The 144,179-nt window shown below is 38.6% G+C and overlaps 1 long non-coding RNA gene across 1 annotated transcript; it reads right to left on the bottom strand.

Moving 5' to 3' along the window:
* Positions 1–32,324: 32,324 nt before the first annotated feature.
* Positions 32,325–88,790, bottom strand: LOC128665174 (uncharacterized). The gene is made up of 3 exons (XR_008403017.1): positions 88,712–88,790; positions 88,531–88,620; positions 32,325–32,365 (listed from the first exon to the last, which is right to left on the bottom strand). It is a non-coding gene; the product is annotated as an uncharacterized LOC128665174 (long non-coding RNA).
* Positions 88,791–144,179: the final 55,389 nt, after the last annotated feature.

The raw sequence follows: 144,179 nt of genomic DNA, 5'->3' as shown, positions 1-144,179 counted from the left end.
GAAGTGAATTGGAAGTTTAAAAATGTCATACCCTATCTGAATCATTAAAGTTTAATTTAGATTGTTGTGTTCCTGTAATATTACATGCTTATTGAAGAATAGGGTTGCCAGGTGTCCAGTATTCAACCGGACAGTTCATTATTTTAGCAGGCTGTCCAGTAAAATCTGTACAAAAATACTGGTAACTTAAATGCCCAGTATTTTTAAAGACCCGTGTCAGCTGAATGTAAAGGGCCTTCTAGGACTTTATGCATTAGAAATATGGCTCAAAAAGAAGTTACACTGTGCATTTTTTATTATATGTGTTAAAGGCAACCATGGGGGTGCTCATTCATTGCTGGGTGTGTACTGCTAGCAGCCAAGGGGGTCACACCACTACTATTTACATGTGGCAACCAAAGGGATAAAATGACTGCTTAGTTGTGAAAAATATATGTGGTAGGAACAAGGGTGGGGTCAAAAGTTTAGCTTTTGTTGGGACATTGGCCCCAAGTTATCAAGGTCTGGCGGACCTGATCCGACACTGGGGATCAGGTCCGCCAGACCTCGCTGAATACGGCGAGCAATACGCTCGCCGTATTCAGCATTGCACCAGCAGCTCACAAGAGCTGCTGGTGCAACGCCGCCCCCTGCTGACTCGCGGCCAATGGGCCGCCAGCAGGGGGGTGTCAATCAACCCGATCGTATTCGATCGGGTTGATTTCCGGCGATGTGTGTCCGCCTGCTCAGAGCAGGCGGACAGGTTATGGAGCAGCGGTCTTTGCGACCACTGCTCCATAACTGCTGTTGCTGGCGAGTCTGAAGACTCGCCAGAAACAGGGGGCATCAAGCTCCAATCGGAGCTTGATAAATATGCCCCATTGTGTGAACCCAGCTACGTCCCGTATCCAGTAACCTATAGATACATACATACACATGTCTAAATGTATATGCATGTATAGATATACACTTAGACATGTGTATGTATTTATCTGTATGTTAAAGCCCCTTTTTTTACACCTAAGATGTCATTTCTTTGAGCCCTTATAACTTTTTAATGCAATATTTTCATTTAATTTTTTTTTATCAGATAGTGTTATTATGAGTCTAACTGTACTTTTAAATGTTGATGTGTTTTGTGACTTCAGCAAAGTATATCAAGGAAACTAAGCACATTTGATAATAGGAGTAAATTGGAAAATCATTTAAAATTGCATGTAATGTTCTATCTAAATCCTGAAAGAACAACAATGGGTTTTATATACCTTTATTAGGTCCCATATGATGTAACCTGTAGTGTACTGCAAACATTTAACAATAAATGCTCTCAAGAATTAGAACAATATGGGCTAGATTACAAGTGGAGAGCTAATTTATTTTGCACAAGTAAACGGGCGAATTCACTATAAATAACCAGCCATTACAAGTGGCTGGTTATTGCTACTGCGAGCACTAGGTAGCAATTAGCACTCTGAAACTTACCCAGAGATCAGATCTCTGGTTAATTTTCAAAATTTTCCCCAATTGCCCCCAAACTTAAGTGTTAGTTTACTTTTTGAGTAAAATGTAGCATCTTTATTTTTATTTTTTTTAATAACTGCACAAAGCAGTTTCTCTTGTTAAGTGTATCCAGTCCACGGATCATCCATTACTTATGGGATATTAACTCCTCCCCAACAGGAAGTGCAAGAGGATTCACCCAGCAGAGCTGCTATATAGCTCCTCCCCTAACTGCCATTACCAGTCATTCTCTTGCACCCAACAAATAGATAGGATGTGTGAGAGGACTGTGGTGATTATACTTAGTTTCATACCTTCAATCAAAAGTTTGTTATTTTATAATAGCACCGGAGTGTGTTATTCCTTCTCTGGTAGAATTTGAAGAAGAATCTACCTGAGTTTTTCTATGATTTTAGCCGGAGTAGTTAAGATCATATTGCTGTTTCTCGGCCATCTGAGGAGAGGTAAACTTCAGATCAGGGGACAGCGGGCAGATTAATCTGCAAAGAGGTATGTAGCAGCTTATTATTTTCTGACAATGGAATTGATGAGAAAATTCTGCCATACCGATATAATGTAAACTCAGCCTTAAATGCAGTAGCAGCAACTGGTATCAGGCTGTCATGTATGTATATTTTACACTTCAGTATTCTGGGGAATGGCACTTCACTGGAATTATACTGTATGCATAAAACTTTAGCCTAATTTGCAGGGACTAGCAACAGGCTTTTTAATAACACTCAATTTATTAATGTTAAACGTTTTTTGCTGGCATGTAAAATCGTTTAATTTTCTGAGGTACTGGGTGAAAAAATGTTTTGGGCACTATTTTTTTCCACTTGGCAGTCGTTTTATTTAATTTATGACAGTTTACTGATCTCTCTCACTGTTAAGTGTGAGGGGGAGGCTATCAGGGTTAGTTATCCTTTGCTAATGGGAGCAATCCTTTGCTAAAATTGTGTTTTTTTTTTACAAAGATTTGATGCTATAACTTTTCAGTTTATTAATTTTCAACTGTCATAACTTTTTCTGTGCTTCTTATAGGCACAGTACGTTTTCATATTATAGTAAATTACTTGAAAAGTATTTCCAAGTTGCTAGTTTATTTGCTAGTGTGTTAAACATGTCTGATTCAGAGGAAGATATCTGTGCTATATGTGCTAAAGCCGAAGTGGAGCCCAATAGAAATTTATGTACTAACTGTATTGATGCTACTTTAAATAAAAGTCAATCTGTACAAATTGAACATATTTCACCAAACAACGAGGGGAGAGTTATGCCGACTAACTCGCCTCACGTGTCAGTACCTGCATCTCCCGCTCGGGAGGTGCGTGATATTGTAGCGCCGAGTACATCTGGGCGGCCATTACAAATCACATTACAGGATATGGCTACTGTTATGACTGAAGTTTTGGCAAAATTACCAGAACTAAGAGGTAATCGTGATCACTCTGGGGTGAGAACAGAGTGCGCTGATAATATTAGGGCCATGTCAGACACTGCGTCACAATTTGCAGAACATGAGGACGGAGAGCTTCATTCTGCGGGTGACGGTTCTGATCCAAACAAACTGGATTCAGATATTTCAAATTTTAAATTTAAGCTGGAAAACCTCCGTGTATTACTAGGGGAGGTGTTAGCGGCTCTGAATGATTGTAACACAGTTGCAATACCAAAGAAAATGTGTAGGTTGGATAAATATTTTGCGGTACCGGCGAGTACTGACGTTTTTCCTATACCTAAGAGACTTACTGAAATTGTTACTAAGGAGTGGGATAGACCCGGTGTGCCGTTCTCACCCCCTCCGATATTTAGAAAGATGTTTCCAATAGACGCCACCACACGGGACTTATGGCAAACGGTCCCTAAGGTGGAGGGAGCAGTTTCTACTTTAGCTAAGCGTACCACTATCCCGGTGGAGGATAGCTGTGCCTTTTCAGATCCAATGGATAAAAAGTTAGAGGGTTACCTTAAGAAAATGTTTGTTCAACAAGGTTTTATATTGCAACCTCTTGCATGCATTGCGCCTGTCACGGCTGCAGCAGCATTTTGGTTTGAGTCTCTGGAAGAGACACTTGAATCAGCTCCATTAGATGAGATTACACACAAGCTTAAAGCCCTTAAGTTAGCTAACTCATTTATTTCAGATGCCGTAGTACATTTAACTAAACTTACGGCTAAGAATTCCGGATTCGCCATTCAGGCACGCAGAGCACTGTGGCTAAAATCCTGGTCAGCTGACGTTACTTCTAAATCTAAATTGCTTAATATACCTTTCAAAGGGCAGACCTTATTCGGGCCCGGGTTGAAAGAAATTATCGCTGACATTACAGGAGGTAAAGGCCATGCCCTGCCTCAAGACAGAGCCAAACCTAAGGCTAGACAGTCTAATTTTCGTTCCTTTCGTAATTTCAAAGCAGGAGCAGCATCAACTTCCTCTGCACCAAAACAGGAAGGAGCTGTTGCTCGCTACAGACAAGGCTGGAGACCTAACCAGTCCTGGAACAAGGGCAAGCAGGCCAGGAAACCTGCTGCTGCCCCTAAGACAGCATGAATCGAGGGCCCCCGATCCGGGAACGGATCTAGTGGGGGGCAGACTTTCTCTCTTCGCCCAGGCTTGGGCAAGAGATGTCCAGGATCCCTGGGCGTTAGAGATCATATCTCAGGGATACCTTCTAGACTTCAAATTCTCTCCCCCAAGAGGGAGATTTCATCTGTCAAGGTTGTCAACAAACCAAATAAAGAAAGAGGCGTTTCTACGCTGCGTACAAGATCTTTTATTAATGGGAGTGATCCATCCGGTTCCGCGGTCGGAACAAGGACAAGGGTTTTACTCAAATCTGTTTGTGGTTCCCAAAAAAGAGGGAACTTTCAGGCCAATCTTGGAATTAAAGATCCTAAACAAATTCCTAAGAGTTCCATCGTTCAAAATGGAAACTATTCGGACAATTTTACCCATGATCCAAAAGGGTCAGTACATGACCACAGTGGATTTAAAGGATGCTTACCTTCACATACCGATTCACAAAGATCATTACCGGTATCTAAGGTTTGCCTTTCTAGACAGGCATTACCAGTTTGTAGCTCTTCCATTCGGATTGGCTACGGCTCCGAGAATCTTCACAAAGGTTCTGGGTGCTCTTCTGGCGGTACTAAGACCGCGAGGAATTGCGGTAGCTCCGTACCTAGATGACATTCTGATACAAGCTTCAAGCTTTCAAACTGCCAAGTCTCATACAGAGTTAGTACTGGCATTTCTAAGGTCGCATGGATGGAAGGTGAACGAAAAGAAGAGTTCTCTCTTTCCACTCACAAGAGTTCCCTTCTTGGGGACTCTTATAGATTCTGTAGAAATGAAGATTTAACTGACAGAAGACAGGTTAACAAAGCTTCAAAATGCATGCCGTGTCCTTCATTCCATTCAACACCCGTCAGTAGCTCAATGCATGGAGGTGATCGGCTTAATGGTAGCAGCAATGGACATAGTACCCTTTGCACGCCTACATCTCAGACCGCTGCAATTGTGCATGCTAAGTCAGTGGAATGGGGATTACTCAGACTTGTCCCCTACTCTGAATCTGGATCAAGAGACCAGAAATTCTCTTCTATGGTGGCTTTCTCGGCCACATCTGTCCAGGGTGATGCCATTCAGCAGGCCGGACTGGACAATTGTAACAACAGACGCCAGCCTACTAGGTTGGGGCGCTGTCTGGAATTCTCTGAAGGCTCAGGGACAATGGAATCAGGAGGAGAGTCTCCTACCAATAAACATTCTGGAATTGAGAGCAGTTCTCAATGCCCTTCTGGCTTGGCCCCAGTTAACAACTCGGGGGTTCATCAGGTTTCAGTCGGACAACATCACGACTGTAGCTTACATCAACCATCAGGGAGGGACAAGAAGCTCCCTAGCAATGATGGAAGTATCAAAGATAATTCGCTGGGCAGAGTCTCACTCTTGCCACCTGTCAGCAATCCACATCCCGGGAGTGGAGAACTGGGAGGCGGATTTCTTAAGTCGTCAGACTTTTCATCCGGGGGAGTGGGAACTTCATCCGGAGGTCTTTGCCCAAATACTTAGACGTTGGGGCAAACCAGAGATAGATCTCATGGCGTCTCGACAGAACGCCAAGCTTCCTCGTTACGGGTCCAGATCCAGGGATCCGGGAGCGGTTCTGATAGATGCTTTGACAGCACCTTGGACCTTCGGGATGGCTTATGTGTTTCCACCCTTCCCGATGCTTCCTCGATTGATTGCCAGAATCAAACAGGAGAGAGCATCAGTGATTCTAATAGCGCCTGCATGGCCACGCAGGACTTGGTATGCAGATCTAGTGGACATGTCATCCTGTCCACCTTGGTCGCTACCTCTGAAACAGGACCTTCTGATCCAGGGTCCCTTCAAACATCAAAATCTAATTTCTCTGAAGCTGACTGCTTGGAAATTGAACGCTTGATTTTATCAAAACGTGGTTTTTCTGAGTCAGTTATTAATACCTTAATACAGGCTAGGAAGCCTGTTACCAGAAAGATTTACCATAAGATATGGCGCAAATACTTATATTGGTGCGAATCCAAGAGTTACTCATGGAGTAAGGTTAGGATTCCGAGGATATTGTCTTTTCTACAAGAAGGTTTAGAAAAGGGTTTATCCGCTAGTTCCTTAAAGGGACAGATTTCAGCTCTGTCCATTCTTTTACACAAACGTCTGTCAGAAGTTCCGGACGTTCAAGCTTTTTGTCAGGCTTTAGCTAGGATCAAGCCTGTGTTTAAAACTGTTGCTCCACCATGGAGTTTGAACTTAGTTCTTAATGTTTTACAGGGGGTTCCGTTTGAACCCCTTCATTCCATTGATATCAAGTTGTTATTTTGGAAAGTTCTGTTTTTAATGGCGATTTCCTCGGCTCGAAGAGTCTCTGAGTTATCTGCCTTACATTGTGATTCTCCTTATCTGATTTTTCATTCAGACAAGGTAGTTCTGCGTACTAAACCTGGGTTCCTACCTAAGGTGGTCACTAACAGGAATATCAATCAAGAGATTGTGGTTCCATCTTTGTGTCCTAATCCTTCTTCGAAAAAGGAACGTCTGCTACACAATCTAGATGTAGTCCGTGCCCTGAAATTTTATCTACAGGCAACTAAGGATTTTCGACAAACGTCTTCCCTGTTTGTCGTTTATTCTGGTCAGAGGAGAGGTCAAAAAGCTTCGGCTACCTCTCTCTCCTTTTGGCTTCGTAGCATAATACGGTTAGCCTATGAGACTGCTGGACAGCAGCCTCCTGAAAGAATTACATCACATTCTACTAGAGCTGTGGCTTCCACTTGGGCCTTTAAGAATGAGGCTTCTGTTGAACAGATTTGCAAGGCTGCAACTTGGTCTTCTCTTCATACTTTTTCCAAATTTTACAAATTTGACACTTTTGCTTCTTCGGAGGCTGTTTTTGGGAGAAAGGTTCTTCAGGCAGTGGTTCCTTCCGTATAAAGAGCCTGCCTGTCCCTCCCGTCATCCGTGTACTTTAGCTTTGGTATTGGTATCCCATAAGTAATGGATGATCCGTGGACTGGATACACTTAACAAGAGAAAACATAATTTATGCTTACCTGATAAATTTATTTCTCTTGTAGTGTATCCAGTCCACGGCCCGCCCTGTCACTTTAAGGCAGGTAATTTTTCCATTAAACTACAGTCACCACTGCACCCTATGGTTTTCCTTTCTCTGCATGTTTTCGGTCGAATGACTGGTAATGGCAGTTAGGGGAGGAGCTATATAGCAGCTCTGCTGGGTGAATCCTCTTGCACTTCCTGTTGGGGAGGAGTTAATATCCCATAAGTAATGGATGATCCGTGGACTGGATACACTACAAGAGAAATAAATTTATCAGGTAAGCATAAATTATGTTTTTTAGAGGTTAAAGTTTGGAGGTGTGGGGTGTTAGAAAAAAAAACAGCACTGAAAAGCATAGCGGTCTATGGGAACTGTGTGTTCTCTATAAATATATATGTATATGCTTCTATACATATATATTTAAGTGTAAATATGTGTATATAAATGTATATGTATATATACATAGACACATATATTTCACTTTTGCTGCCGATCACTGTGCCACCTACCCACTTCACTGCTCTAGGTTCTCTACCATGTCTCACGGCATGAGAACAAAGCTCCCACTGGAGCATATGGAAGCGTGCTGTCATGAGCGCAAAGCTTTCCTGCAATGCAAACGCAAGTTCACATTGCACCTAACTTGTAATACCAGGTTTTACTGAGTGGAGCGCAAATATTGTGCTTTCGTAAACGATATTTTGCTCTCCACTCGTAATCTGGCCCTATATTTTTTATCAAGGCATAAAGAATTTACTAGACATGTGCAAAAATTCATACTTTATTATTCAGTTTGTAAACAAATAACATAGTTATCCTCTTTCTTTGGCATTTACTTTGATCTGATATCTGATGTTTTACATCAAAAGTGCAATTTAAAATATCTAAATAGCTGATTTTTAAGTATTAATATCTCCGTTTTAAAAGTTCTCAGTATACTGTAACTAAGCCTTCTTTACTAGGTGTGTAACAGTATGATGAGCTTGTTTTTTCACTTCATATATGAAAATGTGAGGATTTTGAAGTTTACGTTTATACAGTGTGGTTTACATTTTCTAAGGGAGGCTTGTCTATTTATACAAGTAGTGGTCTCATTATAGACAGCTAGACCATTACAGAACTGAGAAATGAGGCAAATAGGCAACTTGGGAAATGGAGGCCTGCACTGAAATAAGCATGGACATAACTGCTAGGGTTTTAGGTGATGTTAAGTAGATGCTATCAATAACAGATATTCTTTGTGTCCCCATATATAAAAAAACAATATAATATCCATTTTAATATGTCAGGTGCTGGGAAATCAGGCAAATCTGGAATCGTATGATATATGGAAGCCATAGTAATCTACACTATTAATTTTAGTTCTGATTACATACAAACCAAGTACAAAAAGAGTGGTGTCTTGCAGGGGAATAATACAATATTACATTGTAATACTACAAATGTAAAATGTTTTTTCACTATGGGCAGGTTGTTTCATCCTCTTTGGGGCTCTTCAGTATGATGTAGGTGCTAGCATTGATTTTATGTTTACGGCTTTATGCCAGTTTTGCTGCTGAATACATTAATTTTCGTAGCCACACTTAAAAAGCGTGAAATGAATGCTTGAGCAGAACAGCAGCACCAACCATAGACAGCCTGTTTGGCCTGTTTGGGGCTCATCCCTCCATTGTATTAATCTTAGCGAAAAACAAATATAATTATCTGTGCAAAATTGCAACACTTATAATTCAAAATCTTTTTCAATATAATGGGAAGCCCTATAGCAAAGGGTGGAATGTTCAAGGACATCAGCATTAACCATAATGACTTGAATGAGAAAGAGCCCCAAAGTAGCGAAACAGGCTGCCCATGGTTGATGCTGTGTTATTTAAGCCTCATGTATTTCACAGTTTGCTACACTACTGGTTTAAACTGATAGGGGTGCCATATAATTTGAATTAGTAATACACTCTGTCAGATAATTGTATATTCTATCCATTGTATATTTATTCCTTGCTGAACTAAATTAAATGGAGGGTTTATCTCACTCTATTAACAAAAATACATTTATTTGGTACAATGGGAGTCCCTGTTCTAAAGGATTTCCATGGGTGTAAGTGCAGATCCTGTTCGAAGTAGCTTACAATCTAGGGTTTCAGTGCTTTGCTCAAAGAGCTTACAATATTGTGTTTAAGGAGAACTTACCTCTGGGTACTTACAGTATAGAGAAATAAACTAAATCCTGATGTAAGACCGTACTCAACATGTGACATAACACTAGTCCCTCTGAAATCTTCAATCTTCCTGACACTTCCAGTCTTCGTTATACTGCTTACCAGATATGAATCAGTCTATGCATCTTGTAAGGATTTTTCATCCAATGCAAGAAGATAGGTGCATGACACACTGTACCTTATAATGCAGTATTTGCTCAGTTTATAATCTGAGGTATAAAATACAGGACCATCCCATAATCTATCAAATATTGTGCTTCACTAGGACTCTCTGCTTCAAAAATCCAACAGTAGTACTTGTCCCACGGTAACTGCAGACATTCAGGTTTAGTGTCACAGACATAGTAGTCTTTATTCCAGGGTGCTGCAGTTCTCAGATAAAATTGTAAACCAGCTGCAAGGTGCTTATAACCTATTACTGGTATTGGTGTCCCTACACCAAGGCATTGCATTGAGGATGTAAGGCAACCATATTAATCATATTATTGTATTCTCTTCTACAAGATCCTTAATATTATTACATTATACATATAGTGAGAGTGGATTTAAGACATTCAATTTTATTTAATATCAGTTTATTAAAGTTATAGCAGTTTAAGCGTAATTATGCTTTATTGTTAGTGTTATGATTCAAGTTCTAGAGTCACAGAGATGATTTGTATATCTTATATCAATAAGCCTTAAAAAGTACAAACATTTTTAAACATACAGAACCAAATTAAAGCTAAAGATTTCTATGAAATGGGAAAGTAGAGGAAAATGGCAACAAAAATGTGAGAAATTATCTGACCTCACTGCACATGTCTGTAGGCTGTAGGAGCAGGATCTCTATTTAAAATCTAGTGTGGTAATGAGATGTCTTGCTCAAAGAACTTACAAATTTGTTAATCTCAGAAAATCTTACCTTAGATACTTACAGTTTAGTAAAATAAAAATCCTTGAAGGACATCTACCATCAGCAAGTATACTGCTGGCCAGATGTGCATCAGTCTGATCTGAATTTATTTCAGATTGCCGGTTGTCTTTTCTTCATCCGGGTCAAGCAGAAAAAACAGCTGCATCAGATGCTGCACCTTACAGTACAGTGTTTAAAGAGGATCCCAGCACCAGTCCTCAGCGAAGTCTTCATCCAAGTGGGCCAAATTGCAGACCGATGCCGTGGGGTTTATATTCTAGGCCTTTACTAGAAGTCTTTGCTTTAGAGCATTTGCAAACTAATGATGCAGTAATTCTTACCATCCTTAAAGCTGGTTTAAAGCCTTTACTGCCAGGCGCAAGTCTCATAATGATATGTAGAAGAAGCACAGAAAGGCATTGGTGTGTCCTACAGTTATAATACTATAATATGTATTTATTAAATTATATGTATTATTTTACAATGTATATAAATGTGACTTAGTATTATTCAGTTACTGAGTTGGGGTAATCATGGTAACACTACCTGTAGTAATTGGTGTTCATACCTGCAGCTAACACCGGATGCCATTTGCATTGTGTTAGAGGTAGTCACTGTTCTTCATACCAGCACATATACAGAGCTGTGGCTGTTGGCTGATTGGAATAGCCAATAGAATGTGAGCTCAATCCTATTGGCTGATTGGATCAGCCAATAAGATGAAAGCTCAATGCTATTGGCTGATTGCAACAGCCAATAGGATTTTTTCAACCTTAATTCCTATTGGCTGATAGAATTCTATCAGCCAATCAGAATGGAAGGGACGCCATCTTGGATGACGTCATTTAAAGGGAAACTTCATTGTTCAGAAGACGTCGTCAGAAGAGGATGCTCCATGCCGGATGTCTTGAAGATGGAGCCGCTCCGCGCTGGATGGATGAAGATAGACTATGCCGTCTGGATGAAGACTTCTGCCTGGTTGGATGGCCCACTTGGATGAAGACTTCGCTGAGGACTTCTGCTGCTTCGTTGAGGATGGATGTTGGGTTTTCATAAACTGTAAGTGCATCTTCGGGGGTTAGTGTTAGGTTTTTTAAGGGTTTATTGGGTGGGTTTTAATTTTAGATTAGGAGTCTGGGCTGAAAAAGAGCTAAATGCCCTTTTAAGGGCAATGCTCATACAATTGGAGCTTAGGTTTTTTAGATAGGTTTTTATTTGGTGGGTTGGTTGTGTGGGTGGTGGGTTTTACTGTTGGGGGGTATTTGTATTTTTATTTACAGGTAAAAGAGCTTATTTCTTTGGGGCAATGCCCTGCACAAGGCCCTTTTAAAGGCCATTGGTAGTTTATTGTAGGCTAGGTTTTTTTTATTTTGGGGGGGCTTTTTTATTTTGATAGGGCTCTTAGATTAGGTGTAATTAGTTTAAATATTTGATAATTTATTTTTTATTTTGTGTAACTTAGTGTAACAGCACTGTGTAACAGCAGTGTTCAAACTCTAATCAAGAAGTGGAAAATGAGGGGTTCTGTTGAAACCAAACCACGGTCTGGTAGACCAACTAAAATTTCAGCCACAACTGCCAAAAAAAATTGTTTGGGATGCAAAGAAAAACCCACAAATAACTTCAGGTGAAATACAGGACTCTCTGAAAACATTGGGTGTGGCTATTTCAAGATGCACAATCAATAAGGGGGCACTTGAAGAAAGATGGGCTGCATGGTTGAGTCGCCAGAAGAAATCCATTACTATGCAAATGCCACAAAGTATCCCGTTTACAATACACCAAACTGCACAGAGACAAGCCTCAAACGTTCTGGCACAAATTCATTTGTAGTGATGAGACCAAAATTTAGCTTTTTGGCCACAACCATAAACGTTACATTTGGAGAGGAGTCAACAAGGCCTATGATGAAAGGTACACCATTTATACTGTGAAACAAGGAGGTGGATCACGGATGTTTTGGGGATGTGTGAGCTACAAAGGCACAGGAAATTTATTCAGAATTGATGGCAAGACAAATGCAGTATGTTATCAAAAAATACTGGAGGAAAATTTGCATTCATCAGCCCGGAAGCTGCGCATGGGACGTACCTGTACATTCCAACATGACAATGATCCTAAACACAAGGCCAAGTCGACCTGTCATTGGCTACAGCAGAATAAAGTGAAGGTTCTGGAGTGGCCATCTCAGTCTCCTGACCTCAATATCATTGAGCCACATTGGGGAGATCTCAAACGTGCAGTTCATGCAAGACAGCCCAAGAATTTACAGGAACTGGAGGCTTTTTGCCAGGAAGAATGGGCAGCTTTACCATCTGAGAAGATAAAGAGTCTCAACCACAAAATACTTCAAGCTGTCATTAAAGTTAAAGGGGGCAATACACGGTATTAAGAACTGGGGTATGTAAACTTTTGATCAGGGTATTTGGCAAATTTCAGTTGTCATTATGATTTAAAAAGAGTAAACACGGTTGATTGATAATAAATGGCTTCAGCCAAACACTAACCATGAGTGAAAGAAATGTTTTTTGTGTTATCATTCATATTCTCTGAAAAATGGCCAGGAAATCATAAATTCTGCCAGGGTATGTAAACGTATGAGCACAACTGTATATATATATATATATATATATATATATATATATATATATTATTATTATTTTTTACGTGTATGTATGCATATACAGTATATGTAAAAGGGACATTAAACACTTTGAGATGGTAATATAAAATGACCCCAGAGAGTTCAGGGTTTACAGGTGATATGAAAATTAGTTAAATTACAGCCTAATGTTTTCACAGTCGGATGCTATCTTTGCTTAAAAAAATATTTTACATTTAATTTCTTGAAACTGGCCTAAAAATAAATCCTTTCTAGTTTCTCCATGTTCTAGGGGGTAGACATAAAAACATTATTTTTCTTATTATTCAGTATGCATAGTATATTTCAGCACTACATTATGGGATAACACTTTCAACAGAAATGTGATTGCACTATAATTTTACAAAGGATGAAGTTTTATTGGTATTATGAAAATAATAATGAATATGTCTGGATTATATTCATCCAATGGTTATGGAACTTCAGTCTTTGCTAGAAACAATGACCCAGATGACATGATTTGCGGTATGGTGCGTTATGGCTATACTGCTGAAAAATTGGCCTTTGCGTGTGGAATGGCAGGTCTCCCATATTACAAGTCGCGGCGGTATAGCTATACCACAAACATTTTAGCCTGTAACGAAACTCACCATTCCACACTCAAAAAATGACTTTTGAGAGCGGGATTTTCATAGCACCGTATTACAAGTTGTGCGTTCCAGCTAAAATGCTTGCGTTATGGTCTATACTGCCGCAATCCATTCCGCGATCTGAGACCAAAACTCATAACTCATGATTAAATGTTACAAAAGACACTAACACCCATAAACTACCTATTAACCCCTAAACCGCAACCCTCCTGCATCCCAAATACTATATTAAACTTATTAACCCCTAAACCCCGCCCCCCCAACATCGCTGACACTAAATAAACCTATTAACTCCAAAACCGCCGGCCCCCACATCGCTAATACTAAACTAAACCTATTAACCCCTAAACCGCCGGCCCCCCACATCGCAAATCACTAAATTTAACTAATAACTCCTAAACCTAACACCCACCTAACTTTAAATTAAATTTACAATATAACTATCTTAAAATAAATAAAAACTTACCTGTGAAATAAAAAAACTAAGATTAAACTATAAATAAACCTAACATAACTATTTTAATAAAATAAACCAATAGCCCTTAAAAGGGCCATTTGTAGGGCATTGCCCTAAGTTAAACAGCTCTTTTACATTTAAAAATTACAAAGTCCACCTAAAAGTAACCCCATCGATTCGAACAGCCAATAGGATTTAAGCAGCTCTCATCCTATTGGATGATTTGAATTTTTCAGCCAATAGAAATGCAACGGTACCCCAATATAAAAGGGGTACCTTGCATTCAAGCTTCAGTGTGTGGCGGTCGATCACATGAAGAGGATGTTCCGCACTGGATGTTGCTGCCGGTGCTGGACAGCTCCCCTCTGCGCCGCCACAGCTCCGTGCTACCGGGATGAAGATAGAAGATGCCCCCGCGATGGAGGAAGATGTCACCGCCTGGATGAAGACTTCTCGCTGTCAGAATCAAGATGGATGTCCGGACTTCAGGAACTGTGAGTAGATTTCCTGGGGTTAGTGTTTAATGGACAGTAAAAGAGCTGAATGCCCTTTTAAGGGCAATGTCCATACAAATACCCCTTTAGGGGCAATGGGTAGCTTAGGTTTTTTTAGACTAAGGTTTTTTTTATTTTGAGGGGTTGCTTGGGTTTACTGTTAGGGGGACTTTGTAATTTTTGAATGTAAAAGAGCTGTTTAAAGGGACAGTCAAGTCCAAAAAAAGCTTTCATAATTTAAATAGGGCATGTAATTTTAAACAACTTCCCAATTTACTTTTATCACAAATTTTGCTTTGTTCTCTTGTTATTCTTAGTTTAAAGCTAAACCTAGGGGGTTCATATGCTAATTTCTTAGGCCTCTAATCTGAATGCATTTTGACCACTAGAGGGCATTAGTTCATGTGTTTCATATAGAGAATATTAAGATCATGCACGTGAAGTGACCTAGGAGTGAGCACTGATTGGCTAAAATACAAGTCTGTCAAAAGAACTGAGATAAGAAGCTTAGATACAAGGTAATCACAGAGGTAAAAAGTGTATTAAAACAGTGATGGTTATGCAAAACTGGGGAATGGGTAATAAAGGGATTATCTTTCTTTTTAAACAACAACATTTCTGGTGTTGACTGACCCTTTAACTTATGGCAATGCCCTACAAAAGGCCCTTTTTAAGGGCTAGTAATAGTTTATTGTTAGGTTAGGGGTGGCTTTTTTGTTTTTATAGGGCTATTAAAATAGATGTAATATTTAGTAATTTGGATAATTTTGTTTATTATTTTTTGTAATCTTAGTGTTTTTTAATTTTTTCGTAATTTTAGTGTGTTTTTTTGATAATGTTATTTTTTTGTTTATTTTCTTTTCTTAAAATAGTTATGTTTATTTATAGTTTAATCTTAGGTTTTTTTATTTTACAGGTAAGCTTTTATTTATTTTAAGATTGTTATATTGTAAATTTAATTTAAAGTAAGGGAGGCATTAAGTTCAGGGGTTAATAGTTTAATTTAGTGATTTGCGATCTTGGGGGCCGACGGTTTAGGGGTTAATAGGTTAAGTTTAGTATTAACGATGTGGGGGCCGGCAGTTTAGGGGTTAATAGGTTTATAATAGCAGTAGCGAAGTGGGGGACCAGCGCTTTAGGGGTTAGTAGGTTTATTTAGTGTTGGCGATGTCGGGGGCAGCGGTTTAGGGGTTAATATGTTTATTTAGGTGTTAGCGATGCGGGTGTGTGGCGGATTAGGGGTATTTAGACTAGGAGTTTATGTTAGGTTGTGAGATTTATAATAAACTTTGTTTTCCCAATAGACATCAATGGGGATTGTGTTACGGCTATCACCATTCCGTGTTTTTCTAACACTTTCTCTCCATTTATGTCTATGAGGGAAAGCGCGCACGAGCAAGTAAAGTCAGGCCTTGGGTTTTGTGCGGTATAGAGCTTATCGCACCATATCGCGCAACAAAAGAAGGTTTTTCAGTAACTTAAAATGGCAGCACTATGGAGAGTGCGATACCACTCATTTTTTTGTGTTATTTATGTACCCGGTTTAGTGCACAACTTTTAATCTTGGTGATTGTTACTTGATCTTACCTAATCATCATTTATAGGTGTATTTTTATATTCTAATGTAGTGCCAATACATTAAGGATAGTAGGGAAAAAGCTAATAACTACAGCAAAGTTTGATTAACTTTATTGCGCTGCAGCAAAGTTTGATTAACTTTATTGCACTACAGCAATGATTGATTAACTTTATTGCTAAGAAAAGTAATGGAAACCCTTTTAAAGGGACATGGAACACAACATAAAGAGCATGTCACTTTAAATATCTTTCCAAATTACTTCTATTGTCTGATTTTATATCCATTCTCATGATATCCTTTGTGCAAAATCATACCTAGGTAGGCTCCGGAGCTGCAATACACTACTGGGAGCAAGCTGCTGATTAGTAATTGTCATTGGCTCAACTGATGTGTTCAACTAGTTCCCAGCAATGCATTGTTGCTCTTTCATAGAAACATAGATATTGACGGCAGATAAGAGCCATAGGCCCAGCAAGTCTGCCCGACCTTACCTAACAGTATAAACTTATCTAGTTCGTAGGATAGCCGTATGCTTGTCCCATGCATTTTAAAGTCCCCCACAGTGTTTGTTGCTACTACCTCTTGAGGAAGTTTATTCCATAAATCAATCACTCTTTCTGTAAAGAAGTGCTTCCTCAAATTACTCATGAATCTACTACCCTTTAGCTTGAGCTCATGACCCCTTGTTCTTGAATTTTCCATTTTATGTAAAATACCCACAGCCTCAGTTTTTCTAAACCCTTTAATGTACTTGAAAGTTGCTATCATATCACCTCTTTCCCTTCTCTCCTCTAAGCTAAACATATTAAGGTCATTGAGCCTATCCTGGTAAGTTTTATTTTTTAGACCATGTACCATTTTGGTAGCCCTCCTTTGCACAGATTCAAGTTTGTTAACCCCTTAACGACCGAGGATGTGCAGGGTACGTCCTCAGAAAAAAGGCAGTTAATGCCTGAGAACGTACCCTGCACGTCCTCGGTTTGGAAAGCAGCTGGAAGCGATCCTGATCACTTCCAGCTGCTTTCCGGTTATTGCAGGATGCCTCGATATCGAGGCATCCTGCAATAACAATTTTTGCCCCTCCGGTGCAGAGAGAGCCACTCTGTGGCCCTCTCTGCACCGGACATCGATGGCCGCATTCGTTGGTGGGTGGGAGCGTAAATGGGAGGTGGGTGGGCGGCCATCGATGGCTTCTTAGTCAGAGAGGGGGGCGGGATTGGGGGCGGGATCGCCGGGGGCGCGCACAGGCGCGCGCGCGTGCACAGGGGGCGGCGGGAGGGCACGTGCACGGGGAGGGAGCGGGTGGGAACCGCTTACACTACAGAAACTTTTGGATATTATTGTACAAAATAATAATAATAAAACATAATGGAACTCATCTAAGGGATCTGGGAGGGGGTGGGGGATTGATCTGGGGGGGGGGAGCTACACTACAGAAAAAACTAAAATAAATTTAAAAAAAACATTTTTATATGCAAACTGGGTACTGGCAGACAGCTGCCAGTACCCAAGATGGCCCCCAATAAGGCAGTGGGGGGGGGGGGGTAGAGAGCTGTTTTGGGGGGGATCAGAGAGGTTGGGGGCTAAGGGGGGATCCTACATAGCAGCATATGTAAATATGCTTAAAAAAAAAAAGTAAAAAAAAAAAAAAACTTTTATTTTAGTACTGGCAGACTTTCTGCCAGTACTTAAGATGGCGGGGACAATTGTGGGGTGGGGGAGGGAAGAGAGCTCTATGGGAGGGATCAGGGGGTCTGATGTGTCAGGTGGGAAGCTGATCTCTACACTAAAGCTAAAATTAACCCTGCAAGCTCCCTACAAGCTACCTAATTAACCCCTTCACTGCTGGGCATAATTCACGTTTTGTGTGCAGTGGCATTTAGCGGCCTTTTAATTACCAAAAAGCAACACCAAAGCCATATATGTCTGCTATTTCTGAACAAAGGGGATCCCAGAGAATCATTTACAAACATTTGTACCATAATTGCACAAGTTGTTTCTAAATAATTTCAGTGAGAAACCTAAAGTTTGTGAAAAAGTTGACTATTTTTTTTAATTTAATCGTATTTGGCGGTGAAATGGTGGCCTGAAATATACCAAAATGGGCCTAGATCAATACTTGGGGTTGTCTACTACACTAAAGCTAAAATTAACCCTACAAGCTCCCTACAAGTTCCCTAATTAACCCCTGCACTGCTGAGCATAATACACTTGTGGTGTGCAGCAGCATTTAGCGGACTTCTAATTACTTAAAAACAACGCCAAAGCGATATATGTCTGCTATTTCTGAACAAAGGGGATCCCAGAGAAGCATTTACAACCATTTGTGCCATAATTGCACAAAATGTTTGTTAATGATTTCAGTGAGAAACCTAAAATTTGGAAAAATTTTACTTTTTTTTTTTATTTGATCGCATTTGGCGGTGAAATGGTGGCATGAAATATACCAAAATGGGCCTAGATCAATACTTTGGGATGTCTTCTAAAAAAATATATACACATGTCAAGGGATATTCAGGGATTCCTGAAAGATATCAGTGTTCCAATGTAACTAGCGCTAATTTTGAAAAAAAGTGGTTTGGAAATAGCAAAGTGCTACTTATATTTATGGCCCTATAACTTGCAAAAAAAGCAAAGAACATGTAAACATTGGGTATTTATAAACTCTGGACAAAATTTAGAAACTATTTAGCATGGGTGTTTTTTGGTGGTTGTAGATGTGTAACAGATTTTGGGGGTCAAAGTTAGAAAAAGTGTTTTTTTCCATTTTTTCCTCATATTTTATAATTTTTTTTATAGTAAATTATAAGATATGATGAAAATAATGGTATCTTTAGAAAGTCCATTTAATGGCGAAAAAAACGGTATATAATATGTGTGGGTACAGTAAATGAGTAAGAGGGAAATTACAGCTAAACACAAAGACCGCAAAAATGTAAAAATAGCCTTGGTCCCAAACGGACAGAAAATGGAAAAGTGCTGTGGTCATTAAGGGGTTAATATCCTTCTGAAGATATGGCCTCCAGAACTGCACACAATACTCAAGATGAGGCCTAACTAATGATCTATAAAGTGGCATAAGAACCTTACTATTTCTGCTGCAAATACCTCTACCAATATCCAAGCATTCTGTTAGCCTTACTCGCTGCATTACTACATTGTTTACTAAGTTTTAAATCATCTGCAATAATAATTCCCAAGTCCTGTTCCTCATCTGTAACAGTCAGTAAAGTGTCATTGAGTCTGTAATTAACATTTGGATTTTTCTTTCCTAAATGCATTATTTTACACTTTGCTGTGTTAAACTTTAGATCCCAGTCGTTTGTCCAATCCTCCAATTGTTGTATATCACTTCTCATTTTGTCTACCCCCCCTGGAACATCCACTCTGTTACTAATTTTTATATCATCTGCAAAGAGACATACTTTCCCCTGTAGCCCTTTGCTGATATCGCAGATAAATATGTTAAACAAAACAGGCCCCAGAACTGACCCCTGAGGAACACCACTAGTAACAGCCCCCTCTGCTGAATGAACTCCATTTACTAAGACACTTTGTTTTCTGTCCTTAAGCCAGCATTCCACCCAGTTCACAATTTTTGAATCTAGACCAAGGAGATACAGTTTGTGAATTAGTTTATTGTGTGGGACGTTGTCAAATGCTTTGCTGAAATCTAGATATGCTACATAAACTGCTCCACCATTGTCTAATACTTTTGTTACATAATCAAAGAAGTCAATTAGATTAGTCTGACATGATCTCCCTGAAGTAAAACCATGCTGATTTTGGTCCTCTAAATTGTTTGTCTTTATGTAAGTCATAATTCTTTCTTTTAAGAGGCTTTCCATTAATTTCCCTACTACTGAAATTAAACTAACTGGCCTGTAGTTGCCAGATTCTTCTCTACTGCCCTTTTTATGAAGAGGTATTACATTTGCTATTCTCCAATCATCTGGGACAGCTCCTGTTAATAGTGACTGATTAAACAGATCAGTTAATGGGACAGTTAGCACTGATCGAAGTTCTTTTAAAACCCTTGGAGGAATATTATCAGGACCCACTGCCTTTTTAACATTTATTTTTGATAATGCTAACAAAACCTCATCCTCTGTAAAAAGATTACTGTTAAGCTTGTTTCTATTTTTCGTAGCATCCCTTAATGTAGACATTGTATCTTCACAATCTTTTGTGAAAACAGAACAGAAGTAATCATTGAGGCAGTCTGCAATCTGCTTATCTCCTTCTATTATTCTACCATCAACTGATTTCAATTTTACTATTCCTACCTTATTTTTTCTTCTTTCACTGATATATCTAAAGAATGTTTTGTCCCCATGTTTTACTGACTGTGCTATCTTCTCTTCTGCATGAGCTTTAACCTTCCTAATTAACTGCTTAGTCTTTTTTTGTTGGAGCCTCCATATTTTCATATCATCATCTGCTTGTGTGTGTCTGTAATTTTTATAAGCTATCTTTTTTGTCTTTACAGCATGTGCTACTTCTTTGGAAAACCAAATTGGTTTCCGCTTTCTTTTACTTTTACAGACATGTCTAATACAGTGTGCAGTTGCATCTAAAATGGCACCTTTCACAAATTCCCACTGTTCTTGAACCCCTGTAATAAAAGTTTTCCCTTTTAAATAGTTTTTTAGGTATTCTCCCATTAATAAAAAATCTGCCATCCTAAAGTCTAAGGCCTAGATTTGGAGTTTGGCGGTAGCCGTGAAAACCAGCGTTAGAGGCTCCTAACGCTGGTTTTAGGCTACCGCCGGTATTTGGAGTCATTCAAAAAAGGGTCTAACGCTCACTTTTCAGCCGTGACTTTTCCATACCGCAGATCCCCTTACGTCAATTGCGTATCCTATCTTTTCAATGGGATCTTTCTAATTCCGGTATTAAGAGTCGTGTCTGAAGTGAGCGTTAGAAATCTAACGACAAAACTCCAGCCGCAGAAAAAAGTCAGTAGTTAAGAGCTTTCTGGGCTAACGCCGGTTCATAAAGCTCTTAACTACTGTACTCTAAAGTACACTAACACCCATAAACTACCTATGTACCCCTAAACCGAGGCCCCCCCACATCGACGACACTCAAATAATTTTTTTTAACCCCTAATCTGCCGATCGCCACCTACGTTATACTTATGTACCCCTAATCTGCTGCCCCTAACACCGCCGACCCCTATATTATATTTATTAACCCCTAACCTGCCCCCCACAACGTCGCAGCCAGCTACCTACAATAATTAACCCCTAATCTGCCGACCGCAAAGAGCCGCCACCTACATTATAGCTATGTACCCCTAATCTGCTGCCCCTAACACCGCCGACCCCTATATTATATTTATTAACCCCTAATCTGCATCCCTCAACGTCGCCTCCACCTGCCTACACTTATTAACCCCTAATCTGCCGAGCGGACTGCACCGCTACTATAATAAAGTTTTTAACCCCTAATCTGCCGATCGCCACCTACGTTATACTTATGTACCCCTAATCTGCTGCCCCTAACACCGCCGACCCCTATATTATATTTATTAACCCCTAACCTGCCCCCCACAACGTCGCAGCCAGCTACCTACAATAATTAACCCCTAATCTGCCGACCGCAAAGAGCCGCCACCTACATTATAGCTATGTACCCCTAATCTGCTGCCCCTAACACCGCCGACCCCTATATTATATTTATTAACCCCTAATCTGCATCCCTCAACGTCGCCTCCACCTGCCTACACTTATTAACCCCTAATCTGCCGAGCGGACTGCACCGCTACTATAATAAAGTTATTAACCCCTAATCCACCTCACTAACCCTATAATAAATAGTATTAATCCCTAATCTGCCCTCCCTAACATCGCCGACACCTAACTTCAATTATTAACCCCTAATCTGCCGACTGGAGCTCACCGCTATTCTAATAAATGTATTAACCCCTAAAGCTAAGTCTAACCCTAACACTAACACCCCCCTAAATTAAATATAATTTAAATCTAACAAAATAAATTAACTCTTATTAAATAAATTATTCCTATTTAAAGCTAAATACTTACCTGTAAAATAAATCCTAATATAGCTACAATATAAATTATAATGATATTACAGGTAGCCCTCAGTTTACGCCGGGGTTAGGTTCCAGAAGGAATAGTTGTAAATCGAAACCGTTGTAAACTGAAACACAGTTTATAATGTAAGTCAATGGGAAGTGAGGGAGATAGGTTCCAGGTCCCTATCAAAATTGTCATAAGTAACACATAATACATTATTTTTAAAGCTTTGAAATGAAGACTTTAAATGCTAAACAGCATTATAAACCTAATAAAATAATTACACAACACAGAATATATAATTAAACTAAGTTAAATGAACAAAAACATTTGCTAAACAGCATTATAAACCTAATAAAATAATCACACAACACAGACTTCACTTTCATTTTTCTGCAAACAGTTCTTTCTATGCATTCCAATCTGGACTGATTTATAGACAGGAAGATCTTGTTCCTTTGAAATCTGATCGATAGCTCAGGTCTGGTTAAACTGATTAATTTCAGCTTGCTTGGCTTTGCTGCAACACAAGCGGACAGCTCAACCTACTGGCTATTTTAATAAATGCACTGCTTCTCAAAGCTTTTCAATAGCAGTCACATGACTGGAAAAAAAGGTTGTTATTCTGAAACGGTGTAAATTGAACCGTTGTAAAACCTGTATAGCTATTTTAGGATTAATATTTATTTTACAGGTAACTTTGTATTTATTTTAACCAGGTACAATAGCTATTAAATAGTTAAGAACTATTTAATAGCTAAAATAGTTAAAATAATTACAAATTTACCTGTAAAATAAATCCTAACCTAAGTTACAATTAAACCTAACACTACACTATCAATAAATAAATTAAATAAAATACCTATAATTATCTACAATTAAACCTAACACTACACTATCAATAAATAAATTAAATACAATTCCTACAAATAAATACAATGAAATAAACTAACTAAAGTACAAAAAATAAAAAAGAACTAAGTTATTTAAGGGGGGTTTGGGTTAGATTAGGGGTATGTGGGTGGTGGGTTGTATGTTTTTTTTTACAGGCAATAGAGCTGAACTTCTTGGGGCATGCCCCGCAAAGGGCCCTGTTCAGGGCTGGTAAGGTAAAAGAGCTTTGAACTTTAGTAATTTAGAATAGGGTAGGGCATTTTTTTATTTTGGGGGGCTTTGTTATTTTATTAGGGGGCTTAGAGTAGGTGTAATTAGTTTAAAATTGTTGTAATATATTTCTAATGTTTGTAAATATTTTTTTATTTTTTGTAACTTAGTTCTTTTTTATTTTTTGTACTTTAGTTAGTTTATTTCATTGTATTTATTTGTAAGAATTGTATTTAATTTATTTATTGATAGTGTAGTGTTAGGTTTAATTGTAGATAATTATAGGTATTTTATTTAATTTATTTATTGATAGTGTAGTGTTAGGTTTAATTGTAACTTAGGTTAGGATTTATTTTACAGGTAAATTTGTAATTATTTTAACTATTTTAGCTATTAAATAGTTCTTAACTATTTAATGGCTATTGTACCTGGTTAAAATAAATACAAAGTTACCTGTAAAATAAATATTAATCCTAAAATAGCTATAATATCATTATAATTTATATTTTAGCTATATTAGGATTTATTTTACAGGTAAGTATTTAGCTTTAAATAGGAATAATTTATTTAAGAAGAGTTAATTAATTTCGTTAGATTAAAATTATATTTAATTTAGGGGGGTGTTAGTGTTAGGGTTAGACTTAGCTTTAGGGGTTAATACATTTATTAGAATAGCGGTGAGCTCCAGTCGGCAGATTAGGGGTTAATAATTGAAGTTAGGTGTCGGCGATGTTAGGGAGGGCAGATTAGGGGTTAATACTATTTATTATAGGGTTAGTGAGGCGGATTAGGGGTTAATAACTTTATTATAATAGCGGTGCGGTCCGGTCGGAAGATTAGGGGTTAATAAGTGTAGGCAGGTGGAGGCGACGTTGTGGGGGGCAGATTAGGGGTTAATAAATATAATATAGGGGTCGGCGGTGTTAGGGGCAGCAGATTAGGGGTACATAGGGATAATGTAAGTAGCGGTGGTTTACGGAGCGGCAGATTAGGGGTTAAAAATAATATGCAGGGGTCAGCGATAGCGGGGGGCGGCAGAATAGGGGTTAATAAGTGTAAGGTTAGGGGTGTTTAGACTCGGGGTACATGTTAGGGTGTTAGGTGCAGACGTAGGAAGTGTTTCCCCATAGCAAACAATGGGGCTGCGTTAGGAGCTGAACGCAGCTTTTTTGCAGGTGTTAGGTTTTTTTCAGCTCAAACAGCCCCATTGTTTCCTATGGGGGAATCGTGCACGAGCACTTTTTTGAGGCTGGCCGCGTCCGTAAGCAACTCTGGTATCGAGAGTTGAAGTTGCGTTAAATATGCTCTACGCTCCTTTTTTGGAGCCTAATGCAGCCATTCTGTGGACTCTCAATATCAGAGTTATTTTAAAGGTGCGGCCAAAAAAAAGCCAGCGTTAGATACGCGGGTCTTTACCGACAAAACCCTAAATCTAGCCGTAAAACTTTTGTTTTAGTCTGGGTGGACAGTTCCTGCACATGAATGAACCAAACAGATTGATGATCACTGGATCCTAAGTTCTCACCTACAGACACATCTGAAACTGTATCACTGTTTGTAAGTATTAGATCTAATATAGCTTCCTTACAAGTTGGTTCCTTGACTAATTGCTCAAGTGATTCCTCTAGCAGAGATTCAAGAATATACCTGCTTCTAGCTGATCTAGCAGAAGGAATCTTCCAGTCTATATCTGGCAAATTAAAGTCCCCCAGTACTATAACCTTACCCTTCATGGTCATTTTGGTTATTTCTTCTAATAACAGATTGTCCAGTTTTTCAACAAAGGATACAAAAAGAATGAAGCAAATTTGATAATAGAAGTAAATTGGAAAGTTGTTTAAAATTGCATGCTCTATTTGAATCATGAAAGAACATTTTGGCTTTCATGTCCCTTTAAAGGAAAGTATGTGTGGCAATCTATTTATTTCCACAGCCCCATTTCATTTCTGTGCTTAGTAGACACTGGCCCTTTAAGCCACAAATAAGTAAATATCACTAAATAATACTTTTTCCAATTTGAGAAGTAACTATGCATACTTTGTTTTAGCAATATGGCTTGCCTTGTTCCTTATCTGATGTCAAGCAATACTTACAAACAAAGCATTTCAAAATGTAAACAACACTTTAAATTCCAGTTCTATTAGAGTTTCAGACAAAGCCAGATTGCAATTTGTAGTGTTTCTCTAACAATGCTGTGGGAATTGCCTTGTAAATATCCTATGTACATCCTATCATGATTTTCCTCATTAACCCTATGTTGAACTTGCTGCTTGCTTTATTCAGTGACTTACATTACACCTGGATTAAACCTCTTCTGATGCTTCTCTGACGCTGGCCAAATGTCAAAAGCAGTATCGCCTTCTGCAGCAAAGGTGTAATGTGAATAATCCCTTTACACAGTATTGAATGGCAATACAATTTACATGTGTCAGCTGAAACCCTACAATACATTGTGAAGGGAGAGGGAAGGATGCTACACTACAGGAAAAAGGATAAATCAGATGGGGGTGCCCTACAAAATGACCAAAGGGAGGTAGTGAGGATGAGGGGGACCCCTACACTACAGAAAGAAAAAAAAATACAATAAACTGTGTACTGGCCTCATAGCTACCAGTAACTAAAATGGCTGCCAATAGTGGGAGGGGGAGGGTTAGAGAGCTGTTTGGGAGGAATCAGAAAAATGGGGGGTTGAGAAAGAATCCCTACACTGGCACTGCGTAAAAAAATAAAATAATAAAAGCCCTAAAAGAGGTACTTGCAGACTGTCTGCCAGTACCTACTATGGTGGTGAGGAGTGGGGGGGAGTAGCTGTTTGGGAAGGATCATGGAGGTGTCAGGTGGTAGGGTAATCCCTACATTACAATACTATTACCATTACTAGGTTACTAATTAAAGCCTTCGCTGCTGGGAATTTCAGAAGTGTGCTGTGCAGCAGCAATTAGGGTCCTAATTAGAGAAAAGCAATGGCAAAGCCATGGATGTCTGCTGTTTCTGAACATTTTTCTTCCCAGAAAAGCTTTTACAATCATTTGTGTTATAACTGTACAAGCGGAATGTAAAAAAAATTCAGTGCGAAACCCACAGTTTGTGAAAAAGTTAACAATTTTGTTTATATGATTGCATTTGGCGGCGAAATTGTGAAATGAAATATATCAAAATGCGCCTAGATCAATACCTTGGGTTGTGATAGGTGATAAATCCCTTTCTTTTATAAAAGGAACCGGTAAAACCATCCGGGTCCTGGGTTTTGTTTCTCTTAATGTCTTTAATGCTGTGTAGACTTCCTAATCCATTATCGGTGCATTTAAGTTCTCCCTATCTGTAGTAGTTATATTTGGTAGTTGAGATGCCTCTAAGAAGTTATCTAATTCTGTTGTTTTGGTTACTTTTAACTGGGTGAAGGTTATATAAGGGTTGTTAGTGGTTGTGCCATCAGCCAGTTGTATTTGTGGAATTGAAGAGTGTCTAGTTATGTCTTTCAATTTATTTGCAAGCATTTTATCTGGCTTATTGCCATATATATAGTATTGTGTATCCACCAGTCTAATAGCTTGAATTGCCTCCTTATCTAATAATTGATTCAGCTCTTCGTTCTTTTCTCTAAGTGTTTTAGTTATGGTTTTCTTTGGGTTATTTATGGATTCCTTACGTAGAGCTGAGGTCTTTGCCTTGAGTTCAGCTATTCTGGCCTTATCCTGCCTTTTCTTCTTATTAGACTCTGAAATTAAAATTCCCCTTACAAACAATTTAAGAGCTCCGCACGAGTAAATTGGATTCAAAATATAACCCTCATTAATTGATATGAACTCTATTATATCTTGTAGTATTTTCTGAAGGAGGATAGTATCTTTCAGTAGGCTAGGGTGGAGAGACCATGCTCTACCCTTATTAGGATTGATTAATCCTTTGAGGGTCATTTCCACCATGGAGTGGTCTGACCACAAACAATTAATGATGTCAGCTGAAACAAGTAGTGGTATCATGATTTGCCTAACTAGGATATAGTCGATCCTTGAGTATTTCTTAAGGATCGATGAATAATACGTATAATCTCTAACAGTTTTATTGAGGGACCTCAAGCTATCTATTCAATTCTGATCTAGAAGAAAATCCTTAAGAATGTTTTGTGCTGGTCTATGTCCTATCATTTCAGCATTACTGTCTGTAGACCTATCCGTCTTGGTATTAAGTGTTAAATTGAAGTCTCCACCTATTATAGTTTTATATTTTTTCCATTGTGTGAGATGTGTATTAAGCCTCGAAATATTGGGAACATAAACATTAACTAAAAGTATCAGGACATTTTGGATTTGCCCTCTTACAATGACAAACCTACCTTCTTTGTCCCTAATCACCTCCTCCTCCTTAAAATTTAGTGTAGTGTGTAGTAGTAGGGAAACCCCACTTTTTTTCTTTTTATGTGTTGCATGATATTGAATGGGGAATATTTTATCCCAATATTTAGTTGTAGCCTGGGTGGTAAAGTGTGTCTCCTGTAACATAACAATCTGGGCTTTGAGAGCTTTGTATTCAAGTATAGCTTTTTTCCTTTTGATATTTGTGTTTAGACCTCTGACATTGTGTGAGACTATTTTAATCCCCATAGTATCTTACTAAATCATATGCTTTTCTGAGTCGACTGAAATGCAGTGGTAGCGGTGAGTATTACCTATCTACTGTCCATCTAGTGAGGATCAACCTTCGGTGTACTAGTGCTATCTGGGTCCACCCTCTACAATAAGCCATCCCAACAGAATTGTAGCATTTTGATTCTGAATCTCGAACAAACTGTGCAAATAAGATAAACATGTGGCTAATAACCAACAAACCTTGGTAACATAATACTAACAAAATAACAATAAACAAATTGACAGATATTACAGAGTTCATCTGTAACTTCATTTGGTATTGTGACCAAGTTATACTGGCCTTTTGATGAGACCTGTGGTGGGGAAAAGGCTATGGATATTCGGGAAGGGGAAGGATAAAATATTGATACTTATGCTTTATAGAAAGGGTTCGGGCAGGACAAGGGGGATGGCAGGGTAAGGGAGGGGAATGAGTAAACTAGAGCATGTAAAGTATGCATTCTAATAATATTTTAACAAACATTTATATGTCAAAGGATACTGAAGACTGCCAATACCAGTACACACAGAACCTGCGAGCAGTCTGTCTCCATAGCCCATTTCTCAATGGGTCTAAGGAGAATAAGAAAGTTACCTAAATCTTCTCCATGTGGCCTCATGGTGGATTTGTGATGTCCCTGTTGGGCTGACTATGGTCCAGCTCAGGAGTATGTCCTGTCTTTGGTCTTTTAGGTTTGCCATTCTTGCCTACTTGTGTCCAGTCCTTCTGTGGGGCCTTTCTCTGTGATTTTGGAGAACTAATGCTATCTTATGAGTCAGAGAGTAGGCTCAGCTGTCTCAACTGTATAATTCCTTCTTCATTTGTGAATGTGGTATGTGGTATGTGAATGCGAGTTTGAAGGGGAAGTTCCACCTGTATTTGATGTTTCCTTTAATGAGAATTTGTACAACAGGCTTCATCTCTCTCCTTCTCCTCAGTGTCGTCAGAGATAGATCTGTATATATCTGGATCTCGCTGCCCTCATAGGTAAGCTTGTGAGCTGTTCTAGCCGCCCTCAGTAGCTCTTCTAGTAATAGTGCATCTTCACAATGATGTCTCTCGTAGCTAACTGAGTAGGTTTGGTTAGAGCCCTATGAACCCTGTCCATAAGGAGCATAGGTATTGCTATCTCAGGAGCCAGCCAATGAAATAGATTAGTGACATCTTCCGGTAGATTCTTAAAGCTCTCTGGTAGGTTTCTTATTCTTAAGTTGGAACGATGTGATCTATTTTCTAGATCTTTTACTTGATCCTCAAGCTTCCTAATGTATATAGAGTGATCCAGTAAAGTAGTTTGTAGTTGTGGGATTTCCCCAGATAAGTCATCCAACTTCTCTTCTATATCTGATGTCCTATTCCATGGATATCTTTTTTCAGCTCTAAAAGGGCTGACTTGAACTCTTCTTGGAAGATGGCTTTTATTTGCGTGAGTAATTCTCTATTTGATGTATCCACAGAGCCAGTTTCTTCCATTTCAAATTGATCTTGCTCAGCAGTTTCTTTATTTGGCAATACATTTTTCTCTACTAGCCGTTGTTTGGGTTATGTCTTGGTTAAGTAGTCTTTTACTGAATGGCTTCTGCTTTTCATGTTGCTGGTGTTTTTCTTAGCCACTTTATGAGATGTCACAGATACACAGTTGTGAGGCAATTAATGAATTATAGCCCAAGGTTAGCTCCATTGTGTCACACACATGGAGATGCGTCTTTATGCTGATCTGTAGAGGTCAGGCAGGGTTTAGATTTTAAGGTCATTGATATAGTTTGTCACTATTCCATCATCTTACTGTCTTTATATACCTTGGAGATACATCCCTTCCAGATACAGGATCTTTGCCGTGACTTTCTCCTTATTCGCTATTAGGGTTGGTCAGAACGCTTGTAGCACACTATTGTTTGGTCTCAGATATGAACTTCACACTTATCCTGGCTCTATACTTATATGTGTTGTGGGTCAGGGTGTGGGGTACTCCAAAAAAAAATAATTATTTTAATTGTCTCCCCAATATCTGAGATGTTCCGACTTCCACTAAATTTCTTACATCTGGAACCCTATATCACCATCTCTAGTTTCTTCAATCACTGTATCTGTGGTTTTCGGATGTTGTGCCTCCCTTACACCATACACTACCCCCTAGGGATATTGTCCTCACAGGACGATTACGGGAAAGGTGTTGGGGTATGACCAGCCTGCCCCAATAGCAGCCAGAAAGGGAAGGGGGGAGTGTATGGTTTTGTTAAACTGATATAACTTAAGAAGAGATGAGGTGCAGTACATAGGAGGGGTGACACTAGCAGACTAGGATTGTGTTATTCGTAGAACAACCCGTCAAGGTGTGGATTAGACCCAATTCAAGCCTATTATGTAGATTTGCTGTCCCCAAATTTTCCTCACTCTACCTTGAAATGTTAGGAAACACTTGCTTTGGAAATTGTTCTGGTGTATTGTATGTCTTATAGTGTTGTAACCCGGATGCGGCCAAATACAACTGACAGATGGGAACACACTATCTCAGACCTCATCATGTGTTTACACCAAAGATATCAGAACTCTTAGTAGGCCTCCACTGCGGCTTAGATTTATTGAAGATAAGCCTCAGCCCTGCTATCCCGCTCTGCAGTGGAGCCCCAACCCTCCAGAGCAGTCAAATCATTTATCAGTGTATCAGCGTACTGATGAGGAAAGGGAAAGAGAAAAATATGGTGCCCTTTCCCGCCATGCAGTATGAGGCAATGTCGTGCTCCTATCTCCTGCCTCTCCTTCGTTTGAAAGTGTCGTCTACTGTGCCTCTATTCGGTGTGGTATGGACTTTCTCACTGTGTATGTTTATTATCAGCAGCCCCCAGAGCGGAGCCCCGAACCTCCGGTAATTGCAACCTGCTTAGAAAGAAACAGATGTAGAAAAACTTTGCCTAGGATTTCCTGCTGCGTAGTATGCGCAGCTAAAATGGCGGGGTTACACCTTGGCTTCCGCTACAAATAAAGTGCCCAGTTGTTTCCACTTGAATTGTTTTTGTACTGTCCACACAGGGGTTACTTATCTGTCAGAGGAGCAAGGTTCCAATATGTGTGTGGAGAGCAGAAAAAGTATGAAGCAAGCCTTACCCCTCCTGATGTGACAGTCTTTTATATGTGGCGTACTTCTTTTTCCCTCCGGTATTTCAGTTAATGCTGTATACCCTAGATTGGAGCCTGGTTATGGATCAGTACAGTACAGGAGTTGGCAACCTTAGAGCACCTCCAGAGCGGAACCCCCGACCCTCCGGTGGTGAACTTCAAATTATGTAATAATTTGCGATCATCAGGGTATCAAGTCTCTTATATAAAGATTGAAGTGAAAAAAATAATCGGTATTATACTGCAAAATACACTTTTTTGCTTCAAGCTAAGGGAGCTCCAAAGAAATTTGACTTCTCTCTCCAGTGGTAAGCTCCACCTCCTAAACACATTTTTTTTATTAAAATGTGCATATATAAGTGTAATACTTAATTTTTATATGCTCTACATGTGGTTTGTAAAACTTTTATTTTAGCCTTAACACTTTGTTTCAGGTCTCAGGTTGCATTAATTCTTCTAGCGCTATTTTGGCTTTTCCTTGCGCACAACCCATAATTTTCAAATTGTAATATGAGCAATGTCCATTGAAAATATAGGGAGTGCTAAAGGGATGTCAGCTGCGCTAAAGTATCTCTGGAAAATCTGTTTTACAATGGATTTGTAATATTAATTTGCACGCTAATTTTAGCGTGGTCCAGCGATATTAAAGGGACATGAAACCCAAATTTTTTTTTCATGATTCAGACAGAGCACACAAATATAAACAACTTTCCAATGTACTTCTTTTATCTAATTTGCTTCGTTCTCTTGGTATCCTTTGTTTAAAAGCATATCTAGATAGAATAAGAAGCTGGGAGCGAGCAACTGATTGGTGGCTGCACATATATGCCTCTTGTGATTGGCTTACTAATGTGTTCAGCAAGTTCCCAGTAGTGCATTGCTGCTAATTCAAGAAAGGATTTCAAGAGAATAAAGCAAAATTGATAATAGAAGTATATTGGAAAGTTGTTTACATATGTATGCTCTATTTGAATCAAGAAAGAAAATGTTTGGGTTTAATGTCCCTTTAATGTCAAACCCTGTACTATCAATAGTGCTCCACTTGTAATCTGAGCCAATGTATTTTCTTATTCAATGAAAAATGTATTCCAAAATTATGACCAATCAGCTTATTGTCCACTTATATTCGGCCAAATAAAACAGGTCTGTTAGAGGGGGCTCTAACAACATAAGGAAGTTCATGACCAGTATTCCCTCTACATTTAGCTACCAATCAGCAAGCTCTACTCAGGGTGCTGAACCAAAAACAGACCTGTTCCTAAGCTTACATTCCTGCTTTTACAAATACCATGAGAACAAAGAAAAATTGATAGTAGGAGTAAATATAATGCTTATAATTGCATGAAAGAAATATTTTTGGGTTTCATATCTCTTTAAGTGGTACATGTTCTCAACAAATATTTATTGCATATCTGTAAAAATTGATTCAGTTTCTGTACACGCATCAGATTTTGTAGGCTCAGTTTCAATGTCCAGGATCTCATCCTTTTTCACAACATCTGCAAAGTTAAAAAAATGGGTTAATGTTATATATGTGTTAATTTTAAAGACGTTTAATAGTCTTTAATATTACTTTTCTCAGCAGACAAAACTTGTGCCTTATCAAAAGTTTTCTCTTTCTCAATTAATTTGTAGAATTTCTCAAAAACAGTTAAATCTGAAGGATTATCTGAAATGATAAATGTTATGCTATTTGCAAATAATATTTCTCCTTATTATACACTGCAGTTCTGAATTTCTTTTGAAAGGGTTAATAATAACCTCATGCATAGTTGTTTTGCAAATGAGTAAAATGCATTTAGAAATAAGTTGGGGCACTTTCCCATTAATCAAGCACCACTCAACGCGCAATAGAGTTTTGTTCCGTTATTGCCAAAGTACAGTAGAAGCTAAAATTACCCCACTCTCTTTGTTGCCTCCACCTGGGTGATTCAATGGGGGTGAACATCAATCCACGAGTTTCACTTGGGCCAGATGTCGGAGGATTGGTGGTGGTCTGCCGCAATTTTCTGGAATCCACCCCAAGTGAAACTCATGGATTGATGCTTCGCCCCCATTGACTCCCCCAGAAAATGGAGATGGGGGAATTTCAGCTTCTACAGTACTTTGGCAATAAAAATCTGCAGCGCGATTTGTTGGCAGTGGCGGTCTGGTAATGGAAAAGTACACTAAATTATTTTTCATTAGAAGGATATATAGTAGTTCATAGATATTGGATATTATAACACCTATAACCAAAGAACTTGGTCCCAAAACAAAGACAATGACCAAAAAAAAGGGTTTATTTCCGTCCCCCTCTCTCAGTGAATCCTCTCCTCCTTCCTGATTCTGCACAAAAGGAAACTATCACTATTTTGGGTCACCTCATTTATTTTGCCTGTAAAAAGCATATGTTGAATGGTAACAGACATACCAAAGGGTCTAATATACTGCGATTGTATAGCTGCTGGAAGACTGCTGATGTATCTGCCCCATTTTAAAAAATAACTCTGAATTTCTTTTTCCACTGAGCTGTTAATTTCATGTTGCTCTAGAAATGCTCTCATCTGAACTTTCTTCACAAACAACGAGAAATTAGGATTTTTTCTATCTTTCCATTAGGCGAAAATTAAGTTTTGTGCATTAAGTAATACAAAAGTAATAAAATCAGTATTTTCCCTTTCATTAGATGGTTCCCTAGGAAAAACGAACTCCTCCTAACGCAGAGCAAGTTCCTGCTTCAGTATTTTTGAAAGCCAAAATGTAACTTTTCCCCAGAAGCTTCTTACTTTTGGGCAGCCCCATATACAATGCAGTAAATCAGCCAATCGAAAACTAAACCTAGTACATGTATTACTTAAGTCCCTCCTACATTTCCCTATATCCTTAGGTGTTATATATATCCTGATTATCAGCTTAATATGTAACTCTCGCCATGATAGTTGAGGTGTTGCCCTCCATGCCCTCGTAATACTTTTACCCACTACTTCAATATTCACTGTGGGGAGATCATGATTCCACCTCTGTACGATTTCCCTGAGATTTCTTTCCCCTTCTATTTGTAACATAAAATTATACCACCCCGATGTTGAGGCTTTGCCTACCTTAAATACATTGATCCCTGTATAGATGACTTCCCAATTTTTGAAGAAGGATTCTAAGTTAACTTAGTTTAAAAAATGCCTCACTTGGAAATATCCATACATACCACAATTCGCTAAATTATACTTAGTTTTAAGATCTTCAAATGATTAAATCACATAACTTGTGTTGTCTACACAACTATTCTAATCCTTTGGATTTCCAGAGCCTAAATATCTTAGAATCAGAGCCGGGGGGGGGGGGGGGGGGGGGAAATAAAGGATTTCCTAGGATAGGGAAAAATTTAGAGGCATGAAGTATGCACTAATGCTTTAAGGGCATACAGAGGTGGGATTTATCCAGTAACCACTCTAGAACAATTTTCAGTAGACAAACTATATTGTATTTCTGAAATGCAGGCAAACCCATGCCTGCAAATTCCTTAAGCTGTGAAAGTCTATAGATAAAAAGTCTGGGCTAACCTGTACCCCATAAAAACACTCTAAGTGCTGCATTTAAATGTTTGATGTCCTGGTTCTTTAAAAAGAGAGGTATATACTGCATTACATATAGAAGCTTCGGTAGGGTTATCATTTTTATTAGATTAATTTTTACAGCTAAAGTTAGTGGTAGAGTAGACCATTTCTTGAAATCTGCTTTTATTTTATTAAAGGGACAGTAAACCTTAAAAATAATGTTATATAATTCTGCACATAGTGCAGAATTATATAACATTATATTAGCCAAATATTATTTAAACGTAATTTTCCCTATTCATTTTTAAAAGAAAGCGCTGTTTCACAGACCCGCTCTCTGCTGAGTGGGTCTGTTATATTTCCTCAGCGCATCGGGCCAGCTGTATAGTCACAGCCTGGCCCGACCGCGCCATAAGACTAAGTGCAGCTCGCTCCTGTGAAACAGCGCCATAAGACTAAGTGCAGCTCGCTCCGGGTCTGTGAAACAGCGCTTTCTTTTAAAAATGAATAGGGAAAATTACGTTTAAATAATATTTGGCTAATATAATGTTATATAATTCTGCACTATGTGCAGAATTATATAACATTATTTTTAAGGTTTACTGTCCCTTTAAGTATATGATGACAATTTGACTTATACCATTCTTCTGCGTACTTGCTTACAACAATTCTCAGATATTGAACCCCTTAGTGACCACAGCACTTTTCAATTTTCTGACCATTTGGGACCAGGGCTATTTTTACATTTCTGCTGTGTTTGTGTTTAGCTGTAGCTTTTCTCTTACTCATTTACTGTACCCACACATATTATATACTTTTTTTCTCGCCATTAAATTAACTTTCTAAAAAACATAATTTATGCTTACCTGATAAATTTATTTCTCTTGTAGTGTGTCCAGTCCACGGATCATCCATTTCTTGTGGGATATTCTCCTTCCCAACAGGAAGTTGCAAGAGGATCACCCACAGCAGAGCTGCTATATAGCTCCTCCCCTCACTGCCATATCCAGTCATTCGACCGAAACAAGACGAGAAAGGAGAAACCATAGGGTGCAGTGGTGACTGTAGTTTAATTAAAATTTAGACCTGCCTTAAAAGAACAGGGCGGGCCGTGGACTGGATACACTACAAGAGAAATACATTTATCAGGTAAGCATAAATTATGTTTTCTCTTGTTAAGTGTACCCAGTCCACGGATCATCCATTTCTTGTGGGATACCAATACCAAAGCTAAAGTACACGGATGATGGGAGGGACAAGGCAGGAACTTAAAACGGAAGGAACCACTGCCTGTAGAACCTGTCTCCCAAAAACAGCCTCCGAAGAAGCAAAAGTGTCAAATTTGTAAAATTTTGAAAAGGTGTGAAGCGAAGACCAAGTCGCAGCCTTGCAAATCTGTTCAACAGAGGCCTCATTTTTAAAGGCCCAGGTGGAAGCCACAGCTCTAGTAGAATGAGCTGTAATCCTTTCAGGGGGCTGCTGTCCAGCAGTCTCATAGGCTAAGCGTATTATGCTCCGAAGCCAAAAGGAGAGAGAGGTTGCCGAAGCTTTTTGACCTCTCCTCTGTCCAGAGTAAACGACAAACAGGGCAGATGTTTGACGAAAATCTTTAGTAGCCTGTAAGTAAAACTTCAAGGCACGGACTACGTCCAGATTATGCAAAAGACGTTCCTTCTTTGAAGAAGGATTAGGACACAATGATGGAACAACAATCTCTTGATTGATATTCCTGTTAGAAACCACCTTAGGTAAAAACCCAGGTTTGGTACGCAGAACTACCTTGTCTGAATGAAAAATCAGATAAGGAGAATCACAATGTAAGGCAGATAACTCAGAGCCGAGGAAATAGCCATCAAAAACAGAACTTTCCAAGATAAAAGTTTAATATCAATGGAATGAAGGGGTTCAAACGGAACTCCCTGAAGAACTTTAAGAACCAAGTTTAAGCTCCACGGGGGAGCAACAGTTTTAAACACAGGCTTAATCCTAACCAAACCCTGACAAAATGCCTGGACGTCTGGAACTTCTGCCAGACGCTTGTGCAAAAGAATAGACAGAGCAGAGATCTGTCCTTTTAAAGAACTAGCTGATAAGCCTTTGTCCAAACCCTCTTGGAGAAAGGACAATATCCTAGGAATCCTAACCTTACTCCATGAGTAACTCTTGGATTCACACCAATAAAGATATTTACGCCATATCTTATGGTAGATTTTCCTGGTGACAGGCTTCCGAGCCTGTATTAAGGTATCAATGACTGACTCGGAGAAGCCACGCCTTGATAGAATCAAGCGTTCAATCTCCATGCAGTCAGTCTCAGAGAAATTAGATTTGGATGATTGAAAGGACCTTGTATTAGAAGGTCCTGCCTCAGAGGCAGAGTCCATGGTGGAAGAGATGACATATCCACTAGGTCTGCATACCAGGTCCTGCGTGGCCACGCAGGCGCTATCAGAATCACAGATGCTCTCTCCTGTTTGATTTTGGCAATCAGTCGAGGGAGCAGAGGAAACGGTGGAAACACATAGGCCAGGTTGAAGAACCAAGGAGCTGCTAGAGCATCTATCAGCGTTGTTCCCGGGTCCCTGGACCTGGATCCGTAACAAGGAAGCTTGGCGTTCTGTCGAGACGCCATGAGATCCAGTTCTGGTTTGCCCCAACGATGGACCAGTTGAGCAAACACCTCCGGATGGAGTTCCCACTCCCCGGGATGGAAAATCTGATGACTTAGAAAATCCGCCTCCCAGTTCTCTACGCTTGGGATGTGGATCGCTGACAGGTGGCAAGAGTGAGACTCTGCCCAGCGAATTATCTTTGAGACTTCTAACATCGCTAGGGAACTCCTGGTTCCCCCTTGATGGTTGATGTAAGCCACAGTCGTGATGTTGTCCGACTGAAATCTGATGAACCTCAGTGTTGCTAACTGAGGCCAAGCTAGAAGAGCATTGAATATTGCTCTTAACTCCAGAATATTTATTGGGAGGAGTTTCTCCTCCTGAGTCCACGATCCCTGAGCCTTCAGGGAGTTCCAGACTGCGCCCCAACCTAGAAGGCTGGCATCTGTTGTTACAATCGTCCAATCTGGCCTGCGAAAGGTCATACCCTTGGACATGTGGACCCGAGAAAGCCACCAGAGAATAGAATCTCTGGTCTCTTGATCCAGATTTAGTAGAGGGGACAAATCTGAGTAATCCCCATTCCACTGACTTAGCATGCATAATTGCAGCGGTCTGAGATGCAGGCGTGCAAATGGCACTATGTCCATTGCCGCTACCATTAAGCCGATTACTTCCATGCACTGAGCCACTGACGGGCGTGGAATGGAATGAAGGACACGGCAAGCATTTAGAAGTTTTGATAACCTGGACTCCGTCAGGTAAATTTTCATCTCTAAAGAATCTATAAGAGTCCCTAGGAAGGAGACTCTTGTGAGTGGTGATAGAGAACTCTTTTCCACGTTCACTTTCCACCCATGCGACCTCAGAAATGCCAGAACTATCTCTGTATGAGACTTGGCAATTTGAAAGCTTGACGCCTGTATCAGGATGTCGTCTAGATACGGAGCCACCGCTATGCCTCGCGGTCTTAGAACCGCCAGAAGTGAGCCCAGAACCTTTGTAAAAATTCTCGGGGCAGTGGCCAACCCGCTACAAATTGGTAATGCCTGTCTAGAAAGGCAATCCTTAGGAACCGATGATGATCTTTGTGAATCGGTATGTGAAGGTAGGCATCCTTTAAGTCCACTGTGGTCATGTACTGACCCTCTTGGATCATGGGTAGTATGGTCCGAATAGTTCCCATTTTGAATGATGGAACTCTGAGGAATTTGTTTAAGATCTTTAGATCCAAGATTGGTCTGAAGGTTCCCTCTTTCTTGGGAACCACAAACAGATTTGAATAAAATCCCTGTCCTTGTTCCGTCCGCGGAACTGGATGGATCACTCCCATTACTAGGAGGTCTTGCACACAGCTTAGGAATGCCTCTTTCTTTATCTGGTTTGCTGATAACCTTGAAAGATGAAATCTCCCTTGTGGAGGAGAAGCTTTGAAGTCCAGAAGATATCCCTGAGATATGATCTCCAACGCCCAGGGATCCTGAACATCTCTTGCCCACGCCTGGGCGAAGAGAGAAAGTCTGCCCCCCACTAGATCCGTTTCCGGATAGGGGGCCGTTCCTTCATGCTGTCTTGGGGGCAGCAGCAGGCTTTCTGGCCTGCTTGCCCTTGTTCCAGGACTGGTTAGGTTTCCAGGACTGTCTGGAATGAGCAACAGTTCCCTCTTGTTTTGAAGCGGAGGAAGTTGATGCTGCTCCTGCCTTGAAATTTCGAAAGGCACGAAAATTAGACTGTTTGGCCTTTGATTTGGCCCTGTCCTGAGGAAGGGTATGACCCTTGCCTCCAGTAATGTCAGCAATAATTTCCTTCAAGCCAGGCCCGAATAAGGTCTGCCCCTTGAAAGGAATGTTGAGTAATTTAGACTTTGAAGTCACGTCAGCTGACCAGGATTTAAGCCATAGCACCCTACGTGCCTGGATGGCGAATCCGGAATTCTTAGCCGTTAGTTTAGTCAAATGAACAATGGCATCAGAAACAAATGAGTTAGCTAGCTTAAGCGTTCTAAGCTTGTCAATAATTTCATTCAATGGAGCTGTCTGGATGGCCTCTTCCAGGGCCTCAAACCAGAATGCCGCCACAGCAGTGACAGGCGCAATGCATGCAAGGGGCTGTAAAATAAAACCTTGTTGAATAAACATTTTCTTAAGGTAACCCTCCAATTTTTTATCCATTGGATCTGAAAAAGCACAACTGTCCTCAACCGGGATAGTGGTACGCTTTGCTAAAGTAGAAACTGCTCCCTCCACCTTAGGGACCGTCTGCCATAAGTCCCGTGTAGTGGCGTCTATTGGAAACATTTTTCTAAATATAGGAGGTGGGGAAAAGGGCACACCGGGTCTATCCCACTCCTTGCTAATATTTTCTGTAAGCCTTTTAGGTATAGGAAAAACGTCAGTACACACCGACACCGCATAGTATCTATCCAGCCTACACAATTTCTCTGGAATTGCAACTGTGTTACAGTCATTCAGAGCAGCTAATACCTCCCCAAGCAATACACGGAGGTTCTCCAGCTTAAATTTAAAATTAGAAATCTCTGAATCAGGTTTCCCCGAGTCAGAGATGTCACCCACAGACTGAAGCTCTCCGTCCTCATGTTCTGCATACTGTGACGCAGTATCAGACATGGCTCTAACAGCATTTGCGCGCTCTGTATCTCTCCTAACCCCAGAGCTATCGCGCTTGCTTCTTAATTCAGGAAATCTAGATAATACCTCTGACAGGGTATTATTCATGATTGCAGCCATGTCCTGCAAGGTAATCGCTATGGGCGTCCCTGATGTAATTGGCGCCATATTAGCGTGCGTCCCCTGAGCGGGAGGCGAAGGGTCTGACACGTGGGGAGAGTTAGTCGGCATAACTTCCCCCTCGACAGAACCCTCTGGTGATAATTCTTTTATAGATAAAGACTGATCTTTACTGTTTAAGGTGAAATCAATACATTTAGTACACATTCTCCTATGGGGCTCCACCATGGCTTTCAAACATAATGAACAAGTAGGTTCCTCTGTGTCAGACATGTTTAAACAGACTAGCAATGAGACTAGCAAGCTTGGAAAACACTTTAAAACAAGTTTACAAGCAATATAAAAAACGTTACTGCGCCTTTAAGAAACACAAATTTTCCCAAATTTTGAAATAACAGTGAAAAAATGCAGTTACACTAACGAAATTTTTACAGTGTATGTAATAAGTTAGCAGAGCATTGCACCCACTTGCAAATGGATGATTAACCCCTTAATACCAAAAACAGAATAACAAATGACAAAAACGTTTTTTAAACAGTCACAACAACTGCCACAGCTCTACTGTGGCTTTTTACCTCCCTCAATACGACTTTTGAAGCCTTTTGAGCCCTTCAGAGAAGACCTGGATCATGCAGGAAGAAGCTGAATGTCTGTGTCTGTAATTTTTGCTGTGCAAAAAAACCCTAAAACAGGCCCCTCCTACTCATATTACAACAGTGGGAAGCCTCAGGGAACTGTTTCTAGGCAAAATTCAAGCCAGCCATGTAGAAAAAAACTAGGCCCCAATAAGTTTTATCACCAAACATATGTAAAAAACGATTAAACATGCCAGCAAACGTTTTAAAATACACTTTTATAAGAGTATGTATCTCTATTAATAAGCCTGATACCAGTCGCTATCACTGCATTTAAGGCTTTACTTACATTACTTCGGTATCAGCAGCATTTTCTAGCAAATTCCATCCCTAGAAAAATATTTTAACTGCACATACCTTATTACAGGAAAACCTGCACGCTATTCCCCCTCTGAAGTTACCTCACTCCTCAGAATATGTGAGAACAGCAAAGGATCTTAGTTACTTCTGCTAAGATCATAGAAAATGCAGGCAGATTCTAATTCTAAATACTGCCTGAGATAAACAGTACACTCCAGTACCATTTAAAAATAACAAACTTTTGATTGAAGAAATAAACTAAGTATAAAACACCACAGTCCTCTTACGATCTCCATCTTAGTTGAGAGTTGCAAGAGAATGACTGGATATGGCAGTGAGGGGAGGAGCTATAGAGCAGCTCTGCTGTGGGTGATCCTCTTGCAACTTCCTGTTGGGAAGGAGAATATCCCACAAGTAATGGATGATCCGTGGACTGGATACACTTAACAAGAGAAATACCATTATTTTCATCATATCTTATAATTTACTATAAAAAAAATATAAAATATGATGAAAAAATAAATAAAAACCTTTTTCTAACTTTGACCCCCCAAATCTGACACATCTACAACCACCAAAAATCACCCATGCTAAATAGTTTCTAAATTTTGTCCTGAGTTTAGAAATACCCAATGTTTACATGTTCTTTGCTTTTTTTGCAAGTTATAGGGCAACAAGTAGCACTTTGCAATTTCCAAACCATTTTTAAAAAAAAATAATTAGCGATAGTTACATTGTAACACTGATATCTGTCAGGAATAACCCTTCACATGTATATATTTTTTGAAAGAAGATAACCTGAGGTATTAAACTTGTGGTATTTTGACTCTTTTCATGCAACCATTTTACCACCAACCTATGCCAAAGTTTGAAGAAAAAAAAGTGGCAATTTTTTGACAAAATAGCAATTGAAGAATACATTTACTGAGACCGTTAATGGTTACTGCCAAATAACACCCCAATATATGTTCAGCAACATCGCCTGAGTACAGTGATACTAACCATGAATAGGTGTGTTGGGTTCTCTGGGGGCTAAAAGGCCTTATTTTTAGCATTATCGTGCACCCATGTCCTATTTGGGGCATTTCTGAAGTCGGACAGTGTAATTTACCCCCATCAAACCATATATTTTTGAAAAGTAGATACCCTAGGGTATTTAAAATGCTGATATTTTAACACTTCCTATGCACTAATTTAACCACCAGTCTTTGTCAAACTTTTGGGTAGTCATTTTTTGTGTTATTTTTCACACACATTTGCCTAGATTTAGAGTTTTGTCGGTAAAGACCCGCGTACCTAACGCTGCTTTTTTTCCCAGCGCACCCTTAAGACAACGCTGGTATTTAGAGTTGTCTGAGTGGCTGCGTTAGGCTCAGAAAAGGGGGCGTTGAGCAGAATTTACCTTCCCTTCAACTCTCAATACCAGCGTTGCCTATGGTAGCGGCAAGCTGGAAAAACGTGCTCGTGCACGATATCCCCATAGGATACAATGGGGCTGAGCTGGCTTTAAAAAAAACTAACACGTGCAGAAAAGCAGCGTTCAGCTCCTAGCGCAGTCCCATTGTTTCCTATGAGGAAACACTCTCTAAGTCACCTAACACCCTAACATGAACCCCGAGTCTAAACACCCCTAACCTTACACTTATTAACCCCTAGTCTGCCGCCCCCGCTATCGCTGACACCTGCATTATATTATTAACCCCTAATCTGCCGCTCCGGACACCGCCGCAACCTACATTATCCCTATGAACCCCTAATCTGCTGCCCCTAACATCGCCGACACCTATATTATATTTATTACCCCCTAATCTGCCCCCCCAACGTTGCCGCTACCTTACCTATACTTATTAACCCCTAATCTGCCTACCGGGCCTCGCCGCCACCATAATAAATATATTAACCCCTAAACCGCCGCACTCCCGCCTCGCAAACACTATAATAAATTTTATTAACCCCTAATCTGCCCTCCCTAATAAATATATTAACCCCTAAACCGCCGCACTCCCGCCTCGCAAACACTATAATAAATTTTATTAACCCCTAATCTGCCCTCCCTAACATCGCCGCCACCTACCTACAATTATTAACCCCTAATCTCCCGCCTGCAATGTCGCCGCTACTATAATAAAGTTATTAACCCCTAAACCTAAGTCTAACCATAACACCCCTCTAAGTTAAATATAATTTTAATTAAACGAAATAATATTCCTATAATTTAAAAAATGATTCCTATTTAAAACTAAATACTTACCTATAAAATAAACCCTAATATAGCTACAATATAACTAATAATTACATTGTAGCTATTTTAGGATTTATATTTATTTTACAGGCAACTTTGTATTTATTTTAACTAGGTACAATAGCTATTAAATATTTAATAACTATTTAATAGCTACCTAGTTAAAATAAGTACAAAATTACCTGTAAAATAAATCCTAACCTAAGTTACAAATACACCTAACACTACACTATCATTAAATTAATTAAATAAATTGACTACAATTAGCTAAACAAAAATGCAATTAAATAAACTAATCTATAATACAAAAAAAACACTAAATTACAAAAAATAAAAAAAATTCCAAGAAGTTTAAACTAATTACACCTAATCTAACCCCCCTAATAAAATAAAAAAATCCCCCCAAAATAAAAAAAAATGCCCTACCCTATTCTAAATTACAAAAGTAATCAGCTCTTTTACCTGTAAAAAAAATAAACCCCCCCAACATTAAAACCCACCACCCACATACCCCTACTCTAACCCAGATTAGGTGTAATTAGTTTAAACTTCTTGGAATTTTTTTTATTTTTTGTAATTTAGTGGGGTTTTTTAGTATTATAGATTAGTTTATTTAATTGTATTTTAGTTTAGCTAATTGTAGTTAATTTATTTAATTAATTTAATGATAGTATAGTGTTAGGTGTATTTGTAACTTAGGTTAGGATTTATTTTACAGGTAATTTTGTACTTATTTTAACTAGGTAGCTATTAAATAGTTATTAAATATTTAATAGCTATTGTACCTAGTTAAAATAAATACAAAGTTGCCTGTAAAATAAATAAAAATTCTAAAATAGCTACAATGTAATTATTAGTTATACTGTAGCTATATTAGGGTTTATTTTATAGGTAAGTATTTAGTTTTAAATAGGAGTAATTTATTTAATAATAGGAATATTATTTCGTTTAATTAAAATTATATTTAACTTAGGGGGTGTTAGGGTTAGACTTAGGTTTAGGGGTTAAAAACTTTATTATAGTAGCGGCGACGTTGCGGACGGGAGATTAGGGGTTAATAATTGTAGGTAGGTGGCGGCGATGTTAGGGAGGGCAGATTAGGGGTTAATAAAATTTATTATAGTGTTTGCGAGGCGGGAGAACGGCGGTTTAGGGGTTAATACATTTATTATAGTGGCGGCGAGGTCGGGTAGGCAGATTAGGGGTTAATAAGTGTAGTTAGGTAGCGGTGACGTTGGGGGGGCAGATTAGGGGGTAATAAATATAATGTAGGTGTCGGCGATGTTAGGGGCAGCAGATTAGGGGTTCATAGCTATAATGTAGGTGGCAGCGGTGTTCGGTCGGCAGATTAGGGGTTAAAAAGTTTTATTAGAGGGTTGGCGATGTGGGGGGGCTCGGTTTAGGGGTACATAGGTAGTTTATGGGTGTTAGTGTACTTTATAGCACAGTAGTTAGGAGCTTTATATTCCGGCGTTAGCCCATAAAGCTCTTAACTACTGACTTTTTTTGGCGGTAGGAGTCTTGTCGGTAGAGACTCTACTGCTCACTTGTTTCAAGACTCCAAATACCAGCGTTAGACAAATCCCATTGAAAATATAGGATACGCAATTGACGTAATGGGATCTGCGGTAGCCTAGAGTGGTGGAAAGGAAGTGAGCAGTAGACCCTTTCCTGGCTGACTCTAAATACCAGCGGGCTGTAAAAAGCAGCGTTAGGACCCCTTAACGCTGCTTTTGACGGCTAATGCCAAACTCTAAATCTAGGCCATTGTATTTTAGGCATGGATTCTCAGTTCCTGTTATGTGTTACTGACAAAAAACACCTCAATATGTGTTCCACAACATCTCATGAGTACAGTGATACCACCCATGAATAGGTTTGTTGGGTTCTCAGGGGGCTAAAAGGCCTTACTTTTAGGGGGAGCATTCCAGTTTTCCAACTTGGAATTTTCACATCTGTCATCATGCACCTATGTCCTATTTGGGACATTTCTGAAGCCGGCCAATGTAATTTACCCCATCAAACCATATATTTTTGAAAAGTAAACACCCTAGGGTATTTGAAATGCTGGTATTTTAAAACTTTCCATGCACTAATTAAACTACCAGTCTTTGTCTAACTTTTGGGTAGTCATTTTTTGTGTTATTTTTCACACACATTGTACTTTAGGCATGGATTCTCAGTTCCTGTTATGCGTTACTTAAAAAAAAACACCTCAATATGTGTTCAACAACATCTCTTGAGTAAAGTGATACCACCCATGAATAGGTTTGTCGGGTTCTCAGGGGGGCTAAAAGGCCTAATTTTTAGGGGCGCATTCCAGTTTTCCAACTTGGAATTTTCACATCTGTCATCATGCACCCATGTCATATTTGAGACATTTTTGAAGCTGGCCAATGTAATTTACCCCCATCAAACCATATATTTTTTAAAAGTAGACAACCTAGGGTATTTAAAATGCTGGTATTTTAACACTTTCTATGCACTAATTTAACCACCAGTCTTTGTCAAACTTTTGAGTAGTCATTTTTTTTGTTATTTTTTACACACATTGTACTTTAGGCATGGATTCTCAATTCCTGTTATGTGTTACTTCCAAAAAACACCTCAATATGTGTTCAACAACATCTCTTGAGTAAAGTGATATCACCCATGAATAGGTTTGTCGGTTTCTCGTGGGGCTAAAAGGCCTTATTTTTAGGGGGCGCATTCCAGTTTTCCAACTTGGAATTTTCACATCTGTCATCATGCACCCATGTCCTATTTGGGACATTTCTGAAGCTGGCCAATGTAATTTACCCCCATCAAACCACATATTTTTGAAAAGTAGACACCCTAGGGTATTTGAAATGCTGTTATTTTAACACTTTCCATGCACTAATTCAACCACCAGTCTTTGTCAAACTTTTGGGTAGTCATTGGTTTGTGTTATTTTTCACACACATTTTACTTTATGCATGGATTCTCAGTTCCTGTTATGTGTTACTTCCAAAGAACTCCCCAATATTTTTTCAGCAAGATCTCCTGAATACAGTGATACCACCTATGCATAGGTTTGTTTGGTTGTTTGGGGTTTGCAATGCCAAACTTATGACGTGTTTGTGATTTTTTTCAAATTTAACATACAGTATCTTCTTTGACTATCTTCTTTTGGGGGGCCTTTTTACATACCCCAATGTATTTGCTTGCAATGAACGTGCATATATTTCAGAAGTTAAGACCCCAAGGTAATGTATATGGGGTGTTTTGATGCCTTTGATACAACTGTTTTAGCCAAAAAAAAATTGGAGAAAATGTGTGGTGATATTTTTTTATTTTTACACACGCATTGCTTTTTGGCTATGATTTTGGAGAGCCTGTTGTAAGTAATTGCAAGAAAACACTCCAGGTTGTTTTCTGCAAGACCTCCTGAGTACAGCTATGCCCCCCATGCATAGGTTTGCCAGGATTTTGGGTAGGTTCTGTTACAATTTTATGACTTGTAATTTTAGTTAAAAGTGAAAGTATTTCCTCTGATAGGCCTACCTTTAGTTTCGGGCCTATCGCATACCCCAGTTTTATTTATTGCCATGAAAATGTATATATTTGAAATGTTGACACTCCAAGGTATTGTATATGGTGTGCTTTGATGCAACCGTTTTAGCCAAAAAAAATGGAGAAAGTGTATGGTGGAAATTTTTCAATTTTCATTTTTACACACACTTTGCTTTTTTACTATGATTTAGGAGAGCCTGTTATAAGTTATTGCAAAAAACAAACACTCCCGGTTGTATTCTGCAAGACCTCCTGAGTACACCCATGCCCCCATGCATAGGTTTGCCAGGATTTTGGGTAAGTTCTGTTACAATTTTATGACTTGTAATTTTAGTTAAAAGTGAGAGTATTTCCTCTGCTAGGCCTATCTTTAGTTTGGGGCCTATCGCATACCCCAGTTTTATTTATTGCCATGAAAGTGTATATATTTGTAATGTTGACACTCCAAGGTATTGTATATGGTGTGCTTTGATGCAACCATTTTAGCCCAAAAAATTGGAGAAAGTGTATGGTGGTAATTTTTCAATTTTCATTTTTACACACACATTCGCCTAGATTTAGAGTTCTGCGGCCAAAGGGGTGCGTAGCTAACGCTGGCTTTTTTCTGGCCGCACCTTTTAAATACCGCTGGTATTGAGAGTTCACAGAATGGCTGCGTTAGGCTCCAAAAAAGGAGCATAGAGCACATTTAACGCAACTTCAACTCTCGATACCAGCGGTGCTTACGGACGCGGCCAGCTTCAAAAACGTGCTCGTGCATGATTCCCCCATAGAAAACAATGGGGCTGTTTGAGCTGAAAAAAAAACCTAACACCTGCAAAAAAGCTGCGTTCAGCTTCTAACGCAGCCCCATTGTTGTCTATGGGGAAACACTTCCTACGTCTGCACCTAACACTCTAACATGTACCCCGAGTCTAAACACCCCTAACCTTACACTTATTAACCCCTATTCTGCCGCCCCCGCTATCGCTGACCCCTGCATATTTTTTTTAACCCCTAATCTGCCGCTCCGTAAACCGCCGCTACTTACATTATCCCTATGTACCCCTAATCTGCTGCCCCTAACACCGCCGACCACTATATTATATTTATTAACCTCTAATCTGCGCCTCACAACGTCGCCTCCACCTGCCTACACTTATTAACCCCTAATCTGCCGAGCGGACCACACCGCTATTATAATAAAGTTATTAACCCCTAATCCGCCTCACTAACCCTATAATAAATAGTATTAACCCCTAATCTGCCCTCCCTAACATCGCCGACACCTAACTTCAAACATTAACCCCTAATCTGCAGACTGGAGCTCAACGCTATTCTAATAAATGTATTAACCCCTAAAGCTAAGTCTAACCCTAACACTAACACCCCCCTAAGTTAAATATAATTTTTATCTAAAGAAATAAATTAACTCTTATTAAATAACTTATTCCTATTTAAAGCTAAATACTTACCTGTAAAATAAATCCTAATATAGCTACAATATAAATTATAATTATATTATAGCTATTTTAGGATTTATATTTATTTTACAGGTAACTTTGTATTTATTTTAACCAGGTACAATAGCTATTAAATATTTAAGAACTATTTAATAGCTAAAATAGTTAAAATAATTACAAAATTACCTGTAAAATAAATCCTAACCTAAGTTACAATTAAACCTAACAATACACTATCAATAAATAAATAAACTACCTACAATTATCTACAATTAAACCTAACGCTACACTATCAATAAATTATTTAAATAAAATATCTACAAATAACTACAATGAAATAAACTAACTAAAGTACAAAAAATAAAAAAGAACTAAGTTACAAAAAATAAAAAAATATTTACAAACATTAGAAAAATATTACAACAATTTTAAACTAATTACACCTACTCTGAGCCCCCTAATAAAATAACAAATCCCCCCAAAATAAAAAATGCCCTACCCTATTCTAAATTAAAAAAGTTCAAAGCTCTTTTACCTTACCAGCCCTGAACAGGGCGCTTTGCGGGGCATACCCCAAGAAATTCAGCTCTTTTGCCTGTAAAAAAACCCACATACAATACCCCCCCCAACATTACAACCCACCACCCACATACCCCTAATCTAACCCAAACCCCCCTTAAATAAACCTAACACTAAGCCCCTGAAGATCTTCCTACCTTATCTTCACCATACCAGGTTCACCGATCGGTCCTCGGAAGTGTTGATCCAAGCCCAAGCGGGGGGCTGAAGAGTGACGTCCATCCTCGGGCTGAAGTCTGGATCCAAGCGGCGGCTGAAGAAATCCATCATCGGGCTGAAGTCGGAAGTCCATCATCGGGATGAAGTTTTCTATCAAGCCGCATCTTCAATCTTCTTTCTTTTGGAGCGGAGCGGAGCCATCTTCTTTCCAACCAATGCGGAACATCCTCTTCAACCGACGCCTACTCGCCGAATGAAGGTTCCTTTAAATGACGTCATCCAAGATGGCGTCCCTCGAATTCAGATTGGCTGATAGGATTCTATCAGCCAATCGGAATTAAGGTAGGAATATTCTGATTGGCTGATGGAATCAGCCAATCAGAATCAAGTTCAATCCGATTGGCTGATCCAATCAGCCAATCAGATTGAGCTCGCATTCTATTGGCTGATCGGAACAGCCAATAGAATGCGAGCTCAATCTGATTGGCTGATTGGATCAGCCAATCGGATTGAACTTGATTCTGATTGGCTGATTCCATCAGCCAATCAGAATATTCCTACCTTAATTCCGATTGGCTGATAGAATCCTATCAGCCAATCGGAATTCGAGGGACGCCATCTTGGATGACGTCATTTAAAGGAACCGTCATTCGTCGTTCAGTCGTCGGCCAGGATGGATGTTCCGCGTCGGAGGTCTTCAGGATGCTGCCTCTCCGTTCCAGATGGATGTCGATAGAAGATGCCGCCTGGATGAAGACTTCAATCGGATGGAAGACCTCTTCTGCCCCGCTTGGATGAAGACTTCTACCGGATCATGGACATCTTCAGCCCCCCGCTTGGGCTTGGATCAGGACATCGAAGGAGCTCTTCAGGACCGATCGGTGAACCTGGTATGGTGAAGACAAGGTAGGAAGATCTTCAGGGGCTTAGTGTTAGGTTTATTTAAGGGGGGTTTGGGTTAGATTAGGGGTATGTGGGTGGTGGGTTGTAATGTTGGGGGGGAGTATTGTATGTTTTTTTTACAGGCAAAAGAGCTGAACTTCTTGGGGCATTCCCCGCAAAGGGCCCTGTTCAGGGCTGGTAAGGTAAAAGAGCTTTTAACTTTAGTAATTTAGAATAGGGTAGGGCATTTTGTTATTTTGGGGGGCTTTGTTATTTTATTAGGGGGCTTAGAGTAGGTGTAATTAGTTTAAAATTGTTGTAATATTTTTCTTATGTTTGTAAATATTTTTTTATTTTTTGTAACTTAGATTTTTTTATTTTTTGTACTTTAGCAAGTTTATTTAATTGTATTTATTTGTAGGAATTGTATTTAATTAATTTATTGATAGTGTAGTGTTAGGTTAATTGTAGGTAATTGTAGGTAGTTTATTTAATTAATTTATTGATAGTATAGTGTTAGGTTTAATTGTAACTTAGGTTAGGATTTCTTTTACAGGTAAATTTGTAATTATTTTAACTATTTTAGCTATTAAATAGTTCTTAACTATTTAATAGCTATTGTACCTGGTTAAAATAAATACAAAGTTACCTGTAAAATAAATATAAATCCTAAAATAGCTATAATATAATTATAATTTATATTGTAGCTATATTAGGATTTATTTTACAGGTAAGTATTTAGCTTTAAATAGGAATAATTTATTTAATAAGAGATAATTAATTTCGTTAGATTAAAATTATATTTAACTTAGGGGGGTGTTAGTGTTAGGGTTAGACTTAGCTTTAGGGGTTAATACATTTATTAGAATAGCGGTGAGCTCCGGTCGGCAGATTAGGGGTTAATAATTGAAGTTAGGTGTCGGCGATGTTAGGGAGGGCAGATTAGGGGTTAATACTATTTATTATAGGGTTAGTGTGGCGGATTAGGGGTTAATAACTTTATTATAGTAGCGCTCAGGTCCGCTCGGCAGATTAGGGGTTAATAAGTGTAGGCAGGTGGAGGCGACGTTGTGGGGGGCAGATTAGGGGTTAATAAATATAATATAGGGGTCGGCGATGTTAGGGAACCAGATTAGGGGTACATAGGGATAATGTAAGTAGCGGCGGTTTACGTAGCGGAAGATTAGGGGTTAATAATAATATGCAGGGGTCAGCGATAGCGGGGGCGGCAGATTAGGGGTTAATAAGTGTAAGGTTAGGGGTGTTTAGACTCGGGGTACATGTTAGAGTGTTAAGTGCAGACGTAGGAAGGGTTACCGCATAGCAAACAATGGGGCTGCGTTAGGAGCTGAACGCGGCTTTTTTGCAGGTGTTAGGTTTTTTTTCAGCTCAAACAGCCCCATTGTTTCCTATGGGGGAATCGTGCACGAGCACGTTTTTGAGGCTGGCCGCGTCCGTAAGCAACTCTGGTATCGAGAGTTGAAGCTGCGTTAAAAATGCTCTGCGCTCCTTTTTTGGAGCCTAACGCAGCCATTCTGTGGACTCTCAATACCAGAGTTATTTTTATGGTGCGGCCAGAAAAAAGCCGGCGTTAGTTTTTCGGGTCGTTACCGACAAAACTCCAAATCTAGCCGTTAGGGTTTATTTTACAGGTAAGTATTTAGTTTTAAATAGGAATAATTTATTAAAGTATAGTGTAGTGTTAGGTGTAATTGTAACTTAGGTTAGGATTTATTTTACAGGTAAATTTCTCTTTATTTTAGCTAGGTAAGCTATTAAATAGTTAATAACTATTTAATAGCTATTGTACCTAGTTAAAATAAATTGAAAGTTACCTGTAAAATAAAAATAATTCCTAAGATAGCTACAATATAATTATTATTTATATTGTAGCTATATTAGGGTTTATTTTAAAGGTATTTAGTTTTAAATAGGATTAACTTAGTTCATAATAGAAATATTATTTAGATTTATTTAATTAATATTTAAGTTAGGGGGTGATAGGGTTAGTGTTAGACTTAGGTTTAGGGGTTAATAAATTTAATATAGGTTGCGGCAGGGTCAGGGAGCGGAGGTTTAGGGGTTAATACATTAAGGTAATTAAGGTAGGAAAAATCTGATTGGCTGATTGAATCAGCCAATCAGATTCAAGTTCAATCCGATTGGCTGATCCAGTCAGCCAATCAGATTGAGCTCGCATTCTATTGGCTGTTCCGATCAGCCAATAGAATGCGAGCTCAATCTGATTGGCTGACTGGATCAGCCAATCGGATTGAACTTGAATCTGATTGGCTGATTCAATCAGCCAATCAGATTTTTCCTACCTTAATTCCGATTGGCTGATAGAATCCTATCAGCCAATCGGAATTGAAGGGACGCCATCTTGGATGACGTCCCTTAAAGGAGCCTTCATTTGTCGGTAGTCCGTCAGGAAAGAAGGATGTTCCGCGTCGGCGGGATGAAGATTCAAGACCCGGCTTAGAAGATGACCTCGCCCGGATAGAAGACTTCTTCAGCGCCTCTTGGAAGATGACCTCGCCCGGATGGAAGATTTCTTCATCGCCCCTTGGATGATCACTTCTGCCGCTCCGGATGTCCTCTTCGGTTCCATCGCTGCTCGGTTGAGTGAAGACGACTCATGGTAGGATGATCTTCAGGGGGGTAGTGTTAGGTTTTTTTAAGGGGGGTTTGGGTTAGATTAGGGGTATGTGGGTGGTGGGTTTTAATGTTAGGGGGGGTTGTATTTTTCTTTTACAGGCAAAAGAGCTGAACTCTTTGGGGCATGCCCCCACAAAAGGCCCTTTTAAGGGCTGGTAAGGTAAAAGAGGTTTGAACTTTTTTAATTTAGAATAGGGTAGGGCATTTTTTTATTTTGGGGGGTTTGTTATTTTATTAGGGGGGGTGTAAGTAGCTTAAAATTGTTGTAATATTTTTAAAATGTTTGTAACCTATTTTTTTTATTTTTTGTAACTTAGCTTTTTTATTTTTTGTACTTTAGTTAGTTTATGTAATTGTATTTAATTGTAGTTATTTGTAGGTAATTTATTTAATTAATTTAATGATAGTGTAGTTTTAGGTTTAATTGTAACTTAGGTTAGGATTTATTTTACAGGTAATTTTGTATTTCTTTTAGCTAGGTAGTTATTAAATAGTTAATAACTATTTAATAACTATTCTAACTAGCTAAAATAAATACAAAGTTACCTGTAAAATAAATATAAATCCTAAAATAGCTATAATGTAATTATTAATTACATTGTAGCTATCTTAGGGTTTATTTTACAGGTAAGTATTTAGTTTTAAATAGGAATAATTTATTAAAGTATAGTGTAGTGTTAGGTGTAATTGTAACTTAGGTTAGGATTTATTTTACAGGTAAATTTCTCTTTATTTTAGCTAGGTAAGCTATTAAATAGTTAATAACTATTTAATAGCTATTGTACCTAGTTAAAATAAATTGAAAGTTACCTGTAAAATAAAAATAAATCCTAAGATAGCTACAATATAATTATTATTTATATTGTAGTATATTAGGGTTTATTTTAAAGGTAAGTATTTAATTTTAAATAGGATTAACTTAGTTCATAATAGAAATATTATTTAGATTTATTTAATTAATATTTAAGTTAGGGGGTGATAGGGTTAGTGTTAGACTTAGGTTTAGGGGTTAATAAATTTAATATAGGTTGCGGCAGGGTCAGGGAGCGGAGGTTTAGGGGTTAATACATATATTATAGTTGCGGTGGGCTCCGGGAGCGGCGGTTTAGGGGTTAATATGTATAGAGTAGCTTGCGGTGGGCTCCGGGAGTGGCGGTTTAGGGGGTAATAACTTTATTTAGTTGCGGCGGTGTAGGGGGGACAGATTAGTAGTGTTTAGACTCGGGGTACATGTTAGGGTGTTAGGTGCAGACATCTCCCATAGAAATCAATGGGATGTCTGTCAGCAGCGAACTTGTACTTTCGCTATGGTCAGACTACCATTGATTCCTATGGGATCCGCCGCCTCCAGGGTGGCGGTTTGAAAACCAGGTACGCTGGGCCATAAAAGTGCCGAGCGTACCTGCTAGTTTTTTGATAACTAGCAAAAGTAGTCAGATTGTGCCGCACTTGTGTGCGGAACATCTGTAGTGACGTAAGAATCGATCTGTGTCGGACTGAGTCCGGCGGATCGAAGTTTACGTCACAAAATTCTACTTTTGCCGGTCTTTGGCCTTTGATAACTAAGGCGAATCAGCCTCGCCACAAATACGCTGCGGAATTCCAGCGTATTTGAGGTTGACGGCTTGATAACTACCCCCCAGTGACTCTGCTGCTTTTTAATATATCTTCTTATATATCTTCTTCCATATTTTAATAGTATATATCACAGTACCACATACTACATACACCCTATATATATATATATAACATCGTTCCCTTACAGCACACTTATCTTTAATAGTATACATTACTTCATTACATATTATATACATCACATATATAATAAAACTTATCACTTTTATTGTATCCCTATCTTATATAATTACATTCACCATTTAAGCATTTTTTGCTACAGACTGCACGAATATCAGCTTCTTATATATATACATTACACATAGTCTTCTTATTTCATCTTATTAGGTTTTCATATGGTATTATGTTAACTTTTCACTTTTTTTATAACACACGAGTTTAACAACTCGTCTTTATTTAATAGATATTGCCATGTAGTACATTTATACCCAACTCCGAGATTTCACTAATACATTATTTTGTTCTACACACACAAATATTCAGTGTGTCCTCACACGCTAATATCCAGCACTGTTCTTAGTTCTAACTTTCACTCATTACTGCCCAACACGCATCCACCTAGGCACGCCGAGTTTTCAGCGCATAACCCTCATACTATTTTTTTTTCTCTACATTTTTTAAGCTACTCTTACATCCAGTATTATATATGTAACTAATATAACTTGCACTCACACTAGTTAACACACGTAATCTTCACTTCATTAGACACACACCCCTTCTCGAATATCCACAGAGTAGCCACATTACACTGATTCAGGTGGAACCGATTAGAGCGTTCCCATTGGTTCAGTGAAACACACCCTCTTTTAGTCGTCAACTATCAACTATTAATAGTGACAGACTTTTTATTTATATTTTTATTTTATATCTTTAAAGTTCACCTACAAATATCACCAGATTAGCAAAATTATCACAAATACGTAAGATACATATATTTTTTAGTAATACTATGAATTTTTTATACCAGTATTATTTTATACGTATACGATTGAGATAGCTCATAACGTCTATTTTTTTTGATGCAGTTAACTTCAGCTTTTATACCACTATAGCAATTCGCTTATTATACTAAACCTGGGATTGTTTTTTATGCATATTTAATTTTATTTCTTTGTAACATTTTTTCAGCAATTAATGTGGCTAACTAATGCAGCACCTGTGTAAACGAGATTCAGCTGCTAAACATTTAGTGTGCATAGGTATATATGTAGGAGACTCCATTGTATTCAGTATCATTTGCCTGAGGAAAAAGCGCGGTGAGCGCTTAGAAACGCGTAGCATTGTACAACAGGTTTACTGGTTTATCCGTGTACTTCTTTTATCCATTTTATTAAACATTTTAATTATATATATTGATACTGGAGTCTTCTTCTACTGTCCTGACGTTTACCATTTGCATCCGGAGTCTATCTTCAATTGCAGCAGCACTACCTGGGTTTTTATGTGCACTAGGTCACTATAATATACCTAGTACGCTCCATTTGCACTACAATGTGCAATATTATCTGTGAGTATCCCTTTGTCAGCACAAGCCGATATCCATTACATGTCCTCAATTGATTTGCACTTGGGGTCGCCCTCTTGTTTATCTCATAATTTTCAGATCACAGACACACATTCTGTTTTGGGAGGAGCAGCCATAGTTCGGTGCACAGTTTGCTGGGACACTGTGAAGTTCCCAGACCGTTCTCCTAGGCATTATCTCTGCCTTTTAACATTGTGAGTATGTTTGCACTTTTTCTACTCCATTTTTGAAATATTGGCTACACTAGGAGGCGCCCTTCCTTTCTGCTTTGTTTTTCCACAGTGATTCACCTCCATTGAAATCATTATTTGGAAGGAGCTGCCTTGCATTCAGTATTTCCTGGGACCAGCAAAGAAAAATCAAACTATATATCCATCATAGTTTGTTACATCTTGGACTTTTTCCTTTTTGGACTATTATCCTTTGGACTTTTTATCAGTGGGTTTGGTATTTTTATTATTAATTATTTTCTTCTTTATATATTCTTTATTTATATATCAATCGCTAAACATCTATATTAATAGAAAAGCGTACAATTAATTTCAGTATATTATCAGAGCTAATAACTTTGTCTATTTTGAACATATACATATTGTCGATATATTGTGAACTATGTTGTCTATCACAGAAAGGGCCAATAAGAGATCTTTATACCAGCCTAACTCCAATTCTTTAAGTTCAGATCCCACTGCTGTACTCTCTATTAAACAACTCTTTTTCAAAACTAGAGGAATACCTCAAAATAGAGCACAGACATTGGTGGGACCTGGATTCATTGAAACAATATAGAGATAAAAAACAGATCCCCCGGGGTCTTAGAATCTTAAAAAACTGTTCATTCAAGGAAGATGAAACATTATTGGCGAAATGGTTCTTAGCTTTAGATAATTGTTCATTTAATCTTATAGATATCTTGATTACCCATAGGGAGAAATTAGTTAATGATATAGCAACAAAAATTGAAAATACACAAAAACTCTTAGAACAATACAAAAATCATTCTGAATATCAATCCCTTAATGAGAGAACTATTAAATCTACAGATGATTATCAAGATAAAATTATCCTGAGAAAGAATAAGAAAAAAGAGAGAGATGAGAGCGATTACCTTAAAGGTATAGTTTATACATACAATAGGACTGATAATAATGAACCTAAAGAATCAACTTGGACTAAAGTTACATATAATAATAGAAATAAAAATCAGAACACAAATCAATACAATAGACATAAACCGCAACAATCAGGATATAGACCTCACTCCACCCATCAGTCATCCAATATATATGGAGAAAATAGAGATCATGAAAGATTTCATATTCCTACTCATAATAGATTTTCCCCATTTACAGAACAAGATTATAGATACCAACATAACCAAAAAGACCAATACAGATCACACACCAATACAAATTATAAAGATCAATCACAACAACAATATACTTCACATTCAAACTTTAGAGATTCATTACAACAACGCCATACCCCCAAATCATCCTCTAGCTCATATCACCACAATCAGAATAATCAACACTTCCAGAAATCAAATAGAGAACATTTGCCTGGTCCTTCTAGTATACTGTGATAGGAAACAGTATATGTTAAATATTTAATGTTTCAGGATTCTATAGGTTGAAGTGTATGTAATCATAATCACCAATAATACCATAACTTAGATATTAGGTACCTGTATGATTACAGAGTTTATTGTAGATTCGTGATAAATGTCAGTTCTTTGCAACTTAGAAGAAATGATATTCTCATATAGGTGAGTTAAGAACGTAAAGTATGGATACTCATAAGTAATGAATAAACAGTTAATACTTAATAACATTGGTGGTTAATGAAATGTAAACTCTCACATAAATAAGAATGAAAATTTGAAGGAAAAAATAATTACTTTATAGATTTCAAATTGAGTTGAATGATGATATTCTCCTTTGAATGTTCCGTTGTGGGTTATTGTGAAAATATATAGGATTTAATAGTTCCAAAATGTAGTATAAGTTTTCAGTAATGCATTACATTCTTGGTTACGTCCTAGCATGCTAATATAGTGATCGTTGGTGCACATACCTTATTCTTAGAGTTCTATTATGAACAGTGAAGAGAGGGTGAACAGCAAGCAGAGTGAGAAGCGAGCCTTCGACTCCGGCGTGGTGCGCAGTGAGAGAGGTAATGACGTCACCCGCTACCTGTCAGTCCATACCGGGTATAGAGACAGAGCGCTGCAGATTCACGCAGCTGAGGTTTGAGTTTAGTGTTCACTCCAAACTTTACAGGAGTATTACACCAAAGGTTATAATCCAATATGAAATAAAAGGAAAAAAATACAAATATCAGTTAGATAATATAAATGTCAAAATACTTAAGGCTTCTTAATGTTTAGGAGATTGAGAGACTGCTAGAGGTCTCCTATTCCATTTTCAATAATCAAGCAATGATTTCTGGGAAAACAGGTGATTAAATAGAAATGTGTTAGGGGAGGAGATCTTGCCTTAAAGGGATAATGAAAGGCAAGGTGTTGACAGATCCCCCCATTCAAGAGCCCCCCCCAGTAACCTGAGGACCAGGTTTACAGGGATAACGAATATGAAAGTCCCTCAGCAGATCAGGAGCATTTAAGTCACGTAAAAGAACCCAGGAATTCTCTTCATCACCATAGCCCTTCCAATGGACTAGATACTCAAGCTTCCTTCTACGAATTCTGGAGTCCAAGATTTGATCAACTTCATAATCCAGAGGATCCGGGATGGTGTGGATCTCAGTAGAAGGTATCTCAGTTCCAATGAACGGTTTCAGTAAAGATACATGGAACGAGGGGTGAATTCTCATAGAGGGAGGTAATTTTAAAGTCACTGCATTCTCATTGATTACTTTGAGAATCGGGAATGGACCAATATATTGATCTGCCAATTTTTTACTTGGAACTGGTAACTTAAGGTTCCTCGTAGACAACCAGACCATATCTTGAGGTTTGTATGCAGGTGATGGTAACCTTTTCTTGTCAAAATATTTCTTTTGAGTTTCTTTAGCAGTAACAAGATGTTCATGTAGTGAATCCATGATGGTCTTTAATGTTTCCGTGTAAGTGGAGACTGATGGAGATTGAGAGCAGGTTAGTGAGTTAGGGTAAGATCGTGGATGAAAACCATATGTAGCAAAAAATGGAGAGATTTTAGATGAAGAGTTAACCGAATTATTATATGCGAATTCGGCACTAGGTAAGCAATCATACCAATCGTCTTGTTGAGATGAGATAAAACATCTCAAATATTGTTTGAGAGTCTGGTTTAATCGTTCTGTTAGTCCATTGGACTGAGGATGGAAAGCCGTAGTGAATCGTAATGAGATCTGTAAGGTTTTGCATAAAAATTTCCAAAATTTGGAGGTGAATTGACATCCACGATCTGTTACAATGGAAGCTGGTAATCCATGTAGTTTAACAATTTGGCTATGGAAGACTTTTGCAGTGGTGTAAGCAGTAGGAGTTCTCTTTAATGGAATGAAGTGAGCTAATTTAGTTAAATGGTCAACTACAACCATTATGGTATTGTGACCATTGGAGATGGGTAAATCAACAATAAAATCTATTGCAATCATATCCCAAGGCTTTATGGGTATGGGTAAAGGTAATAAAAATCTGTAAGGTTTATGATGTTCCTTCTTTTTCCTTGCGCAAATGTCACAATTTATTATATAGGTGTGGATGTCTGCCTTCATTTGTGGCCACCAGTATTCTCTACTGATAAGATCAGTAGTTTTACTTATGCCTGGATGTCCGGCTAAAGGGGTGTCGTGATGTTGTTGAATGATTTGCTTCCTGAGAGATGATGGAACATATATCAAACCATCATTAAGATATAAACCAGATTCATTATCAGGGGTACAAATTGGAGGAATGTCAGGATCTAAATGTTGTGCTTGGTATAAGTCAGATGTCTCTAAGACCGCTGCAGCAATGATTTTAGTTGGTGGAATAATATAGTCCATAGTTTGACTGTCTGCAGTTGAATCAAATGAACGGGACAAAGCGTCTGCTGTTACATTCTTTGTACCTGGTATGTGGGTAAGTAAAAAGTTAAACCTATCCAGAAACAATGCCCAGCGAACCTGTCTTGAGGAGAGAGTTTTATTTTTCTTCAAATATTGAAGATTTTTATGATCTGTATAAACCTGGAATGGAATTGTGGTTCCCTCCAAGAGGTGTCGCCAGTGCTCCATTGCTGATTTCATAGCAAGTAACTCCTTATCGCCTATAGAATAGTTTGTCTCTGCAGGAGTAAGTCTACGAGAAAAATAGGCGATAGGATGGAGATGATTATCTTGGTTTCCAGGTTGTAATAGAATGGCTCCAATACCAACATTGGAGGCATCAACTTGTAGAGTGTATGGCAAGTCTGGATTGGGTAAACTTAGAATAGGAGCTGTTGTGAATTTCTCCTTCAAAGTTTGAAATGCATGTTCTGCATTCGTATCCCAAACGAATTTTTGTTTTCCTGTTAGTCGAGTTAAGGGTTGAACAATGGTTGAATAATGGTTTATGAATTTTCTGTAAAAATTTGAAAATCCTAGAAATCGTTGGAGAGATTTCAAGGTTGTGGGTGTTTGCCAATTGATAATGGCTGTAACCTTTTCCTGGTCCATTGCTATACCTTTGGGAGAAATTATATAACCCAAAAATTTAATAGTATCTTTGTGGAATTGGCATTTTTCCAACTTTGCGTATAACTGATGATCACGTAGTGTTGAAAGTACCCACCTTACGTGTTTCCTATGCTCTTCTATAGATTTTGAGTAAACAAGTATATCATCCAAATATACAATTACGCACACATCCATTAATTCTTTAAAGATTTCATTTATAAAGAACTGGAATGTGGCAGGAGCATTCGTTAATCCAAAAGGCATAACGTTGTATTGAAATAAGCCGTATCTTGTTTTAAATGCCGTTTTCCACTCATCACCGGATCTCATTCTTATTAAATTGTAGGCACCTTTTAAGTCTAATTTAGTGAATATGGTTGCCCCAGTGAGACGTTCAATTATTTCCGGGATGAGTGGTAATGGGTATCTATTTTTTACAGTTACTGAATTTAGAGCACGGTAATCTATTATGGGTCTGAGAGTGCCATCTTTGTTGGTAACAAAGAATATTGCAGAAGCTACTGGTGATGATGATGGAGTAATGAAACCTTTTTTTAGGTTTTCATCTAAATAATCTCTTAGATGAGTCAATTCTTTTTGTGACAATGGGAAAATTTTTCCTGATGGTATTTCTACCCCAGGTTTGATGTCAATCGGACAATCAAAATGTCTATGAGGTGGTAATGATTCAGCATTTTTTAAGTTAAAGACATCATTAAATTCAATATATTCTTGTGGTATTGCAGAACCTATGTGTCCAATATTTACATATGGATAACATGTCTCTAAACAAAACTGTGAGGTGAAAGTAATCTTATTTTGAGACCAATCTATGGATGGGTTATGTTTTTGTAACCATGGTAGGCCAAGAACTATGGGATGTATTGAACTTGGTATTATATCGTATGTTAAATATTCTTTGTGACCGTCTGGTGAAATGGTTAATAATCGTATTGTGTGGTGAGTGATTGGACCCTTTAAGATTTGGGTACCATCAATTACTCTAACAAAAACAGGAGTGGCTTTCTGCAGAATTGGAATTTTATTATATTTTACTATTGACTCAACAAGAAATATACCATCAGCACCAGAATCAATAATGGCTTCGTTCTGAAGTTGTTGATTGTCCCACTGTAATGACAAAGTTAAGGATAGGTGTGAAGGGTGTTTTTGTTTTTCACAAGCACAATTATAAGTAGACTTACCCTTCTTCTGAAGAGCTAGGATAGGACAAGTGGCAACATCGTGATCTTTGTTAGCACAATATAAGCAAAGATTTGCAGATCTTCTTCTTTGTTTTTCTTCCTGTGACAATGGTCCTCGAATGGAACCTATCTCCATGGGAATGGGGCTTGAGTAGGTTTTTTCTTGATATGAATGGAATGATCTTTTAGGTGTTGTTTCATATGAGTGCTTTTCAATCCTCCTTTCACGATACCTCCTATCCATGGAGATACATAATTTAATTAAAGCTTCTAAACTGTCTGGGAACTCTACCCTTGACAGTTCATCCTTTAAGTATTCAGAAAGTCCAATACGAAACTGGTTCTTTAAACTGACTGTGTTCCATTCTGAATCCGTGGCCCATAGCTGAAAATCTGCTATATAATCTTCCACTGGTCTTTTTCCCTGTTTAAGGGTTCTTAGTCTTTGTTCTGCAGTTTGTTGTTTGTTTAAATCATCATAAAGGATGGCCATTGTTTGAAAGAAATTTTCTAGGGAATTCAGTATCGGATCCTCTGTCTCGAGGAATCTGTCAGCCCAAACTCTTGGTTCCCCAGTTAGGTAGGATATAGCAGTAAAAACTTTGATCTTTTCTGTGCGGTAGGTACGTGGTTTCAAAGTGAATAGAAGTAAACAAGCATTCTTATATTCACGAAATTTCGTGCGGTCCCCACTGAAAGGTGTTGGGGTATTTACCTGTGGTTCAGGTGTCTCGTTTGCTTTTTGAGACACTAATTCATTTATGATTTGTTTTAGACTGCTGTTCTCATTTTTTAATTCAGTTAATCCTTGAGCCAGAATTTCCACCTTTTGATTTAAGGTGCTGACTTGATTTGCCATTTCTATAGGATCCATTATGGTCTAAATCAGAATCTACAAAAAACAGATTATTTTTAAAGGCTTGATTATTCTGTGATAGGAAACAGTATATGTTAAATATTTAATGTTTCAGGATTCTATAGGTTGAAGTGTATGTAATCATAATCACCAATAATACCATAACTTAGATATTAGGTACCTGTATGATTACAGAGTTTATTGTAGATTCGTGATAAATGTCAGTTCTTTGCAACTTAGAAGAAATGATATTCTCATATAGGTGAGTTAAGAACGTAAAGTATGGATACTCATAAGTAATGAATAAACAGTTAATACTTAATAACATTGGTGGTTAATGAAATGTAAACTCTCACATAAATAAGAATGAAAATTTGAAGGAAAAAATAATTACTTTATAGATTTCAAATTGAGTTGAATGATGATATTCTCCTTTGAATGTTCCGTTGTGGGTTATTGTGAAAATATATAGGATTTAATAGTTCCAAAATGTAGTATAAGTTTTCAGTAATGCATTACATTCTTGGTTACGTCCTAGCATGCTAATATAGTGATCGTTGGTGCACATACCTTATTCTTAGAGTTCTATTATGAACAGTGAAGAGAGGGTGAACAGCAAGCAGAGTGAGAAGCGAGCCTTCGACTCCGGCGTGGTGCGCAGTGAGAGAGGTAATGACGTCACCCGCTACCTGTCAGTCCGTACCGGGTATAGAGACAGAGCGCTGCAGATTCACGCAGCTAAGGTTTGAGTTTAGTGTTCACTCCAAACTTTACAGGAGTATTACACCAAAGGTTATAATCCAATATGAAATAAAAGGAAAAAAATACAAATATCAGTTAGATAATATAAATGTCAAAATACTTAAGGCTTCTTAATGTTTAGGAGATTGAGAGACTGCTAGAGGTCTCCTATTCCATTTTCAATAATCAAGCAATGATTTCTGGGAAAACAGGTGATTAAATAGAAATGTGTTAGGGGAGGAGATCTTGCCTTAAAGGGATAATGAAAGGCAAGGTGTTGACATATACAGACTGATCATTCCAATCAGAATAGAGACACTACATCTTTCCAAGATTCACCTATTCCACATAATTCTGCTTCTTTTTTAGAAGAACGCATACCACTAGCACCACTTTGGAGACGAGAGGGTCAAAATACCCCATACCAACAACCGGGAAAAAAAAAAAGAACACACACAAACGGGGACACAGGGGAAGGGGAGTTGCCACCAAGGAAAAGAAGTTACAACAACTAAGCAAAGGCATATTCAATTTATCAGATCGATCACTATCTAATGATGAGATTAGAATTTTGGGAAAAGGTCTTAGTTTTTGCCCTTCGAATTCACACCAGATGTTTGAACTGTTTGTCGACTTAAACAAATACACAAGAAAATTAGCCTTACAGCGCTATTTTGCTAATAAACATTTAAAGGCACAGAAAACTATAGGCCTTCCAATTCTTACAGACAATATGACAGCACAAAGAAATATGTCAGTTTTCTATATAGATCCAGAAGATCTCTCTGAACAATTGTTCGAAGGAGTGATCCATACGGACCTAGCCCCACCCTCGTCATTTTACCCACATAGAGAGAATCTAGCTTATCTAGATATATTCCAAAATTTGGTGTTAGAGGATTTCGAGAAACTTCCTTCACATAATAATAAATATAACAACATATGGCCAAACGAACAAAGGGCTTTACGTAATCTCACTAAAGATAACACGATTATAATTCGCCAGGCAGATAAAGGCGGTGGTTTAGTAATACAAAGGCGGTGGTTTTTATGTGCACTAGGTCACTATAATATACCTAGTACGCTCCATTTGCACTACAGTGTGCAATATTATCTGTGAGTATCCCTTTGTCAGCACAAGCCGATATCCATTACATGTCCTCAATTGATTTGCACTAGGGGCCGCCCTCTTGTTTTTCTCATAATTTTCAGATCACAGACACACATTCTGTTTTGGGAGGAGCAGCCATAGTTCGGTGCACAGTTTGCTGGGACACTGTGAAGTTCCCAGACCGTTCTCCTAGGCATTATCTCTGCCTTTTAACATTGTGAGTATGTTTGCACTTTTTCTACTCCATTTTTGAAATATTGGCTACACTAGGAGGCGCCCTTCCTTTCTGCTTTGTTTTTCCACAGTGATTCACCTCCATTGAAATCATTATTTGGAAGGAGCTGCCTTGCATTCAGTATTTCCTGGGACCAGCAAAGAAAAATCAAACTATATATCCATCATAGTTTGTTACATCTTGGACTTTTTCCTTTTTGGACTATTATCCTTTGGACTTTTTATCAGTGACCGGGTTTGGTATTTTTATTATTAATTATTTTCTTCTTTATATATTCTTTATTTATATATCAATCGCTAAACATCTATATTAATAGAAAAGCGTACAATTAATTTCAGTATATTATCAGAGCTAATAACTTTGTCTATTTTGAACATATACATATTGTCGATATATTGTGAACTATGTTGTCTATCACAGAAAGGGCCAATAAGAGATCTGTATACCAGCCTAACTCCAATTCTTTAAGTTCAGATCCCACTGCTGTACTCTCTATTAAACAACTCTTTTCACAACTAGAGGAATACCTCAAAATAGAGCACAGACATTGGTGGGACCTGGATTCATTGAAACAATATAGAGATAAAAAACAGATCCCCCGGGGTCTTAGAATCTTAAAAAACTGTTCATTCAAGGAAGATGAAACATTATTGGCGAAATGGTTCTTAGCTTTAGATAATTGTTCATTTAATCTTATAGATATCTTGATTACCCATAGGGAGAAATTAGTTAATGATATAGCAACAAAAATTGAAAATACACAAAAACTCTTAGAACAATACAAAGATCATTCTGAATATCAATCCCTTAATGAGAGAACTATTAAATCTACAGATGATTATCAAGATGAAATTATCCTGAGAAAGAATAAGAAAAAAGAGAGAGATGAGAGCGATTACCTTAAAGGTATAGTTTATACATACAATAGGACTGATAATAATGAACCTAAAGAATCAACTTGGACTAAAGTTACATATAATAATAGAAATAAAAATCAGAACACAAATCAATACAATAGACATAAACCGCAACAATCAGGATATAGACCTCACTCCACCCATCAGTCATCCAATATATATGGAGAAAATAGAGATCATGAAAGATTTCATATTCCTACTCATAATAGATTTTCCCCATTTACAGAACAAGATTATAGATACCAACATAACCAAAAAGACCAATACAGATCACACACCAATACAAATTATAAAGATCAATCACAACAACAATATACTTCACATTCGAACTTTAGAGATTCATTACAACAATGCCATACCCCCAAATCATCCTCTAGCTCATATCACCACAATCAGAATAATCAACACTTCCAGAAATCAAATAGAGAACATTTGCCTGGTCCTTCTAGTATACAGACTGATCATTCCAATCAGAATAGAGACACTACATCTTTCCAAGATTCACCTATTCCACATAATTCTGCTTCTTTTTTAGAAGAACGCATACTACTAGCACCACTTTGGAGACGAGAGGGTCAAAATACCCCATACCAACAACCGGGAAAAAACAAAAGAACACACACAAACGGGGACACAGGGGAAGGGAAGTTGCCACCAAGGAAAATAAGTTACAACAACTAAGCAAAGGCATATTCAATTTATCAGATCGATCACTATCTAATGATGAGATTAGAATTTTGGGAAAAGGTCTTAGTTTTTGCCCTTCGAATTCACACCAGATGTTTGAACTGTTTGTTGACTTAAACAAATACACAAGAAAATTAGCCTTACAGCGCTATTTTGCTAATAAACATTTAAAGGCACAGAAAACTATAGGCCTTCCAATTCTTACAGACAATATGACAGCACAAAGAAATATGTCAGTTTTCTATATAGATCCAGAAGATCTCTCTGAACAATTGTTCGAAGGAGTGATCCATACGGACCTAGCCCCACCCTCGTCATTTTACCCACATAGAGAGAATCTAGCTTATCTAGATATATTCCAAAATTTGGTGTTAGAGGATTTCGAGAAACTTCCTTCACATAATAATAAATATAACAACATATGGCCAAACGAACAAAGGGCTTTACGTAATCTCACTGAAGATAACACGATTATAATTCGCCTGGCAGATAAAGGCGGTGGTTTAGTAATACAAAATTATGAAGATTATATATGTGAAGCAAAGAGGATTTTATTTGATAAAGATTATTATAAAAAAAACTCCCATTAGATCCTACAGATTCATTTACTAAGGAACTTAAAAAACTAATTACCTATGGTTATGAGCATGGTATCTTGACTAATAAAGAAAGAAAATGTTTAACTCCCACAAACCCTAACACTCCATACTACTACCACTTACCAAAAATTCATAAACAGATTCAGAACCCACCCGGTAGACCAATCATTGCAGGAATGAATAGTCTAACTGATAACCTTTCATTATACATAGATTTTTATCTTCAAAGATACGAAATTCAATTAAGGTCCTATATTAAGGACACTACCGATTTGCTGCTCAAATTATCTAAAGTTAAGAAAGAACAACATTTATTCTGGGTATCTTGTGACGTAAGTTCACTCTATTCAAACATAAAACACGATATAGGCATTGACTCTGTAGACAGTTATCTCACTGATGATCCATACATGCCTGATATACAGAAAAATTATTTGCTTAAACTCATACACTTCATATTAACTCACAATTATTTTAAGTTTCTAGATAATTTTTTTCTTCAAACGAAGGGAACGGCCATGGGGACCAGATTTGCTCCCAGCTTTGCAAATTTATTTATGGGCACATTTGAGTCCAAATACATCTATAATGCAAGATGGGAGCAAAATCTGGTCTTCTATGGCCGTTATATAGATGATTTGTTATTTGTTTGGAGGGGAACACCCCAGTCTCTCACCTCTTTCCAAAATGAACTCAATAACAACACCATGGGAATCCAATTTACTTGGAACATCCAAAGAGATAGGATCGATTTTTTAGATGTCACCCTTATGTGGGGAGATGATAATTGTATTCAGTCATGTACTTACTTCAAACAAGTAGATAGTAATAATTTTTTAGATTATTACAGCAACCATTACACAAGTTGGAAAACAAATATTCCATACAGTCAGTTTAGGAGGATTCGGCGTAACTGTACAGATAAAATTTAAGGAGAAACATTACCCAGATGAATTAATAGAATTAGGATTCCAAAAGGCACGCTCTCTCAATAGAGAGGAGTTGTTGAAACCCAAAGTTCAAAATAAATCAATAAAGGAGGATACAAATTTTGAATCTTCATTAATTACTAGATATAATAATAATCATAAAGAGATCAAAAAAATTCTGTTTAAACATTGGCCATTACTCAAACGAGATCCTATATTTAAATCAATCCTACAAGATAAACCAGATGTACATTTAAGAGCCCCCACAATTAAAGAAAAGTTGGCACCCAGTAAGGTGGTTATGTGCAAACGTACGTTCAAAACCCCTAATAATAGTTCTCTCACTTCTATGACGTCTAGTACAGGAATCTTTAGATGTAATAAAAATAGATGCCATATGTGCAAGTATATCACCAATGGCCTTAAAAATATTATATCCAATAGCACTGGGGAATCCTTTGCTATAACTCAAAGAATAACATGTAATTCCAACTATGTAGTCTACTGTATAACATGTTTGTGTGGCCTACAATATATAGGCCGCACCTGTAGAAAAATTAGACAAAGATGGTCAGAACATTTAAGATGTATCTTGAGAGGATCCGACAAATACAGCACTTCTAGATATCATTTTTCCATGCATGGCAAAAATAAATGTGTCATGAATGTTACCCCGTTGGAAATTATCCCTGCCACGAGTTTTCAGAATAGAATGACTAAATTGCGCCAGAGGGAAACTTTTTGGATATACCAATTCAAAACCTTATACCCCGAGGGCCTCAATGAAGTTATAGACTCTGCTGCTTTTTAATATATCTTCTTATATATCTTCTTCCATATTTTAATAGTATATATAACATTACCACATACTACATACACCCTATATATATATAATATTGTTCCCTTACAGCACACTTATCTTTAATAGTATACATTACTTCATTACATATTATATACATCACATATATAATAAAACTTATCACTTTTATTGTATCCCTATCTTATATAATTACATTCACCATTTAAGCATTTTTTGCTACAGACTGCACGAATATCAGCTTCTTATATATATACATTACACATAGTCTTCTTATTTCATCTTATTAGGTTTTCATATAGTATTATGTTAACTTTTCACTTTTTTTATAACACACGAGTTTAACAACTCGTCTTTATTTAATAGATATTGCCATGCAGTACATTTATACCCAACTCCGAGATTTCACTAATACATTATTTTGTTCTACACACACAAATATTCAGTGTGTCCTCACACGCTAATATCCAGCACTGTTCTTAGTTCTAACTTTCACTCATTACTGCCCAACACGCATCCACCTAGTCACGCCGAGTTTTCAGCGCATAACCCTCATACTATTTTTTTTTTCTCTACATTTTTTAACCTATTTTATAATGAACATAGATAAAGTAACAAAACAAGGAAACACAAGACAAAACAACATAGATCGACACACACACAAAAAAAAATATTTAAGACCCAGAAGATTAGGATAACAGGTCCATCTGTAGATAGGATACTTCTTCCTAAGCCAAATATAAACTGTCTATCGGCTAGATTTAGAGTTCTGCGTTAGGGTTAAAAAGCAGCGTTAAGGGGTCCTAACGCTGCTTTTTAACGCCCGCTGGTATTTAGAGTCAGGCAGGAAAGGGTCTACCGTTCACTTTCTTTCCGCGACTCGAGGCTACCGCTAATCCCCTTACGTCAATTGCGTATCCTATCTTTTCTATGGGATTTGCCTAAAGCTGGTATTACGAGTCTTGGAAGAAGTGAGCGGTACAGCCTCTACCGCCAAGACTCCTACAGCAAAAAAAAGTCAGTAGTTAAGAGTTTTATGAGCTAACGCTGGAACATAAAGCTCTTAACTACTGCGCTATAAAGTAAACTAACACCCATAAACTACCTATGAACCCCTAAACTGAGGCCCCCCCACATCGCAAACCCTATCATAAAAATATTTAACCCCTAATCTTCCGGCCGGACATCGCCGCCACCTACATTATACCTATGAACCCCTAATCTGCTGGCCCTAACATCGCCGACACCTATATTATATTTATTACCCCCTAATCTGCCCCCCCCAACGTCGCTGCCACCTACCTACACTTATTAACCCCTAATCTGCCGACCGGACATCTCAGCCACTATAATAAATGTATTAACCCCTATACCGCCGCAATCCCGCCTCGCAAACACTATAATAAATTGTATTAACCCCTAATCTGCCGTACCTAACATCGCCGCCACCTACCTACAATTATTAACCCCTAATCTCCTGCCCCCAACGTCACCGCTACTATAATAAAGTTATTAACCCCTAAACCTAAGTCTAACCCTAACCCTAACACCCCCCTAAGTTAAATATAATTTAAATAAAACAAAATAAATTTACTATCATTAAATAAATTATTCCTATTTAAAACTAAATACTTACCTATAAAATAAACCCTAATATAGCTACAATATAACTAATAGTTACATTGTAGCTATTTTAGGATTTATATTTATTTTACAGGCAACTTTGTATTTATTTTAACTAGGTACAATAGCTATTAAATAGTTAATAACTATTTAATAGCTACCTAGTTAAAATAATTACAAAATTGCCTGTAAAATAAATCCTAACCTAAGTTACAAATACACCGAACACTACACTATCAATAAATTAATTAAATAAATTACCTACAATTATCTAAACTAAAATACAATTAAATAAACTAAACTATAATACAAACCCCCCCCCACTAAATTACAGAAAATAAAAAAAAATTACAAGAAGTTTAAACTAATTACACCTAATCTAAGCCCCCTAATAAAAAAGCCCCCCCCCCCCAAATAATAAAATGCCCTACCCTATCCTAAATTACAAAGTAATCAGCTCTTGTACCAGCCCTTAAAAGGGCTTTTTGCGGGGCATTGCCCCAAAGTAATCAGCTCTTTTACCTGTAAATAAGAATACAATACCCCCCCAACATTACAACCCACCACCCACATACCCCTTCTCTAAAACCCACCCAAACCCCCCCTTAAAAAAAAACCTAACACTAACCCCCTGAAGATCTTCCTACCTTGAGTCGTCTTCACTCAGCCGAGCCAAATTCTTCATCCAAGCGGGGCAGAAGAGGTCCTCCATCCGGTTGAAGTCTTCATCCAAGCAGGGCAGAAGAGGTCTTCCATCCGATTGAAGTCTTCATCCAAGCGGAATCTTCTATCTTCATCCATCCGGAGCGGAGCGGCAGCATCCTGAAGACCTCCGACGTGGAACATCCATCCTGGCCGACGACTTCCCGACAAATGACGGTTCCTTTAAATGACGTCATCCAAGATGGCGTCCCTCGAATTCCGATTGGCTGATAGGATTCTATCAGCCAATCGGAATTAAGGTAGGAAAAATCTGATTGGCTGATTCAATCAGCCAATCAGATTGAAGTTCAATCCGATTGGCTGATCCAATCAGCCAATCGGATTGACCTTGCATTCTATTGGCTGTTCCAATCAGCCAATAAAATGCGAGGTCAATCCGATTAGCTAGGTTTAGGGGTTAATAATTTAGGTAGGTGGCGGCGATGTTAGGGAGGGCAGATTAGGGGTTAATAAAATGTATTATAGTGTTTGCGAGGCGGGAGTGCGGCGGTTTAGGGGTTAATACATTTATTATAGTGGCAGCGATGTCCGGTCGGCAGATTAGGGGTTAATAAGTGTAGGTAGGTGGCGGCGACGTTGGGGGGGGCAGATTAGGGGTTAATAAATATAATATAGGTGTTGGCGATGTTAGGGACAGCAGATTAGGGGTTCATAGCTATAATGTAGGTTGCGGCGGTGTCTGGAGCGGCAGATTAGGGGTTAATAATATAATGTAGGTGTCAGCGATAGCGGGGGCGGCAGATTAGGGGTTAATAAGTGTAAGGTTAGGGGTGTTTAGACTTGGGGTTCATAGGAAACAATGGGGCTGCGTTAGGAGCTGAACGCTGCTTTTTTGCAGGTGTTCGCTCACTTTTCTGAGGCTAACGCAGCCATTCAGACAACTCGTAATACCAGCGTTGTCTTAAGGGTGCGCTGGAAAAAAAAGGCTCGTTAGCACCGCAGGTCTTTACAGACAAAACTCCAAATCTAGGCGTATGTAAGTATAAACTTATCCAAAATTTTATAACTCTCCCAGAGATAAAAAGCCTGCTTTATATAAAAGTTTCAAGATATCTGCTTGCATCTCCAGTGGTTGCAATCTAATAATATCCACCCATTTTATGTAAAAGCCTCTAAATTGTCTTTCGTTGTTTGGCTCTATATTCATTTGCTCTATAATTAGTTGGGCAATCATTTGTACAAATTCAGCTAGGCTCGGGTACTTTTTAGCTTTCCAATACTGGAGGATTAAATTCCATGCAGTTTGTATTGCTGTAATAATTAAAGCGTATTCTTCCTTTGCAAAATGCTTATCAAAGATAAAGAAAAAAATACTTTCAAGCGTAAAAGACACCGTTTGACTCACAAACCTATTCAACCAAAACGATACCTTCTTCCAAAACTGGTATATCCTGGGCAGTACCACAGACAATGAAGAATATCTGCCCGAGGAGCATAGCAGTGGAAGCAATTCCCTTTAGATTTCTTATCCCATTTGGCTAATCGCATGGGCGTAATGTATGCAAAATTTTCCAGATAACTGTGAAATTCTTTCCAGGCAGTAAACTTCTAACCAGCTGTCACTATACTCTGTTTAATATCTTGAACTAATTGATCTGGGAATAATTTTTGCCATTTCGTACTAAGAATTTCTAAATGCGTATCACCCAGGTTTTTCATTATCTTTTTATACCAGATTGCTATTGAGTAAAAGCCCGTCCGATAAATCTGAAGCCCAGTTTCTATTATCCCAAGATGCGCGCTGCCAGGGGAAGTTTGTGTTGTGTACTTATAAAATTGTCTAGCCTGTAAGAAAGCAAAAAAGTGCTGCCTGGGGATATCAAATTCTTCTTGTATCTGTAAAAAAGTTTTAAAAACCCCCAACTCCTTATCAATTAATTGCTGTAGATATTCTATCCCTTTTCTTTTCCAGATATGGAAAATTCCGACACTTAATCCTGGTGCAAACTCCGGGTGCCCCACAATAGGAAGAAACTTAGAAAACCTAAAGTTTACCTTAAGATTTATACAGATTTTCTGCCATACTTTAACTACATTACTAATAATCTTAATATTTAATATCACTGCTGGCAATTTAACTATAGGAGTATGTAAGATAGCTTTTAAGGTGAAAGGTTTTATTAGGCTACCCTCCATATCTATAAAAGAACAGTGATCTTTTTCCGTGATCCAGTCAATTGCTATTTTTAACATTGAAACCTGATTATATAGTTTAAGGTTAGGAAGTCCGAATCCTCTGAAATCTTTATCTAGATATAAGGTATTTTTTTGAAAGTCTCACCCTCCTTCCACCCCAAATAAAGGATTTACATTCTTTATCATATCTCTTCATATCCACATTCTTTATAAAAATTGGAAGATTCTGTAATATATACAACAATAGTGGGAATAAAAATATTTTCAACATCATAATTCTAGCGGAAACCGAAATAGGTAATGGCCTCAATTTTTCTATTACCATAGTACATTCCTGGAAAAATTTAGAATGGTTTAATGTATACCACATCTCTAGATTTAAACTTAGATATAGCCCTAAATATTTAATTTGATCAACCTCTCGAAAAGGGTGGTGAAAGGTATACTTTTTAGGCCGGTTTATCCATAATAATTCTGATTTTGCATAGTTTACTTTGTAGCCTGAAACAGAGCCAAATTCATTAATTATTCCTAATAGTATCGGAATGCTTTGTGCTGTTCTAGATAAAAAAAGTATTAGATCATCTGCATACAAAGATAAAATTACATTACCATCTCCCAACTTAATTCCTTCTAACACTTGTCTAAGCCTGACCGCTAATGGTTCTATCGAGAGATTAAACAATAATGGTGACAATGGGCATCCTTGTCTAGTCCCTTTAGTCAATGTTATTTTTGGTGAGAATTGGCCATTTACGAAAAGGGTAGAACAGGGCGCCTTATAAATAAATTTAAGAAAATTAAGAAAATTACCTGTAATACCAAACCGAGATACTGAAGTAAATAAATGTTCCCACACAATTGCATCAAATGCTTTTTCAGCATCTAGAGTTAAGAGGGCCAGGTCTACCTCACCTGGTTTAATTTCACACTTAGCTTTATTCCAATAATAACTCAAAACTAATAAAACTTTCCGTATGTTCTTTGATAAGTTTCTTCCTGGCATAAATCCCGTTTGATCACTGTGGATCAGCTTATTTATATATTTCTTCAATCTATCTGTAACTATGGCTGTAATAAGTTTGTAGTCATTATTTAATAATGATATTGGTCTGTATGCATTAGGGTTTTCCGGATCTTTATCTTTTTTATGTAATAAGATAACTGTGGAAGCACAAAAAAGACAAGATTCTGCAAAATTTTTAATAAAATATTGGTTAAATAGATCTTGCAACGTACCCCCAATTTCATTTTTAAGTATTCTATAAAATTCTGCGGGAATTTGGTCAGGATCTGGAGCTTTATTTAATTTGACCTTATCTATAGTTTTTTTAAATTTCTGTTATAGGTTTATTTAATTCTACAAGTTCCTCTGGTGTTATTTGTGGGAGGAGCACTTCATTCCAAAATTGCTCTTTAGTCTTTTCATTACAGGGTCCCACTGTATATATTTCTCGATAGTGTTCATACATTAATCGGCAAATCTCATTTGACAATGTAGTTCTTATGTCCCCTATTTTAATGCTGCTAATATTCTTCTTCCCATCTTTTCCACCCTTACTTATTTTGGATAAGAATTTTGCTGACCTTCCATGGTAACTAGAAAAGAAGGCATTCAACCTCCTATCCTGATTTGCATTTTTAACTTTTATGAATCCCTCTCTTTCTGTTTTGGCTTTCATATATCTGGCCCAAGTTATATCATTATGGTTGTTAATATATACTTTATAGTTCTTTTTTAATTGATTTGCTAATTGAATATCCCGGGCTCGCGTTTTTTTTTCATTTAACTAAATAAGCTTTTATTTCACCGCGAAGAACCACTTTTGCGGCTTCCCAGAAGATCTTTATCTTATGATAATAGTTTTTATTCTCTGATCTATATTGGTTCCATTTATGCACTAAGAATCTGTTAAAATCAATATCCTGAACCAAATATTTGAGGGAAGAAAATTGTTAGCTCCGGACTTCCGAAGTCTGATACCATCTATAGCTAAACTAATTATCGCATGGTCCGATATAACTATATCATCTATCATTGGATTTCGATCTAGAGATAACATAGATTAATTTATTAAAAAAAGATCTATACGGGACATTACTTTATAAGTCTTAGACACACATGAAAAACATCTTATATCTGGATTATTTAACCGCAATATATCATAGAGGTTTATTTTTTTTTCGGAAGGCACCAAATAATCTTTCTTCTGCTTTCCTACCTATAGGGCAATTACCAGTTCTTATTCTATCGATCACTGGGGCTGTTGTCATATTAAAGTCCCCAGCAATGATCATATTCTTATTTATATAAGGAGAAAGTTTAATATATAAATTATCCCAGAACCCTGGATCTAATCCGTTTGGACCATATACATTGCAGATAATTAATGAAGTGTCTCCATAATCTATTCCAACTATAATATATCTCCCCCCCGGATCCCGCTCCTGTACTGAAATTTTGTATTTGAACTTTTTGGAAAATAACGCTGCTACCCCTCTCTAACATTTAGGACCAGGGGCAGATATTATTTCCCCTACCCATTTACATTTAAGTTTACCCATTTCCTCATCTTGCAGGTGGGTCTCTTGTAAAAGCGCAATGTCTGGGTTCTTTTTTTTAATAGTTTTAAAATTATGGACCTTTTAGCTGGGGATGTTATCCCCCCACATTCCAATATACTAAATTGACCATTACTTCTTCTGGGTCTTAAAACACACCAACAACAAAACAAAACAAACAACAACAAAAAAAACCAAAACATAATTGTCTGACCTATAGGGAAAGGATGGGGGGAAGAAAAAAAAAACATAGACCAACATCAAACATCATGTGATACATTCCTATAATAAAAAACATAATTTGATTGTGTGACCTATAAAAAAAGAACGGGGAGAAGGAAAAGAAACATAAACCAACAACAAAAATCATGTGATACACTCCTATAGGGGCCTGATATATTCACTGGCTTCCTGGGGTGTTTTCAAAGTAACATTTTCATTATTAATCCTAAAACATATTTTAGCTGGGTACATAAGTCTAGCCTGGACGCCTTTTTGAATTAAAGACGTACAGAAAGGCAACATTTCTCTACGTTTCAAAGAAGTTTCGCTGGAGTAGTCCTGAAATAACAGGATTTTCTCCTGTCCTAACATTATTGGGCTTTAATGTCTAAACTGCCTCATAATTGTTACTTTGTCTTGAAAGTTTAAGTATTTTACCATAATGGGCCTAGGTTTATTTATGCCATTACTATCTACTCTAGGGGGACCCAATCTATGAGCCCTTTCCACCAGAAAAGATACATCTGAAATTTGTAGACCCAGTAATACTGGGAGATCTTTAGAAGTAAATTTAATTAAGTCTTGGAACTGGCCAGTGTCTGGAAGGCCTATTATTTTCACATTATTCCTATGTGAGCGATCTTCTAACTCTTCTACCTTAATCTGCAAGTTTTTAATTATATCTTGCTGGACTTTATACAGTTTTTCTTGGGTACCCATCTGATCTTCAAGGTCAGATATTCTCGCTTCTGCCTCCCCTAGTCTACTGGAAAACTGTATAATCTCTTCTGTAAGTCCTGATATCTCAGCTTTAATTGCATTAAATTGTGGTTATATTAATTCAGATATTTGTTGTAACAAGCTTTGAGGGTCATACTTGCCCAGTTGGAGCGCCTGTACCTCCATACTCTGTTCCAAATCAGAGGTTTTAAATTTTTTCTCACGTTGTTTAGGTGGCATTGCTGGCGATTTAGATTTTGACAAAGTGACAAATCTCTCCATTAAAGGAAAGAAAATTAAGAATTAGTGTATAAACCTATCAATACAAACTATTGCAAATGGAGTAAAGAACTCCACCAATAATGTGAACAAAACACACTCTAAAGTGAAGAAAAGAAAAAAAAAAAAAGTGAACTTGTGTAAAGTGTGACAAATAAAAATTATTCCAAAGAGCCTATCATAGCTCTAACTTCAGTGGTTATGACGCCAAGCAAAACTCAACGTTATTTAGTACAAAGAAAATGCACAATGGTATCAACTAGCCAATACTATATTGTACAGAGGTGTTAATCCAAACTGCCACCACCTGATTAGTTTTATTCAACAGTTTACCAGTATATCTTATTGCTATCGGTGTCTTCTATATCAACCACTAACTGGATCTTATAGATCCCAATTACCTATAGAGGTGCTATCTGCCCCTTAGACCCTTTTATTTTACTTGAAGCAAATTATGTTAGCAAAATATAACAGGTAATAATAGATTATATGATCTCATAAAAGCATATCAAACAACCTTCTAGATGACACACTCTTATAATCACTAGACCTATATCTCTAACAATGTGCAAATAATATACAGCATTTATCTCAAGTAGTTAGGCTCACAGCTGATTAACCACTTGGCCAACGAAAAAAAAAAAAAAAGTAAATTGTCCACGCTTTTAGCTGTCATCCATCCCCAGCTAAGCACAACTACTGACCAATCTCATACAGAATTAAGTAAACTTTTTAAGGGAGTTGATATTGCTTTTCTGCCTATGTGTTCAGCAGGGATGTCTCTTTTTTTGCTAGGATCTTATTATACAGATCCCCGCCGCTATTCCACCGCCATCACAATAGGCCAATGTTAATATAGCAAGGTCCAATTGCTGTAATCCCCTTCAGTCTTAGGGCTGCATTTTCATCCTGAAATACTTCAGGGTCCCCCTTTAACCTGCTCCAGAGGCAAAGGTTAATTAAATCTATTTGTATAGCATCATTGCCAATGTATATTTGATTATGGTGAGTATTTAAAACTAAAAATAGGTGCTTCACTGATTTATTACCTATGGATATAGATAATAAACACTTAGCTGTGATGTTATAGCTTTCACACTTGTCATCCAGGTCATGGACCAAGAGATCTTGGGGAGAAAGATATTTAATCACTTTAGGTTCAGCTATCTGCGCTAATAAGCCTTCGCTTATATAGCTAGCTTCCTGTTTTAAAGGGACACTCAATCAAAATTAATCTTTCATTATTCAGATAGAGCATGCAATTTTAAACAACTTTTCAATTTACTTCCATTAGCAAAATGTGCACAGTCTTTTTATATTTAAACTTTTTGAGTCACCAGCTCCTACTGAGCATGTGCAAGAATAAGCGTGTATGCATTTGTGAATGGCTGATTGCTGTCACATGGTACGTGTATGTATTTGTGACTGGCTGATGGCTGTCACATGGTACAGGGGGAGTGGAAAAAGACATAACTTTTAAAATTGTCAGAAAAAAAAATCTACTACTCATTTGAAGTTCAGACTAAGTGCTATTGCATTGTCTTGTTATCTTGCATTTGTTGATTATGCAAATCTAGTGTTGACTGGTCCTTAAGCTCAATTTGGCATACTTGGTTTTTCCAAGGTCATGTACAATGCCTTGCAAAAGTATTCACCCCCCTTGACTTTTGACCTATTTTGTTACATTACAGCCTTAAGTTCAATGTTTTATTAATCTGAATTTGATGTGATGGATCAGAACACAATAGTCTGTTGTGAAGTGAAATGAGAAAAATATACCCATAAAACTATTTTTTAGAAATAAAAAAACAGAAAATTGGCATGTGTGTATGTATTCACCCCCTTTGTTATGAAACCCATAAAAATCTCTGGTGCAACCAATTACCTTCAGAAGTCACATAATTAGTGAAATGATGTCCACCTGTGTGCAATCTAAGTGTCACATGATCTGTCATTACATATACACACCTTTTTTGAAAGGTCCCAGAGTCAGCAACACCTAAGCAAGAGGCACCACTAACCAAACACTGTCATGAACACCAAGGAACTCTCCAAACAAGTAAAGTAATATCAAAATCTTTGATGATCCCCAAGAGCACCATCAAATCTATCATAACCAAATGGAAAGAACATGGCACAACAGCAAACCTGCCAAGAGACGGCCACCCACCAAAACTCACGGACCGGCAAGGAGGGCATTAATCAGAGAGGCAGCACAGAGACCTAGGGTAACCCTGGAGAGAGCTGCAGAGTTCCACAGCAGAGACTGGAGTATCTGTACATAGGACGACAATAAGCCGTATGTTCCATAGAGTTGGCCCTTATGGCAGAGTGGCCAGAAGAAAGCCATTACTTTCAGCAAAAAACAAAATGGCACGTTTTGAGTTTGCGAAAAGGCATGTGAGAGACTCCCAAAATGTATGGAGGAAGGTGCTCTGGTCTGATGAGACTAAAATTGAACTTTTCGGCCATCAAAGAAAACGCTATGTCTGGCGCAAACCTAACACATCAAATCACCCAAAGAACACCATCCCAGTTACATGGTGGTGGCAGCATCATGCTGTGGGGATGTTTTTCAGCAGCCGGGACTGGGAAACTGGTCAGAGTTGAGGGAAAGATGGATAGTGCTAAATACAGGGATATTCTTGAGCAAAACCTGTACCACTCTGTGCATGATTTGAGGCTAGGACAGAGGTTCACCTTCCAGCAGGACAATGACCCCAAACACACTGCTAAAGCAACACTTGAGTGGTTTAAGGGGAAACATGTAAATGTGTTGGAATGGCCTAGTCAAAGCCCAGACCCCAATCCAATAGAAAATCTGTGGTCAGACTTAAAGATTTCTGTTCACAAGCGCAAACCAACCATCTTGAAGGAGCTGGAGTAGTTTTGCAAGGAGGAATGGGCAAAAATCCCAGTGGTAAGATGTGGCAAGCTCATTGAGACTTATCCAAAGCAACTTGGAGGTGTGATTGCCGCAACAGGTGACTCTACAAAGTATTGACTTTAGGGGGGTGAATAGTTATGCACATTGACTTTTTCTGTTATTTTGTCCTATTTGTTGTTTGCTTCACAATAAAAAAAAACATCTTCAAAGTTGTGGGCATGTTCTGTAAATTAAATGATGCAAATCCTTAAACAATCCATGTTAGTTCCAGGTTGTGAGGCAACAAAACACGAAAAATGCCAAAGGGGGTGAATACTTTTGCAAGGCATTGTATTTGCATAGGGATAAATAAATCATCCTTAACCTTCTCAATTTCTGCAAGGAATTGCAAATGATCTCCCCCTTTAGGGGATTTATGGTCACCTTGTGGAGGTATATGGTTAATACATCGCCGTCTAAGGAAATATTTTCTATCTTTCCAGGCGAAATTACCATCAGAGCTGTTTAAGGGAGTCTGATCATCTATTTGTAGGCTAGTGATTTCAGGTACAGAGTTATCCCTGAAATGAATCCCATTAACTAAACCTATTAACCCCTAAACCGCCAGCCCCCCACATCGCCATAAACTAAATTAAGCTATTAACCCCTAAACCTAACTTTAAATTAACATCCTTATCTTAAAATAAATTTAAACTTACCTGTAGAATTAAAATAAACTATTTTTAAACTATTAATAACCTACCCTATAATACTACACTTAAATGAAGACTTCTTGCCGGCTGGATGGATCCTTCAAGCGGGACTTCAATAACTGTAAGTGGATCGTCAGGGGTTAGTGTTAGGTTTATTTAAGGTTTATTTGGTTGGGTTTTATTTTTAGAGTAGGGTCTGGACAGGTAAAAGAGCTAAATGCCCTTTTAAGGGCAATGCCCATACAAATGCCCTTCAGTGCAATGGGGAGCTTAGGTTATTTTAAATAGGGTTTTTATTTGGGGGGGTTGGTTGGTTGGGTCGTGGGTTTTACTGTTGGAGGGTGTTTGTATTTCTTTTTACAGGTAAAATAGCTTTTTTAGGGGGGCAATTCCCCACAAAAGGCCCTTTTAAGGGCCATTGGTAGTTTACTGTAGGCTAGGTTTTTTTTATTTTGGGGGGGCTTTTTTATTTTGATAGGGCGATTAGATTAGGTGTAATTCTTTTTTATTTTTGATAATGTGTTTTTTTTTCTTCTTAATTTAATGTTTTTAATTTTTTGTAACTTAGCGTTTATTTTTTTGTAATTTAGTAATTTTTAATAAGGTTAAATGGTATATTTAAATAATTTGAGTAGGGTTAGGTTATTTTAATATGTAATTTAGTTAATTGGTAGTTTAATTTAAGTGTAGTATAATAGTTAGGGTAGGTTAATTAATAGTTTAAAAATATTTTTTTTAATTCTACAGGTAAGTATAAATTTATTTGAAGATAGGGATGTCGTAATTTTAATTTAAAGTTAGCAGGTTGTTAGGTTTAGGGGTTAATAGCTTAATTTAGTTTATGGCGATGTGGGGGGCTGGCGGTTTAGAGGTTAATAGGTTTAGTTGGTGGTAGTGATGTGGGAGGCCAGAGGTTTAGGGGTTAATAGATTTACTTAGTGGCAGCGGGGTCCGGGAGTGGCGGGACAAGGGTCAATAACTTTATTTAGTGGCGGCGGGGTCCGGGAACGGCGGGATAGGGGTTAAACATTTTAGTATAGTGGCAGCATTTAGTGACAGGGTATAAATAAAGTTGGTAAAAAGCCGAATAGACGCGAGATTGATGACTGTTAGTTAACAACAGTCTGATGCTCATCGCCCCGTACTTGGTATGCGTCTTTTTGCTGGCTTTTTTTTATAAATTTGGAGATCGTATTCAGGTCCCTGGCTGCGATGTTAGGCGAGCGTATTGGTGCCGTTGAATTCAACAAAGTTGACGGCTTGATAGATATCCCCTATAATATCTCCCTGCAGTTTCTAGCATTCTACACATAAAATTACCATGATTACGTATCTGTGGGCTTCACCATGTTTTACCTGTATTCACCACGTTATATGATGCAGAAGAAACTTAATTCTTACCAGTCCTTTCCTCTGTAATAGGATTGACAGGGTTCCTGTGTACTGCATCTGTGAGAATAAGGTTAGGAGAAAACTGCAAAGGAAGAGGTTTGTTAGAGCTTCTAGGCTGAGGTTGCTCGTCATCACAGCTAAATTGTCCGTTTCTGGGCTGCAAGGAGAGAATATCATTAGTACCATTATTGACATCATTTTATTTTGTATATCTCTCCCCTCTCTCTAAGGTAATACCGCAGTATTTATGACTGTGCCTGCGGTCCACTGCTGGCCACTGGCTGCACCACTAAAAAAGGATTATTAGGGTTCTGAGCCATCAAAACTTGACTCAGTACTAAGTTGGCCCACTTGAATGGACAAGCTCTGTTTACCCATGGACCGATTTTTTGATATCCCAGGGTATTGATTCCTGGATCCTTGGGATCCCTCAGAATCATAGCTATTGTTCCTATTTTGACGTGGTTGTCTTTGGAGTTCAACTTGTTCAGCATTAATATCTTGGGGAGCACTATTTCCTTGGGGTGTCTGGTTACCCTGAGAATATTTTTACCACTTTTGGTATTTATTTTTACGGGGATACCGATAACCTTGTGGGTTTTCATCTCTTTGAGGATAACTATTTAACTGGGTATGCCCCACATTTTGAGTATATTCTCTCTGCACCTCGGCCATGATGGGGGAGGGGCAGAGTTAAAACTTTGTAGGGAAGGCCTGTTTTCTCGGGCCACTTCCACATAGGTTTTCTTGTTAGACTCCAAATTGAGGGGGCTAGGTGACACCCTAGTTTCTGCCACAATTTTGGGGCTGGGCCTTGGTTCCTTTTTAACCTGCTGTTCACCGGACTGCTGAATAGAATATAACTTGGTACTCTCTTTGATCAGCCAGTCCAATGAGCAGTTCTCATCAAAATCTCTAGCCAGGTTCATTTTGATGTGTGAGGGCAGTGCTTAAAAAAATAAATTCACAAACTCTGAGCTTTCAAATATGGGGTAGTCTTCGGCCATACTGTATGCACTTTTTAGTACAGAAAGGAATTCTATAGGGCTTTGATTGGCACTACATTTTAAACCGTATACAGCTATTTTGGCAGCGGTTTTAGTGCGATATTGCCCAAACTCCTTTTTGCACTAATTTTTTTGTTTCACTCCAGGAATGAATATTCATATCCTTTAGTGAAGCAAATAATTTGTGATGTTTACCCTCAAATACCCAGGGCAGAAATTCAATTTTTGACTGTTCACTGGTAACATTCATTATGGATAAAGCATTTTCATAAGTCCCTAAGTGGTCAGTTATAGAATTGGTTCCCTTGTTAGAAAACTTAGGTACTGCGCCACTTAAATTTTTTATTATTTTAGGGGTGTCATATACGGTATTAGACGCATCTTGGGTCTTCCTAGGGACCTTCTTGTTAGGGTTGGAGCATTCCCTATCTGTCCTTTTACTATGGGGAGATCCCCTACGTACGTTAGTACTACAAGTGCTATTTGGGTAGCTGGCTCCGCCCTCTGGCTCACTATAATCCCTTTGAAGTGTAGCAGTTCCCTGAATTTAAAACATGAGGTGACTGTCTATGTGGGAAGTTTAGTTCTGACCCGATAGGGGTCCTTTGTTTAAACTCTTCCCTAAAGTTCTGTAATTCCCTTCTCATTAATTCTTTAAACGTTTTTAAAATACCTGCATTATTATTTTCATTATTTTCACTATCAAGAGAGGGGGTTTCATTATGGCGAGATTGTCTTTTTAATTCCTTTAACTCTTTCTGGCTCTGCGTGAGTTGTTTATGCAAATCTTCTATTTGGGCTACTAAATGATGGTTATACTTTTGTAAGGTGGCCATGTTCTGGGCAAGCGCATTAATATTATCCTGGACTTGCTCCACCTCCTCTTCACCTAGCTTTAAGGAATAATTTTCACCCCTCAGTTGCTCCAATAGTGAATTCTGTACTTCAATTTTATTGTACATTTCATCGTTCACATAGAGGAGCAGACCCCAAGTTTTGAAAATTATTTTGTCTTGTTTTCTCGGTTTCTGAGGTCTGCCAAATTTTAACAGCCCTTGAAATATTTTGCTTTCACCACACCATATATTATTTGCAATATTTTTGGCCTTAGTCTTCAACATCTTAATGTAAGCACCTAATTCTCCCTTAATACTTAATCTATTTTTAAGGTGAGTAATGGCTTCTGTTTTAAGCGTTTCTGTCTGAGTAACAGGCGATTTTGGGGAACACATTTCAATACTATGTATAGATTCAATTGATTCACTTCTAGTAACAGACATTATTATTTTGGCTTAGTATTTGGTTAAATTTAAAACGCTAATACAATTTTGACCAACAAGAGAGAAAAAAAAAATGATTATTTCTTTTTTTCTAGATAATAATCTCTATTTACTACAAAATATGTTATATCAATATGATAAATATAATAATCTTACAGCAGTGCCTCCTTGCAGCCCAGAAACGAACGAGATTAGTTAAAATTTATATACATATTGCAATATATTTATGTAGAGACTAGATTATGCTGTTATAATATTCTTTACAAAGATCACAAAAGACCTTTAAAATTAACTTTACTCACAATGAATCGCATTAAAATACCACAATAAAATACCAGAGGTTGTATATATTATTAATGCAAACAGCCAATGTATATGCCAATATGTCTGACCTGAAATAACCTCTTTTTTAGCTACAATAAGACAAATTCTAATATATATATATAGCTGCAAATAACTTAATACACACCAGAGAGATTTACTTACAATAATAAGATATGAAATACAAAATACCTTTATCTGGCAAATTAAATTATTTGGCATTAATGTGACTAGCTAAGACTACCCAGGACTATGGATATAAGCTCAAAATACAATGTGCGCTTTTAAAATTACTAACTTCAATTAAACTGTAGCAGCAATGAATGTATTTGCTTTAAAATATTAAATTATAATCACTGCCATACGTTACCACATAACCAAATAATTATTCAGCTTCCAGAATTTCTTGTGGGTAATCTAAGAAGGATTTATCCACTATGTGTAAAGGTAAAGGCCTCAAAATTGTTCATCTTCCTTTGTTCAAGAAAGTGTCCCAAAATGGCAGAGAATATACTTGACACAACGCTTGTGTATTTTCCTCTCCAAAACTTATGCTTCTTTGAGTCTGTGTGTGTCTACTGTGGGTGTGGGTGCTTATCAAAGATATAGCCCCTCCTTCTTTTCTTTAATCATTCCCACAAGAATTGGATAGGCCCTCCGGAGCTTGTCCCTGATTCGCTCTTGGATCTGAAGATCCCATAGGCTATTTGGTTTGGCATATGTTTTAAACAGTCAACTCGTTTGGCTGTCATACCAGTTTTAATCCAGGAGGGGGCAGCAGATAACCAGAAATGCAGTCTCTCTATCAATACTGTTACAGCTTAATATCTCACCTTAAAATGTTTATTTAATATACTATAATTTCTTGTATTATTAAACTTATCTGGTCAACATATATATCACATTTAATATAATTGAAAATGTACAATTTTAGATTAAACACAAGTATATCTCTAGTACCACATTACAAAGTAATTCTTATACATTTAAATATATGGGTATTTAAAGTATTTTAATACATTTAGCATGGATCTAATTAATATCTCAGTTATCATCTTAATATAACATACATGCCTTGAGATCAGCAATCAGATGTATTTTACATAATTATATTTATATTGGACTACAATCCCATATCAATATAAATATTGCATATCTGTATATCTCTTGCTGAGTGTATAAAAACATATGATATTATTTATATTTTTCATTTAGCAGACATTCACATTTAATATTATACAAACAGAGAATCTCATATTTATTTATTTGTACCTATTATTTGATAGTCTGAGGCACATATTAAATATTTGAAAACTTTATAGATAATGTGTTATCAAAAGTACATAGGTTAAGTTATTTTGAAATCTTGATTCTTAGGCCTTCAATTTCCCATATGTTAGCTGTAACATGCGTTCAGATTCTTTGTGTATCTAAAATTCGCAATGGCACAATTTACCACTTAGACAATAAGGGTCATTTCCCCTGAGTATGTTTGTATATTCCAATATTCTAACAGATGGATTGTCTGTTCCTTACAGGGGCTTGTACATTTTATTACCCATTTTGGGCAGGAAACCCATATATGAGCATATACATCTGAGGGCTCCATATGTTAACATTTACTTTGAAGTGGCCCTTTGGTCTTATCTATACAAAATGTATAAATCCTTTGTTCTCTCCTGTGTAATACCTGCATGTTGAGTGGGGAGGATTGAATTTTGATGTGTAGTCAGCAAGGCATCTCATGTCTGACCTCAGAATTGCATGCTCAAATTTAATATTTGATAGGTTGCATACTTATTTTATCTTATTATATATATATATATATATATGTATTGTCTACTGATATTCACAGATACCCTGAAAAATCAATTCATACCTCTTCTTCGACATACACTGGGAGAAAATGGGGGTAGAGCAGATGGGGCTACTGCTCCAGTAGGAGCAAATAGAGGGTTTCTTTATGATGCCCATCAGCATAGTCAATGCCCAGAATTTTTTTAATTCTGGCACATCGATGGGGGCCCATTGCTGTGTTGCCAAATATGAGTCAGGCTTTGCAGCACAGAACTGATGGGCATATATATTAGTTTGGGCGACAATGTTCCCCAATACATCATTGCCCAGAAACACCTCCAGAAACTGTTGGGGGCTAAATCCTGCAACATCAATATTGATGCCAGGATTTGCTGTGAAGGGTGGGATATCTGGCCTCTGGTGATGAGGCGTTACCCACTCTTCAGTGGCAATGGCAGCAACACGTCTCCTTCTGGCAGGGAGGCTAGCAGCCACAGATGCATCACTATCAGTTGAGACTGTATCTAATGATGTATCTGAGCATATGGCAGGGTCAAAATTGGGGTCTGAGTTAGACATAGAGGCGCCTGACTCTGATGTAAGGATATATGCCTCCTCAGCACTATATATTCTCTGTGACATTATGTATTTTATCTGTCATAGAAAAAAAAATTACTAAAAAAAAAAATCAACACAAAATTTAAATTAATTACATTTTTAACAAATATATTAGATAAATCTCTCTCTCTTAAACACAGATCTCTCTCTCTCTCCCACAAAAATGCAAGTGAGGAGAGGTAGGGAGATCCACACTGGTCAAAGTCAATATTTACAAATATTGACATGATCAGAGAAATTGAATATTTTATTATTAAAAAATGTATTATAGGGGCAAGCTCAGATTGGATGACCCTAGCTTGCCCCTATGATGAGGCAGGCTAGGGACACCCATAAAAGCCCCATGATGCACTGGGCATCACCATCTTTAAAGTCTCGTGGGGTGGGAGAGGAGGGCTATATGGGGCTTTTAATATTTGAAAAAAAATTATTTATTTTTTAGATTATTGTAATACATACTGAGTGCCTCGACCCACTGAAGCACTCAGCACACAAGAAGAGCATCGGAAGCCTGTCCGATCGCTTCTGATGCTCTGCTAGACTGTCGGGCTCCACATGGAGGGAAACCGGAAGTGAGCACTCGTGGGGAGTGATCAATCCGGGGCCCGGCAGTCGGGAACAGTATTGCAGGATGCTTCGACATCGAGGCATCACTGCAATAGTGTTAGAGTGGCTGGAAGGGATCTCGATCACTTCCAGCGCTCAGATTACCTGAGGACGTACAGGGTATGTCCTTGGAGGTTAACGATCATTTTTTGTAGGACGTACCCTGTATGTCCTCCGTCGTTAAGGGGTTAAGCTATGTAACAATTCTGAAAGGCAAAACAATTCTTGGTTCTTTTTTTATATATTCATAAGAATTCTGAGTATTAACAGCATATCCTGAAAAGTAGCCAAATGTTTTTAAAATATTCATCAATTTAGGTATATTTTCATCAGTATCACTTAGAAATATAAGCAGGTAATCCGCATAAAAGGCAATTTGGATATTATGTACACCTACAGAAAAACCTTTGAGTTCTTTACGTAATATCACAGCCAATGGTTCTATACGTAAATTAAAAAGTAATGGTGAAAGTGGGCAGCCCTGTCGTGTTCCCCTAAATAATTGAAAAGAAGGAGTGCATGACCCATTGATAATAAGTGCAGATAACAGATTATTGTATATTGAACAAATAAAGGACATAAAAGGACCCTGGAAACCATATTGCCCTAGAGATTCATAAAGGTACTCCCAGTTAATAGCATCAAAAGCTTTTTCTGCATCAATGGCAATAATAGCTTTATCCTCTATAAAGCTTGTTCCTTTTTTTCTTTCAAAATTGTAATAGTCCAATGTCAATAACAATTTATGTAAATTTGAAAATGAAGAGCGCCCCTTTATGAATCCCGTTTGATCACTTGTGGGGCCTATATAAGAATGTGCGAGCGGACATGATCCGATATTGCGAATCATGTCTGCTGCACATCGATAAATGCCGACAGCCTACGCTCTCTGCATTTATCATTGAAAGGGTCTTATAGTCTGCATTAAGCAGTGATATGGGACAATAGGAATCTAGTTTTTCAGGGTTTTTATCCTTTTTCAAAATTAAAGAGATAAGGGAGCTAGTAAAATGTTTTGACATAAGATAGTTTTGGGAAAAATATATATAAGCCCTGCTGCTTTATTACATTTGCCTGATTCAATTGCTTTAATAATCTCTTCTTTCGGTTTGTTAAGTTCAAGTAGCTCCTCCTCTTTTATTTGTGGTAAGGAACATTTATCCCAAAATAAATGCTTATTTTGTATATGTATTTCTTTAGATAGGAAAAGTTCTTGATAATAACTAAAATATTCCTTACCTATATCATCAGATTGAGTTAGACTCCTTTTCCCTATTTGTATCTTGGAGATAATATTGTAGCCACGAGCTTGTTTAGTCAAATTAGCAAGGTATTTCCCAATTTTGCCCCCATATCTGTATAACCTAGCATTTGTTTTTATAGTTTCTGAGACAGCATTCTGCTGTAAAAAAATGTCCCTTAATGTCTCTTTGGCTTACATTCCACACGTGCCAGACGCAAGATCCCTGCGACCCCTGGGTCTTAGCATGCTATACAAAGACCCCTTGAAGGCCTGGTTACTGGCACATAAATACCTGGGTAAAACTTGCCATGCCTCTCCTTACTTACCGATTAGAAGAAATCCAGACTTTCCAGCAGGTTCTGAGACCCTGCCTTTTTCGCATTTGGGAGACGCGGGGACTGTCTTCACTTAAACACCTGTTAGACCCATTATCAAAAACAATCAAAACATTTGGAGCTTTGCAGAGAGATTACAATATACCAAGAGCCCATTTCTATGCCTACTTACAGGTTCGTCACTATATGGGGGCGCTGATCAGAGACGGTGCAGATTTTTGGGAGGGTTCTCCCTTCCGCCTTTCTCAGATACTATACGCCATGGGTAGGTTCTCGCTTTCGGAAATTTACCATACACTCCTACACCACCTTTCCACTTCTCATCAGTCTTCGATACAGGCAGGTTGGGTTAGAGAGGGTATGAGGGAGGTCTCTTGGATAGAAGTAAGGAACAGCCTGGAAAAAACCAGGAAAGCGACTTTGTCAGCTTCATACAGAGAATCTCAAATACGTTTCTTGCACAGGGCCTACCTCACCCCAAGGACACTGGCAAAATGGGCTCCATCCTCCCCGAACAGGTGTAATAAATGCGCCTTAGCTAACCCCGGGCTTTCCATTACATATGGGAGTGCCCCCCAATTAGGCAATACTTGGGTAAGATACAATTCTGGCTGAGAAGGCGGTTACAGATACAGATTGACTTACTTCCTGAGACTATAATATTTCTGTTGTGGGATGAGAGGCTCCGACAACAAGACTCGGTACTAAGCCTAATTATTTTAGTGGCTAGGAAACACTTACTACAACACTGGATAGCAGATAAAGGCCCCACTTTTAGAGGTTTCAAAAATTTGCTAAAATCACAAATTTTCATAGAACAGATGGATGTGAGAACCGATGTTCAGAATAGATTAGGTCGGTTCCTACGTAAATGGCACAGACTTATACTCACTTTCGAGCTGGAGGTTCAGAGGCTGATCCTCAGACCTTTTAGGGACTCGGTTGCCTTCATGGAGGACACACTTAGAGGAGACTGGGACCACTTACTCAACTAAAAATCTATAGGGGATATTATGTCAAACTCCGTAACTTACCTGTATTCTTATCTTCCTCCCCTCCCCCCTCCCCTATTACTACCACTACAATATCCTCTCCCCCCCCCTTTTTTTTTTTTTTCTCTCTTCTCAGCCAGGCCTCAGCACTCCAGCGGTCCTGTCCTGACAGGTCCGTAACGTTTACCTCTGACAGAGGTTTTACTATTTGCACTTGTTAGTTAGGGTTATATTGTTTAGTTAGGTTTACGGTTTTGTATGTTGCAAAGAAAAAGGAAAAAAAGTAGAGTTTGGGATTAGGACTTATGCACCACTGCCATGCCCATTTTTTTATATACACTGAAATATAACTTTCAACTGTTATCTTGTTATAGTAAATAACATGTTAAGCATGGAACCTGTATTCTACCCAATGACATTGTAATGAATAACCACTCCCTGTTGTAATGTGACAGCATCACGTAATCTTGTTTTGTGTGTGCATTTTGTCCTCCCTAATAAAAATATTTGAAAAAAAAAAAAAAAAAATGTCCCTTTCTTCCCTAGACTGAATGTATTTTGACCAGTTTATCTGTGTAGGTTCAAGTAGATAATGGTTATATGCCTTACTTAGCTGGTTAGAGAGCTGTAAATCCCTTGCCTTACTTTTTTACGTGATTTGATTAAAAAAGCTTTTATAGCCAAGAATCTCCAGAAAAACATTACAAAGACCCCATCACTTAGGTGGAGTCTCACTCCCCAATATCATTTACTACGAGGCAGCTAGACTGTCTCATATATCTAGCTGGGGGACGACAGACATATCACAAGGCTGGAAAGGAGTTGAACAGTTCTCCCTTCCATCTGGCGTAAGGTTATCTGCCCTGGGTACCGGAATATAAAATTGACGATTCAGCTATTCAGAACCCAATAATCAAACAGGCTTTGGACTGTTGGAAGACTATCAGACACTACGAGGAAATAGCCCTGCACCCATCTCCAATTCACTCGATTGCGGGTCTGCTCTGGGGTCTCCCGGATTCACATGTCTCCCAGTGTAGTCAGTGGGACTTATTAAGAGTCTCTGATCTTTACCAACAGAATGCCCTACAGCTAGCCGAGCCGGTGCTGCGGGGAGGGGATATCAGTCTCCCTCCGTGGTTCATGTTTGAAAGATTTAGACTTCATAAATTCCTATCGAGCTGGGAACAGAAATGGAAAAAAGGCTCATCTCTGACGAGGCCTTTATCTACTCATTATACGCTAATAATGAAAGATGAGAATTCAGGCACGGTGTGGCAACTAAAGGCTTGGGAAAAGGATTTAAGAATCCAAATCTCTGAAAAGACTTGGGCACAAACGTTCTTACTCACAAAAAAACACTCCACTGTGCCAACTCATTGGAACTCTATGTGAAAGTGTGCCTCAGATGGCACTACATTTGTTTAAGATTGGCACAGATAGCCCCGTCACACTCGTCCCTATGTTGGAGAAATTGCGGTCAAGTGGGCACAGACCTACACATATGGTGGTCCTGCCCGGTCTTGGAACAACTGTGGAAAGACGTCTTTCAGTTGTGTGGGTCAGTGGGGATGTCTCTCTCGGAAGAGCCCAAGGTGGCACTTCTGAACATTTTCCCAAGGGAAACACCTAAAATTCAGAGACAGCTAGCCATCTTTATATTTGCTGCCACCAAGGTCTCTATTGCTAGGAAGTGGAGATAGACAAGTTCGCCTTCCTTGGCTGACATTAAACAGACTCTAGAAACATACACCCTGATGGAGAGAGGATTCTACCAGCACCTGAACAAAATTGAGTCGTACTGGAAAATATGGGATCTCTGGGTCCACAGACAATAATCCCCCGGGGACCCCTAGACTGCACCTGGACTTCCAGGGCATCTCTAGAAGATTGGCTTCTGCCTGTGAGTCCTTCGGTTCGGGAAGCTTCTCCCTTTCCCTTCCTTCCCCCTCTGTCTCCCCCCCCCCACCCCTCTCTGGCTCCCTAGGTGCCCTTCCACTCCCCTAACTCCCCGCTCTACCTCTTCCCCCCCTTCCCCTCGCTCCTTCTCCCTTCTCAGTTCCACCTGCCTGGACGGTCCGATAATTGGCTGGGGAAGGTTGGCCAGGTATACTTAGCTTAACTCCCTCCCCGCATTAGATTCCCATGTATAGTTTTTTATGCCCGTGGTTTTGCAACCTCCATATATCTCTTAAATTTAGTGTATTCCTGAAAATTCTAAAAACCCCGTTTCGTTTCTGTGTTGTTTGGAACCTTTTTTCTCCTGAATCATAAGATCAATTGGGTATTGGGCTATCATGTTAAAATCCCCTGCGACTATTAATCTGTCATTTGCCTATACTAGTTACTTCTTTTTAAGCTTATTCCAGAGTCTTTTATCCAAGGCATTAGGGCCGTATACATTACATAAAATATACCTCTGATCTAATATGTCTATTTGCAGAATAATATATCTCCACCCAGAGTCAATTTCAAAGTGAATAATGGTATACTTTAAATTCTTGTGTAGTAGGATGGCAACGCCTCTTTTTCTTGTTGCGCTGTCTGTAGCAACCACTTCACCCACCCATCCTTTTTTTAATTTGAGGTTTTCTTTATGTTGTAGATATGTTTCTTGTAGAAACGCTATATTACTATTAAGGCCTTTCAGTTCTTTGATAATCATTTTTCGTTTAATAGGTAAGGAGACCCCACGAACATTCCATGAGACTAGTTTAAGCATAGACATTATTTAAATTATCATAACCTCAACATCTCCCTAAAAGAGAGACAGACATAGTGGGAGGGGGAGTGAAGGCAAAAAAAAACAAATTTAAACCACATCACAGCAATATAATAAAACAATAAAACAAAACCTATTTGGCATACATTTTGGGCTACTTTAGCCGTATTTAAAATACAACAATGCTCAGAATCAGTTGTACTCATATAGATGTGAAAACTGTAAATAAATCGCAAAAAGAAAAAACTTATATAAGACATCAAGACTATTAGCCTTATGGGCCGGCAGAGGCATATGTATCTATAAAAGCGGCTGCTTCTTCTTGATTATTGAGCATATGCCATACATTATCCCTGAGGACCTTAATTTTTGCAGGATACAAAACAAAAGCTTCAAATCCTTTTTGAATGAGGTGAGTGCAAATTGGGGCCAACAATTTTCTACGATTAGTAGTTTCTATCGAATAATCCTGAAAAATTAAAACTCTGTTTTCTCCTAGCAAAATTGTCTTTTTTTCCCTATAGAATGCTAACAGATCTAACTTATCTTGGTAACTAAGCATTTTAACTATGATAGTTCTTACTATTTTTAAACCGTCTGGCCTAAATTTTTCTTGTCCTAGCCTGTGGATTCTCTCTATAGTCATCTGCTGTCTCGTGTTTGGGATTTCTAGGAGTGAGGGTAGTTTTTCATTAAAAAAGGATCTTAAATCCTTAAAATCCTGGTACTCCTACTATTAAATTATTTCTCCAGGAGCGATCCTCCAGATCGTTCAGCCTCTCTCGCATTTTTTTAAAGGAATATCATAAGTCCTAGTATCGTGTTCTATTATGTGCATTCTATCCTCCATAGCCGATATTCTCTACTCTGCTACCTCTAGTCTGCTATTAAATGTGTGAACTTCATTAGACAGTGAAGCTATATCGTGTCATATTTTATCAAATTGGGGAAGCATCATATCATGTATTACTTTAGCTAGTTGTTGAGGTTCTCTATCCAGACTAGATTCTTTGTGCTAACATATTACTTTTGTTGTTGTTTTTTTAAATCTTTTTTAGGTGGCATAATTGGGGATTTAGGTTCAGAAGAATATACAAATTTATCCATATATATAATTAGATGTAAATTTAAGTGAAGCTAAGTCCAAATTGGGTTGCAAAAATACAAACTACAACCACATAAAATCAAAATAGTGTGAGAACAAAGAAAACCCTTATATAAGGGATACTCAAAGCAAAGAAAAAAAAATATCCTTAGTAATTTTTTTTGTGTTTTTTTAATTTGAAAGAAAACTTACGAATAGTATTTTTAATGTGTTATCATATAGTCCAGCAGGACCATTAGTGTATAGAGTGAGATCCTAGGATCTAATGTGACAGGGGAGAAAGACATTTCAATTAAGAGTTTAGTACAATATACATCAAGTTAATAGCACTTTAAGCTACAACTGTTAGTTATAGTGAGTAAAGCAAGCCTAAACCTTGATCAATTACACTAGATTAGAGACATTAAAGGGACATGAAAGCCAATTTTTTTCTTTCGTGATTTAGAAAGAGCATGTCATTTTAAACAACTTTCTAATTTACTTCTATTATCTAATTTGCTTCATTCTCTTGATATCACTTGCTGAAAAGCATATCTAGATATGCTCAGTAGCTGCTGATTGGTTGCTGTACCTAGAGGCCTTGTGTGATTGGCTCACACATGTGCATTGCTATTTCTTAAACAAAGGATATCTAAAGAACTGAGCAAATTAGATAATAGAAGTAAACTGGAAAGTTGTTTAAAATTGCATGCCCTATCTGAATCATGAAAGTTTAATTTTGACTAGACTGCCCCTTTAAGTAAATCATTATATAGTTCAGATGAAGAGTCCCAGATACAAATATTAGAAACAGATACCATGCATATAACCAAGGATTATATGTAATACACAATGACTTCTAATCACTAAGTAACATCATTTTTTTATATTTTATTTTTACATATGCAGATCAGCCTTAGCTCTTTTTATTTATTTTTTAGCTTTTCAAGTCAGAGCACAGAGTACTCTTTGCACAATATAGCAGGACAGAACAGGAGAACCGTCCCAGAGAATATGTGTAGATGCAGTAGGGGTTGTCTTTACTGGGCTATGAGTATCAGATTAGGCTTGTTTAAAGAATGTTGCGGGGGACTGTGATGACACTGCTGTACTTATCTGTTTGCCTCTGTGTATTAGATGCAGTTCCTTACAGATAGCAGACAGCTCCTCTCAGGAGGCTAGTAGATCTCTTCATCCTCCTTCTGACCCACCCAGACTACTTTAACCCTATATCACTTTAGCCATACAGTATCGGACCTCAGACTAGGGTTGCCACCTTTTGCCCAGAAGATTCCTGGACACTTTCTAAATGGGGGTGGAGGGGGCGTGGCTTGGGGGTGTGGCTTCTTGCAGCCTCAAATTCAATATGAAATCAAATTTATATATTATATTTATATATAATTATATATATAATAGATATGTATATAATAGATATGTATATAATATATATATAATATATATATATAATATATATGTATATAATATATATAATATATATGTATATATATATATATATATAAATATATATAAATATATATATATATATATATATATACAAAAGATACAGCCAGTACATTGCATGAGAACACCCTCCCTGACTTAGAGCACAGTGTACATTGTGGGAAAAGAAAAATAAATCTTATTACTAACCTCTGCAGCTTCCAAAGAGATTTTATTATACTGAGTTTGTTATACAGGAGGGTGGGCTTACAGCTGCATCATTTCCTAAGAGACAGAAAACTATGTCTGTGGCTCTTAGGAAACGATAATGTAGCTGTAAGCCCATCCTCCTGTTTAACAAACACAGTATAGTAAAATCTATTTGGAAGCTGCAGAGAGGTTAGCGTTAGTGGGGTTAGTTACAGGACCGGTCACCGGCTGCACGCACCTCTGCTCTCCTTACATGGCACAATTTGCGCAGTGCAGGCTCAGCGCAGCGATGGAAGTGACCTCCCTCCCACATACTCCAGGCAGCACCTCCCACATACTCCAGGCAGGTTCCGTCTCTCCTCCCGCCGGGCTATGAGCTCCTCTGGCCAGCTATTTTTTTTTAATCTGCGGTCAGTGCTGTGCCAGCCCCAGGGGAGCTCTTAGCCCGGGGCATTTGATGGTAGTTCCGGGGCACGGGACATACAGTCCCTGACTGGGACTGTCCCGGTGAAACCGGGGCAGGTGGCAACCCTACCTCAGACCCTTTTATACCCTAATAAGAGCAGAGACACTTCCACTCTTCGCAGTGGTAGGTCCCCCCAGAGAGTCAAGCAGCAGAGTCCAGGCAGCAATCCTTCCCAGAATTAGTAAGCTGTGACACAGCCCTTTCAAGTAAAGATTTTCAGGGGTTACATTTTTGCCAAGTGTGTGTTCTCACCATGTTTTCTTCACTGGGGTAATACTACACAGGTTAATATATTGCACGGGGAGGGACTTATATTATATATTTAGCCAGATTTTCATAAGCCATTCTCATAGCAGAGACTATTCTTCACCCCCCCCCAGTATTAATCCCCAGACTTAAACACTTTTTCAGTAAGGTAAATGCTCAACAGTTTGATTGTTGCAGTTTAAACCAAAGTGCTGTGCCAAATAAGTGTCTGTGGCTAATAGACAAAACAATAAGCCAGTATACAGAGTTACTGGTCCAGGCTGTAAAATTAGCCTGTAAAGTGCCTCATCCCTCTGGGCCAAATGTCCAGGCTCAGGCAGTGTGGCCTGCAGAGAGATAGTAGCACAATGTCCCAGATCGTGGGATCAGAACTTTGGTGCGCAGGCAGAGACCCTCCTGCCATATCTGCGCTTCTGATCGGCATCTCCTGCTGGCATTTCTTGGAGACCACGTTCACACAGCACTACGCTGCAGTCGGAGCAAATATGTCACTTCCGGTGATGACGAAACCGGAACTGTCATAGTTCTTTACAGTTAATATATTGGAACAGCCAATAGAATGCAAGCTCAATCTGATTGGGTGATTGGATCAGCCAATCGGATTGAACTTGAATCTGATTGGCTGATTGAATCAGCCAATCAGATTTTTCCTACCTTAATTCCGATTGGCTGATAGAATCCTATCAGCCAATCGGAATTCAAGGGACGCCATCTTGGATGACGTCATTTAAAGGAACCTTCATTTGGCGAGTAGGCGTCGGTTGAAGAGGATGGGAAGATGGCTCCGCTTCGGATGGATGAAGATAGAAGATGCCACTTGGATGAAGATGTCTGCCGGTCCGGATGTCCTCTTCTGCCCGGATAGGATGAAGACTTCTGCCGGTCTGGATGTCCTCTTCTGCCCCATCGGATGAAGACATCGGCCCGGCTGGGTGAAGACGACTCAGGGTAGGAAGATCTTCAGGGGGGTAGTGTTAGGTTTATTTAAGGGGGGTTTGGGTGGGTTAGAGTAGGGGTATGTGGGTGGTGGGTTTTAATGTTGGGGGGGGTTGTATTTTTTTTTACAGGCAAAAGAGCTGACTACTTTGGGGCATGTCCCGCAAAAAGCCCTTTTAAGGGCTGGTAAAAGAGCTGATTTCTTTTTAATTTAGAATAGGGTAGGGACCTTTATTATTTTGGGGGGCTTTTTTATTTTATTAGGGGGCTTAGAGTAGGTGTAATTAGCCTAATATTCTTGTAATCTTTTTTTATTTTTTGTAATTTAGTGTTTGTTTGTTTTTTGTAATTTAGTTTAGTTTATTTAATTGTATGTAATTGTAGGTAACTTATTTAATTAATTTAATGATAGTGTAGTGTTAGGTTTAATTGTAACTTAGGTTAGGATTTATTTTTCAGGTAATTTTGTAATTATTTTAACTAGGTAGCTATTAAATAGTAAATAATATTAAATAGTAAATAACTATTTAATAGCTATTGTACCTAGTTAAAATAAATACAAAGTTGCCTGTAAAATAAATATAAATCCTAAAATAGCTACAATATAATTATTCGTTATATTGTAGCTATATTAGGGTTTATTTTACAGGTAAGTATTTAGTTTTAAATAGGAATACTTTAGTTAATAAGATTTAATTTATTTAGTTAGATTAAAATTATATTTAACTTAGGGGGGTGTTAGGGTTAGACTTAGCTTTAGGGGTTAATACATTTATTATAGTAGCGGCGAGGTCCGGTCGGCAGATTAGGGGTAAATACTTGAAGTTAGGTGGCGGCGATGTTAGGGAGGGCAGATTAGGGGTTAATACTATTTATTATAGTGTTTACGAGGCGGGAGTGCGGCGGTTTAGGGGTTAATACATTTATTATAGTGGCGGCGAGGTCCGGTCGGCAGATTAGGGGTTAATAAGTGTAGGTAAGGTAGCGGCGACGTTGGGGGGGAGGCAGATTAGGGGTTAATAAATATTATGTAGGTGTCGGCAATGTTAGGGGCAGCAGATTAGGGGTTCATAGGGATAATGTAGGTGGCGGCGGTGTCCGGAGCGGCAGATTAGGGGTTAATAGTTTAATGCAGGTGTCAGCGATAGCGGGGTCGGCAGATTAGGGGTTAATAAGTGTAAGGTTAGGGTTGTTTAGACTCGGGGTACATGTTAGGGTGTTAGGTGCAGACTTAGAGAGTGTTTCCCCATAGGAAACAATGGGGCTGCGTTGGGAGCGTAACACTGCTTTTTTGCAGGTGTTAGGTTTTTTTTTTCATACCAAACTGCCCCATTGTTTCCTATGGGGGAATCGTGCAGGAGCACGTTTTGCCAGCTTACCGCTACCGTAAGCAACGCTGGTATTGAGGGTTGAAGTGGCGGAAAATTCCGCTCAACGCACCCTTTTTGGAGCCTAAAGCAGCCCTTCAGACAACTCTAAATACCAGTGTTGTTTGGAAGCAGCGGTAGGAAAAAAAGCTGCGTTAGCTACGCGGGTCTTTACCGACAAAACTCTAAATCTAGGCCAGTGTTAATTACCAAAAATATTTTACAAATAAAAATATAAACACAGTTTATATTATTCAACCCCCATTACAAATCAGGTTTATTGTCAACATTTTCAGCTGTTTGCAATGAACAAATTAAACAAAACAATTGAAATAGCTCAACACAACAAATCCTTCAAGTGGTTTCTCCAAATTCAACTGAAAATGCAACTTTTAATGAATTCTGCAGTCTCAAAATTATTCAACCCCTTCATGGCAAGCATCTTTAGTACTTAGCAGAGCACCCTTTTGCTGTTATGACCTGCTGCAAACGAGATGCATAGCCAGACACCAGCTTCTGGCAGCTTTCCTGAGGAATCTTAGCCCATTCCTCATGAACAATAGCCTCCAATTCAGTAATATTCTTGGGTTTGCATGCTGCAACCACCTTCTTCAAATCCCACCAGAAATTTTCTATGGGGTTCACGTCAGGTGACTGTGATGGCCACTGTAGAATCTTACAGGACTTCTTCTGCAACCAAGCCTTGGTGGAATTTGAGGTATGCTTGGGATCATTGTCCTGTTGGAAGGTCCAATGACTCCCAAGCTTCAGCTTCCTCACAGACGGCATGACATTTTCTCCTAGGATTTCCTGACTTCAATTAATCTATCTTGCCTTCCACACACCGTAGGTTTCCATTGCCAGAGGATGCAAAGCAGCCCCAGAGCATCACTGAGCCACCACCATGCTTAACTGTAGGCAAAATGTTATTTTCAGTGTATGCTTCATTCTTCTTCCTCCAGATATATCTGTTGCCACCAAGTCTTGCTGCCGGTCTTTTGCAATAACTCAAGGGTTTTTCTCAACTGTTGAAGCCATTGATAGCTTCCTTTTTCTGCCCCATCCAGGTAGTGTAACCACTGTTCTTTTAACTTTAAACTTGCAAACTATCGCCTAGATTTAGAGTTCTGCGGCCAAAGGGGCGCGTTAGCTACGCATGCTTTTTCCCCCCCCGCACCTTTTAAATTCCGCTGGTATTTAGAGTTCACAGAAGGACTGCGTTAGGCTCCAAAAAGGGAGCGTATAGCATAATTTACCGCCACTGCAACTCTAAATACCAGCGGTGCTTAAGGACGCGGCCAGCTTCAAAAACGTGCTTGTGCACAATTCCCCCATAGGAAACAATGGGGCCGTTTGAGCTGAAAAAAAAACGCAGCCCCATTGTTTCCTATGGGGAAACACTTCCTAAGTCTGCACCTAACACCCTAACATGTACCCCGAGTCTAAACACCCTTAACCTTACACTTATCAACCCCTAATCTGCCGACCCCGCTATCGCTGACCCCTGCATATTATTATTAACCCCTAATCTGCCGCTCTGTACACCGCCGCAACCTACGTTATCCCTATGTACCCCTAATCTGCTGCCCCTAACACCGCCGACCCCTATATTATATTTATTAACCCCTAATCTGCCGCCCCAAACGTCGCCGCCACCTACCTACAATTATTAACCCATAATTAATCTGCCGACCGGACCACACCGCTACTATAATAAAGTTATTAACCCCTAATCCGCCTCACTCCCGCCTCAAAAACCCTATAATAAATAGTATTAACCCCTAATCTGCCCTCCCTAACATCACCGACACCTAACTTCAAGTATTAACCCCTAATCTGCTGACCGGACCTCGCCGCTACTCTAATAAATGTATTAACCCCTAAAGCTAAGTCTAACCCTAACCCTAACACCCCCCTAAGTTAAATATAATTTTTATCTAACGAAATAAATTATTTCTTATTAAATAAATTATTCGTATTTAAAGCTAAATACTTACCTGTAAAATAAACCCTAATATAGCTACAATATAAATAATAATTATATTGTAGCTATTTTAGGATTAATATTTATTTTACAGGCAACTTTGTATTTATTTTAACCAGGTACAATGGCTATTAAATAGTTAATAACTATTTAATAGCTACCTAGTTAAAATAATTACAAAATTACCTGTAAAATAAATCCTAACCTAAGTTACAATTAAACCTAACACTACACTATCAATAAATAAATTTAATAAACTACCTACAATTATCTACAATTAAACCTAACACTAAACTATCAATACATTAATTACATACACATACCTAAAAATAAATACAATTAAATAAACTAACTAAAGTACAAAAAAATAAAAAAGAACTAAGTTATAAAAAATAAAAAAATAATGGGGGGCGGAGCTAGCCAGCCATCGATGCAGCAGTGTTTTTGAAGAGCTCCTGAGAGAAAAAGTTTTTAAACTGGCAAAAAGCGATCTATATAGATTTGAAAGGCTATTACTAAGCACAGAGTAGTACCCTCAGCCTGGACACTTGAATTCAGCTTGCAAACCGCAAAGTTGTGGAAGTCGGAATCCGATCCGGACCTGAGTTCCAGAAGTAAACTAGGAAAGTCCGGGGCTGCGGCCTACTCCGGACCGGAAAGTTGCACCGGAGGCCTTCAAACATCACTGAGGCCATAATACCGGCCACGACTAAGATACACAGTGAGCAATTACCCCCAATTAATCAACAGGACCTGCTGCAATCAATGTAAAAGGAAAGCAGGAAAAAAACGGGATTTGGCGCGAACCGCCATTTTCAAGGTACGCATTTAAGCATTCTCTGACATCTTAACACACAAATACTTTCTGGACATCTGGGACATTATAAGAGACTAGTTGGGGGTATGTAAGACACTACATTCAGCTGCAAACAAGCAAAGAGAGAGACCTGAAAACGCCTCACAAGTCTGCAGCATACCACATCCATTATTACTTGCTCACAGGCTGCACTAATTTTAGAGCTGAACATTTAACTTGGGCCCTAGCTTTAACGCAATATCTCTCCTAGTAGAGGGGGGGAAAAAAAAAGAGTCATCGGAAGCTAGCCTGCAACCTGGAGCAATCTGGAACTGTCTTTGCCTGCCTTCACCAGTGAAACTACACCGTTATTTACTTGTGAAAAAATAGCACTCCCTCCTCACCCCTTTCCTGCCAGTTAGCCTGCTGGTGGGTCATATCCAAAATCCCCTGCCCGTGATGGTCCTGTGAGGACAGACTCCCCGGGGGAGGTGAGTGCTAACTGAAAAATAACTGAACCCAGAAAATAGAGACTTTCTATACTTTTTCCTGGATAATCTACATAACATAAATGGACTCTAGATAGGGTGATTTAATACTTATAAGGGCTGATTCCACCCGCTGCTCTCTCATCCTCTAGCCCGCGGCAACTGAGGCGACAGGGAAAACAAGAGAGGTGATTACTGCAGGCCCTAACTCATCTCACCCTATCAGGAAAGATTGTCTTTTATATGCCAAGCTCCCTCTACTCTCAAGCACTAATGGACATAATTAATGCTTAAATGATCTAGATGAAGACTACTTCGGGCATGTCTGTGTAAAGTCACGGGGCGGAGTGGCTCTCTGAAAGATTAAGGCTCCCAGGGCTGCTACGTAGCTATCAGAGCGATAGGTTCTCAAAAGCACGGAAACCTCAGCACCAACCAACACTCCCTGCTTTGGGAAGATACATCTAGAAGATGAAAAGCCGCACGCAATCGGTTAAAGAGTGCCTTTCCAAGTCACAACAGAAAAAGAAACAGGCTATGCTAGACCTCTCTCAACGGATGGAACAAGACGAAGACACGGAGGATCCCCCCATTGTCTCCCAGAAATCAACCTCCTCTAATGAGGCCCTCTTAAAGCAGATAAAACAAATGTTTCATGAAGAAATGAGAGCGGCCCTTTCAGAATTAACACAAGAAATTGCTGACATTGGTGAGAGAACTTCAGCAATTGAAGATAAAGTCGATGACTTAGTAGAGGAGATCCCAGAGTTACAAGCAACAGTGAGCGCACAACAAGCGCAAATACAAAAATTAGAGGATCACCTGGAAGATCTGGAAAACCGATCTCGGAGATCGAACATTCGCATACGCAACTTACCTGAAAAATATAATAACCTTCAAGACGTTATTACACAAATCTTCCAACAAATATTACCAGAGGAAGATGCATCTTTCCTTCTTATGGACAGAGTTCACCGAGCCTTAGTTAAGCCTCCAACACCAGGGGCCCACAGAGATGTGATAACAAAACTTCACTATTACCATATTAAGGATAGAATTATGCAAGCAGTGCGGGGAGTTCCAGAGATCACTTATGAGGACCATAAAATTCAAATATTTGCGGATCTCTCCCCTATCACTCTGAAGAAGAGAAGAGAATTCAAGCCGATAGTAGCAGCCCTGGCTAACGCCCAAATTAAATACAGATGGGGATTCCCCTTCAAGTTGTCATTTACAGTAGACAAAACAACATACTCTTGTGCTACAATTGATGAGGGACAATCGATCCTAAACAAGCTCCATATCGAGAAATCATCACAGTCACCATCACAGTCTCCCAAGCCGCAAAGGAAAGCTTTGAGTCGCACCTGGACACCGGTGCTTAAAAATGGGAAGGCTAAGAAGAGAAATCAAGAACCGGAGAGCCCGACCTGACTTGCAGAAATAATTCCCAAGCTATGACTGTAATTCTGCACGTTCCCTAAAGGGAAGTATCACCACTAAGGGGGGCTTAAATTCTGAGAACAAGCCCGAAAGAAATGAAATGACTCTTGACCTGGACTTAATGTTTCTAAATAGTTAGATTATTGTTATAAGTCCAGAGCCATAGGGCTCACCCTTATCCAGAGTCTAAGTTGTTTTGGTTATATAACCGAGGTAATAGGCATTCAATATGCCAATAATGTATGCCCGAAGTTTCTTTTCTTTTGTTGTATTAATTATTTATGTTTGCTAGTTTCTTTACTTTACTTGTTATTGTTATTGCTATGTCATATTACATTCCTGGATCAAAGATCCAAGTTCGGACCGAACAAGGTCAGTTGTTCATTGATTTGTTATTGCTCAGACTAACCGTTACATATTTTCTCATCTTAGCATGTCATATATTACATAGAGGTATGTTACAGCAGCTATGTGTTCCACGAGACAGACTTGACAGCTCTGCTTTCATACAGGGAGGGGGTCCCGGCCAGCCAACGAGTGGTAAGCTTCTTTACCTGTGTTTCAGGAGTCTTCTTTATTTTTCTTTACTCACTCTCTTACTGTACACGTAGGTAGGGAATGTCTTTAAATATAGTCACACATAATGTTCGAGGGTTACACTCCCACATCAAGAGACGAAAAGCCTTAGACACATATAAATCTATGAAAGCCCACATCATCCTATTGCAGGAAACCCATTTTACAAAAATAAAAACCCCTAAAAATTGGGATAGAAATTACCCCACACAATTTCATGCCACCTGCCAATCCAAGAAATGCGGTGTTTCCATTTTGGTCCATTCAGAGCTAAATTTTAAGGAGGACGAGGTAACTATTGACAAGGCTGGGAGATACATTATAGTTAAGGGCAGGATACACGACACACATGTTATATTGGGAAATATATATGCCCCTAATGAATCTCAGGCCCCATTTTTGTCTAAGTTAGGAATGATGCTAACCACATGGAAAAAATCTCGCTTAATCATAGGGGGAGACTTCAATTTAGTAGCCAATGTTGAACTAGACAAGTCAGCGATCCCACGCACACCTCCATCTCAAAGTTTCAAGAAGCTTCTGTTTGATTTTATTCTTGACCACAACCTTGTAGATAGTTGGAGATATATAAACCCAAAAACAAGAGATTATTCATTCTACTCCACCTCAAACAATGTTTACTCAAGAATAGACTATATTCTGGTTAGCCAAACTATGTCCCCTTTGATATTAGCCTCAGATATTATACCAACCACATGGTCGGATCACAACGTGGTACTAACAAAATTAAGTGGCTTAATTGACCCTCATAGGGGCAGAAGCTGGACTATAAACCCAACTTTGCTCAGAGATAAATTATTTACGCAAAATTTGCAGACAGAAATCTCTCACTTTTTAACACTTAATCAAAACTCAGTATCTAACCCCTTGTATATTTGGGGAGCTTTAAAAGCCTTCGCCAGGGGAATTCTAATAAAAGAATCTAACAAACAGAATAAAGCGTATTTGACTCAACTAGAAAGTACTAGAAGCGAGATTAAACACCTACAATCACAGCACCAGCTATCACTAGATGACAAAACATTAAAGCTACTGAGAGACAAAGAAAATGCTCTGGATCAGCTGTTGACAAAGGAGGCTACCAGGTCCCTAAAACTGATTGATACTCAATACTTCATTCAAGCCAACAAACCTGATAAACTGTTAGCATTTAAATTAAAAGAAATGACTAGGACATCCACAGTACCACAAATTCAAATGACAAATGGGCAGATCTCAAACCATCCACAGATCATTGCTGACACTTTTGCCCAGTATTACCAGAATCTTTATGCCCTGCCCCCACCCAAAAATCCTATCACACTAGATAGGGATACAAATGCATTCCTACAGGATTGTAACTTACCCAAAATAGCAACAGAAGACCTAGATAAGCTAAATTCGCCAATAGCCATCCATGAAGTGATTTTAGCGATACGAAATTTAAAGATGGGTAAGGCGCCAGGCCCCGATGGGTACTCAGGTGTTTTCTATAAAACGTTTGCACAGGATCTTGGCCCCATCTTGGTTGAGAGTTTCAACCACATACTAGAGGGGGGGACTATCCCCAAGGAGCTTCTTGAGGCTCGTATATCAGTAATCCCTAAACCTGGGAAATGTAAACAACACTGTAAAAATTATAGGCCCATCTCCCTGATTAATTTAGATATTAAGTTATTTACAAAAATCTTAGCAACTAGACTAAATGACATTCTTCCAAAGCTCATCCATCAGGATCAGGTGGGCTTTATCCATAATAGAGAGGCCCCAGATAACATTCGGAAAATTATTGATCTTGTGGACTATGCTTCCAAACAAAATGTGCCTTCTCTGTTTCTTTCATTGGACGCAGAGAAGGCATTTGATCGTGTAAATTGGGATTACCTCACCGCAGTGCTAAAAAATATGGGCTTTAGGGGAAATTTTTGTACAGCAATTTCGGCAATATACTCCCACCCTTCCGCCTTCATCAGAATAGCGGGCTATAAATCCTCACCTATAAAAATACTTAATGGAACCAGACAGGGGTGCCCATTATCACCATTGCTGTTCGCCCTATGCATTGAACCGCTGGCAACAAGCATCAGGCAAAATGTAGATATTAATGGCATTAAGATAGGCGACAGGGAACACAAGATCAGTCTATTCGCAGATGACGTAATTTTATCAATTACTAAGCCCATGATCTCCCTCCCTCTAGTATACTCCACGATTAATAGATTCGCCGACATTTCGGGATACAAGATTAACAATGATAAGTGCGAGGCAATTAGTACACATCTCCCAGAACATACCAAAAAATTATTGATCCTGAATTTTGATTTTAATTGGGCTGACAAGGGCATAAAGTATTTGGGTATCACAATCCCGAACAACCTGGACCATCTTTACAAATTGAATTACACACCTATGTTCACTCATATTAAAACTTTACTATCAAGGTGGAACAAACTAAACATCTCTTTATATGGCAGGTTGACATCAATTAAGATGACGGTTCTACCCAAAATTTTGTATCTCTTTCGTTCACTACCTATAAACGTTTCTACCACTGTGTTACGGAAAACACAAAAAGACCTGGTAGCGTTCATCTGGAAATACCGAAGATCCAGAGTCAATAAACAAACACTTCTCAGACATAAAACAGGAGGGGGGATGGGAATGCCAGACCTGGCAGCGTACTATTACGCGGCCAGGTTGGCACAGTCCTCTCTGTGGCATAACCACCTAGATAGAATTCAATGGGTTCAAATAGAATCAGATATGATGAGGATACACCCCATTTATAAATTATTGTGGACTGCTAAAAAAGATAGGCCCCCTAAATGGAGAAGCTTTATCACTATAGCACACACACTAGCACTGTGGGAAACACTAACAACCAAATACACTTTGATACCCAAAGGGTCGAAGGCGACCCCCCTAGTGACATTATCTACCCATTATGACTTAACTACACAGGAAAAGTGGGCAAACAAGGGCCTGTACCGCATTGCAGATGCCCTGGAAGGCACCAAGCTATTCACATTCCAACAATATGCCGATTTAAATAAACAAGGAAGAGAGAGTTGGTTTCATTACCTGCAATTAAGAGCGAGAGTAGATGAAGTTATAGGGCAAAATCAGCTAACTGTTAGTTCTTATCTAGAGAGACTCTGTTTGACCACTGAACGAATGAGAGGGGCGATCTCTAACTTATATATCCTATTTAATACCCCATCCAAGCTTAATAAACTACCATTTATGATAAAATGGGAGACAGAATTTAATATTACATGGACCGCTGAAAAGTGGTGCGATATTTTGAAGTCTGGTACTTCCTTCTCTATTTGTGCGCATTTGAAGGAAAACTTTCTCAAGGTAGCTTACAGATGGTACTTCCACCCATCGAGAATCCACGCAGCGCACGCGAACACAAGTTGTTTACGTGGCTGTAATGAAAGCGGCACATATGCACATATGTGGTGGAACTGCTGTCATGTCTCACGCATATGGTCCCAAACATCAGAGCTCCTAAGTGAAATCCTAGATAGGCAAATTAACTTAACTCCTTCCCAGGCACTGTTACACGAGCCTATATCAAATCTATCCAGAAATGCAAACAAATTAGTAGCGCTGATTTGCACGGTAACCAGGCTAACTATAGCAAGATATTGGAAGACCACAGTACCCTCTTTTTTGATAATCAAGAATAAAGTTGACTATTATTACCAAATGAGCAGCGCCTCCGCAGATATTCTGGATAGGAAAGAACAGTTTCTACTAATGTGGGAGCCCTGGATAATGTATACCGAGGCTAGAAATAGATAGAAGAGCTAAGTGAGGCTAGGATAGGAGTCATGAGTCTGGCCCCTGCCACTTCCGCTCCTGCCCAGCTAGTCTGGGTGGGTCACAACACATCTCCCTCTCCCCTCTGTAAGAGTTGAATCCAATTTTCCTGTGGTAGGGGCTAGAAATTCTGGTAACAACTTAAGGTCATGAATGTTGAGCCGGGTCCCCCTCCTGAGAGGGTCTAAATGGAGCATTAAAGAGTCCTCTAGGGATAGGACTGTCGACTGATGGTCGCGCTAAGCACATCTACTTATTACTTACTGTCTGCTGTATGGTGGTCTTTTTGTTATATACCTTTAATCATATTATTTAGTAACACGAAGAATTGTAAATCAATTGAAATTGTAACACGGTTGGTCTGATTTTATATTTGTAAAATGTTGAAAAATCAATAAAAACTTTTTTCATTAAAAAAAAAAATAAAAAAAAAATTTACTAATTGCACCTACTCTAAGCCCCCTAATAAAATAACAAAGCCCCCCAAAATAAAAAAATGCCCTACCCTATTCTAAAATAAAAATTGAAAAGCTCTTTTACCTTACCAGCCCTTAAAAGGGCCTTTTGGGGGGGGGGGGGCGGCTTTGTTCCTAGAGACACCGTTGGAAGCATAGTTTGCAAGTTCAAAGTTTAAAGAACAGTGGTTACACTACCTGGATGGGGCAGAAAAAGGAAGCTATCAATGTGCTTGAGACAACACCTGTTTGCATATGTGTGCGGTTGTGAGGGATTCTATTCAGGGGGTTGAATAATTTTGAGACTGCAGAATTCATTAAAAGTTGCATTTTCAGTTTAATATGGGGAAAGCACTTGAAAAGCATTCGTTGTGTAGAGCTATTTCAATTGTTTTTGTTTGATTTGTTCATTGCAAACAGCTAAAAGTCTGTAAATTTTGACAGTAAACATAATTTGCAATGGGGTTGAATAATTTTGATTACAACTGTATATGTCTATGTGAATACATTTATATTTTTATTTGTTAAAATTTGACATTTTACATTGCAAATAGTTAATTAAATATCAAGTTACACAAGGAATCGGATGTCAGTATAGTGAAATCTGGCATTTCTAGCACAAGTGAGTCCTGAAAAATATTCCCATAATCCAGAGTAACTGAAATACAAGGAAAATATTTTTTGTAGCCAAAGAATTTGTACATAATTTGACAATGGACATTTTAAAAAACGGTTCTTACCTGCTGAACGCTCATCTTCGCCGTGTACATTTTTTTTCAATATTTGCCGGAAGGGGGCACAGAACCCACATGAAAGAGTTGTGATGGGTCTTCAGAACTATTAATCTGTTGTGAAATGTCGGAAACTGGATTTTCCAACCTCAAAAGGTTCAAGAAATCTGTTTAAATTTTGGTCGCTGAATTATAATCTAGCCCACAATTAGGCCATACAATAAAGGAGTAGCCACTAAAATGTTAATGGAGCTCTATTTCCCATATACTACCGAGACATCAGACACTTGATTTTATAGAAAAATGATTCGCTCTTTTAAATGAAAATTCAAGTTTTCAGAACAGATGCAGCAGGTGATAACAATAGTTACCTGCACCAGTAGGTAATTAACAGATGGAGCATGAGAGCCATTATCTTCACCCCAGCATTACATGCTCATCTGGAGCAGGAGACCCCTTACCTGAAGAGAAAAATCTCTTTAAAATGAGAGGTCACCTGATTCTCTGGCATTCATGGAATTATGCTTATCTACAACATTATGTACAAGGAAATGTACTAATGTGACTAAGGAGACGCTTACAGAACACTATCACTCTCTATAAACAAACAACAATGAAGGTTGGCAAGGAAAGCTCTCTTACTGGCAGGTAATTGCTATTTAAAAACAATCACTTACCTAATGTGTTTACTGTATGAGGAGATATTTGCTAAATACAGCATACACCAGGAACACAAAACATCACTTATTTCTCTCCTCAAATGAGATATTCTAACTGAATATAAATTAACAAACTACTATGAGCCAGATCTCAAGTGGCGCGTTAAATATATATTTTTTGCTTTCACACTTAAACCGCTAATGGCCGGTTAACGCGCATATTACAAGTTGAAAGTAAAGTTAGCTTGTGAGTGAAACCTGATGTGCACTGACTTCAGGGGGTCTATTTAACAAGGGCTGAATGGCCCCTGTTCCCCTTGTTTCCACGCGAGCCTAAACTCATACGCCGCCTCTGAGGCGGCGTATAGCAATCATCCCGATCATGTACGATCGGGCTGATTGACACCCCCTGATAGTGGCCGATTGGCGTATGCTGTCGGCATTACCGATGTGCGGCGGACCATGTCTGTCCGCACATATATATAAATAGACCCCCAGGACTGTGGATATTGCAACTGTGTTAACTGTTTCTCCCCATAGACTTCAATGGAGCGAGCAGGTGAAAAAAAAACCTAACACTTATTACTTGCGCACTAACCTGACATTACGTTAGACCTACATTGCTGAATTCAAAGGTAGTTATGAATATTTCACATTCCAATTTTCTTCACTTAGAAGAAAATTTTATTTAAAAAAAAAATATATATATATATATATAACACACAGAGAAAACCCTGCACTCACTAGCAAGCTCTCAGCTAAGATTAAAAGCAAGAATGGAAAGGTTAGTTACCGCATCTGGCCAAATGGGACAAGCCCGGGTACCACGTCAAGATCCTTTCCAAAAACCTGGGACCCTAAAACAACCACACAATGCAAGCTCTTAATCCAAACAAACTGGGAACAAGTGAAGGGTGCACAGGCTTATGTAATCACCCCAGTCATATATAAAACATGGAAGGGGACTGCACTCCTAGACCGGACTGGGTACACATCCCATGACCCTACAACATGCTCAGCCCTAGGTGCTCAGTGGCACTCACAAGAAGCTGTGCTGTCCCCAGAGTCACAGGCAGTTAACCCCAGACAGGTCTGGGTGCAAGAATCATAGGGGAAATTACAAAACAAATTAATACAACACACAGAGAAAACCCTGCACTCACTAGCAATCTTTCAGCTAAGATTAAATGCAAAAATGGGGGGGGGGGCGGAGCTAGCAGCCCAACATGGTGGACGCAGAGGAGTGAGCTCAGTGCCTGTAAGGGCTAAAAAAAGCAATTTGACACTGCCCATTTTCACAGACCAAGTTGGGACATAGCCTCCTAACAGAGCGCCTAACTTTACACCCTATTCACAGTCGGATCACCGCACTGCGGTGTGCTATGCCACAATAGCAAATCACTGCTGGGGCTCTGTGACTTGCTGGAGGACGGATCGATGGGGCCTTAAGACCTGCGACAGCACGAGTCATATCAGCTTCTAACCTCATCGACATAGATACACTGTTCTGAGCTTGCACAAGTGCCACGTAGGAGCTGGAACCGCTATCCGGGTATGTGAGTACTGCACCATCAGGGCCTACTTTTTCCACTAGGCCGGACTACAGGAAGGCCTGGAAATATCGCCACACAGATTGCACTGCCAAACCCATATTAAGTGCAGCATGAAGTTAAATAGAAAACTCTGGACAACACAGGTCTTAATCTTGGCCACCTCACATTACTTTATCTCATGAGATGAACTGCATTCTAAATAACCGGGCCAGGCTCATTACATGACACAGCTTAATAAGATCCCGTGGGTACTATCATATAGAGCTATAAGCATTAACCCTGGAAACCCTTTCCATTGATATACCTTTTGCAGAAATAAACAGAAGCTGGATTGTAAGGATACTATAGAGAATACATTTATATTTTTAAGCCTCATAAACTCTTTGTGTTCACTATGTCTGTGAAAGGTCAGAAGAGAGTGCCTAAGGGCACAAAAAGCACAAAAACCTCACAAAACCCAAATATGTTAAAAGAATTCTTTAAACCACTAGATGCTACTCCTATTCTTACAACTGACACGCAAGATAATATGAGTGACTCTGATGAATCTGTACATTCACCTTCTTCTATTGGAAGTAATCTGTCCGAGGCTCTCAGACATTCATTTATAGAACATTAAAGGATATTGAGCCTTTCTGCAAACAACTGAACATACCGGTACCTGCACCCCCTAAAATCAACAAGACCAGGCCTGAACATCGACAACAAGTTGAAGGTACTTCTAGGCCTCAAAGATCAGGATGGACAACAGTCAATCGGAAACGAATGAGAAAGGAAACGAACGTGGCTGCTCAAGCCCTCGCTCAGGCACCAGACCCTGCTTTGCTTCCTCCTACTTGAATCTAGCCAGGCTTCACTAGAGCTTCAGCCTCTATTTCCCTATATTTTTCTGCCACATTGAGAAGTGGTTTGTTTGCCTCTTCTTCATGGATCATGTAGTGAACCAGACTTCTGAAATACAAAGGATCCATAGGAAAGGAATACCATGATTAGCTCCTTGGAGAAACTCACTAACTTGTATACGATTACTCTGATACTGTAAGTTCACTTACAAGGAACCGTCCGTACACGGATAAAACTATATTCCACAAGGTGGTGACACAATGAACTAATGCTAATTCTCTGCTATTTCTCCTCATGATATGTAGTCATTTGACTCTTTGAACCCTATGAGAGCCATGTCATGCACGATCCACTTGAGACAGACTCACGAACAAAGATGATGTATTGTATTGTTGGTTTGTAATGTCAAATGTTGTATATTATAGTTCCAATTGGAATAGTTGACAATTGTTTTATTCAGGCAGTATAGTCTAAACAATTAAGATGCCTATTAGTTAAGATTGTTGTGCACTCTAGTGTTTTAGATATAATAAAATGTTATTAGCCCTGACTTACAGCTCATAATTTTTTGAGCTATTCACAACTCCTCAGAGTAGGTTAGGTATGTAGTTACTTGAATTATTTTTGATGTTTTTGAATATGTTATTTCTTCTTTTCTTTTTTTCTTTATTCTCATGCTCCTTTCTTCTTTTTCTTTTCTAGTACTCATTTTTTTTATTCACTTGAAGTCCTTCAAATTACCCATCTTTATTGCACTTCTCACATCCATTGTAGTACCCTCACATTTCCTCCTATGACACAAGTAGCGCACTCAACCTGTGAGTATCTCTGTGGACGTCATGGACGGGAATATAGAGGTAAACTATTTGACACCTTTCTCCTGATAGGGTATCGGCCACTTATTATAGTCCAAATATCACATTATCATGACCCCCCCTAAATTGAAAATTCTCTCCCAAAATGTAAAGGGCCTCAACTCCCCAACAAAAAGATCAGTAGCTCTAAATTGGTTTCACAGGCTGGGGGGTGACATCATTTTTGTACAGGAGACACACTTCTGTAAGGCAGGGGCCCCACATGTTCCTCCAGCACTTATACTCTTGGATATTTTTCTCATAACATTACTAAAACAAATGGAGTGGGCATTCTTTTTTGTAGACGACTACCGTTCCAACTGATCACTAAACATCAAGACAGTGAGGGCAGACAACTTATCCTACATGGCCTCTTATATAACCAACAAGTTAAGTTTATCAATTTATATGCCCCTAATAGAGCCCAAGCTAAGTTCTTTAAACAGTCCTTAGATAAACTCCTGATGGTGGCTAAGGGAGTAGTTATCTGCGCAGGCGACTTTTAGCGTTATCACCACTCATGCACTGTTCCCAGGGTCGTAGTGGCATCCCAATATCCGCATTACAAAATATTAATGTTAAACTAGCAGCACACTCACTAGTCGACTCCTAAAGTCTACAACATCCCCAAAAAAAGGAGTATTCCTTCTATTCTCACCCGAATAAGTCTAGAATTGATAACATTTTTATCAACCAACTCAGCCTACATTTAGCTGACTCCACTACAATTTCTCCAACTCCTTGGTCAGACCATTCCATGGCCACACTAAACATTACTTGGCCCTCGGCCCCGCTCTCCCAGTACTGTTGGAGATTAGACGAAACCCTTCTTAAGGATCCTGTGCTTACAGAACAAATCTCAAAAGCACTAATAGAGTATTTTAGGATCAATGCGACAGATTCCATTTCACCCAGTACGTTATGGGATGCCCACAAGGTGGTAATACGAGGCATATTTCTTAAACATAAAGCACTTTTTAATAGGCGCAAGAGAATAGAATATAGTACATTAGAGCAGTCCTTATCTACCTTAGAGCAGGCCCACTTTCATAACCCTTTAGACTCCAACATACACCGGGACCTCACACTTGCGAGATTGAAATTTAATTCACTCTTGCAAAAGGAAGCCCAAAGACACGCCGTCTTTTTGAAGTAACTTTACTTCTCTGAAGGAAACAAAGTGGGTAGGCTTTTAGCACGAGCTTTGCGCCAAAGAGAGCTTGATTCCTATGTTCAAAAACTTTATACTCTATACTGCTGAACATACAGAGGTACGAGATAGTAAATCCATCGCCTCAGTATTTCGCGACTATTATCAGAAATTGTATAACCTCCACCCTCCATCTAATACGGCAAATCTAGAGATGGTCCTGGTCTCAACCGACACAGAAAAATCGTTTGATAGGATGAATTGGGCTTATTTAAGATCGGCCTTGAGTGGGTTTGGGGATATAATGATCAATAGGATCTTCAGTTTATACAACAACCCCACTGCAAGGGTCAGGGTAAATGGTATATTCTCAGAGCCTCTCAATATACGTAACGGTACGCGACAGGGGTGTCCCCTTTCCCCACTACTTTTCGCTATAGCGATGGAACCACTCGCAGCTCATATTCGAATGAATAAAGGCATTAAAGGGGTGCCAATCGGCCCTAATAATTACAAAATAAGTCTATACGCAGACGACATCCTATTATCTCTTACTGACCTCGTCGTGCCCCTTCTGGCAGAGTTGGGGGAGTTCGGGCGTTTTGGAGGCCTATCTCATTTCCTGATCAATGACTAAAAATCTACTATCCTAAACATTAGTATGAATTCACAAAGGTTCTCTGCCCTTGCTCGGATTTGCCCGTATCAATTATGTAGTACTAAATAAAATATCTAGGAGTGAATATTACACCTAAAGTCTCATCCTTATTTAAGTCTAATTATACCCCGCTTTTACAAGATGTATCGAAGGATTGCCAGTCTTGGCAAACCAAATATTTTTCTTGGTGGGGAAGAAACCAAATTGTGAAAATGTCCATATTGCCCCGCATAATTTATCTATTACAGAACATCCCTATTCATCTCCCGTCGACCTTTCTTCAACAATTACAATCTATTCTCAATGGGTTTATTTGGGGAGGTAGGAAGCCGAGAGTAGCTAGACAGACCCTTTATAGATCTACGAATAGAGGAGGGTTGGGAACTCCCCACATACTTAGATACTATCAAGCTAATGTACTACAAAGAGTATTGAACTGGCATACTGATTCACAGGATAAGGCATGGATTTCGCTAGATACGCATATCTTAAAAACGCCTCAAATTGGTCCAATTTGTTGGTTGCCGGACAAATTTCGACCCCCCAAAGTCAGGTCTTCTCCTCTGTACAGACATATTTTTTCTTCTTGGGACATCATGGTTAAACAGGTGAGAGGCATTTCCTCAATACACTCCCCTATGATACCGATTTTCCAGAATACTGAATTGTTGTTGTGTATACACCTTACATTAGGCGACATTCATTATAGAGAATTGAGGTTCTTATCACCATTCTATTGACTGTTCCGATCAGCCAATAGAATGCGAGTTCAATCTGATTGGCTGATTGGATCAGCCAATCGGATTGAACTTCAATCTGATTGGCTGATTCAATCAGCCAATCAGATTTTTCCTACCTTAATTCCGATTGGCTGATAGAATCCTATCAGCCAATCGGAATTGAAGGGACGCCATCTTGGATGACGTCCCTTAAAGGAACCTTCATTCGTCGTTAGTCGCCGGGAAGAAGAGGATGGCTCCGCGTCGGCTCGTCTGAAGATGGCTCCGCTCCGGATGGATGAAGATTGAAGACGCCGCATGGATGAAGACTTCTATCAGATGGAAGACTTCTTCAGCGCCCCTTGGATGATGACTTCTATCGGATGGAAGACTTCTTCAGCGCCCCTTGGATGACTTCTGCCGCTCCGGATCTCCTCTTCGGTTCCATCGGTGGTCAACTGGCTGAAGATGGCTCAAGGTAGGATGATCTTCAGGGGGGGTAGTGTTAGGTTTATTTAAGGGGGGTTTGGGTTAGATTAGGGGTATGTGGGTGGTGGGTTTTAATGTTGGGGGGGTTGTATTTTTATTTTAGAGGCAAAAGAGCTGTTTTCTTTGGGGCATGCCCTGCAAAAGGCTAGTAAGGTAATAGAGCTGGTAACTTTTTAATGTAGAATAGGGTAGGGAATTTTTTTCTTTTGGGGGGGTTTGTTATTTTATTAGGGGGCTTAGATTAGGTGTAAGTATCTTAAAATTGTTGTAATATTTTTGAAATGTTTGTAACTTATTTTTTTTATTTTTTGTAACTTAGCTTTTTTTATTTTTTGTACTTTAGTTTGTTTATTTAATTTAATTGTAGTTATTTGTAGGTAATTTATTTAATTAATTTAATGATAGTGTAGTGTTAGGTTTAATTGTAACTTAGGTTAGGATTTATTTTACAGGTAATTTTGTATTTCTTTTAGCTAGGTAGTTATTAAATAGTTAATAACTATTTAATAACTATTCTAACTAGCTAAAATAAATACAAAGTTACCTGTAAAATAAATATAAATCCTACAATAGCTACAATGTAATTATTAATTACATTGTAGCTATCTTAGGGTTTATTTTACAGGTAAGTATTTAGTTTTAAATAGGATTAATTTATTAAAGTATAGCGTAGTGTTAGGTGTAATTGTAACTTAGGCTAGTTTTTATTTTACAGGTTAATTTCTCTTTATTTTAACTAGGTAGCTATTAAATAGTTAATAACTATTTAATAGCTATTATAATATACCTAGTTAAAATAAATTGAAAGTTGCCTGTAAAATAAAAATAAATCCTAAGATAGCTACAATATAATTATTAGTTATATTGTAGCTATATTAGGGTTTATTTTAAAGGTAAGTATTTAGTTTTAAATAGGAATAATTTAGTTAATAAGAGAAATATTATTTAGATTTATTTAATATTTAAGTTAGGGGGGTGTTTGGGTTAGTGTTAGACTTAGGTTTATGGGTTAATAATTTTATTACAGTGGCGGCCGTGTAGGGGGGTGGCAGGATAAGGGTTAATAAATTTATTATAGGTGGCGACGGTGTAGGGGGGGCAGATTAGGGGTTAATAAATTTATTATAGGTGGTGACTGTGTAGGGGGCAGATTAGGGGTTAATAAGTTTAATATAGGTTGTGGCGGGGTCCGGGAGCGGCGGTTTAGGGGTTAAACTATTTATTTAGTTGCGGCGAGGTCCGGGATCCGCAGGATAGGGGTTAATAACTTTATTATAGGTGGCGGCGGTATAGGGGGGGCAGGATAGGGGTTACTAGGTATAATGTAGGTGGCGGCGGGGTCCGGGAGCGGCGGTTTAGGGGTTAATACATTTATAAGAGTTGCGGCGGGGTCTAGGAGCGGCGGTTTAGGGGTTACTAACTTTATTTAGTTGCGGGGGGCTCCAGGGGCGCCGGTATAGGGGATAGAACAGTGTAGTTTAGTGTGAGTGTTTAGTGACAAGGGTATCAATAAAGCTGTCAAAAAGCCAAAGAGCAGCGAGATCGGATGAGTGATAACTCTCACAGTCCGCTGCTCATCGCCCGGTACTTGGTGCGCGGCTTTTTGACAGATTTTTTGATAACTTAGGCAAAATTTTTCAGGTCCGCGGTGGCGATGGTAGGCGAGATTAGGTGGGCGTATTAGACCGGCGAAGGCAGGTAAAATAGACACGTTGATAACTAGGCCCCAATATGTTCCTAAACATAAAACTCTATTGGGAGTCGTTGCAAATTCCACCGTAGTTCAGTTTCTTTGCTCCCCATTCTCTGGTCTACTATGCGCCTCCCCTTTGACCCTCAGGATACTCACAAGCATATGATACTCAATAGCTTAAATCACTAGAGCGACTTCCTTATTTACTTTTTCTTCTTAAGTTTTCCTTTCTTTTTCTTCTTTTCTTGTTCTCTTTTTACTTCATGTCATTCTACTGGTTTGTTATTTTTGATTAGTAAAGAAAAACAAAGGTTATTACATTTTTGGACAAGCTGATGATAATGTTAGTCTTTTTGACTACCACTTATTGACTATATACCTATTGTTTCACAGATGCACAGCTGATGCTGTATTTCTTGTTTGTAATATTATTTTTGCAACTTGATGGAACTGAACATTGTGTTTTCTTGTTGGATATGTGCATCCTTGATATGTATACTGAACCTGTACAATAAAAATTAATTTAAAAAAAAAAAAAGCAAAAATGGAAATGTTAGTTACCGCATCTGGCCAAATGGGACAAGCCCAGGTACCACGTCAAGGTCCTTTCAAAAAACCTGGGACCCTAAAACAGCCACACAATGCAAGCTCTCAATTCAAACAAGGGATGAGTATTAGGGGGTTCAAAATTAGAAGGTGATCTGAAGGTGCCCCCAGTTGTCTGTACCTTGTCATGAAAGAAATCCCGTAATTTAAGTTGCCTTTGCAACTTATAGATATCTACATTTGCTTTAAATTGATCTATTTTGGGAGTGGTAACAAAATAGATAAATTTAAAGCAAATGTAGATATCTATAAGTTGCAAAGGCAACTGAAATTACGGGATTTCTTTCATGATAAGGTACAGACAACTGGGGGCACCTTCAGATCACCTTCTAATTTTGAACCACCTAATATTCATCCCTCATTACGCAGTTTTATTAGGGTATTGACTAATGATTGTGAGCAAGCTCAGATTGATACACACTTTTCTAATTTAGACAAGGAGGAGAGGTTAGCATTACAGAGCCTTAAGGATGATAAAACCATCATCTTACAGGCTGCCGATAAGGGGGCTCTATAGTTATTCAGAACTATCATGACTATAGAAAAGAAGCCCATAGGCAATTGGCGGATGCAACAGTATATAACAAGTTGAGAGGTAATCCGACTTGTATCTTTAAAAAAGGATTAAAATTGATTCTTGATTGTGGCCTAGAAGCAGGGGCCATTAATGAAAAAGAATATAAGTTCATGAAAGTCTGAAATTCAATAATACCAGTATTGTACTTACTATCAAAAATACACAAGTCATTCGAGAACCCTCCTGGCAGACCTATTGTGTCTGCCAGAGGGTCTCTCTGTTCTCATGTGGCTGAATACATTGATTACCACCTCCAGCCGGTGGTCAAAGAATCATTTTCTTTTCTTCTTGACTCTGCCACATGTATTAGACGTTTGCTCGATATCACGTGGCTTGAGCATGATGACCAATTGGTTACAATGGATGTTGACAGCCTGTATACGGTCATTCCACATGTGGAGGGTATACAGGCTGTCAGATCCCTCTTGAGCACCTCGTTGGCATATGTGGGTCCACCCATTGAATCTTTGTTGGAATTATTAACTTTTTGTTTAGAAAATAATTATTTCAAATTTGAAATTTATTTTTTCCTTGAGATAGCAGAAACTGCAATGGGTTCTAATATGGCACCCGCATATGCCAACTTGTTTATGCTGTGGTATGAAACCCATGTCATGAAAACGTCAACTGTTCCCCAGATCAAGTTCTACATCAGATATATTGATGACGTGTTCTTGGTCTGGAGGGGGACTACAGACTCACTCACTACTTGGATAGAAATGTTGAACAATACTAACTCTCCCATTAGGTTCAAATTTGAGTTTGACAGGGTTAAAATACCTTTCTTGGATCTGAATATTATCAAAAATAAGGATAATGAGAGCACAGTTTTCACTACAACACTATACACTAAGCCCACAAATAAAAATTCTTTATTGTCTGCAAAAAGTTTTCATCCCTTACATAAAAAAAAAAGAGTGTAATTTCCTCTCAGCTCATGAGGGTGGAACGTAACAACACATTGGATGAAACTAGGAAGATACAAGAAAATTAGATGATGACCAAATTAAAACAGAGAGGCTATAGTTCCAGAGACATACATAGGGTCCATAACCAACTTACTGATAAATCTCAACTGACACTCTTGCATAGAATGAAACCTGAGGAAATGAAGACGGAGAGAGTAAACTTTATAACAACCTACTCACCCTTACATAGGGTGATGGAACAATCCATTAAAAGGAATTGGAACATAGTCAAGTCTGACAAAGTGTTGCCAATCAACCAAATAGAGGCACCGAGAGTGGTCTATAAGAAAGCACCTAATCTTAGGGACTTATTAATGCACAATGACCCTGTGATGTGCTAGCAAAAAGGCACCTGGCTGGAGGGGAAAAGAAAACTGGGATGTTAAAAGTGTGGAGATTGTACCACCTGTAATAGCATGCTCACTGAGCCAAGCATTTATCACCCATATACTGGGAAGAAGTATAAGATACATCACAGATTATCCTGCACAAGTGATTTTGTTATATATACACTATCCTGTCCGTGTTCCCTGGTTTATGTGGGTAAAACCTCAACCACATTCAGAGAGAGGATGGCAAACCATCGCTGTTCCATTCGTGAAGCTATCAGGAAAGGAACCTCTGATCAGCCAGTGGCACAACATTTTTTGCAAGCAGGACACACGGTGGCCAGTATGAGAACTATGCTAATTGATTATGTGCCCCCCTTAAAGAGAGGGGGAGATAGACATAAAAAGTTGTTACAAACTGAAACTCAGTGGATATATCAATTGGATACAGTTACCCCAAAAAGGGTTAAATACACAGCTGGATTACAGTGTATTCTTGGGTGATTGACACTTCTATGACTGGTCGGTCTAGGTTGTTTCTATATTATCCACAAGGATGATCTATCTGAGTATTCTATTTTTCGATCTGGGACTGTGTCATTTTCATATATCTATATATATGGGACAATCTATCTAAGATATATATAGCTGCTAAATAGAGGATATTAAGCCTTAAATGGAAATGGATCGAACCTCTATTAAAGAAGTACCTGCCTACTAAACAGTACTTGTTCACATATAAGTCACTATAAAAATGTTAACATATTTCCATAATATAAATGTCTTCAGTTTTGACAACTACGTGCCCCTCTGTTTAGAAGAGACCTGACCGGATTACAGATGCAGTGGACAAGATCATAGAAGCCACGGTCTCTACCATACACCTTGAGATGCGCTGTAACAGATGCGCAAGGCTTTTAGCCTTTTCTATCATGTTTTTAAATTTGTAATTCTAACAGCCTTGGATGAGGTCCGCAATAGGCTGTGTTCTGCTATGGGCGTACATGCAGGTGGGCGTGACTACGACGACACTTGTGACGTAGGGGCTACGTAGTTAATGTGGATTGGTCTGCATAATTAGCCATGTGCTATTTGGGAGCATGTTGTTCTCCGCACAACTTGTCACTTAGTTCACGCTGCATGTATACACATGGATTGAACTTTAAATATGTTTTTATTTTAGAAAGTAATAGGATTGGGGCTTGTGTATTAGGATCTAATGTGTTAGTTGTTAGATTGGGAAAATACAGATGACGGTAATTTTGCAGTAATTCGTCAGAGAGGGGATACTATATGGTTATAGGAGGATTGTTGACAGGTGGTACCGAAACGTTTGGGAAGTTCATGTTTTAACTTTGTACTAATAAAAGGATATTTTATTCTGACAAAAATCTGGTGAATGCAGTGCTCTGTTCTGGATGAATGGATTACAAGTCTGCTATTTGATTCTCTACACAGCACCCCGGTACTACACAACATGGATTGGTGAGTGCATTCTTTTGGACATTGCTATATATATATATATATATATATATATATATATATATATATATATATATATATATATATATATATGTATATATCTAAAAAAAATCTTCTATGTGAAGAACATTAGAATGTGAAATATTTACAGTAAAAACACATTAAAACATATTAAAATTTAATAAATATTAATTTACATGTTTAAAATGTATTTGACTGGGAAGGGCTCCACCATACACACGTGTGTATATGTGTTCATATATATATATATATATATGTTGTGACAGAAAGCAAAGCCTGGTTATAAATGGAAGATATGTAAGACCAAGCATTGTACATGGTATGTCTCCTTTCAGTTAAAACACCAGGGAGAAAGAGTGTGTATTTGATTATGCAGTTGGTAAACTGTGTTCTGGGTCCCTGGGGTTTGGGATAATTGGAGAGAGGGTGGGCCATTATCCCAGACAGCTGTAAAGCTGTCCAGTTCAGGATGTGTTGATTAAGCAGCTAATCACAGGTGTGGTTAATTAGAAACTGTGAGGGTTTAAATAGGAGCCCTGACAGGCCTGGGAGAGAGAGTTACCCAGCTAGAGAAGCTGGTGTGTGTGTTAAAAGACTTTTATTCCTGTGAACTGTAAAAGGATATTATTTTGACAAAGCACTTGTGAAATGCTGTGACATGCTTGAAAGTACTGCTGTTTACAAAAAGTACTTAAAGGATTACTTTCTGTTAAAATTTTTAAGCTAAACAACTAACATATTAAAGTTAATAAACATTAATTAAAACCTACTGACCTATATTTTCTCCAAAACGAAGTTTCATAACGTTCTAAAAGTTATATCTTTTATTCGCCGATGATGTCACGTTATCCTGCCCACTATTTTCAGCACTGCATGTTCAAAATACTTAAACCAATAACTTTGTGTTTAAAGCGCCATTTTGAAACCTAGGTATTGTAAACGGATTGGTACAGAGCAAAGGATACCCATGGAGTGGGTTTGGAAAACAATTAAATTTGCAGACAAGATTTCTGATATACGGTAGAGATATGTTAATGAAATGCTATTGATAAAAAGCGTATTTGGGGTAGTTAGTTAGTAACAGGCATAGAAAATATTTACTTACAGTGGCCCTTTAACATTGCTGCAGAGGAAGGATTACCCTATTTTGAAACTGAACTGCCTGTTTGCTGTGAAAAAAATAAAGCCTTTTAAAGGGACAGTCTACCATAGAATTGTTATTGTTTTAAAAGATAGATAATCCCTTTATTACCCATTCCCCAGTTTTGCATAACCAACACAGTTATGGAGACTTCCGGTGGGGGAGGAGTCATGCAACTTACCTGCATGCCGGTGCTGTGAGAGGACACTGTTCCACCAGCTCCCCGCTCTCTGCCACCTTGGAAGCCTTCCGAGGGATCGAGTGTGGCGCTCAGCTGGGCTACGTCCCGCACGAGAGATTGAAGTCTCAAGACAAGTTTTGGATTGCAGCTGTTCGTCAGCTGCCCTTTTTTTGTTGTGTGTTCCTGTGGGTAAAAAGAAGATTACCTCCCCAAGTTTATACGGCAAAGGGCAATCCGTGGTGTGATGAAGAAAACCGCAAAGACAGTAAGACCCTGACAGATGCAAACCCTGTTTGGCCGGTTCGCTATCTTACCTAGCGTATGCAAGTATCCTGAAGGGAGCTACCTGCAACAGAGACCGGGAGTCAGATCCGGACCTTCTGCCGCTTATCTAGATGCTCCCTGGTGAGCAGTAAAATCGACCCGGCTCCTCTCTTGACATACAAAGCCGCTGCGGAGGTATATCGCTGAAGAGACTTTCTGGTTGCTCTGAGCTTAGTACCCAATGGGAGCTGCATGCTCCACGCTCTGATGCCGGTTCTGGTGCCGGTTTTGGCTACACCCGTTGACGCTCCCTGGTGAGCAGTGGAAGCGAGGCTAAACCGACCCTACCTACTAGGAAGCCCGGAGGCTTCGGCAGGGCAGTAGAATCAGACGCCCGTCAGGCGTTTGGAGACTGGGACCTGCTCTTAACTTAAGGTACTTTTTCTCATTGAAAGCTGTGTGTGGGAAATATCAGCAGTGGCAGTTCTGAGCACAACGGTCAGGTGGCTCTAATATCTTTGACTCTATAGCCGTAAGAAGTGGCTGAAGTACAGCAAAGAGAGACTCAGTTCACTATTGGAAGGTTGTTTGAGAGAAAGTTATCTTAAGCACTTCCGTTTTGCCCCACAATATCGGCTCTTAGAGCTACAGTGCCTGTCAAGAAGGCAGCGGTAGTTTCTCCTCCATTCAGGATTAATATATTATTTCTCTGTATTGTATGGTAATGCTGTGACCAGCTGACAATTTGCAACAAGATTACCCTCTCAATGAGGTTTTGATTTGTTTTGACTGGGTATTAGCTACTCTAAAGAATAATTTGTAGCAAATTTTGTATGCCTACTCTAAAGTTAGCTTTAATGGTAACAAATCACACGGCTAGCAAGGAGAAACTGTAAAAGCGAGGGAGGTCAAAGAAGATTCATTCTGAGTTATAAATCCTAGCAAATGTCTTCTTTTTTTATGTAAAAGCCGGTGTTTTTGTATTAGGCGAATCAGATAATACACAGCATTGTATATCCGTATAATTGCATGAAGGTATATTACTCTCCCTAATTTAGTTTAACTTGACTGTCAATTTTGTTATCTTTGGCTGTATCTCTCACAGTTTGTTTTTATTCTGATTAGTTAGGCCTCTAGAAGTACACTACAGGGGTGTGCACATTTCTTAGAGCTAGAAGCTAATTGTCCCTCTATTGTATTTTTCATAGTGCCGACTTTGATATGTGCATATGGAAGGGTGATATAATATAAAAACTGTTTTGAATTATTGTCCATATAATACCCGACTAGCAAAAGGTTTAGTGGCAACAAATTCAGCTGTAGGGGAAATTATTCTATTATTTTATTATTATTTTTTTCTCTCAGTCCTGAACACCTTTTTTAGGGCCAACTATCTCATGTGTTATATATCTGACTAATAAGAACAGATCAGCCCTTCTCTAGTTGAGGTGCACAGATTGAATTATTCTAGGGTGTGACAATAAACAATATTGAGTGCTTTTTATGTCACAAGTGGTACTCGGTTAACTTTTTATTTCCATTTTTCTTCATTCTCTGGCGGGGCTTTTCTATTTTCTCAATAAGCTTATATTTGAAAGCACTGGCACAAATATCGGAAGGTTGGATATTCCTCTATTCTCTCTAGTTTAATTCACGTGACCTGAAGGTTCACACTAGAGCACTTCACTACTTTTCACTTCTTTTTTTTTTTTTTTTTTCTCCACTTTTACGTCAGGAAGACGTATCGTAATTGAAATTACACTCTCTTATTCACCAGGTGGGGTTGTGTTGGTCAGTTTTTCACTGCACCTCTTGCTTGTATTATTCTTTTTTTTCCACGCACGTGTGGTTCACTGATATTTCTATTTTCTAATATATGGATAAATTTTTATCACAGGGGAAATCCTCTTCTCCCAGAATGCCGAGTAAAATTAAAGATAAAAAAGCTAAGGCTCTTGAATCTAGTACTGACAGTATATTAGATCCATTGTCCGCTTCTGTGGATACTCAGGCTTTGATCACACAATTTTCTGACTTATTTTAACCTCAATTTGATCTGATTAAAAAAGAGTTGGGCGTAATTTCTTCTGAGATTTCCACATTATCGGCAGAAGTAAGACAATTCTCCAGTAGAATGTTAGAAGCAGAGAGCAGAATCTCTGATCTGGAGGATCAGGTCAATACCCAAGATAGCATAATCACTCAGCAGGGTTCAAAAATTAATAATCTGCAAGGACGATTGGATGAATTTGAGGATAGGGCGAGAAGAAACAATATTAGAATTGTGGGCCTCCCAGAATCTGTTGAGTATGAAGATTTGCTGCAGTTCACTTCCACGATATTACCTCAGAGACTGGGAGTCCCACAAGCTAGGTTACCCATCCCGATTGAAAGAGCCCATAGAATTGGTCCTAAAAAAACTACAGAGACAGTTCAAGGAAGGAGTAGAATGGCTATTTGCAAGGTATTGAATTTCCAGGATAAAATAGAAATAATGAGATTGTTTAAAAAATTGAAGGACCCTCTTATTTTTGGTAATAGTAAAGTCTTATTATTTCAGGATTTTTCAATTGAAACCTCGCAGAGAAGGCGGACGATGGCTCCCCTCTGTACCCAAATTATTAATAAAGGTATTCAGGCGCGAATGATCTATCCTGCTAAAATAATTGTTGAGTACGGAGGATCCCGTCTGACCTTCTCGGAGGCGGGGGAAATAAAAGATTTCCTTAAGGACAAATGAGATTGATTGCAGTCACCCGTTGTATGGCTAAAACTTTGTCCAGGGTAAAGGTTTTTTTTTTGCTATTTTTAGTACTTTTTGTTAGATTCTGGAGGTATTTTCTGAAGTGGAATTCTGATATTGTTAAAATTGATATGTGGATTGTTATAAGTAAAAAAGTTTATTTTATTCCTTATAAAGGCAAGGAAGCCCACCGGCTTTTCAGTTCAGTTTATTTGTTTTTAAAATTTATTATTTTTTTTTTCTTTTTCTCTCTCTCTTTTTTCCCCTCCCCTTCTCCTCCGCCGTATAGATTCTGAGTAATAAATAGCCTATAGTAATCATGGTTTTAAAGATAACCTCTTGGAATGTGGGAGGAATCTCCTCTCCCCTTAAACGTAAACTAATTATTAAACTTCTAGCAAAGAAGAATTCAGATATTGCCTTCCTCCAGGAAACCCATCTGAATGAACAGGAAGCTAAGAAGCTTAGGATTAAGTGGGTTGGAGAGGTGGTAACTTCCTCGGTTAAGGGAAGGAAATGTGGGGTTGTGATCCTAATCAATAAGACCCTTGATTATAAGGTTATGCAGGCCGAGATAGACCCAGAAGCCAGATTTATCATTTTACACATGTACATAAATAATATAAAATTTATCTTTTGCAATTTATATGGCCCTAACAAATTTAATTTAGAGTTTTGGGACAAAATTAAAATCAAATTACTCCCAAATGCTAACGAAAATTTAATAATTGCTGGTGACTTTAATATGACCCTATATCCAGAACTGGACAGGTTTTCTTCTAGAAACCTATCAGAGAATAAGAGAAGTTCAAAATATTTTCGGAAATTCTGTCAGAAGCTTCAGGTACATGATGTGTGGCGTGGGTTGAACCCGGATGCACAAAATTTTACTTGCGAATCAAAAGCGCACAGAACGTTTTCACGTATAGATTTGTTTTTGATCTCAGTCCCGCTATTAAGGGGCAAATCGGAAGCTGAAATCGGAGAGATCCTGATCTCTGATCATGCCATAATATCGGTTACGCTGAGACCACAAGATAGACCTAGTCGTAAGACCAATAGATTCTTTTATCCCAAATTTTTATCCAATAACCCTAGATTTTTGTCTTGGCTAAAAGAAAAATGGAATGAATATGCCAGGCTCAATTCGACATACCTTCATAAAATTCAAACCTTTTGGGAAACCGGCAAAGCTGTATTACGGGGTGAAATAAAGGGATTTCTCTCTGCTAGGAATAAGAAAATCTGTGCCAGAGATGTCCAATTGACCAATCAGGTAAGAAATGCCTTCAGGCATTATTGTTGTGTGCGCTCCAGGGCTTACTGGAATACTTATGTTAGTGCTAAGACAGAGAGAGATGTCGTGTTATTACGTAAACATCAGGAAGAAGAGCTAAAAACTAATTTACGATTTAAGGGCATCTATGGTAGTTCAGCTAAAAGCCTTGCGAGATGGGTCAAAGCTAAGAAAAACAAAAATTTTATCCCGGTGATACGGTATTTAGATAGATCTACTTCTGATACGGAAGAAATCGCAGGAATTTTTTTTTATTTTTATAAACGATTGTATGCGGAAGGTGACTTTAATCAAGACAATGAAATAAATTTCTGGTCCACGATTTCGGTACCCAAAATTCAAGTAGAAGATTTGGAAATGTTGAATGCTCCCATTTCAGCCGAGGAAATCGGTAGTGCGATTTCACGGGCTAAAATGAATAAGGCAGCTGGTCCGGACGGACTTCCCATAGAATTTTATAAAAGTTTATCTGATCTGTTTATCCCTATATTGGAAAAGCTTTATAATAGCTATTTTATATCAGGGAACTTACCTTCTACTGTATTTTCGGCTGCCAATATCTCCTTGATTCTAAAAAAAGGCAAAAACCCAGAGGATCCGGCCTCATATAGGCCTATCTCAGTTCTCAACGCTGATTACAAAATTCTTGCATCCATTTTATCACATAGGTTGGTTTTAGGTATGGAGAAACTAATACATATGGACCAGGTGGGCTTTATGCCATCCCGGTGCTCTTCGAAGCATATAAGGAAACTAACAACTTTAGTCGATTTTATTTGGAACTCAGAACAGTGTAGGGATAGGATGGATTTAAAGAACATAGCGGTTCTCACCTTAGATGCAGTCAAGGCCTTCGACTGCATCTCGTGGAAACATATGTTCTCATCTCTCCATGAATTTGGCTTTTCTGGTAATTTTCTCAATTTTGTTCAGATGATATATCTAAAGCCGATCTCATATTTATTAGTCAATGGTATGTCCTCTTCCGAGATTGTTTTGCAAAGAGGAACAAGACAGGGTTGTCCGCTTTCGCCCCTGCTGTTTAATATTGTTCTGGAACCCCTGGCTATCAAACTTCGTGAAGTTCTCCCCGGGATTCCTTTAGGAGGCCAGAAGTTGAAAATACTTCTTTATGCGGATGATATCTTACACTTTCTGTATAAGCCGAAGGATTCTATTCCTAAGGTGATCAATGTAATAAATCAATTTAGTACATTTGCAGGATACACGATCAATATGGAGAAGAGTGAACTGATGTGGCTGGGGGTGCAGTGTATCAAACAACCTGATAGATCTTTCATAAGGTAGATGCTATTCGCTATCTTGGTTTAGAGATAAATAGGAACCCGAAACTATGGTATCAGGCCAACTTTGGCTGGCTTTTCCAGAAAATCCAAGAGGATCTTAAGAATTGGGCAGCATTTCCTCTATCTCTGACAGCTTCAGTTACATTGATCAAAACAATAATCTTCCCAAAAATTCTCTACTATCTGCAAAATTTACCACTTTTGATCCTAAATAAGGATTTGAAGAAATTGGCATCCGGATTTTAAATTTTTTTATGGAAATCTAAAAAGCCTCGTCTTTCTCTTAACAGGCTTGCACAAAAATATACGAGTGCAGGATTGGCACTCCCCAATAACAGACTATATAATTATGCTACGTTGGGAAAGATTGCATTCGATTGGATCTCCAGGGCTGAGTTGGTTACTACCAATGGTATTGAATCTTTTTTTGTTGCACCCTGGTCTCTGAAAGCCCTTATTCACTGTGCTCCGCAGACTCTCCCGTTGGAGGTTTCTTCTTTGATCTCCTTCAGGAATGTAATTACAGCTTGGTTTAGGCTATGTAAATTGCTTGGAACTGACTAATCCTTCTCCGAATTCCTACCTATTAGGGGGAATCCTCAGTTCCCGCCCGGCGTGGACCAGAAATGTTTCCTCGAGTGGCAGGTGAAAGGGTTAGAATATGTACATCAATTAGTTGATGTCGATTCACAGATGCTTCCTTGGGAAACAATTAGGCAACAGTTCTCTCTCTCTAGGCTGCATCGGTTTGCGTACTTCCAGGTTCGACATTTTGTAAACGCTCAGAAATGGCAGGCAGGCCGAAGAAGTGAGTAGTCTGAGATCATGATTTGTATCAGAAAATTCATCCTTGGGGATGCATCAATCTCGCTTATCTATGACATTATGCTGACCAAGCAAGGGATGCTGGAGGAAGATAAATTGATCAATTTTTGACTCCCACATATCAGCCCTATAGATTTCGAGAAATTAAGTAATAGTCTTGTAAGAGTGGCGAAACTCCCATTGCCTACTAGTTGGAAAGAATCCCATTTAAAATTACTAAATAATGTTTATTTCTCTCCGGCCTCTATGGCCAAATATTTCCCTAATAAAAATTTCCAATGTGAACACTGCGCGTACATCCGGGCGGATCTGTACCACATGTTATGGACTTGTCCCAAGATATCTCAACTATGGTTGAAGATTCAGTTCTGGTATAATAGGGTCTTCTCAGGTGCTATTATCTTCTCATTTGAAGATATAGTCTTGCTCCTCCCGGAAAGAAAAGGAGGGGAAAGGAGGCGTATTCTGAACACAATTATACTAACAGTGAGGTTCAATATTTTTAAAAAATGGATAATGAAGAGTCCTCCTAGTCTTACACAAGTCTTAAGAGACATCCAAGCCCAGATTATTTTTGAATCCTTTCATTTACAGTTTGCGTCTGAGAGAAAAATTAAAGAGTTTCTGGTGGGCTGGGCCCCGGTTATTAAGACATATCCTAGTGACGTCCAGAGACAGATACTGAGACCCTTCTTGGCTTCAATAAGCTTTGCAGAACTGGTTCTAGATGGCATATTTCCAGACTCCTGGATTAGAAATAGGGTTGCGGTAGAATAATTCTGTTCGAGACTCGATACTTATGCTGCGGGGTAGTTCTCCTGGGTTCTTGGCGGAGGAGCGGGGGACTAGATCTTTCCCCCTTTTCGACGATTTTCCCTTTTTTTTTTTTTTTTCTTATTTTGTTTTATTTTGTTCTGTTTTCTTCTTTTTTTATGTATATAGGGTGGAAAATTAGCCATTTTTTTTTTGCACTCCATACCGGAGTTGGGTTCAGAAACATTATTAATTTCATAGGATTGCTAATGGTGTTGCTGTATTACTGTATTATACTGGTCCTGTGAGACCATGCTGGTCCTGCGAGACCTTGCTGGTCCTGCGAGACCGTGCTTTTGTAGAACATATGTTATTTCATCATGTTTCTGTTTGTTATTTTTCAATGGCTAAGACTAATAAAGATATTTAAAAAAAAAAAACAACAGAATTTATGCTTACCTGATAAATTACTTTCTCCAACGGTGTGTCCGGTCCACGGCGTCATCCTTACTTGTGGGAATATCTCCTCCCCAACAGGAAATGGCAAAGAGTCCCAGCAAAGCTGGCCACATAGTCCCTCCTAGGCTCCGCCCACCCCAGTCATTCGACCGACGGACAGGAGGAAATATATAGGAGAAACCATATGGTACCGTGGTGACTGTAGTTAGAGAAAATAATTCATCAGACCTAATTAAAAAACCAGGGCGGGCCGTGGACCGGACACACCGTTGGAGAAAGTAATTTATCAGGTAAGCATAAATTCTGTTTTCTCCAACATTGGTGTGTCCGGTCCACGGCGTCATCCTTACTTGTGGGAACCAATACCAAAGCTTTAGGACACGTATGAAGGGAGGGAGCAAATCAGGTTACCTAAACGGAAGGCACCACGGCTTGCAAAACCTTTCTCCCAAAAATAGCCTCCGAAGAAGCAAAAGTATCAAATTTGTAAAATTTGGCAAAAGTGTGCAGTGAAGACCAAGTCGCTGCCTTACATATCTGGTCAACAGAAGCCTCGTTCTTGAAGGCCCATGTGGAAGCCACAGCCCTAGTGGAGTGAGCTGTGATTCTTTCAGGAGGCTGCCGTCCGGCAGTCTCATAAGCCAATCGGATGATGCTTTTAAGCAAAAAGGAAAGAGAGGTAGAAGTCGCTTTTTGACCTCTCCTTTTACCAGAATAGACAACAAACAAAGAAGATGTTTGTCTGAAATCTTTTGTAGCCTCTAAATAGAATTTTAGAGCACGGACTACGTCCAAATTGTGTAACAAACGTTCCTTCTTTGAAACTGGATTCGGACATAAAGAAGGTACAACTATCTCCTGGTTAATATTCTTGTTAGAAACAACCTTTGGAAGAAAACCAGGCTTAGTACGCAAAACCACCTTATCTGCATGGAACACCAGATAGGGCGGAGAACACTGCAGAGCAGATAACTCTGAAACTCTTCTAGCAGAAGAAATAGCAACCAAAAACAAAACTTTCCAAGATAGTAACTTAATATCTATGGAATGTAAAGGTTCAAACGGAACCCCTTGAAGAACTGAAAGAACTAGATTTAGACTCCAGGGAGGAGTCAAAGGTCTGTAAACAGGCTTGATCCTAACCAGAGCCTGAACAAATGCTTGAACATCTGGCACAGCTGCCAGTCTTTTGTGTAGTAAGACAGATAAAGCAGAGATCTGTCCCTTTAGAGAACTTGCAGATAATCCTTTCTCCAAACCCTCTTGTAGAAAGGAGAGAATCTTAGGAATCTTTATCTTATTCCATGGGAATCCTTTGGATTCACACCAACAGATATATCTTTTCCATATTTTATGGTAAATCTTTCTAGTTACCGGTTTTCTGGCCTGAACCAGAGTATCTATCACAGAATCTGAAAACCCACGCTTCGATAGAATCAAGCGTTCAATCTCCAAGCCGTCAGCTGGAGGGAGACCAGATTTGGATGTTCGAATGGACCCTGAACAAGAAGGTCCTGTCTCAAAGGTAGCTTCCATGGTGGAACCGATGACATATTCACCAGGTCTGCATACCAAGTCCTGCGTGGCCACGCAGGAGCTATCAAGATCACCAAGGCCCTCTCCTGTTTGATCCTGGCTACCAGCCTGGGAATGAGAGGAAACGGTGGAAATACATAAGCTAGGTTGAAGGTCCAAGGTGCTACTAGTGCATCTACTAGAGTCGCCTTGGGATCCCTGGATCTGGACCCGTAGCAAGGAACCTTGAAGTTCTGACGAGACGCCATCAGATCCATGTCTGGAATGCCCCATAATTGAGTTAGTTGGGCAAAGATCTCCGGGTGGAGTTCCCACTCCCCCGGATGGAATGTCTGACGACTCAGATAATCCGCTTCCCAGTTTTCCACACCTGGGATGTGGATCGCAGATAGGTGGCAGGAGTGATCCTCCGCCCATTGAATTATTTTGGTCACTTCTTTCATCGCCAGGGAACTCCTTGTTCCCCCCTGATGATTGATATACGCAACGGTCGTCATGTTGTCTGATTGGAATCTTATGAATCTGGCCTTTGCTAGCTGAGGCCAAGCCCTGAGAGTATTGAAGATCGCTCTTAGTTCCAGAATGTTTATCGGGAGAAGAGACTCTTCCCGAGACCATAGTCCCTGAGCTTTCAGGGATTCCCAGACCGCGCCCCATCCCACTAGACTGGCGTCGGTCATGACAATGACCCACTCTGGTCTGCGGAAGCTCATTCCCTGGGATAGATGGTCCAGGGTCAGCCACCAACGGAGTGAATCTCTGGTCTTCTGATCTACTTGAATCATTGGAGACAAGTCTGTATAGTCCCCATTCCACTGTTTGAGCATGCACAGTTGTAATGGTCTTAGATGAATTCGTGCAAAAGGAACTATGTCCATTGCTGCAACCATCAACCCTACTACTTCCATGCACTGCGCTATGGAAGGACGTGGAACAGAATGAAGAACTTGACAAGTGCTTAGAAGTTTTGACTTTCTGACCTCTGTCAGAAAAATCCTCATTTCTAAGGAATCTATTATTGTTCCCAAGAAGGGAACTCTTGTTGACGGACACAGAGAACTTTTTTCTATGTTCACCTTCCATCCGTGTGATCTGAGAAAGGCCAGAACGATGTCTGTATGAGCCTTTGCTGTTGACAGGGACGACGCTTGTATTAGAATGTCGTCCAAGTAAGGTACTACTGCAATGCCCCTCGGTCTTAGAACCGCTAGAAGGGACCCTAGTACCTTTGTGAAAATCCTTGGAGCAGTGGCTAACCCGAATGGGAGGGCCACAAACTGGTAATGTTTGTCCAGAAAGGCGAACCTTAGGAACTGATGATGTTCTTTGTGGATAGGAATATGTAGGTACGCATCCTTTAGATCCAAGGTAGTCATAAATTGACCTTCCTGGATAGTGGGTAGAATCGTTCGAATGGTTTCCATCTTGAACGATGGTACCCTGAGAAATTTGTTTAGGATCTTCAAATCCAAAATTGGTCTGAAAGTTCCCTCTTTTTTGGGAACTACGAACAGATTGGAATAAAATCCCATTCCTTGTTCCTTTATTGGAACTGGGTGTATCACTCCCATCTTTAACAGGTCTTCTACACAATGTAAGAACGCCTGTCTCTTTATTTGGTTTAAGGATAAGTGAGACATGTGGAACCTTCCCCTTGGGGGTAGTTCCCTGAATTCCAGGAGATAACCCTGAGAAACTATTTCTAGCGCCCAGGGATCCTGAACATCTCTTGCCCAAGCCTGAGCAAGGAGAGAGAGTCTGCCACCTACTAGATCCGGTCCCGGACCGGGGGCTACTCCTTCATGCTGTTTTGTTAGCAGCAGCAGGCTTCTTGGCCTGCTTACCCTTGTTCCAGCCTTGCATCGGTTTCCAGGCTGGTTTGGGTTGTGAGGCATTACCCTCTTGCTTAGAGGATGCAGAATTAGAGGCCGGTCCGTTCCTGAAATTGCGAAAGGAACGAAAATTAGACTTATTCTTGGCCTTGAAAGGCCTATCTTGTGGAAGGGCGTGGCCCTTTCCCCCAGTGATGTCTGAGATAATCTCTTTCAATTCTGGTCCAAATAGAGTTTTACCTTTGAAAGGGATGTTAAGCAATTTTGTCTTGGATGACACATCCGCTGACCAAGACTTTAGCCAAAGCGCTCTGCGCGCCACGATTGCAAACCCTGAATTTTTCGCCGCTAATCTAGCTAATTGCAAAGCGGCATCTAAAATAAAAGAGTTAGCCAACTTAAGTGCGTGAACTCTGTCCATAACCTCATCATATGGAGTCTCTCTACTGAACGACTTTTCTAGCTCCTCAAACCAGAACCACGCTGCTGTAGTGACAGGAACAATGCACGAAATGGGTTGTAGAAGGTAACCTTGCTGTACAAAAATCTTCTTAAGCAAACCCTCCAATTTTTTATCCATAGGATCTTTGAAAGCACAACTATCCTCGATAGGAATAGTAGTGCGTTTGTTTAGAGTAGAAACTGCCCCCTCGACCTTAGGGACTGTCTGCCATAAGTCCTTTCTGGGGTCGACCATAGGAAATAATTTCTTAAATATAGGGGGGGGAACAAAAGGTATGCCGGGCTTTTCCCACTCCTTATTCACTATGTCCGCCACCCGCTTGGGTATAGGAAAAGCATCGGGGTGCACCGGAACCTCTAGGAACTTGTCCATCTTGCATAATTTCTCTGGAATGACCAAGTTGTCACAATCATCCAGAGTAGATAACACCTCCTTAAGCAGTGCGCGGAGATGTTCTAATTTAAATTTAAATGTCACAACATCAGGTTCAGCTTGTTGAGAAATTTTTCCTGAATCTGAAATTTCCCCATCTGACAAAACCTCCCTCATGGCCACTTCAGATTGGTGTGAGGGTATGACAGAACAATTATCATCAGCGCCCTCCTGCTCTTCAGTGTTTAAAACAGAGCAATCGCGCTTTCTCTGATATGTAGGCATTTTGGATAAAATATTTGCTATGGAGTTATCCATTACAGCCGTCAATTGTTGCATGGTAATAAGCATTGGCGTGCTAAATGTACTAGGGGCCTCCTGCGTGGGCAAAACTGGTGTAGACACAGTAGGAGATGATGTAGTATCATGTTTACTCCCCTCATCTGAGGAATCATCTTGGGCAATTTCATTATCTGTGGCAGTACTGTCCTTACTTTGTTTGGACGCTATGGCACAATTATCACACAAATTTAAATGAGGAGACACATTGGCTTTCATACATATAGAACATAGCTTATCCGAAGGCACAGACATGTTAAACAGGCTTAAACTTGTCAATAAAGCACAAAAAACGTTTTAAAACAAAACCGTTACTGTCTCTTTAAATTTTAAACAGAAAACACTTTATTACTGAATATGTGAAAAAGTATGAAGGAATTGTTCAAAAATTACCAAAATTTCACCACAGTGTCTTAAAGCATTAAGAGTATTGCACACCAAATTTCAAAGCTTTAACCCTTAAAATAACGGAACCGAAGCCGTTTACAAATTTAACCCCTATACAGTCCCAGCTATAGCCTTTGCTGAGACCTAACCAAGCCCAGAGGGGAATACGATACCAAGTGACGCCTTCTAGAAACTTTTCCAGCTACTTTCAGATCCTCACACATGCATCTGCATGTCCTGCTCTCAAAAAACAACTGCACAGTAATGGCGCGAAAATGAGGCTCAGCCTACAACTGGGAAGGCCCCCTGACTGGAAAAGGTGTCTAACATAGTGCCTGCCGTTAATAAACGTTCCCCAAGTTTATAAATGTGAATTATCAGCATAAACATGAATAAAATGCCCAAATAAAGCAATCTATTTAGCCCATAAAAGTGTCTACCAGTTTTATAGCCCATATTAAGCCCTTTATTCTGTTTGTTTGACTAAGAAAATGGCTTACCGGTCCCCATGAGGGGAAATGACAGCCTTCCAGCATTACACAGTCTTGTTAGAAATATGGCTAGTCATACCTTAAGCAGAAAAGTCTGCTAACTGTTTCCCCCAACTGAAGTTACTTCATCTCAACAGTCCTATGTGGAAACAGCAATCGATTTTAGTTACTGTCTGCTAAAATCATCTTCCTCTCACAAACAGAAATCTTCATCCTTTTCTGTTTCAGAGTAAATAGTACATACCAGCACTATTTTAAAATAACAAACACTTGATAGAAGAATAAAAAACTACATTTAAACACCAAAAAACTCTTAACCATCTCCGTGGAGATGTTGCCTGTGCAACGGCAAAGAGAATGACTGGGGTGGGCGGAGCCTAGGTGGGACTATGTGGCCAGCTTTGCTGGGACTCTTTGCCATTTCCTGTTGGGGAGGAGATATTCCCACAAGTAAGGATGACGCCGTGGACCGGACACACCAATGTTGGAGAAAACCAACACAGTTATATTAATATACTTTTTACCTCTGTGATTACCTTGTATCTAGGAACCTTCTTCCAGCCCCCTGATCACATGACTGTGACTGTTTATTATCTATTGTCTTAATTTTAGCATTGTTTTGTGCTAGATCTTAAATAACCCCCTGTGCATGAACACAGTGTTATCTATATGGCCCACGTGTACTTTCTGTCTCTTTGTGTTGAAAAGAGATTTAAAAAGCCTGTGATAAGAGGCAGCCCTCAAATGCTTAGAAATTAGCATATGAGTCTGCCTAGGTTTAGTTTAAAGGACCAGTCAACACAGTAGATTTGTATAATCAACAAATGCAAGAAAAAAAGACAATGCAATAGCACTTAGTCTGAACTTTAGATGGATAGTAGATTTTTTTTCTGAGAATTTTAAAAGTTATGTCTTTTTCCACTCCCCCTATACCATGTGACAGCCATCAGCCATTCACAAATGCATACACGTACCATGTGACAGCCATCAGCCATTCACAAATGCATACACACTTATTCTTGCACATGCTCAGTAGTAGCTGGTGACTCAAACAGTTTAAATATAAAAAGACTGTGCATATTTTGTTAATGGAAGTAAATTGGAAAGTTGTTTAAAATGGCATGCTCTATCTGAATAATGAAAGTTTCATTTTGATTGAGTGTCCCTTTAAACTAAGAATACCAAGAGAAAAAAAGCAAATTTGATGATAAAAGTAAATTGGAAAGTTGATTAAAATTAAAAGTCCTATCTGAATAATGAAAGTTTAATTTATACTAGACTGTCCCTTTAAACTACAGTGGACTGTCCTGTGCTGCATTTGTGCCATAGAAGACTGTGGTTAAAAGTGTTCCTGTCACAATGCATATACATATATAAACACATAAATACACATGTTTATTTATATACATATTTACACACATACACATATTTAGACATATAAATATATATATATATTATAGTCCTTTCCAGTCAAACACCTTGTGATATACCATATACCTTTTACCATATATATATATATATATATATATATATATATTAATGTATTTATGTTGTATTTGGTGCACATTTTTTTTACCCCTTACACTTTACGCCTAGTTATCAACGTGTCTACTTTTCCTGCCTTCGCCGGCCCAATACGCCCGCCTAAGCTCGCCTCACATCGCCGCCGCGGACCTGCAAAAATTCGCCTAAGTTATCAAAAAAGCTGTCAAAAAGCCGCGCACCAAGTACGGGGCGATGAGCAGCAAACTGTGAGAGTTATCACTCATCCGATCTCGCTGCTCTTCGGCTTTTTTACAGCTTTCTTGCTAGCCTGTCACTAAGCACCCACACTAAACTACACTGTTCTACCCCCTATACCGGCGCCCCCGGAGCCCCCCGCAACTAAATAAAGTTACTAACCCCTAAACCGCCGCTCCTAGACCCTGCCGCAACTCTTAAATGTATTAACCCCTAAACCGCCGCTCCTAGACCCTGCCGCAACTCTTATAAATGTATTAACCCCTAAACCGCTGCTCCCGGAGCCCACCGAGACCTACATTATACCTAGTAACCCCAATCCTGCCCCCCCTATACCGTCTCCCTCTATAATAAAGTTATTAACCCCTATCCTGCTGATCCCGCACCTCGCCGCAACTAAATAAATAGTTTAACCCCTAAACCGCCGCTCTCTGACCCAACCTATATTAAATTTATTAACCCCTATCCTGCCCCCCCTACACCGTCGCCACCTATAATACATTTATTAACCCCTATCCTGCCCCCCACTACACCGCCGCCACTGTAATAAAATTATTAACCCCTAAACCTAAGTCTAACACTAACCCTAACACCCCCCTAACTTAAATATTAATTAAATAAATCTAAATAATATTTCTATTATGAACTAAATTAATCCTATTTAAAACTAAATACTTACCTTTAAAATAAACCCTAATATAGCTACAATATAAATAATAATTATATTGTAGCTATCTTAGGATTTATTTTTATTTTACAGGTAACTTTCAATTTATTTTAACTAGGTACAATAGCTATTAAATAGTTATTAACTATTTAATAGCTTACCTAGCTAAAATAAAGAGAAATTAACCTGTAAAATAAAAACTAACCTAAGTTACAATTACACCTAACACTACACTATACTTTAATAAATTATTCCTATTTAAAACTAAATACTTACCTGTAAAATAAACCCTAAGATAGCTACAATGTAATTAATAATTACATTGTAGCTATTTTAGGATTTATATTTATTTTAGCTAGTTAGAATAGTTATTAAATAGTTATTAACTATTTAATAACTACCTAGCTAAAAGAAATACAAAATTACCTGTAAAATAAATCCTAACCTAAGTTACAATTAAATCTACAATTAAATCTAACACTACACTATCATTAAATAAATTAAATAAATTAAAGGGCCACTGTAAGTAAATATTTTCTATGCCTGTTACTAACTAACTACCCCAAATACGCTTTTTATCAATAGCATTTCATTAACATATCTCTACCGTATATCAGAAATCTTGTCTGCAAATTTAATTGTTTTCCAAACCCTCTCCGTGGGTATCCTTTGCTCTGTACCAATCCGTTTACAATACCTAGGTTTCAAAATGGCGCTTTAAACACAAAGTTATTGGTTTAAGTATTTTGAACATGCAGTGCTGAAAATAGTGGGCAGGATAACGTGACATCATCGGGGAATAAAAGATATAACTTTTAGAACGTTATGAAACTTCGTTTGGAGAAAATATAGGTCAGTAGGTTAATATGTTAGTTGTTTAGCTTAAAAATTATAACAGAAAGTAATCCTTTAACTACAAATAACTACAATTAAATACAATTACATAAACTAACTAAAGTACAAAAAAAAAAGCTAAGTTACAAAAAATAAAAAAATAGGTTACAAACATTTAAAAAATATTAATTAATTACATTAATAATTACATTATAGCTATTTTAGGATTTATATTTATTTTACAGGTAACTTTGTATTTATTTTAGCTAGTTAGAATAGTTATTAAATAGTTATTAACTATTTAATAACTACCTAGCTAAAAGAAATACAAAATTACCTGTAAAATAAATCCTAACCTAAGTTACAATTAAACCTAACACTACACTATCATTAAATGAATTAAATAAATTACCTACAAATAACTAACTAAAGTACAAAAAATAAAAAAGCTAAGTTACAAAAAATAAAAAAAAATAGGTTACAAACATTTAAAAAATATTACAACAATTTTAAGCTACTTACACCTAATCTAAGCCCCCTAATAAAATAACAAACCCCCCCAAAATAAAAAAAATGCCCTACCCTATTCTAAATTTAAAAAGTTCAAAGCTCTTTTACCTTACCAGCCCTTAAAAGGGCCATTTGTGGGGCATGCCCCAAAGAATTCAGCTCTTTTGCCTGTAAAAGAAAAATACAACCCCCCCAACATTAAAACCCACGATCAGCCAATAGAATGCGAGCTCAATCTGATTGGCTGATTGGATCAGCCAATCGGATTGAACTTGAATCTGATTGGCTGATTCAATCAGCCAATCAGATTTTTCCTACCTTAATTCCGATTGGCTGATAGAATCCTATCAGCCAATCGGAATTGAAGGGACGCCATCTTGGATGACGTCCCTTAAAGGAGCCTTCATTCGTCGGTAGTCCGTCGGGAAAGAAGGATGTTCCACGTCGGCAGGATGAAGATTGAAGACCCCACTTGGAAGATGACATCGCCCGGATAGAAGACTTCTTCAGCGCCTCTTGGAAGATGACATCGCCCGGATGGAAGACTTCTTCAGCGCCGCTTGGAGGATCACTTCATCGGATGGAAGATTTCTTCAGCGCCGCTTGAAGGATAACTTCTGCCGCTCCGGGTCTCCTCTTCGGTTCCATCGCTGCTCGGCTGAGTGAAGACAACTCAAGGTAGGATGATCTTCAGGGGATTAGTGTTAGGTTATTTTAAGGGGGGTTTGGGTTAGATTAGGGGTATGTGGGTGGTGGGTTTTAATGTTGGGGGGGTTGTATTTTTCTTTTACAGGCAAAAGAGCTGAATTCTTTGGGGCATGCCCCACAAATGGCCCTTTTAAGGGCTGGTAAGGTAAAAGAGCTTTGAACTTTTTTAATTTAGAATAGGGTAGGGCATTTTTTTTATTTTGGGGGGGTTTGTTATTTTATTAGGGGGCTTAGATTAGGTGTAAGTAGCTTAAAATTGTTGTAATATTTTTTAAATGTTTGTAACCTATTTTTTTTATTTTTTGTAACTTAGCTTTTTTTTGTACTTTAGTTAGTTTATGTAACTGTATTTAATTGTAGTTATTTGTAGTTAATTTATTTAATTTATTTAATGATAGTGTAGTGTTAGGTTTAATTGTAACTTAGGTTAGGATTTATTTTACAGGTAATTTTGTATTTCTTTTAGCTAGGTCGTTATTAAATAGTTAATAACTATTTAATAACTATTCTAACTAGCTAAAATAAATACAAAGTTACCTGTAAAATAAATATAATTCCTAAAATAGCTACAATGTAATTATTAATTACATTGTAGCTATCTTAGGGTTTATTTTACAGGTAAGTATTTAGTTTTGAATAGGAATAATTTATTAAAGTATAGTGTAGTGTTAGGTGTAATTGTAACTTAGGTTAGTTTTTATTTTACAGGTTAATTTCTCTTTATTTTAGCTAGGTAAGCTATTAAATAGTTAATAACTATTTAATAGCTATTGTACCTAGTTAAAATAAATTGAAAGTTACCTGTAAAATAAAAATAAATCCTAAGATAGCTACAATATAATTATTATTTATATTGTAGCTATATTAGGGTTTATTTTAAAGGTAAGTATTTAGTTTTAAATAGGATTAATTTAGTTAATAATAGAAATATTATTTAGATTTATTTAATTAATATTTAAGTTAGGGGGGTGTTAGGGTTAGTGTTAGACTTAGGTTTAGGGGTTAATAATTTTATTACAGTGGCAGCGGTGTAGTGGGGGGCAGGATAGGGGTTAATAAATGTATTATAGGTGGCGACGGTGTAGGGGGGGCAGATTAGGGGTTAATAAATTTAATATAGGTTGCGGCAGGGTCTGGGAGCGGCGGTTTAGGGGTTAATACATTTATTATAGTTGCGGCGGGGTCAGGGAGCGGCGGTTTAGGGGTTAATACATATATTATAGTTGCGGTGGGCTCCGGGAGCAGCGGTTTAGGGGTTAATACATTTATTATAGTTGCGGCGGGGTCAGGGAGCGGCGGTTTAGGGGTTAATACATATATTATAGTTGCGGTGGGCTCAGGGAGCGGCGGTTTAGGGGTTAATACATTTATTATAGTTGCGGCGTGGTCAGGGAGCGGCGGTTTAGGGGTTAATATGTATAGAGTAGCTTGCGGTGGGCTCCGGGAGTGGCGGTTTAGGGGTTAATATGTATAGAGTAGCTTGTGGTGGGCTCCGGGAGCGGCGGTTTAGGGGTTAATATGTATAGAGTAGCTTGCGGTGGGCTCCGGGAGCGGCGGTTTAGGGGGTAATAACTTTATTTAGTTGCGGCGGTGTAGGGGGGACAGATTAGTGGTGTTTAGACTCGGGGTACATGTTAGGGTGTTAGGTGTAGACAGCTCCCATAGGAATCAATGGGATATCTGGCAGCAGCGAACTTGTACTTTCGCTATGGTCAGACTCCCATTGATTCCTATGGGATCCTCCGCCTCCAGGGTGGCGGTTTGAAAACCAGGTACACTGGGCCGTAAAAGTGCCGAGCGTACCTGCTAGTTTTTTGATAACTAGCAAAAGTAGTCAGATTGTGCCGTACTTGTGTGGGGAACATCTGGAGTGACGTAAGAATCGATCTGTGTTGGACTGAGTCCGGCGGATCGAAGTTTACGTCACAAAATTCTACTTTTGCCGGTCTCTAGCCTTTGATAACTAAGGCGAATCAGCCTCGACACAAATACGCTGCGGAATTCCAGCGTATTTGAGGTTGACGGCTTGATAACTAGGCCCCATTGTCTTCACTCGCACTAAAATTTTGTTTGCACTCAAGCGCACCCGTTTACTTTCAACTTGTAATATGTGTGGAAAGTAGCACAATAGCGATATTGTTTTTATTGCAACCTTCTCTAACTTTAACGCGCACTTGTAATCAAGCCCTATGTGTTTTATTGTGTAAAAGATATCCAAGCATCCGATCTCCTCTTTCAGTTGAGAGTAAAATACTCAGGCCTAGTTTCCATTGCTGTTGTAAACTGTAAACTTGTGGGAACATAAAACATTTCCATAATCTTTAATGGAGATACTTGTTTTTACCACCAGTTTACACTGTTTACAACAACAATGGAAACTAGGCTTCAGGTGATTAAAGGAACAGTCTACACCAGAATTTTTATTGTTTTAAAAGATAGATAATCCCTTTATTACCCATTTCCCAGTTTTGCATAACCAACATTTTATTTTATAATAATATACTTTTAACCTCTGTGATTATCTTGTATCTAAGCCTCTGCAAACTGCCCCTTTTTTCAGTTCTCTTGACAGACTTGCAGTCTAGCCAATCAGTGCCTGCTCACAGATTACTTCACGTGCACGAGCACAGTGTTATCTATATGAAATATATGAACTAACACCCTCTAGTGGTGAAAAACTGTTAAAAATGCAATCTGAAAGAGGTGGGCTTAAAGGTCTAAGAAATTAGCATATGAACCTCCTAGGTTAAGCTTTCAACTAAGAATACCAAGAGAACAAAGCAAAATTGGTGATAAAAGTAAATTGGAAAATTGCTTAAAATTACATGCTCTATCTGAATCATGAAAGTTTATTTTGGCCTAGACTGTCCCTTTAACTTGCATGAATGTACACAAATAGAAGACATGGGTAAGCGTAAAATAAGTGGCACTCTTTAGAAAACCTATATAGGATTGTTTATTGGTGCAAGAATGTGGGTGCTTTTGTCTCCCAGCTGTCTGAAGAGAGTTTGGTTAAGGATAAAAGTATGCATACACTGTCAAAATGAGTTGAGCTTAATATTTTTATTTTTCCATTGAATTGGTGGTGCTGCTGTGAGTTGAAGCATGTGCATGAAACATCTAATTGGGCTTCACAGTCCCATTGAACCTACTTTTATTATTATTACACATTTCAAGTCTTGGCATAAGAATCAGGTCATCACTAAAAGCCTCCATTTTGACCTGTTTTTTTTTTTTTTTTTTTAAACTTATATAAAATAGAGCAGCGGTTGCCGACCAGTGCTTCAAGAAGATGTTGGTGGTCCTTGACACCATCGATCAGGAATTAGTCTCCTCTGACGGGGGTCACCCCCGTCACACCTGTCAGTATATTTATAAGAATCTCAGGAGTGCTCTCCAAATAATATGTCAGTCTATGGCAGGGTTATAATACAATATATTTAATAATTATCCTTTTAAAAATAAACCCTCAATCAATATGCATCTACTATAAACCATAAAATTAATATAAATACCTGAATTATTTTTATTAGTTAATATCTATGAACACATTGGAATATATTTGTAATACCAGAATATGAAACAATATTATACACGTTTAAAAACTATTAATATATGATATACTTCTTACAAAGCTCATAAAAGTTTACCTTTAAAACTAGCCTTATTTACAATAGCCTTTCATTCAATTAACACAGTGAGATTCCAAGTAATATACTCAGCTATTTACCCACGCTTTATTCTAACACAATTCTAATTTAAAACATCAGAAATTGCACAGATAAATTACTTAGCCTACAAGATATAAATTTGACACTATATAGGGCTATGGATACCAGTTTTAAAATACAATTTATTTCTTTAAGTCTGCTACATACAGCAACAATGAATGTTTGCTTTAAATGTTTTGCATACAAAAGGCAAGCTAAGAGCTATTCAAGACTATGAAATACAGTTTAAAACACAAATTGCTCTCTTTAATCTACCTACAATCTTTTAATACTTTACCAGGATGAACACCAATCAATATCCAATATCTCTCAGCAGGTTTAATCTCACCTCAGAAGACCAATACGTATATTTTGCAATCAATGAGAAAAGGTAGACCAGCTTTGCTAGAGTAATGGTATATTTCACGCCCAACAAACCAGTTACAAGTCAGCTCAGCAGAATCTGTCCCTCTCCTATCTTGCCTTAAGCTTATATGTGTTTCCATCATGGGTGAGAATATGGGAGGCCCTTTTCGGAAAACCTACTTTGTTATTGGCCCTTACGGATCTGATCATCCCATTGGTTACCTGGGAATTTAATTTTTAACAGCCTAAAAAGCCTTCTGGCTGTAGTTCTCGCATCATAACACCGGGGGCAGCGTGACAGACAAACACAGCAATACATTTACTAATTT

This window comes from Bombina bombina, chromosome 6, assembly GCF_027579735.1.
Source record: "Bombina bombina isolate aBomBom1 chromosome 6, aBomBom1.pri, whole genome shotgun sequence".
Classification (NCBI taxonomy): Eukaryota; Metazoa; Chordata; class Amphibia; order Anura; family Bombinatoridae; genus Bombina; species Bombina bombina.
The sequence above is the reverse complement of the archived record's forward strand: the minus strand, read 5'-3'. Positions and strand labels throughout refer to the sequence as shown.